This window comes from Grampus griseus, assembly GCF_964374135.1.
Source record: "Grampus griseus genome assembly, chromosome: 4".
Taxonomy (NCBI): domain Eukaryota; kingdom Metazoa; phylum Chordata; class Mammalia; order Artiodactyla; family Delphinidae; genus Grampus; species Grampus griseus.
Window position 1 is genome coordinate 85729712 of NC_138997.1, and position 144179 is coordinate 85873890.

The window sequence follows — 144179 nt, forward strand, 5'->3', positions numbered from 1 at the left end:
TGTCCTTGATATACAAAGTGCTATGCTGGTGCTTGGATTGGGTAATTGAAAAAAATCAGATGTGAGTTCCATCACTGATACAGGCTTAATTTTGATTCTATTAAATTAGAAAAAAATGACAATGAAAGACTTAGTAGTATCAAGGTATTATTCTACTGCCCCCTTTTAAGCTACCTCAAATAATATTTAAATTACATTCAGGTTTACCCCTTACTTATGTGGCTCCAACCTCCCCTTGGGAAACATATTCAGTTCTTTCCACAGCAGACCTATCTGGCAGGAATAGTTGCGCAAATAATAGGCAGGAACGAACCTGAAGGTTTTGTCTACGTATTGGGCATTGAGTTGGGGGAAAGTGTATTGCCCACTTTTCATGGCAGAAATGACTGGCCATGGTGAGGCCCAACTGTAATCCCACTGCCTCACTGAGTAAAACAGGGTCAATGAGCAGGTTCCTCTCTTTTCAATAAGTGAAAGAAACAGCAGAGGAATACAATATTTGTTAAAACATTTCCCTTTATAAGCATTATATGTTTCAGTTGTTGCAATAAGGTGAAATTTACCTTTTCTTTCAGAAGGCTGCACCCAGCTTGTGATTTCATTTAATTGAGAGCAATAGTTAAAAATCACAGTTTGTTTTTCCACTTTTTATCCACAATGTGAGGAAGAATAATGAAATCACAGTTAGTGTTGTGTCTTGAGCTTATAAAGGGGATTTTGATCAAAAGTCTCTAAGTACAAATATGTATTTAAGAAGAAGTAGGGAATGACACCTACTCACAAGAGGCATATTATTTTGTAGGACAGAAGGGATATGTAACAAAATATGCCAAAGAGTGATGTGATAAGCACATTAGGAATGATGCATATAAACCATTATACAAGTTAAGAGAAGGAATAGATGATTTCTTATTATTATAAGCAGGGAAAACTTCAGGAATTGGTTGGTTTTAGTAGTTCCTTGAAAGATAAAGCTACTGATAGTTAATAAAATAGAGTGAGAAAATGCATGGATAAGGAAAAGTATGAGGATTAGAGAAAGGCAAATATTTTAATAAATCACATGTATGATTTTTACTGGGGAAATAGTGTGAAATGAGGCTTGGAAAAAAGATCCAGACCATAGATGTCTTGAATATTCAGTACATAGTTTTATTTGATTTTCTTGGCAAAGTGAATCTCTAAAGTTTTAATGGCAGATCTACTTGATCTAAGAATTATATTGCAAAAAGTCTACTCTGATGGTAACCTGAGAGATTAAATGAGATTATATGATATTCTCATAGGGACAAAGACAATCCTTACTTCTTTTATAATCACATACTGCTTTATTGCAAATTGATTTATTGTTTATTCAATACTCAATTTATTGTATTATAATTATTTGCATATTGATCTACAAAAAATAGAGAATTTCTAGTGAGCATATCTAGTTTCCATATCTTTTACACCAGTGGAATGCTAAGCCCACAGTAAATACACACCAGATAAAGAAATAACTCTGCTAGGAAAGAAGGAAAATAAAAAGTCAAAAAAGTAACCATAGAGGTTTTGAATACTCAGAAAATAGTGATGTTCTTGACAGAAGGTGCAACAACAGGAGAAGACCCTAGCTTGGGGTAGAAAGAGAGTAAGTCTAGTTTTCAACACATTAAGGCAGAAAATATTGATGGACTATTTAGATCAGAAATGTCCAGAAAGCATTTATTAGCAGCTGGATTATATTCTGGGGGAAAAAGAGATGAACAGATACTCCAAGGATTAGGCCAAAATGAGAAGAAAAACCTCAGAGTTGATAAGAAAGTTAAGAAGTAACAATGGTAACCAGTACATATAATGCTTCTCTGAAAAAAATTTGGAAATTTGGGACTTTAATTCTGTAATAATATTGTAATTTTATGACTTATTTTCAATGGATAATGTAAGAACTATCAAACCAGAAATAATTTTCTACATAATGAACAAAGCAGTCATATAGGAAAAATGAAAAAGAAAAAACAGAATCATAGAAAAGATAGAATCATCAAAACTCAATGAAACTAAAATCCATAGAATGTAAATGTTTTGCCAAAAATTACAGTTAATTAATAGTCAAAGTAGTATGCTTTAAATGTAGATTTTCATTTTCTTTCCCAAGTTTTCCCCTATATATATATATATATTTTTTTTTCGGTGGTACGTGGGCCTCTCACTGTTGTTGCCTCTCCCGTTGCGGAGCACAGGCTCCGGACGATGCACAGGCCCAACGGCCATGGCTCACGGGCCCAGCCGCTCCGCGGCATGTGGGATCCTCCCGGCCGGGGCACGAACCCGTGTCCCCTGCATCGGCAGGCGGACTCTCAACCACTGCGCCACCAGGGAAGCCCTCCCCTCTTTTTAAACATTTCCAATTTTTTATTTTTTTACTGCTTATATTCATATTTTATAATATCAGTTGTTAATAGGAAATAGATGCAAACCTGATTTATCATCATTGCTTTGTTTGTTAGTTGTTTTCCATTGCTGAGAGGTGTTCAGATTTTCTCTTTGACCTTGAGGTTTGAATATTTCCTACCTGAAGTGTGTCCCAGGACACTGCAAGGTATACTGCCTTTTACTTTGAGAGAAAGAAGTCACTGGAGGGTTTGAACAGAGAAATGCCATGATGTGCCAAACATTTAACAGGATTATACAGATTGCTGTGTTGTGAATAGGACGACTCCAGGGAGCAAGGGTGGTAGAATCTGGGAGATCAGCTTGGAGGTGATTGCAATCACCTCACCAAGAGAAGATAGCCGCTTGTTTGATGGTGGCTTCCTAGTGAGGGAAGTGAGAAGAAACACTGGAATTTGGGATATATTTAAAGTTAGGATTTGATGAGATATTGGACGTATGGTGTGAGATAAAGAGAAGACCAGAAGATAACAAGGATTTTGGCCTCACAACTGGAAAGGTAGCTGAGTTGATTTTAATAGAGATGAAATTTCCTAAGTCCATTACCAAAAGCTTTTCACTTACTTTCCCACTAAAAGAAATCTGATAATATCGCCTGTCTTCTGATGGTGTCAGTTTTCTCCTTATTTATTGTTTTCAGCTTATATATTTCTGCACTCATTGTAGTCTCAGAGGAAGAGGAGAAAATAGCATAAATTTACATTTTTACTGGAATGTCTACAAAGCGTTTTTCAGAATTTGAGAAATTGATACGAGGCAATAATTTGCCATTTTTTCAACAAATAAAAGATATTCTCAATTTACTTACTATTTTTTAATTAAGTTTAATATTAAAAAGCCATACTATATGTATTACACACAGAGATAGTAACACAAAGCAGAAAACAGTGTGCTTTTTCATGTTACGGACACCTAGATTCAAATCTCATTTCCTCTCTTATAATCATAAAACCCTGGCCAAGTATGGTATATTTTCAAAACAGTTTTCTTATATGTGAATTGAGATCATTAAATTTATCTATGTCATAGATTGTTTGAAAATTAAATTTAAAATTACATGTGCAGTACATAATACAATACTTAACAGGGCTTGATGTGTAATAAGGGCTCAACAGGTTTTAAATAATTTATTATTTATCCATGATTAAGAACTAATCAATTTCAGAGTCACTAGTTTTAAACTAAATACTGTTTTTCTACCATCTTTCCAACTAATGGAAGGCAAAACAATTATACTTTTCCTTCATTTTGTTTTAAGTTAGTACATAATGGGACTCAGACAAATACAGAGATTAGTAGTTTGAGTGGCTTCACCTCACAATGACTGTTTGTAATTTTCACAATGAAAATTTTGTGAATGTTTCACAGGTAATCATCACAACCAATGCCCAGGCATGTGTCTGAAATGATGCCTGACAGAATAAATATATTCAGTGAATAACACTATGTGACAAATCACTAGTAATATATAAATTAATGCAAGAATTATTTATTAATACCCTGTGTCTTGATGCATGTCATTCTTTCTTTCTTTCTTTTTTTTTTTTTTTGTGGTACCCGGTCCTTTCACTGTTGTGGCCTCTCCCGTTGCAGAGCACAGGCTCCAGATGCGCAGGCTCAGCGGCCATGGCTCACGGGCCCAGCCGCTCCATGGCATGTGGGATCTTTCCAGACCAGGGCACAAACCCGTGTCCCCTGCATCGGCAGGCGGACTCTCAACCACTGCGCCACCAGGGAAGCCCTCTGTCATTCTTTCTTGATGAGGGATTTACCTCAAAGATTCTTTCTACATGTATAGAACAAAATAATTAGTGCTGTGTTTAGGCACCATGTTTAGACTGTGTTGAGTATCTGATGTATCCAAGGTTGTGGCTATAGGCATTTATATATTTTCAAAGTATTTCACAACTGGTACAAGATGGACTTCAACAAGTCAGAAAAGAAGGTATCTGCATACAATCTGTGTGCATAAGAGTGTGGAGAAGCTGAACAGCAGTACTCAGATAATCTCCTATTTGATCTTTACACAGGGCAGATGTAATCAGCCTTCCCCCACTTGACTGATGAAAAAATATAGAGACCAGTAACTTATTCAATAGCAGAGAATTAGGAAGTTTAAGAACTGGAATTTGAACCCAAGATTATCCAAAAAACAAGTCATGGGTTGTTTTTACTGTTTACCTTTCAATCACTATATCTTTACAGGTGGCTTACCTTTAAAATTTATTAAAATTTGTTTAACCAATGCAGACTTAAAAATTTTACATTGAAAAAATACTGCTTAGGTGTTATAAAGTAGAGATAAGAGTGTGGTATCATGGAAATTCCTTTTACTGGATCTGAAATTCTGGATATTTTCTCAGCATGATTTGGTAATGTTAAAAAAATTTTGTGGCCTCAGTGCATTTTACTGGCCTGATAGATTTTGTCTTGTTTCCAAAAGGATGTGATAACTTAACCAAGGATTATGAGTAAATACATAAGGACTAATGGTGCTCTAAATCTTTTTATAAAGAAACAAAGTATTCCCCCAAATCAAGATCATGCATGCAAATATTGCACAAAAGTAATGAAAGTTTTGACTTTCAGGAAAATTTATAAATGGAGAAGGTGACATGATGTAGAATGTACTCACTGAAGCTACAAAATATAAAAGCATGATATAAAACTTTGAAGACACATCGTTTCTGTCAAAAAGATCAGTATTATGCTTCAAAATTCCATCACAAAGCACCCAGCTTTTATTGCAAAGCCTGAGAACATATATTAGAGAAGTGTGTAATCTGAAATTTTATATAAGCAGATGAAATTCAGGTTCACAGAGGCTGTGTTTTTCATATAGACCTCAGGAGCATAATTCCTTTAATGTAGCTTTCCTTAGACAGCAGTAACATTCTGGCAGTAGGTATTGTTTCACATGAAACATTTGACACTGCTCTTAGAGGTTTCTTGTGTACCCAGTGGCCCCAGTTGGTATGCAGGCTATACACATAGTTTAAATAGTTCTCTCGAATTCTGGCAATTTCTGACAAACTGGAAATCCCAGCAGGAACTAAAAATGGCATTGACAGCTATGGGATGGTCTGCATTGTATTTCACCTTCCAGCATTTTTACTCTTTCAATAAAGTATATCATCAAGAGGGATGGGAGGCCTGTCAGGTCACAAATACACCACAAATGAAAAATGACAGAAATTTTGCTTTTTGTATAAATAGGGTCTGATGTGAAGCTTAGTTAAAGTCATCCAGATTCTTGTATAAAATTGAGAAATAGAGCAAATTTATTGTGATGTTTCAAAATATATTTGGATTTGAGCAATGAGTGATTCTACCACAAAATATCATAATAAATTTAATAAGATCTTATGCCATGGAGCCTTGCCCCATCCAGAGTGGAACCTATGGCTTGCCTGTCAGCCTCTCATTTCTAGGAACTGTTCTCTTCACACATATAGTTACTGGGCAGCTCCATGAAGTCCTTTCCTTAATATATTAATATTCCTGAATAGCTGCTCTTAAAGCATAGGGGTAGGGTAATTATGACCTAGAATATGTCAACCAATCCCTTTCTTGAGGATTTAGAATCGAGAAAAAAAATAGTATGTCATTCTCTCTTGGGTGACAGGACCAGTGATATCAAAACTCAGGAAGTATGTATTGAACAAATTCCATCTGTAACTTTGGAAAAGAAGCAATAGAAAGACTCATATAGAAATACTCAAAAAGCAGACATGCAGAAAGGAACGGAGTAAAAGAGAAAATTCATCGGTTCCCTATGCCCAGCTTCAATCCATTTTTGAAACCCATTTCTTTTCTGAGATATGCATCCTTTGTCTCTGTAAGAAGTTCCTTTGGTTTTCCTAACCTAATGCAAGGTGCTGATTAAATCAAAAGAGTTATCACTGATATTCTATACTAATGGAAATAAACAGTTTCTATCATGCCCCTTCTGGAAGAAAGCATACATTAAACAAAAATCTTATGATAATGGAGAATACTGGTATAATAAGTACCACATTAAGTTTTATGTCAGATAATCAGAGTAACAGAGTAGAAAGATATGTGTTTTAAAGTCAAAAATATAGACTCTGACTCTTATCAAATATATGGTCTTCGATTAATTATTTAAACTTTCTTCATCTTAGTATTGTCTTAGGCAGATTTATTATGTGTAGTAACATAGGTCCCCACATTCAGAATGGCCTTGGGATTTAATGTTCTGTTTTCATCATGTTGAAAGTCTTAATAATTTTATCTTCCAATTTATGTTTTGTAAGTGAAGGTTGATGGGACAATGGAGCTGGCACCGGGTGCTTAGAGTCTTGGCTCATGTAACTCTGCTTCCTACTGTCCTTAACCTCCCCAGGGTGGGTACTTCTCCATAAACTTCTGATATTCTTACACCCTATGCCCCACTCAGACTCCTTCTCCCCACACCTGCTTTGCATCTGTAGCTGTCCTGCCCAGGGCTGCAACTGGGTTGCATCACTGCACTGGAGCAGGGAGAGTCCTGTATTCTATCATCACCCTTTGCCCCTGCTGGGAGCCTGGGTGCAGGGACTGTCATGTCTGATTGAGATTCTTGGGGATCATCCATCCACAGCACACTGTGGCAGTAGGCCATGAAAAAAAAAATATTGACTTTCTTAGCATTTTTCTTTTACTCTGGGCCCTGCAAATTATGTAGCTAGCCTGGCTTTGGGGCAGAATAAGGCTCTCGTCCTGATTCCAAACAAGGAGTTAGCCTTTTCTAGGCTTTTCTAATAAAAGATGTTGGCTGGATTTCTAAGAATCAATTTGTATATGAGTATTTTGGTGAAATAAAAGCAAGTCATGAGGTGGGCAGAATAAGGGAAATACTGAAGAGAAGAAAGCATGATGTCTCTCTCTGGATCACTTCCTATAGCTTCCTAGCTGGTGTGTCACCATTTGCTTGCAGGACAGTAGATAGTTATTCTCAGCAGGGAGCAGCCTCCTCTGATTTAACCCATTGCATTGCACAGTCATTTTTATTAAACAAAAGATTAAGAAAGAACATGGAGTTAGAGGAAATGCAGGATGTCGAAACATATTATGGAAAAGTTAAGATGAATTAAATTGGTCAATGTAAAGCACATAGGAAACTATACTACGGAGTAAGTGTTTGATATATAGACATTATTATTCATATAATATTTGATGAAGTGGCAGCTGAAAACCACCTGCATGGTGTTATACTTCTGTCCAAGTAAACATATTGAAGTCCTATCATAAATGAGTTAGCTCTTGATTCTCTACGGTAAAGAGAGATATGGATAAGTTGATATAGTGGTAATTCATAAATGTTTAAAGACTTCATTTTGGACAGTATTTTCAAGCCCTTTCTTAGCAGTTCTGCTAACATAAGAAGCAATATTGATTTAATTTTCACCTCTTCTATATGTCACTGCTAACTTGCTAGTAAAAGTGCTAAGAAGCAGTGAAATAGCCAAAAGGCAGACAGGGACTAAAAGAAAAAAGAGAATATAAGGGGTTGACTTATAGACTGGCAACCCATGGATTATATAAAATCTGACTGTATCTATACACATAGATACATTCTTAGACATTGAGTACATGTAAAATTCTGGTCAACTTTTAAATAGGACCCTTTTGACTTGGTAGTGTTTTGATTGGCTGAATACAACCAAATAAACCAATATTTGAATAATTATAGTGGTTTATATAAAGAAGGATTTAGATGAGTTAAAGAGTTTATATTAGTCACTTTTTAAATCCTCAAATTTGTCTAACATTGCAACCACATCTCTATTATAATTATACAGTCATCTCTCATAACTCTTTATATAAATCCTGTTATTATGCACAACAAATAACATTAATTAGATAAGTTTGGAGTTGAGGAGGTGAGATTCTAATGTAGACATAGCCATAGCCAAACTCTGTCGGGTTACTTATGTCCATACCAATGCACAGATGATGGAATTGTGTAGCACGAAGCTATTGTTGAGACTGTTGACTGCCTATCATTTCATCCATGAGAAAACCAAGGAGTAAAGATAGTGAATTTCTAGTTCATGATTACACAATAAATAATAAAGCCAAGTCTAGATAATAGAGACTCACTGCTATCTAAAATCAAACCAATGTTTGCTATTATGTAGAATCTGAAAAGTTAATCTACACATATAACTACTTACTCTATAATTTACATCTTTTCCTAACAAATTATATCATCACTTCCCATAATTCATAGCTTATGTAAATTCAAAAGTAAAATAAAATTTAGAACCTCATGTAATGAGATCACATAAGATAAACTTGTTTGCTTGAGGGCAAGCAAGGTCTTGAAATCAATCCATTTCGCTACCAAGCTAATATTTTATTTCCTTCTGTGTATGATAAATATGTTAATGTCATTCTGAAAACTTTGAGATATGAGTACAATAAATCATTTCAGTGGCCTTTTAAGAACTGAACTATGAGGGAAATCTAATAGGTACAGGAAATCCCATTTGATGTCATCATTTTAGAGCCAAAGATCTGATTAATATTCATTGGCTTTGTCTGAAATTGAAAGAGTATGATGTTTATCAACATATAATGGTGTTTGTTCATTACATTGATTTTTATTATGAGTTTTCACAATTTGAAATAATAACTACAAAAACAACTCAAATGGATTTCTGATTGTTCATTGTTTATAGCATCTGTAGAAAATATGTTGGCATGACACAACTAGCATGTTTTATTTAAAATTAAAGGGAAAATAGTACTAATTATAAACATTGTCTATAATGGAGCTTTGTGGTTTACATAATTACATTTTGTAAAAGAAAGGAGGCAAGCTTGGTCTGACTTCATTTTTCCATCAGAAAGGATCTGACTGTCTTCCTCTCATGGTACCAGCTGCACTGTTCTTTGCATGAGATCAGTGTGCTTCATTTCAATAGCATGAAGAGACAGTTTACTTTCTAAGAGCTGCCTCTTGCAAACTGTGCCAGGGGAAGGATAATTTTGCTCTCTATAATAGCATGCAGAAGGCTAGTCCTGTGCAGAAATTTTGCTTCACAAGCTGTGACTAGACCAGAACTGCCACCAGAACCCCCAGTCTTAAATAAAAAGGCATTTTTTTGCCATTGTTCTCAAGGAGCATTTTCCAAAATATTGATAAATAAATAAATGTATAAATGAATAAAAAGTTGGATAAAAAATGAAATAATTTATTTTGTGGCTTCTAACCTTAGGTTTCCTCTTATTTTTTGTATGCAGGAAAAAAATATACATTAAGACACACAAATGAATTCAAATTGACGTAAAAATTAAAATGACCTGGTTAAATATACTTCATTTAAAATTTCAAAGTAGTCAATGAGAAGACCTCAAATAAATATTCCAAGTGTCAACTACAAATTGGTACTTGGCATTGGCACTTGCCATCTACCTCTAAAAGCATTAAATCATGAGCTGCTGCAATTCCTGGCTTTCAACATCCCCTGAAAGGAGTTCAGGGTGGAGAGCAGAAAAGAGGTACTCTATGCTCTGGAAAAAACTGGCAGAACAGGTCTTCAGAGAGTTAGATATTTTCAGGAGATGACTTTATGAGCCCAATTCTTGTATCTTCTCATACCTAGAAAAGCACTAACATCTTTCACGGTGACATGAGCTCCTCATGAGTAGCAGTAACCATCATGAAACTAGCAGAAACTTTCTGGAAAAAATATGTGCTTGATTGTATGTACTCCCCCCTTCACCAAAATCACATATATACTGACCTTCCCCCCTACCTCTTTGGAGCAGTTTCTCAGAGCTATCTGAAATGCTGTCTCCCGAGCTATAATCCTCATTTTGCCTCAAATAAAACTTAACTCACAACTCTCACATTGTGCATTTTTTAAGTTGGCACAAGTATTGTAAAGCTATATCTTTTCCTCAATATATATCAGCATATTGAAAATAGAACTTTTTTTTTTAATGTTTAAGAGAAAAATTGTATAGAGTGAAAGGAAATTCACAGAATATACATCAGTAACACAGGATGTGTATAAGGACTTTTTGGTGATCTTTCCATATCCTAGATTCTGTCTGTTTTTCAGGCAAATTGACCTATATGTCTGAGATAGCATTCATCTATACCTCCTTAGAGCCTAGAGCAGTGTCTTCTAATGAAATGGATCCTTATAATTATGACAGCTTTATATCATGCTATATTTACTGAAATTGACAAATTCTAGGTTCTGCTTTGATGTTTTGCTCACTGCATTACCTTGAATAAGGTAATTCATAGATTGGTTTCCTTTTTATCCACATCTGTAAAGTGAGGAGAAGGCTAATAAATATCTACAGGCAAGTTACCCACAGTCTAACATAATACCTAATGAAAATACCTGATGACATTTCTTTTTTTTTTTTTTTTTTTTTTTTGCGGTATGCGGGCCTCTCACTGTTGTGGCCTCTCCCGTTGCGGAGCACAGGCTTTGGACGCGCAGGCTCAGTGGCCATGGCTCATAGGCCTAGCCGCTCCGTGGCATGTGGGATCTTCCTGGACCGGGGCACGAACCCGTGTCCCCTGCATCGGCAGGCAGACTCTCAACCACTGCGCCACCAGGGAAGCCCTGACATTTCTTGATGAATAATTTTAGTAATGAATTATATATGAAAAGTCAATTAATAAAATACTTAGTAATAAACCTACCTAAGGAGGTAAAAGACCTGTATTCAGAAAACTATAAGACACTGATGAATCAAAGATGACACAAACAGATGGGGAGATATACCATGTTCTTGGATTGGAAGAATCAATATTGCCAAAATGACTATACTACCCAAAGCAATCTACAGATTCAATGCAATCCCTATCAAATTACCAATGGCATTTTTCACAGAATTAGAACAAAAAAATTTACAATTTGTATGGAAACACAAAAGACCACAAATAGCCAAAGCAGTCTTGAGAAAGAAAAACAGAGCTGGAGGAATCAGGCTCCTGGACTTCAGACTATACTACAAAGCTACAGTAATCAAGACAGTATTGTACTGGTACAAAAACAGAAATATAGATCAATGGAACAAAATAGAAAGCCCAGAGATTAACCCATACACCTATGGTCACATAATCTATGACAAAGGAGGCAAGAGTATAAAATGGATAAAAGACAGTCTCTTCAATAAGTGGTGCTGGGAAAACTGGACAGCTACATGTAAAAGAATGAAGTTAGAACACTCCCTAACACCATACACAAAAATAAACTCAAAATACATTAAAGACATAAATGTAAGAGTGGACACTATAAAACTCTTAGAGGAAAACACAGGAAGAACACTCTTTGACATAAATCACAGCAAGATCTTTCTTGACCCACCTCCTAGAGTAACGAAAATGAAAACAAAAGTAAATGGGACCTAATTAAACTTAAATGCTTTTGCAGAGCAAAGAAAACCATAAATGAGACGAATGGGAGAAAATATTGCCAAACAAAGCAACAGACAAAGGTTTAATCTCCAAAATATACAAACAACTCACGAAGCTCAATATCAAAAAAAAAAAAAAAAAAAAAACCCAATGAAAAAATGGGCAGAAGACCTAAATAGACATTTCTCCAAAGAAGGCATACAGATGACCAACAAACACATGAAAAGATGCTCAACATCACTAATCATTAGAGAAATGCAAAACAAAACTACAGTGGGGCACCACCTGACACCAGTCAGAATGGCCATCATCAGAAAATCTATAAACATTTAAGTGCTGGAGAGGGTGTGGAGAAAAGGGAACACTCGTGCACTGTTTGTGGGAATGTAAATTGATACAGCCACTATGGAAAACAGTATGGAGTTTCCTTAAAAAATTAAAAATAGAACTACCATACGACCCAGCAATCCCACTACTGGGCATATACCCTGAGAAAACCATAATTCAAAAAGAGTCATGTACCACAATGTTCATTGCAGCACTATTTACAATAGCCAGGACATGGAAGCAACCTAAGTGTCCATAGGCAGATGAATGGATAAAGAAGATGTGGCACATATATACAATGGAATATTACTCAGCCATAAAAGGAAAAAAATTGGGTCATTTGTAGAGATGTGGATGGACCTAGAGACTGTCATACAGAGTGAAGTAAGTCAGAAAGAGAAAAACAAATATCATATATTAATGCATATATGTGGAATCTAGAAAAATGGTACAGATGAACATATTTGCAGGGCAGGAATAGAGACACAGACGTAGAGAGCAGACATGTGAATATGGGGAGGGGGATGAATTGGAAGATTGGGATTGATGTATGTGCATGCCACGTGTAAAATGGATAGCTGATGGGAACCTGCTGCATAGCGCAGAGAGCTCAGCTTGGTGCTCAATGGTGACCTAGATGGGTGGGATGGTGGGGTGGGAGGAAGGTCCAAGAGGGAGGGGATATATGTATACATATAGCTGAATCATTTCGTTGTACAACAGAAACTAACACAACATGGCAAAGTAACTATACCCCAATTAAAAAAAAAAGTCAATGATATAAAATAAAGGCAAGAGCAAAGAGAAAACATAAAAGGTCTGCAAAACATAATTCAGACTTGTTCTATGTATCTCCTGATAAAAGCAATAAAAGGACAAGGATATAAATGCAAAATAATATCTGTAGCCTTTAAAGCCATTCAGGACTTAGAAGAGAAGAATGCTGTAATTACAAAGCTATTTAGAAACATAATGTGAATCTTTTCTTTAGGGATTAGAAAAAGAAACTAACAAGGCAAAAATCTAACTACTCCTTGGTGAAAGTTTTTAATCAGTTCATAATGTAACCTGCTCTAGCAAACATTTATTTATTAGTAAATGTTAACAACACATATGTGTTGGTAATGTTTCCCCACTGCTAAGAATCACTTTTTAATGTGCCTGAAAATATTTTTGGAGCCAAAAACCTCTTTTGGAAGGTATTCCTGCTTACAAAGTCTATTGAATAGTTACAGGCTGAGAAAAGGAGATAGTATGAAGGATGATTGTTGTTATTTTAATATTATTAAAAACCTTAGAAAAAAGAAATCCTTGAGACAAGAAAAGGATTGGACATTTACTAAATTAAACTGAGGTGTAAATATCCTGAAAAATAAGGAAGGCTAAGTTGCATTAGGATAATTGATAACAAAAGAAATACTGAAATGTAACATAAATCAAATAATTTGCATTATCCAGAGCTAAGAAATAAATAACACAGTATAACTACTGTGCCCAATATGCGATAGAATTCAAGCCATCACTACAGAAACAAACAGCTTATATAATCTTAATACTCTATTAAACATAGTTCTATTTACTGAGCACACAGATGTGCCAGGTCCTCTAGGAGATGTTGATGTTTCAAAGATATCATTATTAAGCCATGAACCAGAATTCACAGTCTAATGGAAAAGATGTTGCCTATAAGTATCTAATTTCAATGCTAGGCAATAAAGGGCACACCTATACTGTTCCTCCTCACCCGCCATCTGTTTCTTCTATAAAATGTGCATAGCTCTCATCTGCTACTATGATCTAATTGGAATTTGTCATCTTCCTTGCTCAGGCTGTCTGGATTCAGTGATTTAATGGCTAGGATTTACTGAAGGTGAGTTAAATACATACGCCAATCCATTGAATAGCCAGACCATTGATTACTTCCAGGATGGGCCTCTGATCCACACTAGGCCAATAGGCACCTTCCACTAGGATTCTTAACATGTTACTCTTTGATGGCAGATATATGCCTAGTTACTATAAGTGGCCTTATTTCCAACTGTGTAGAAAAAGCTGGAAGGGAACATGTTATTAAGATATCTAAATACTGCTGCTATTTTTGTGCTGAGGCCTAGTTTTTCCCCTGCCTTTCCCATAATTTTACCATTTGAAATGATAGCTATTTTTTCTTAAGTCAGGTTGAGTTGCATTTCTGACCTTTACTGTCAAGATGGTCATTGATCATTTATTGTTTTCCATGTATGATTTCCACAAATAATTCATACTTATACAATAAAAAGAGGCTTTCTAAAGGTATTACATATATCAGGTTCTTCATTTATTGGGGGGTTTAAGGAAAACACTCAGATTATAGAAATAGTGAGAAAATATATTCACAATAAATTCATAATAGCTTTGGGGATACTTGTTCTTTTAAAAGTATTTTGCTAAGTGGGGGGCAGGGGTGTGTGTGGTGGTGGTGGTAATTCAGATAAGAGAAATTCCTGGGTGTTTCAGATGAACATTTATGCCCATTAGTATGGTCCTCTATTAGATTAAGAATTAATTTAAACATTTCTATATAGGATGCTCCTTCCCTACAGCAAAGTGCTATTCCAATAAGTTTTCCGTGTTAAGGAATACTGACAGCAGTCCCCAATTATCTTTGAATGAGGATTTGAAGGCCCTCGGTGGTACAATATGTTCACACAGGCCACTATAAAAGATTATAAGAAGCAAAATGCTAGGGTGGGCTGACTGCAAGTTTTAGCGCAGAAGAAGATTCAGAGAAGGCCGGGGAGGTTTATACCCTCAAAAAGAGATTCAAAATCTTTATAAGCAAAATGATCACTTAACATGGATAGCTCATGGAAAAATACTAGGTTACTGGCAAAGTAAACAAATGATAGAGAATTTATTTTTTTACTTGAATGTAAATATTTTGTCTTAATTGTAGCACTCCAGGTTAAAAAATATATGTTTATCTTCTATATTTCCCCTTGGTAAAATAATATCTCATACTGTTAAATGAGTTTCATTTGTCTTCTGACTTATCTATTCTCAGAATACCATGTAACTTAATCAGCAAGATGATTTCAAAGTATTTCTGATTCAATTTTATCATTAAAGACATATCAGTGGCAGTATGGATGAATCTATTGTTCCTTCAATGCAGAAAATTATGACATCAACAAACCACTGATAATATAAAACTAAGCTGACATAAGTTGAACCTGTTTGTCTTCTTTTTACATAAATATTTTATTTTGCACTACATTATGGAAAAGTTGATATCAAAACAGAAAGTACTATTGGTATTACAATGAAATGCCTTCTCTAATTTAAATAATGTTAAGCAACGGTTGTCTAAGGGAGTTTTATGGAACTCCAGTTCTGTAGTGTGTCCTTTTTTAGCACTAATGTCCTCCACTATAAATGAGAAGCAGACAGATTATTTGTATCTTAAGGGTATGTGTGCATTAAATATGTTACATGCTTAAGATAAGGTCTGGCACACATTGTGTCCCAAACTATTATCAATTTAATTTTTATTAGAATTTTACTTGTATTATTATTGATGAATGAGAATATCTTATTATTTTCTTATTTCACATTTAGATATAATTTTCATAGTAAAATAATATGCAAAAAAATTGACAATGAATTTGCTTCAAAAATATATGAGAAAAATATATATAAGAGAAGTCTTATTATGCTAGTATGCTAGCATTAAATGTTTGACAAGTATAAATCGCATTATATTCAAACGTAAGTATAGAAGAAAAATTAAAGAATTTTTTTTTGCACACTGACAATAAGTAGGTAATAGAGATGATTTGGTTCCACTTGTCAAGGGGTTAAAATTTACACAATATTCAATATGATTTTAAGCAGTTTTGTTTTTCAAAATACTTTTGTAGTTTTTACTGTTACATCACTTTAAAACTGATGAAATCTAGGATAAAATAAGAATTTTCAGCTTTTAATCTAAATCAAAGAGGTTAAACTTCCCCAAAACTGTCAAATAAAATTTAAATGTGAAAACAAAATAGACTTTTGGCACCATTCAGTATTATCATATCACTCTCTAGTAGAAAACATATCCCATGCGAATGTCTACATATCCTCAATGAGTAGATCATTTAGGGAAGAATTTACTACTAGAAATTAAAATAGAAAAGGAAAATTGGTCATATTCTTACATTAACACTTGTGTCAGATATATTTTTGTTATAAAATTAATTGGGAATTTGGAACATCTTGATTGAATTCAGAACACATAAACAGAGTCCATAAAGACACCAACCATTCAGAACACGTCAACTGTAAACAACTGTTCAGACCACACCACAGCATTCTAGTTGAATGATCAATCCTCTTCATAAGTTAAATATAAACATGTTTCCTATGAAAACCATCATGCAAATATTGCTCTTAAATTTTAATTAGCTATGTTCATCATTTTATGACACAAACTGTCTGGTGTTAACATTTTCAAGGCTTTAATTAACAAGTACAAGAGGGTTTGCTTAATACTGTAATGTGGTAGAACATGATTTTATGTATCTATTTAAATACCCAAATATTATCTGAGAGCCATAGATTTATGTAAAAATTAAATATCTGTTCTAGTCAAATAATGTCACATTGACTTCATTTGCATTCATGAAGTTTCACAGCTGGGATATAAATGGCACTGTTCATTACAACATAAGTTTCTTTCCTTTTTTTTTTTTTTGCGGTACACAGGCCTGTCACTGTTGTGGCCTCTCCCGTTGCGGAGCTCAGGCTCCGGACGCGCAGGCTCAGCGGCCATGGCTCACGGGCCTAGCCGCTCCGTGGCATGTGGGATCTTCCCGGACCGGGGCCCGAACCCGTGTCCCCTGCATCGGCAGGCGGACTCTCAACCACTGCGCCACCAGGGGAGCCCCAACATAAGTTTCTTAGTTGTTATAATTGGATCTATCATTTTATACCTCTGATACTATGGAGAAGAGACACAAATATGCATTTCTAAGTAGATGCATTTCCAAGGCCAGGTCAAGAAGAAATGATTTTATGTGACACTACAAAAAATATTTAATTGGTCATTTATTTGGGGTCAGACACTTCAACCTGGATTATCCCATTTACTCTTCACAACCACCACATGCAGTGTATGTTAATATTATCCTTGTTTTACAGAAGAAAAAGTGTAGGTACAGAAAAGTGATATAACTAATCAAAGGAAGATGCAGTATATGAATCCTGTGCAGTCTGTTTCCTAAGCCTGTGCTTTCAACTTGTATATCCTGCTGCTTTGCAAATGTGTCCTCATTTCTAGTTTTAATCTGAACTTGGGTGTTACTTTATTAACTTCCATTTGATTTCTCACATTTTGATGTCATTTAATCATTGCTTAATAAACGTAATAATTGCATTTAAATACTAGCCTTAATACCTGCTGGTCACAGTTTTTCTCTCTCCTAATATTCTATCACTTCTACTTGTAACATTCTGCTTTATCACATGGTAAGCTAGGGTGGAAAGCCAGAAGGTAACTGATTCTGCTGGTTAAGTGAGGGGTTAATTCCTGTTACGATTAGTGTCCTACCCTGCTGAGAAGTCAGAGGCAGAAGGTATTGTACACTCTTGGTTGCCTATCCAACATTTGTCTTTTCTTTAGCCTCTCTTAACATTTGAGGCGAGCATCCACCCTTCTTCCACTCATCCAAGTGCCTTTGGGGAAGCTGGTTCAACTGTCTGGCTCCAACTCTAATCCTTACTGTTCTACATATATTACCTCAATTGTGAAGTCTTATGCTGTGTATTGGTCCTGTCATTCAGCTAATAATGACAAAGCTCAGGTATTCTAAATTTAGAGTCCACTCTCTTTACCACTAAGCTCTGCTGTCTCTTTATCATATGAGATTGCACATGCACCATATTAAAGGAGAAGAAACTCATAAGATAATGAAAATTATCACATATCCCTATGCATTCTACCGCAAGCAAAAAGAAAACTATCTTAAATATGTTCTTAGGCAAATGTGCTCACTGTTTAATGGATAATAAATATCATTATTTTTATTATTATTATAACTATAGATATACCAATCAGGGTGTTTATTCCATTTCTGAAATCCATTTTCAGAGTCAAGTCTAAGAAAAATAGTAAAATAAGTGAAGTAGTTTCATTGTTTTCCCTTTCCCCTACTCTTCTTTCCAATGATCACTTCCTCAATAGCCTCCCCAGGCAATGGGAGCCCTCATTCTGCCTTTCACCAGCACAAACCTCTATAGCTGAAATGCCCCCAAGCTTCCACTTGCCAAACCTTCTCTCCACTAAAACAAATCTATTGTGTTTTTCCTAAATCAGGTTCTAACACCAGCTTAATGAGAGTAGTATTGTAGCTCAGCTGCCCTTAGTTTGTTAATGTGCTGCTCCATTCTTTGTTCATTAATCATAAAATGTTTATTTAATAATTTCCCGGTACAAAGGACTGTGAGAGGGATGTAGAACTGATGCCAGTTCTCCAGGAACTCTCTGACTCATTGAATACATGGAACACATTTATAAATAAATAATTCATACTAACAAAACCAGTAAAGGGGTCACTAAAAAAGTACAGCTTAAGTTCTGTGAAAGTAAGAAGAGAGATTACTTTACCTGTTAATTCTTGGGCACTGTTATAGGGGTCTTAAGAAGCTACACGATTAGAACTTTTAAATTTGAATCCCTATGATTGATTGCTTGGATTTATTTATATTATTATTTTGGGGGTTTTTCATATTTAACGATGTTAACTACAAGGCCACCCTCTTCATGCTAGACTTCAGGATGGAGAGAACCCAGGTAATGCTTTTAAGGACACAAGGAATGGCACTTCTCTATCTTCTACTGACTGTCTGTGGGTGTTCCTGGCCAATGAAACATTCCCCAGAAATGATTATGGATATCAGACTGGGAATGGAAACTGAAACTCACGCCAGCTGATAATCTAAACTGTGCAAGAAACACATTTTATCTCACCAAATGATCTCAGCCTCCCCTTAACTGCTTTACTCTTTTTCTCTTAAAAATATGCAAGACATTAAAGACAACTCTTCAAGGTTTAAATGTCTTTGGGATTTTGAGCATTTCTGACCCTAATTAATATCTTTGGTAAAAGAAATTAAGTTTATCTTTTCAACATCTTTGAAAGAAGGGCTTCAGCAGCAGCAGTCTCAAATGAAAGACTATATTCTGCAATGTCTGTATATATGTAGTTATTAGTTCCTAAAAATTGAGACTTTTGCATCACATTTTCATTAATATTCTTCAGGATTTTATTCTGTAATCACAGATACATAGTTACATTATTGCTTACTTAATAAAGAAAATGCTTGGCCTTAAAAGTAAACAGGAAGATTGTCTGGAATAAGCTTAAAATTTTTCTATGAAATATATTTGTCCTCAAAAGCCTACTGATTTTGACAGGTAAAATGTAGTCCTCACATTTGTCTTCGAGGTGATTGTGTGAGTAAAGAAAGAAGCCAATCTGGCTTCCATTTAATGGTCTTAATTACCGGCTGGCTAAAATCTCTAAACTATACATTTTCTAAGCAAAGATTAGAGAGCAAAGAACCTTAATCCCATAACCACATCCATATTCTCATGAATTAATTCATTAGTTCATAAATAAATTACATCCTCAAACCTCTGCCTAAACTAATGTGCAGCCACATTCATTTTCATCACTGGGCTTCTGAGTGTTAGTTCAAATTTCTTTAACTACTAATCAGCAACAGCAAACAAGAAACACAATATATTATATTCACCGGGAGGTAGAGATAAAGAAAACCTGTAAGTGCTAGATAGGTATTTTCTTTGTAATATCTTGGTCTCTCTTTTTGTTGAATCTAAGTTTGGCAAAAATGTTCAACCAAGTTAAAGGTGAACAAAATGATCTAGAACAAGAACATGAAATGAATGCCAAAATACACAAAATACTTGAGTGTTTCTATATTTTTTTACTTTTGCTGATTAGTACTGACTTATTTTTGGGACAGGGAGTAGACTCTGTTATCAGTACTGGGAACACTTAAAGACAACACAGTTATAGCTTAAAATATCCATACAACTGGCTCCCAAAGACATTCAGAATTGCTGGCATAAAAACAATTAATTAGACCTAAAAAGGGGTAACTTGCCAAGGAACTGGGCCACATATTGCCACACATTGCCTCAAGGGTGCTTGATTTTCTGTTTGGTTCTTCAAACCTGAATTTTCTTTCTTCCTTTATTTTCCTTTTTACAGTCATGTTTATTGTTTTCCACAACAGTAAATACTTTAGATGGTACTGACATGTTTTAAGGACAATAATAAACTTGTTTTGCCAGTTATGAGAAGTTTTACTTTAGTAAATGAAATTGTTCTACTCCCTGTAACAGTACTAAAATTAGCAGTCATGTACTTCCCTGGTGGCACAGTGGTTAAGAATCCACCTGCCAATCCAAGGGACACGGGTTCAAGCCTTGGTCTGGGAAGATCCCACATGCCACGGAACAACTAAGCCTGTACGCCACAACTACTGAGCCCTCATGCCACAAATACTGAAGCCTGCGTGCCTAGAGCCCATGCTCCGCAACAAGAGAAGCCACTGCAATGAGAAGCCTGCGCACCGCAATGAAGAATAGCTCCCGCTCACCTCAACTAGAGAGAAAGCCTGCGTGTGGCAATAAAGACCCAACGCAGCCAAAAAATAAATAAAACTACTTAAAAAAATAAAATTAGCAGTTGCATTATTTTACAGGATTTCAGTTATAAACTGTATCCCTCTCAGACTTTTTGAGGACTGATACTATGTCCTTTTCGCCATACTTTCAGTGACTAGTATCATTCCTGGAAGAATGCATTATTGTCTGTGTGTAGATATAAAAATTGATGAGACTATGTGTGTGTGTGTGTGTGTGTGTGTGTGTGTGTATATATATATATATATAAACAACTTATAAAGCACCTACTATGTGCCAAACTCTGAGCTAGTAATTTTGTTATATGCCTTGATCCACCCAAGGACACTATCAGTTAGTGCCTTTACTCTTATTTTTAAAGAATTTTAGAGAATGTGCAATCTGAGATATTACTTGCTTAAGATCAAATAGCAAGTAAATAGCAGAATTAGAATTTAAACCTAAATTTTGTAGTGATTAACAGGTTCTTAAATAGCATGCTATATGCTAACAATTTCAAGAAATCAATAGTTAATAAAAGTCAACTTGTAAACTATTCTGAAGATGTCATCAAATTTAGTTTTTTCATCAATGTTGATTAATGTCTCAAGTTAAATCATGAGGTTAGTGCTTTGAGTTTTTTTTTTTTCACCATAGCAACCAGGTAAATACCATTCTCCCTGTTCAATTATTAAAAGAACCCAAAACATTTATGAATGTATGAACAGAAAGTAATAAGCATCACTGGAAATAAAACAAGCTAAACCTCATGTTTTCTCAATTATAAGTCAACGATTAAGTGATGTTATATTTAATAAAAACTCATTATTTCCTTTTAAATTCCTTTTATGCATTTATATGGGCTATATTAACAATGAAGGATTATAGACTCAAATTAACTATCTGCAGAAAATAATTTTATTTTTAGCTTAACCCATTTAATAGAAAATAAATATTTCCTGGAAATTTCCAGAAATCTTCCATTGAAAGTGAAATAAAAATTTTCCACAGTTGAATGTTTCAATTCAGTGTAAATAAACACAAATGTGTCAAAGACAAAGAATTTCAATGAGCACTGCCCATATGTGTTAGTCCCCATCAGAGTTACTCAAAGAGGCTTGTCTTTGACTGGCTAGTTATTATTGGTCTCTAAAGAGATGGGAGGCTTGAGCCAGTCTGTAAATCAACTCTGGCAGTAAACATACTAAACTGGTTAGTTTCACCAACTTTTTTTGGGGGGGAGGTGTGGAGGTGGGGGTAACATGACCTTCTTGATGAAGAAAGTATTGGATGATTTATATTTCTAGCACAAGTCTCCTGGTGGACCAGAAACTGTTCATAGACAAGCACCAGTGTGTACCACACATTGAGTAGCACGGGCCTAAATTAATTAAATATTGGCATAAAATTCTCACAAAGACTCATGTACTGTGTACCTATATCTTATGTGGGATACTTTTTCTCTCTCCAACTTGCAAATGTAGGAAAGAGGGAACTGATATATGGAGCAATGTCTTGAAGCTCTCTTCAGTGTGAAAGGAGGGCAGAATTTTACTAGAAGACTAACAATACTTTAAAGGTTACTTTTTGTATATACTGTCCTATTTTTTAATGTTGAATGTCTTTGGAAGTGTATCTTTCTTAGTCTACTCAGATTGCTGTAACAAAATGCCACAGGTTGAGTAGCTTATAAACAAAATAAATTCATTTCTCACAGTTCTGGAGGCTGGCCAGTCCAAGATCAAATCACCAGCATGGTTGGGTTCTGGTGAGAACCCCTCTTTCTGGTTCATAGTCAGCACTTTTTGTTGTGTTCTCACATGGTGGAAAGGGCAGAGGATCTCTGTGTGGTCTTTTTTATAAGGCACTAATTCCATTCTTAAGGGCTCCACCCTCATGATTTAAGCACCTCCTAATACAGTCATCTTTGGGTGTTAACATTTCAACATATGACTTTCAGAGGGACACAAACATTCAGACCATAGCAGTATCAGTATTCAATTGGCATTATGATTTTAATAAAGTTTATAAATAAATAAAAACTAAAGGTAAAATCATAATGAGGACATAAGTGCTTTAGATTTTACTTTCAGTTAATCATGTTTAGTGGAAAGGGTAATCAAATGACCCATTTATCATTAATTAAAATCACCATTCACCTGTGGCAGTAAATAGAATGGCAGACACATGGCGTTTAGGACAAAGGTTCTCAAATTTAGCGTAAATAAATACCACTAGGGGAGCCTCTTAACAAGCCAGTTCTTCATGTTCCATACTCAGAAAGTCTGATAAATTAGTTCTGGAATTACAACACATGACTCGCATCTTTCAAAAAGGTCTACAATGTATTTCCATGCAGGTAGGCAGGAGTCCATATTTTAGGAAAAACCTGTTCTTACATGAATTAAATGGGGTGGACCAAATCAACCCTACTGACTGACTTTAAGGCCATAGGAATAAAACTGACATGTTCATCAGTATTTTACATATGTGTGAGTTTTAAACGAATAGGCACCTAACTGATTAAAAAAGAAAAGGTGGATTCCACAAAAAAAGAAACTTAGACATCTTAACAGAGTTAGTTTGAATGGAATCAGAGTACAAACAACTAGCAGTTTGTATTCCCCTGACCGAGTGAAACACACACACACACACACACACACGCACGCACATGCACACACACACACATAGTTTACCTTGTTTCTACTAGTAGCCAAATTCTGCGTAATGCTTAAATAATGGACTCGATGTTGGCATTGCAAAAACATGATACTTGCACATGTCAGTGGATGCAAACTTCCAACCTCACAAATATGCACGCTGAGCTCTCAGACCAAAATATTTCTCATTCTTGCCTCCTCAGAGAGGTCTTTCTCAAACAACGTATTCAGCAGAACACCTCTCCCCATCCACCTTCACTTTCCACCTAGCAATCATCTTTGTACTTCTTTCATAATCTGAGATTATCTCATTTATATACCATTTCCTTATTTAATACCTGTTTCTCCCCACTAGAATGTTTGCTTCCTAAAGTCAAAGAGCACATGTTTCTCATGCACTGCTATAATCCTGGGGAATAAATCTGCCCTGGACTCCAATATGATACATGATCTACAGATATGTATTGTATGTGGAATTAATGAGGGAGTAAATGAACATTCCAGGGTGATGTGGCTAGATATTCCACTTGAACATGTTTTGAAGAATTTTAAGGATGGATCAAATAATGATAAAAATAGAAAATTATTTGGGTAAATATAAGAAATATTTTATTTGTTTGCCTGTTTTTACATTTTTATCATCTGCTTAAATCAAAATATCAAAAGATTAGAAAATACTGTCCACTATACTTCTGGAATTTTATAATAACCTTGCATATCAACAAATCCAAGAGGTCCTAAAAAACTTTTCTTAGCTTAGTTAAACCAGCTTTCCCAAGTTATTTTTGACAGTTTAACTTTTTGTTTTCCTCTTAATATCCTAAACATGTTTGTGGTCAAGCATATATTTGAGGAGTTGCTATCTCAACCATATTTTCCCTCTATCCTGTGATATGTCTGTTATGATCATCATGGGTAAATAAAAAAGATTTGTATTTCAAATTGTGTTTTACACTCAGCTTTCCTGAATCATCTTTGTGACAGAAAACTTGCACATGGAGAGCAGAGACTGGTCTAAGGAGGAGGAAGTTTTCATGCACCTATAGGTTTAATCGCTTGACTGCTATAGAATGTGGGTAAAAGAGATTGCTTTTATTTCCTATAAGCAAAAATAGCATGTATCTACCTTTGAAGATTTCCTTTCATAAAATTAAACTACATTAATTTCCTTCACCTTTGATTATTTTAACAATCATCTCCTATAATTTGAACCTTCAAAACATGACCTCTTGGGATTGATGCTTGTGAAATTACTTCTTTGTCTTTAAGAATCACACTTGTAAGAGTGAGTTAATAAGAGGTGGCCTGGTATTTCAGCAAGGATTTCTGTTGCTATTTTGTGGAAAGTCTACATTGGTTTATGTTAAACAATTTCTCTTTACACTAGGACATGACAGCAATTAACTTGCTAAAACGGAGTGTTTTATATTATTGTATTTGAAAGAGAACTTGTGACAATAGCTCCTTTTTCCTTTCAGTGCTGGTATATAATTGGGAAAAAAACTGTTCTTTAGTGTTTCTTTATATAATATAATACATTTGTCATTTCTTATTAGCTCTTCAGATTTCTATTATTTACAAACCCTTTGAGATGCAATAAAAATGTTTCTACATAAAGCTCATTATTTCTAATTAATCCCGTAACAAGACTTCAAGATGGCTGTACCATGAAGCTCTTTTCCAAGACAGTAGTGTCTTATTCTCCCTTTCATTCTATAAATTGTACCTTTGAGGTATCAGGACAATTTATAGAATATACATTTCTGTTGTTTTAATATGCAATGAGGTTACTAAACACAATCTTTGATAAATTATTCACATTTGTGAGATTATAACTTTTTCCTTTGAATTAAAAAAAAGATATTCAAACTAACAGTTTGGAAATAATCCCTCTCAGTTAAACAAATAAAACATATACACAAACATTTTTTTTCTATCATAAATCAATACCATCTGAAATTGGTACCATATGATACTAAATTTATACTGTGGGACTATAGATTCTTCTGGAAATACACTATATTATTAGAATAAAAGAAATGATCTCCTTTTTCATAAGTTGGAATTTAGTTTTAAGAGAAGCATAGATCATTTGCAACCATACCTCCTATCTGCAATAATGTCATTGATAATGATTTTATTTTATCTTTCCCTCTGGACTCTTTTTGAGATCTGCTAAAAAATTAGAAATTTAAAGTCAAGTAATCAGTAGAAGAGAATACTCAGAGAAAACCTGCTGCATGTACAATGAGATAAGACTATTATTTAATATCAAGGACCTTGTTTAAGTTGTACTTACAGGAGCAAAAATCACATTTAAATATTTTAAAGGCTTAGTTAAGACAATGTATATAATATAGAACAAAAAAATCTGCAGGAGTTTGACCCAATTTTTTTCTTAAAGAAACCAAAGCAGCTAATATTTACATATATAGGCCATGGTAACCAGATTAATAACAACATTTAAGGTATAAGAAAAGAAAGTTGTCAGAAAACTCTTACTGCTTTGACTGAAATCTATTTCTCTTGTATAAATGGGGACACCATCACCTATTTTATAGGATGGTTGTGGTGATTAAATAAAGGCACTGTATATTCCTGACTCTATTTCTTCATTTCCTATAAGGAAGTCACTTTTGGGTTCACATAGAATATTAGTAATTCATTTTTCCTCACACACTAAATCTGGAAATAGTTAATAAGATTCTACTATGAACTAGTGAAAATGTCTTGTTTTGTAGAATTAACATTTTAATTCTTTCAAACATTCCCTAGTTTCTGAAAACTTTACCAATCTGTGTTCTTTCTATAACACCTCTCCCATTGACAATGTCTTTCTTAAGAAATGGTAAGGAGATCTACAGACAGTATTGCATCTCTTTAGCCCCTATTCTGAAAACTTAATACTAAGTTAAAATAAAAGGATAATGTGACCATATGCAACTTTTCTTTGTGTAATTTGTGATGTTTCCCATCCCTATTCTAGGAAGCACATCAGTAAGCATTGCCATCAAACCCAGGAATGATATATAGTGACAAAGATACCCTCCTTGACTAAACTTTAGTCAGGCTCCTCTTAAGAACCCTTCAACCTTTGGCTTCAGTGTCTGTCCTTGCTGGGCCCCCAAGAGATAATAATATATATACATTGGTCTCTGCCCCTGGTGTCTGGCACAGAGCTCCTGAATCCCTTGTAATTTTCTGGGTGATAGGAGTGTCTTTTGTTCTAATGAGGCAACTTTTGATGTGCTCCTCGGTGGGTCCTGTATGAGGGCTAGTCACTGGAAAACACAAGCCATTATTAGAATCTTGGAATTTTCTGTCTCACTTCCCACTCTCTTAAGAAGGGAGAAGGTCTGAAAATGGAGTTTATGATCGATCATGCCTATATGATGAAGTCACCATAAAAATCCCAATAGTATAGGATTCAGAGAGCTTCCAGGTTGTTGAACATATCAACACAGGGAGGGTGATTCACCCCAACTCCACAGGGACAGAAGCTCCTGTGCTCAGGACCCTCTCACATATTAGCTTATGTATCTCTTCATCTGGCCGTTTATCTGTATCCTTTAATAAACTGGTAAACATAAGTAAGTGTTTCCCTGAGTTCTTTGAGCTGCTCTAGAAAATTAATCAAACCCAAGGAGGGGTTTGTGGGAGACCCCGATTTGTAGAAGTTGTAGGTAACCTGGGGACCTATTACTTGCAATTGGCATTTGAAATGGGGTGGGAGTCATCTTGTGGAACTGTGCCCTTAATCTGTGAGATCTGACACTGTCTCCAGATAGTGTCAGAATTGAGTTGAATTGTAGGACATGCAGCTAGTGTTGCAGAGAATTGCTTGTGGGGAAAACACTCCACATGTTTCATGACCAGAAGTGTCAGAAATGAAGTGTTCTGAGTGAGCATGGTAGGGGAGTGAGAGTAATAAAGAGACACAGGAAAGAAAGACACAGGAGGAAAGAACTGGGTTTGTCCCTACTCAGGAAAATTCAGTTTTCCTAACTCAGCCTGCATGGTACAGTTTTATCAAGAATCCTGCTAAATCAGTTTAGAGAGAATTCTCCACCCTTGATATCTGATCACCCAGGATATCTGTCAAATTTCTCATCCTCCAGGTGATCTCTGACCACCCTTACATGTCTTCAGCTAGAATCCTGTTAGGTCAGTTTAGCAAGAATTTCCCCTACCCTTAATGCCTCCACTTTATAATTTTCCATCCACAGACCCCTCTCTTCAAACATTTTCCTTGGGATAAATCCCCACTTGTTCTTATTGTATAGTATTCGGAACTGAGCTCAGTTCTATACTGAAGTCTCTTTTTTCCTGTTGTCATAGTTCTCGAATAAAATTTGTTTTTACTGCTTAACTACTGCCTGGTTCTGGTTTTCTTTAACAATAGACAGATAAAAACAAGACTTAATTAATTGAAATAGAAAAAAGTACTTAACTGCAGTTATTTTTAGTGACCTAGGTAAGAGAATGTCATCTAGTGATCTAGAACATGGTACGATTTTAATTCTCAAGATGATTTTTGATTGTTTGCTTCTGTCACTTTCCAAAAACGTATGTGTATATTTTTTAGCCTCACAAAACTCCATGATGATAAAAAATGTAATACTATATCTGTCTCATAATAAATCTGACCCTGTTGGTAAATTTAAATGATATTATAGATACAACATGAAAGGCATGATGGATCTTGTTGATATGTAATATCCTTACCATCTTCAGGTCATTTGTTAACTGCTCTAATGTGCCCATAGTTACGCTATGCTAGACAGTTTTAGGATGAAAATTAAATGGACCCTTTCTTTGCACTGAAGGAGCATATAAAATATAATTTTTATATCATTGCTAAGAAATGAAAGTAGTAATACATACATACTAAGGCAATCTAAATTACCTTGAAACTAAATTATGACTTGGTATTTAATATCTCACAGCTCCCTGTATTTTCCCTTCTTAATGTTCATCATGGTTTGGAAATATACATGGGTGTGTTTCATTGTTTACTCAATGTGCTCTATTCCTTGCCACGCAGAGGTATAAACCTGGAAAGGGCAGAGGTGCTGCCATTCATTCTATTTTACAGCAAGCAGACTAATAACACTTGGCATTATGTCTAGCACAAAGTAGGCATTCAATTCAATACTTGTTGAATGGATAACTGAATAAATCTGTTTGAGCTTAAAGTCCATAAGGGTGGGGACTTTGTTTAATGTGTTCAATAAGATACGTCTGGTAACTGCATTGTACTTGGAACGCAGCTGAATGAAAAAGAAGAGAAAGAAAGAAAAGAACAAAGGAAGAAAAGGAGGAAGAGAAAGAAAAGCAAGTAGGAAGAAAAAAATCAGAGAATAATAAAACTGGATATAATCTTAAAATTTATACATTTTCCTCACCTTTCATGGGGAATTATATACAAATCATCTCTAAAATATACACACTATCCACATTTTGCCATGTAATTAAAATATGAGGTACTAAAACTTACCTAAACTTTAATAATGAAAATAAGGTAAATTATTAAATTATGTTTATAGTTGTCAAACATTTACTTTTAAAAGATGAACCTACGTGCAAGAAAAATGAGACTGAAAGTACTTAGACAATAATCCTAGAGGCACTTATCTAGTAAGTGGTGAGCCAGGGCTAAAAGTCACATCTGTTAGACAATACATTTCTCTTCCTAACCAGTAATACTCATAATCAGCCTGTATAATGCTTTCAATTCTATCCAGCCAGGAAATACCAGACATAAATATTATCTGTTAGAGGTAAAATCTCTACAAATGAGTATATCATATCACACATGAACTGGAGTCTTAACATTTTATATTAATTAATGAATCATTCTATTTAAGAAAGATTAATTAAGCATACACTATGTACCAGGCACCATTCTATGAGCTAGAGATCACAGTGAAGAGAACAGACAAAAATCCCAGTCATCACTGAGATGACAGTTCTGCTGGGGGATTAAATGTATCATCAAATATTACAAATGTTTAATAAGCATTCAATGAAAAGACTGAATAAACACATGTCTCCCCACTCCTTTCTCTCTCTTTCTCTCACACATATGCACACAAGTTTATCAGTTCCCTCTAAACCATCTTCATTCTTCACCCCCTGTTGCCCAAAGGTAATCAATATTAAGAGCTATACATAGATCTATACATACTTTTTATGTTTATAGAAACTTCAAATCATATGCAAACAAATTTTTGAAGGGGAACAAAATATACTACTGAAAATATGCCTCTTTGGCATATTGATTATTTTAGGCTGATTATTTTTAAGAAATATCAGATACAGGAGAAGCTCTGAAAACTGAGAAGTTACCCTTTTGTGAGAGACATTTATAATGATAAAAGAAATCTCCATCTGTAAGGTTGTTTCCTCTCTGTACCAGAAAGAAAAAGCCAAGACAAATCTGTATAACAACCTTAGCCTTGTTTACTGTGCTTTCCTTGATAATCTCCCATAACTGGCCTCGCCTGCCCCCAACATCCTTTGTCTTTAGATGGAGATGTTATTTAAAGTGGTGGCTTGAGCCCTTTCCAAAAGTTACTCAGTTTTCTTGGGTATCTCCCATGTATACAGGAGGTATACATGTTATTTATTAAACTTTTGTTTGTTTCTCTCCTGTTAATCTATCTTTTTATTACAGAGATGTCTCAGTAAAGAACATAGAACAGTAGAAAAGTTATTTTTCCTCCCCCACATCATAAACTTCTTTTTAAATAAATATTACAGTCATTCTCGAAAGGGCAGATATGTCATTTGACCTTCTACCTAACACTTAAGATTTTTGCATTTTTAAATTAATGTATATTTACAGACAATAAATGTCACCCCTTTTACTGTAGTGTTTTACAAGTCTTGAAAAATGCATAAGGGTGGTAAGCATCACCACAATCAAGATATAAAACAGTTTTGTCACCCTCCAAATATCCCTCATGTACGTTAGTAGCCAACACTTTCCCACCCAAAATCTCTAGCAATCACTAATCTGTTTTTGTCTCTATTGTGAACAAAGAAGAACAAAGAATGTTGCTCATCACCCAGTTATGCAAAGGCTAAACCACAACCCACCACAGCCGCCCATGTCCACCAATAGTGCCCTGAGAGGAATTCAGGATGAAAACAAAAGAAAACAAAACAAAGCAGGATGAGGCGCTCTATGCTTTGGATAAATGGACCCCTAGATAGTTGTTAGATGCCTATCTCAGAAAGAATTTTAATGACCCTATATTCTTGTATCTTCCCATACATAGAAAAGCACTAAAATTATTAACTTGAAATATCTGTTCTTTGTGATTAACAGTAATCTTTTTACCAAAATGTGTGCTTGACTACATGTATTTTCCAGCCAAAAAAATCATATATAAACTGGTTCCTCTCTTACTGCTTTGGAATAGTTTCTTAGAGCTATCTTCTGGGCTGTTTTACCGGTACTCAGTAAAACCCTGAATAAAACTTAAACTCACGACTCTTATGTTGTGTGTTTTTCTTTAAGTTGACACTATATTTGACTTTGCAAGAATGTTGTACATGTGAAATTATATATGTGGAATCATGCATGTAAGTGTTCAATAAATGTTAGTTATTATTGTCATGTCACTGGATTTAAGAAGATATTGATTGTAAAAGTTTTTCTTAAGTTTAACACTAAAAAAAGAACGTTTAAAAATTAAATATAATTGTTTTCTTGTCACATTATAAAATGCATGCCTATGATGCTAAAAAAAAAATGACTTTGAATCACTGAAATACTATATTAGTGTTTATTCCCACAACAATGTAATCACTTGTACATATTCCCCACACTATCATCACTTAAAATTTCACATTCTCTTAAGGCCAAAAGATGTGGATCTGACTCACTCTTTTTAATTGATGAACATATACTGAAGTATGAATAGACATTAACCATTCCTATATTGATATTTAAGTTGCTCACAGTTTCATGCTACCACAATCCATGCTGCAATCAAAATAATTGTCCATATATTCTTGTTTCCTAATGCTTTTATTTCTATAGAAATTATTGCCTCAGGAGTGATTATTTGAAAGGTTTTGTTTATTTTTCAACTTCTGTAGAAATTTCTAGCTTATCTTCTAAAATTTAGTAATTCTCACACCAAGCTACAATGTAGGAAACATGCCTGTTTCCCTAAATTCTCATTGGAAGTATGTTTTTTTTAATTGTTCTCAAAAACAGCAATTCACTTATTCTTAAATATTTTTTCCTATCCACTAACAAATAGCAGTTTGATATTGCTTCTAAGAAGAGGACTGTAAATAACTTTTTGACAACAAAATTAAAACGTGCCCAGAAGTGTCATGTGAATACTGCCTATGAATATCAAAAAGAGCTGACTATCGTGGTTGATAGGAAGTGCAAATTAAAGGAAACCTAAGACAGTGAAGGCAGAGGAATTAACAAAATCTCATAGGTAACAACCATAACGATGGGAGTCGAAATTCTGAGCACTTGACAATCTTAAAATTCATTTGAAAGTTAAAAGAGAACCGGAACCAGACTCAATGCTTTTAACACCTATAAAGTTAATATTTATAAAATTATAAACTATAATCTGGTTCCCTTTTCATTGCTCTATTCCTTGATTCTAGAATTCTTACAAAAAGAGAAGCTCAGACCTTCAAGATGGCAGAGGAGTAAGATGTGGAGATCACCTTCCTCCCAACAAATACATTAGAAATACATCTACATGTGGAACAACTCCTATAGAACACCTACGGAACACTGGCAGAAGACCTCAGACTTCCCAAAAGGCAACAAACTCCCCATGTACATGGGTAGGGCAAAAGAAAAAAGAAAAAACAGAGACAAAAGAATAGGGATGGGGCTTCCCTGGTGGCGCAGTGGTTGAGAGTCCGCCTGCCGATGCAGGGGACACGGGTTCGTGCCACAGTCCGGGAAGGTCCCACATGCCACGGAGCGGCTGGGCCTGTGAGCCATGGCCACTGAGCCTGCGCGTCCGGAGCCCGTGCTCTGCAATGGGAGAGGCCACAACAGTGAGAGGCCCGCGTACCGAAAAAAAAAAAAAAAAGAATAGGGATGGGTCCTGCACCTCCGGGAGAGAGCTGTGAAGGAAGAAAAGCTTCCACACACTTAGGAGCCCCTTCACTGGCAGAGACAGGGGCGGGGTGGGGGGATGGGGGAAGCTTTGGAGCCATGAACGAGAGCACAGCAACAGGTGTGCGGAGGGCAAAGCGAAGAGATCCCTGCACAGACGATCGGTGCCGACCAGCACTCACCAGCCCGAGAGGCTTGTAAGCTCACCCGCTGGGATGGGTAGGGGCTGGGAGCTGAGGCTTCAGCTTCGGAGGTCAGATCCCAGGAAGAGGACTGGGGTTGGCTGTGTGAACACAGCCTGAAGGGGGCTAGTGCACCACAGCAAGCCAGGAGGGAGTCCGGGTAAAAGTCTGGAACTGCCTAAGAGGCAAGAGACCATTGTTTCGAGCTGCGTAAGGAGAGGGGATTCAGAGCACCACCTAAACGAGCTCCACGGACGAGCATGAGCCGCGACTATCAGCATGGACACCAGAGACGGGCATGAAACGCTAAGACTGCTGCTGCAGCCACCAAGAAGCCTATGTGCAAGCACAGGTCACTATCCACACCCCACGCTGGGAGCCTGTGCTGCCCGCCACAGCCAGGGTCCCATGATCCAGGGACAACTTCCCTGGGAGAATGCACGGCGTGCCTCAGGGTGTTGCAACGTTGTGCCGGCCTCTGCCGCCACAGGCTCAGCCCACATTCCGTACCCCTCCCTCCCGCCAGCCTGAGTGAGCCAGAGCCCCCTAATCAGCTGCTCCTTTAACCCCATCCTGTCTGGATGGGAACAGACGCCCTCAGGCAACCTACATGCAGAGGCGGGGCAAATCCAAAGTTGAACCCCAGGAGCTATGCGAGAAAACAAGAGAAAGGGAAATTTATCCCACCAGCCTCAAGAGCAGCGGATTAAACCTCCAAAATCAACCTAATGTATGTACCCTGCACATCTCTGGAATATGTGAATAGTCAATGAATCATCCCAAAATTGAGGCGGTGGACTTTGGGAGCAACTGTAGACTTGGGGTTTGCAGTATGCGACTGACTGATTTCTGGTTTAAAGTTTTCTTAGTAGTTAGAGTTTATTATCATTGATAGATTTGTTTATTGATTTGGTTGCTCTCTTCCTTTTTTTATTTTTTATATATATATATATATTTTCCCTTTTTCTCTTTTTCTGAGTGTATATGTGTATGCTTCTTTGTGTGATTTTGTCTGCATAGCTTTGCTTTTACCATTTGTCCTAGGGTTCTGTCTGTCCATTTTTTTTCTTTTTTTTTTTCTTTTTTTTTTTTTTTGTGGTACGTGAGCCCCTCACTGCTGTGGTCTCTCCCGTTGCACAGCACAGGCTCCGGACGCACAGGCTCAGAGGCCATGGCCCACGGGTCCAGCCACTCCGCGGCATATGGGATCCTCCCGGACCAGGGCATGAACCCGCATCCCCTGCATCAGCAGGCGGACTCGCAACCACTGTGCAATCGGGGAAGCCCTTTTCTTTTGTTTTTAATATAGTTTTTAGCGCTTGTATTCATTGGTGGATTTGTTTTTCGGTTGGGTTGCTCTCTTCTTTCTTTTTTTTTATTACTTTTTTATTTTAATAACTTTATATCTTTTTTTCCTTTCCTCCTTCCTTCCTTTCTTTCTTTCTTCCTTCCTTCCTCCCTCCCTCTCTCTCTCTCTCTCTCTCTCTCTCTTTCTTTCTTTCTTTCTTTCTTTCTTTCTTTCTTTCTTTCTTTCTTTCTTTCTTTCTTTCTTTCTTTCTTTCTTTCTTTCTTTCTTTCTTTCTTAAATTTTCTTCTGAGCCGTGTGGCTGAGAGGGTCTTGGTGTACTGGTTGGGTGACAGGCCTGTGCCTCTGAGGTGAGAGAGCTGAATTCAGGACATTGGTCCACCAGGGACCTCCCAGATTGACGTAATATCAAACGGTGAGAGTCTTCCCAGAGATCTCCATCTCAATGCTAAGACCCAGCTCCACTCAACAACCAGCAAGCTCCAGTGCTGGACACACTATGCCAAATAATTAGCAAGACAGGAACACAAACCCACCCACTAACAGAGAGGCTGCCTAAAATCATACAAAGGTCACAGACAGCCCAAAACACACCACTGGATGTGGTCCTGTCCACCAGAAAGACAAGAACCAGCCTCATTCATCAAAAAACAGGCACTAGGCCCTCCACCGGGAAGCCTACACAACCCACTGAATCAACTTTAGCCACTGGGGACAGACACCAAAAACACAGGAACTACAAACCTGCAGCCTGCGAAAAGGAGACCCCAAACACAGTAAGTTAAGCAAGATAAGAAGACACAGAAACACAGCAGATAAAGCAGCAAGGTAAAAATCCACCATACCAAACAAATGAAGAGGAAATAGACAATCTACCTGAAAAAAAATTCAGAATATTGATAGTAAAGTTGATACAAAATCTTGGAAATAGATTGGAGAAAATACAAGAAACGTTGAAAAAAGATTTAGAGGAACTAAACAGCAAACAAACAATGATGAACAACACAATAAATGAAATTAAAAATTTTCTACAAGCAATCAATAGCAGAATAACTGAGGCAGAAGAACGGACAAGTGACCTGGAAAATAAAATAGTGGAAATAACTACTGCAGAGCACAATAAAGAAAAAAAGAGTGAAAAGAATTGAGGACAGTCTCAGAGACCTCTGGGACAACATTAAACACACCAAGCTTCGAATTATAGGGGTCCCAGAAGCAGAAGTTGAACAAAAGGGACTGAGAAAATATTTGAAGAGATTATAGTTGAAAACTTCCCTAATATGGGAAAGGAAATAGTCAATCAAGTCCAGGAAGCACAGGGAGTTCCATACAGGATAAATACAAGGAGAAATATGCCAATAAATATATTAATCAAACTATCAAAAATTAAATACAAAGAAAAAATATTGAAAGCAGCAAGGGAAAAACAACCTACAAGGGAGTCCCCATAAGGTTAACAGCTGATTGTTCAGCAGAAACTCTGCAAGCCAGAAGAGAGTAGTAAGACATATTTAAAGTGATGAAAGGGAAAAACCTACAACCAAGACTACTCTACCCAGCAAGGATCTCATTCACATTCAACAGAGAAATTAAAACTTCACAGATAAGCAAAAGCTAAGAGAATTCAACACCAACAAACCAGCTCTACAACAAATGCTAAAGGAACTTCTCTAGGCAGCAAACACAAGAGAAGGAAAAGACCTACAATAACAAACCCAAAACAATTAAGAAAATGGGAATAGGAACATACATATAGATAACTATCTTAAATGTAAATAGATTAAATGCTCCCACCAAAAGACACAGATTGGCTGAATGGATACAAAAACAAGACCTGTATATATGCTGTCTACGAGAGACCCACTTCAGACCTAGGGACACATACACACTGAAAGTGAGGGGATGGAAAAATATATTCCATGCAAAAGGAAATCAAAAGAAAGCTGGAGTGGCAATTCTAATATCACACAAAATAGACTTGAAAATAAAGACTATTACAAGAGACAAAGAAGGAAACTACATAATGATCAAGGGATCAATCCAAGAAGATATCACAACTGTAAATATTTATGCACTCAACATAGGAGCACCTCAATACATAAGGCAAATATGAACAGCCATAAAAGGAGAAATTGACAGTAAGAAATCATAGCAGGGGATTTTAACACCCCACTGTCACCGATGGACAGATCAACCGAAATGAAAATAAATAAGGAAACACAAGCTTTAAATGATAATTTAAACAAGATGGAGTTAATTGATATTTATAGGATATTCTATCCAAAAACAAGAATACACTTTCTTCTCAAGTGCTCATGGAACAATTTCCAGGATAGATCATATCTTGGGTCACTAATCAAGCCTTGGTAAATTTAAGAAAACTGAAATCATATCAAGTATCTTTTCCAACCAGAAAGCTATGAGACCAGATAACAATTACAGGAAAAAAAATGTTAAAAATACAAACACATGGAGGCTAAACAATACACCACTAAATAACCAAGAGATCACTGAAGAAATCAAAAAATACCTAGAAACAAATGACAATGAAAACATGACGACCCAAAACCTATGAGATGCAGCAAAAGCAGGTCTAAGAGGTTAGTGTATAGCAATACAATCCTACCTCAAGAAACAAGAAACACCTCAAATAAACACCTAACCTTACACCTAAAGCAATTAGAGAAAGAAATACAAAAATACCCCAAAGTTAGCAGAAGGAAAGAAATCATAAAGATCAGATAAGAAATAAATGAAAAAGAAAAGAAGGAAACAGTAGCAAAAATCAAAACTAAAAGCTGGTTCATTGAGAAGATAAACAAAATTGATAAACCATTAGCCAGACTCATCAAGAAAAAAAGGGAGAAGACTCAAATCAAAAGAATTAGAAATGAAAAAGGAGAAGTAACAACAGACACTGCAGAAATACAAAGGATCATGAGAGATTAATACAAGCAACTATATGCCAATAAAATGGACAACCTGGAAGAAATCGACAAATTCTTAGAAAAGCAAAACCTTCTGAGACTGAACCAGGAAGAAATAGAAAATATGAACAGACCAATCACAAGCACTAAAATTGAAACTGTGATTAAAAATCTTCCAACAAACAAAAGCCCAGGACCAGCTGGCTTCAGAGGCGAATTCTATCAAACATTTAGAGAACAGTTAACACCTATCTTTCCCAAATGCTTCCAAAATATAGTAGAGGGAGAACTCTCTGAAACACAATCTACGAGGCCACCATCAACCTGATACCAAAACCAGACAAAGATTTCACAAAAAAAGAAAACTACAGGCCAATATCACTGATGAACATAGATGCAAAAACCCTCAACAAAATACTAGCTAACAGAATTCAGCAGCATATTAAAAGGATCATACACCATGACCAAGTGGGGTTTAACCCAGGAGTGCAAGGATTCTTCAATATACACAAATCAATCAATGTGATCCAACGTATTAACAAAGTGAAGAATAAAAACCATATGATCATCTCAATAGATGCAGAAAAAGCTTCTGACAAAATTCAACACCTATTTATGATAAAAACCCTCAAGAAAGTGGGCATAGAGGGAACCTACCCCAACATAATAAAGGCCATATATGACAACCCACAGCCAACATCGTTCTCAGTGGTGAAAAACTGAAAACATTTCCTCTAAGATCAGTTACAAGACAAGGTTGCCCAGTCTCACCACTATTATTCAACATAGTTTTGGATGCAATCAGAGACAAAAAAGAAATAAACGGAATCGAAATCGGAAAAGAAGAAGTAAAACTGTCACTGTTTGCAGATGACATGATACTATACATAGAAAATCCTAAAGATGCTACTAGAAAACTACTAGAGCTAATGATGAATTTGGTAAAGTGGCAGGATACAAAATTAATTCACAGAACTCTATTGCATTCCTATACACTAATGACAAAAAATCTGAAAAAGAATTTAAGTAAACACTCCCATTTACCATTGCAACAAAAAGAATAAAATACCTAGGAATAAACCTACCTAAGGAGACAAAAGACCTTTAGGCAGAAAACTATAAAACACTGTAGAAAGAAATTAAAAATTATACAAACGGATGGAGAGATATACCATGTTCTTGGATTGGAAGAATCAACACTGTGAAAATGACTCTACTACCCAAAGCAATCTACAGATTCAATGCAATCCTTATCAAACTACCATTGGCAGTTTTCAGAGAACTAGAACAAAAAATTTCACAATTTGTATGGAAACACAAAAGACCCCGAATAGCCAAAGCAATCTTGAGAACGAAAAACGGAGCTGGAGGAATCAGGCTCTCTGACTTCAGATATACTACAAAGCTACAGTAATCAAGACAGTATGGTTCAGGCTCAAAAACAGAAAGATAGATCAATGCAACAGGATAGAAAGCCCAGAGATAAACCCACACACCTATGGTCAACTTATCTATGACAAAGGAGGCAAGGATATACAATGGAGAAAAGAGAGCCTCTTCAATAAGTGGTGCTGGGAAAACTGGACAGCTACATGTAAAAGAATGAAATTAGAACACTTCCTAACACCACACACAAAAATAAACTCAAAATGGATTAAAGACCTAAATGTCAGGCCAGACACTATCAAGCTCTTAGAGGGAAACATAGGCAGAACACTCTATGACATAAACCACAGCAAGATCCTTTTTGACCCACCTCCTAGAGAAATGGAAATAAAAACAAAAATAAACAAATGGGAGCTAATGAAACTTAAAAACTTTTACACAGCAAAGGAAACCATAAACAAGATGAAAAGACAACCCTCAGAATGGAAGAAGATATTTGCAAATGAAGCAAGTGACAAAGGTTTCATCTCCAAAATTTATAAGCAGCTTATGCAGCTCAATATCAAAAACCAAACAGCCTAATATAAAAATTGGCAGAAAACCTAAATAGACATTTCTTCAAAGAAGATATACAAATTGCCAACAAACACATGAAAGGATGCTCAACATCAATAATCATTAGAGAAATGCAAATCAAAACTACAATTAGGTATCACCTCACACCAGTCAAAATGGCCATCATCAAAAATTCTATAAACAATAAATGCTGGAGAGGGTGTGGAGAAAAGGGAACCCTCTTGCACTGTTGGTGGGAATGTAAATTGATACAGCCACTATGGAGAACAGTATGGAGGTTCCTTAGAAGACCAAAAATAGAACTAACCATATGACCCAGCAATCCCACTACTGGGCATATACCCTGAGAAAACCATAATTCAAAAAGAGTCATGTACAACAATGTTCATTGCAGCTCTATTTACAATAGCCAGGACATGGAAGCAACCTAAGTGTCCATCAACAGACGAATGGATAAAGAAGATGTGGCACATATATACAATGGATTATTACTCAGCCATATAAAGAAACGAAATTGAGTATTTGTAGTGTGGTGGATAGACATAGAGAGTGTCATACAGAGTAAAGTAAGTCAGGAAGAGAAAAATAAACACCGTATGCTAACACATACATATGAAATCTAAAAAAAAAAAAAAATGGTTATGAAGAACCTAAGGGCAGGACTGGAATAAAGACGCAGACGTAGAGAATGGACTTGAGGCCATGGGGAGGGGGAAAGGTAAGCTGGGATGAAGTGAGAGAGTGGCATGTATTTATATATACTACCAAATGTAAAATAGATAGCTAGTGGGAAGCAGCTGCATAGCGCAGGGACATCAGCTTGGTGCTTTGTGACCACCTAGAGGGGTGGGTGGGATAGAGAGGGTGGGAGGGAGATGCAAGAGGGAGGAGATATGGACATATATGTATATGTATAGCTGATTCACTTTGTTATAAAGCAGAAACTAACACATCATTGTAAAGCAATTATACTCCAATAAAGATGTTAAAAAAATAATAAAAAAATTTAAAAATAGAGAAATTCAGTCAGTAATTGTTTAATTAAGAAACAAATTCAAGTTGCGCTTTATGTGTGAAGGCAATATTAATGGCAGCAAACTACATAAACTTTCTACCCTTTGCTTTTTTTAGGTAATAAATTTTGTATTTCTTATGTATCAGTATATATCAGTTTCCTTTTCCTTTGTAATGATTGAATAATATATCATTTTATAAATGTCCCATAATCTGTAGGAGTTTGAACACAGAGTTTGTTTCTCTTCTTATGCTCTTCAAAATCTCAGTGATTATCCTTGTACATGCATCATTGCATAAATTAGTAAGCAATGTCTTTATATAAGTGTAAATAATATTTGCATTTGTATAAGTATATACAAATATATACAAGACATATTATATAATATGGTATTTAAAATAGTCTATATTTAAAATAAAAATATATGAATTTTACAAATTTATAAGTATGAAACTTATATGTAAAATTATTGAGTAGAATTACTGGGTCAAAGTCTACCTGTATTTTAATGTTAAATGTATTGTTAAATTTCCTTTCCCGGGGACAGACCAATAAATGTTATCCTTATATTGAGAAATGTTTGTTTTTCTTCCTCTCTTTTAGAACACTACTTTCTTCTTCAACATCTGCATTTACTCCAAGGGTAAGTACTACTAATTAAGCTTAAAATAGCTTTCTATATCTTCTAGGCTCTTTAATTGCCCTAGTTTCTACCCTTGGATGTCCTACTATTCTAACCTGTCCTGGTCTATTGCAGCAAAGCAGGCAGAATTATATTTTCTTATCTATTTCCTGTGCTTATAATTCTGTAATGATTTCCCATTTAACTTAATTCAAAATCCAAAACAGTTACTATGGCCTCTGGCTAATTCTGTAAAATCATCTGTCACTCTCCCCCTCAATCACTACAATAAAGCCACAGTTGTCTTCCATCCATCCCTGGGACACTATTTTTTACAGCTCTCTAATTTTCCATATACTATTTACTTTAGAATATCTTACTCCCCATTCCTCAAGTTGCAGACTCCTTGCTGTCCTTCACATAACTGGATAATTATCACTTTTTTTTTTCCAAACAGTCTTTTATTGACTCCTATCATAGTTTAGGTTTTCCTCCATAGCAGTACCTGAAACAAGAACTTGGATGCAGGCAATGTATTTGGATGAAAACACCAGAAAATAAAAGGGGAAATATGGGCAAAGTAAAACAGAAAAGAAGAAAGAGAAGAAAATGTATATCAACAATCAATCAATCAAGACTCAATCTATTTAGAACTATTAGAAACTCTGTGAGACATATCTCAGATTCATTCCATTAAATACTGAGGAGGCTAGAGTATAACCTAATGCCTTCCATCCTTTATTGGTGGAGGAAAGCCCTCCATATTTAAGGATTTTATTTGAAGGCAGCTGTGAAGTCAATATTGTGTTGTAAAATGCTCTCTGACAGAAAAGAAGAGACAAACAGGTCCTTGAAAGGGACAGGTGACATATGCTAAAAACTTACTTATTTTACAAGTACAGATGAACACAGATAAGCTTATGGGATATAGTGTGGAACATGAATAGGATCTGTTACAGTTTACTCCTTGAACCAAACAGACCTATTCACTTGTGCTCCATTTGGAGTCTAAGCTGTTACTGATGAGCCAGGAAGATTGGCAGCCACAATCCCAAAAAATGAGTGAAATTGGGTAGGCAGTGAAAGGAGATAACATAGGATCCCTTCTGCTACAACTCCTTCCATGGCCACATTGATATTAATATTTTTGTCGTTGTCAACTATTGTCAACTATTGTAGATTTGTTTTTATACTTGGCTAGCCCATTTGCTGGTTACATGGCTATGCAATTTTTTGAGATAATGTCACCAATTCACTTACAACATACCAAGTTTGAGATAACTATTATATAATCAAGATATTACAAATAATGGGATGAGTTAATCTATAATTGTGGAGAAAGATATGGCCTAGAGATAAAAATTATATGTAATTAGGGGTATATAAATAATTTAAAGCCATGAGAGGTGAACCATATGAACGAAAATAGGAAAAAGTTCTCAGTACTAAGACATAGGGCATTCCAGCACTTAAGAGTTCAGTCATGGGAAAATGAACAGTCATTGAGATTAGAAGAAAAGAGGTTATCTGATGCCCTGAATGCCCAGTAAAGAAAATTTACTGTGAAGCAATATCCCCTGGATAATCATAACCTTGAAAAGAGAAGATATAACAGAGCTGTCATGGAGAAAACCTAACTAGGTTTTGTTCAAAATAGAATGGAGGTTTGCAGAATTGGAGACATCTAGTGTAGAAGAGTATGTCAAAGAGTCCTACAGTAGAGAAATTAAGAGACAGATGGAACAAGGAGTGGGGTCCAAAAATGTTTTGTTTGTTTGCTTTTGTTTTTAAGGTTGGGTACATGAGAGAGTGCTTTAATGCTGAAGGAACTGAGCTATTAATAGAGAGGGAAGACCTCTCTATAAAGCAGGATATGAAATGGGGAAGTGCCAGAGTAATAACTTTAGGGGCAAGCAGGATGACATCTAATGAGCTAGTCGAGTGGTTGACCTTCAGTAGGAATCCAGGCAGTCCATCCATAGTAATAGGCAACTCAGAGTAAATGGGCACAGATCTAGGTAGGGTCCAGATGCAGTCATGGTAACTTTTGGAATTTGTCTTCTTATTTACTCTATTCTATCAGTGAATTAGGAAGCAAAGACATCAACTGAGAGTAAGGATGAGAGAAATAGTGTTGTAGATTTGAGGGGAGATTAGAAGATACAAATGAATATTCTAGAAAAGAGAGAATGTGATAAACCATGGAATATTGTAGGATGAACAGAAACATTAAGAGCCTACTTAATGTTATTGGTCAATTATTTAACTGGAAACTTATCCATGTCTGTTTCTTTTTTTCTCCAGCTAACTTAGCTACTGCCAAAGAGAGTAGGAGAACTATTTTACCTGTTTTATTCACTCCCCCACCCCTGCAAATGAGTACAATATAATTAAAGAGGGGAATGGAATGCAAGATGAAAATGATAGATAACAGAATTTAAGCTGTGTAAAGGCAGAATTGAAGCAATGAAGCTAATGATGGATTGAAAAATGGGTAGCACTGATGGATGTAAATCCTGAGGTCCTGGCGGGATGTGAAACTTGTAAAAGTCAGGAGACTAAATGGAATAATACAGACTAATAGTTTCTGGGGGCTTGAAACTATTCTTAATATTGAGACTGGGGAGGTCTTGCACTTACTTGTATCCAACACTATCTATGCTATGGCCAGAGAAGTAAGTGACCAAGTTTCCTGTATCTCCACTGCTAGAATTAACCATGATAGGATGGGAATACATCTGTTTGTTCACCATTATATATACAACAGTTCCTTAAAATCCTAGAACATGGTAAGGGCTCAATTTTAAAAAGATGTTCAGTGAATGAAAAAAAAATGAATTCATGCACAATTGCAAGCATCAATGCTGATTAATATTAACTTAAAGTTTACTGTTTTTCATCTAATACTTAAGAAAACTTTTAATTACAGAATATGTAACTTCAACTTAAGTGTCAATGTTTTATAGCCAAATACCACCAAACACACACAAATATGTACCATAAGGAACCATGATGTGTCTTTATAACAGGATGTTAGCATAAAAACCTAATACAAGATTTGACTTCTCATTGGGTGATTTGGGGGAGGGTATAAAGAAGTAGAAGTTTGCTGTAGGTCAGATGATGTTAGAGAATAAGAAAAAACTGTGATTGAGTATCTTAAATCTTATCTCTAGGGTGGGAAACTGGCAGGAGGATAAAGCTATAATTGGTAAAGAAGTAATAATCATTTTGACAAGAGAAGGCATGTTTGGTATTTTGTTGGTGGCATAGTCAATTTATTTTTGTTATGCTTAAAAAAATTAAGAAACGGCCTTGCTTTGTTATCATTTTATCATTGTCTCAGAGTAAGCTCATCTGAAGTTGGTATCGTGTGTGATTGCTTATGTCTAATGGGGCAGTAACATGGCTTAGCTATGAGTGTCAGGCCAGCTTCTCAAAGCCAGGGGTTGCTCTTTTTTGTTTTTTGATTTTTCTTTCTCAGATGTAACTAATAATATTCCATCAATAGAACCTTCATTAATATTTTAATCATAATAAATAGGTTACATAAAGCAGGAAAATTTAATTGATGTAAGTCCACTAAAGACTATTTTAACTGATGTAAAAGACCATTCATAAAATATTTTACTTAAAAAATAGTAAGATTTCAATAGATGGAAAATAGAGACAGCACATTGGTAAATGAACAAAGCCTGGAAACAGCAAGGTGTTTTGTGCCTATCAGTAATTGCTGCTCCTTAAGTTAATTTTTCAGATGTTTCTTAATGAAGCTGTATTTACTGACAAGATGGCTTTTTCAAACTTGTTCAACATTTTCTCGATTCATCTATTTTTTTTTCCTAATCCAGGAAAATTTACCACATGTTTATAATGGAAAAAATTCCCCTAGCCCTCCTTTCTTAATTTTCTCTTTCCAAATTGCAACTTTGCACCTTGAGTCAGTCAATTTGCTGTTATCTTTTTAACACACTATTTTTCTTGGAAGAGTAGACATGCATTATAAGAATAATTTTGCTTTTATCTGTTGAACATTTTAAAAAATTAGTTCAAATAAAATTTTAGAAGTGTATGATTCATAATTTTATGTCTTGTTAAAGTAAGGTAAACAGATTCTTATCTGTACACATGGATATTTATATGTGTTTATGTATGTGGGGTATGTATAGAAGGACATTTTTATTTTTGATTGTGGCTCACTTCACTAGTCCAGTTAAAATTTATGCCTGTAAAACTGATCAATTTTGTGTCCATCACTCAATCTTGACTTAAAGTAAAATTAATCCATCAGCAATTCAATCAGTCTAAACAATTTATATATGAAGCCTTCATCTGAATATTGATTTATTCTACCATTTCACTTTGTTCTATCAGATTATACCTGGTCTTATTTAGAAGGCTAAATATATAAGTTATTACATTAATGACCATCCTGAATATCTCACATTTGGTTAATCCTTAGCTGACAAAACTTCTTTTATAAAATATTCATTTAAACTAACTTTCAGACTATTATTGTCTTCCAGAGGGGATGGGTGCAAAGGTCAAATTTCCACCCCTTTTCCTTTCATCACATCTTCTCCTTCTGATTTTCAACAATTACTTTACTTTAACCCCTGTTAATCAATTTTAGTGGTTTCCATAACCATATATATATAAGATGATACATAAAATTATCCAAGACCTTAGAGAAATAAATGCCTATCGATAACGTAGTAATCCACAGTAACAGATTTTAAGAAAAATTACCAGGAGTTTACAGTCTACTCTATGATACTACACAAGATATCTCTCTTTTTATGTATTTATGTACTTATGTATTTATATATGTATGTATGTATTTTTAAATGAGAATAGGAGGCTTATGGTGGGGAGTGAAGAACACAAACCAAAGTATAAATAAATAAGAATACTCATACTTTTTGTGGAATACTAGGATCAGAATTATTTTGCTTTCTTTATGCCCTCTTTGGCTTTCATGCTATCTATTGGCAAGAAAGAAGGAAGGAAGGAAAAAATGGAGGGAGGGAGAAGAGGAAGAAGGGAGGAAGGAAAGAAGAAAAAAATATTCTTGCATAATAACTTGAGAAAATTCACATACTTATTCCTCCAAGTCAAAAGTATCATTGTTAATACTTTAATGACAGATACTGTATGAAAAGTAGCAGAGAAAGCAGCATTTGTCACATGTCTCATTAACAGAATATCAGTGAATATAAAATCAAAACATGCCATAATCCAAGGAAAATTATTATAGACTCTCATGTTTTGTAGCTGTTGTATAACTGTCAACACTACAAAGAGTGTGTTGATATTTAATTTTTATTTGAGACTGTATTATGCTGATGTGACTGAATAATCCACAGGGAAGTAATAAATTTATGAGGTACATATTTATGAAGAGTCAATTAAAAATTTGTTTTAATAAAGTAACTAAAAAAGGGAAAAATTAGTTTTATATAATTTTATTATCAGACATGCTTGCTTTTTTACTATTTAAAAAAAGTAAAAATTAGTTTTATATAATTTTATTATCAGACATGCTTGCATGTATTTTATTATCAGACATGCTTGCTGTAGGACAAATGTATAAAAATTATGATAAAGAAAAAAATCATTATTAACATTTTGAATTTTAAAATATTTTTGTATAGAATTAAGATCTGATTTGGATTTTTTAAAAAGGTAACTAACCAGTACTCTAGCCATTATTTAATGAATGTCTTTATGCACAAACTTATGTTTTGTATATTAAGTTTAATCATTACATCCTATTTTATTTATGTGCCATTAATCTAACTTTTCACTTGTGAAATAGAAATATTTTTAATAAATGAGAATGCATATACTCATTAATATCTGGATAGGAAAAATTTCTTTTTTAAGGTTTTTTTTTTTTCCAAATTTTCAGTCATTCTCACATATTCAAAAAATATTTGGGATTGGTTTATATAGTCTAAAAATTTTAACTGAAGGATATTTGTTTTGCATTAATATTGGCAAAATTTCTCCATTTTTTGGCAAAAATATAAGTTGAGTCTGTTATTTTCTTCATATAGGTATTATATTTTTATTATAACTATCTCAGCATCTTATATTTTTGTTGTTTTACACTGTGATCTAAGATGGATTTTTACTTCTATTATAAATATTTTCTAAATTATAATTGCATAAAAGTCAGTTTCTAATTTTTAATATTTAACATATAACAATTCACTAAATGCTATCATTGTTATAAAAAATTTTCATGTCACCTGCAAAACAGAATATTTTTTTCAACAACTGCCTTTTCAAAATATCCAAAACTTTCAGAACAAGGAAAATGATCTATTTCTTGAAAACTCCTATAAACCTGAATATTTCTTCATGCTTTGTGATTCAAAATTGGTGAAAATATTTAATTTTTACAAGAGAATGATATCTGCTTTTTCACATTTTCAAATTAGCATAGTTCTCAAAGTATATATATAACGTTTTAAAATGTTTCCCATGTCTGTTCTTTTTCTCCTTTCCCTTTTTAATTTCCAAAATATATGACTGTTTTCTTTACATCATTTTAAACATGATTAATTTTATTCTTATAATTAAACAACTTGCTTTTAACTTTTATTTTTATTACTTGCTCCCTGTTTTACTAATCTTTAAAGCATATTTTTAATTCAGAGATAAATAGTAGTTAATTAAATTTCTTGTTTTTGAATAAGAATATTTCAAGTTGTAGATTTCTTTCATTGAGGAACATCTCCATAGTCAGATTTCATATATGTTTCAACTTCTGATTTATTTTATTTAATTTCTTTCTTGAACCAATACATTTTAAGATTTTAAAAAAAACCTGTCACATGATTGAGGATTGCTAATTTAATTTGCACTGTTAATTTCTATATATAATGTATTGAATTATAGTATGAGTACAGTTTATGATTTCAGAAATTCAGTGAAAATTTCTCTGTGTTCTGTTATATGATCACTATTTTTAAATTATTATTATCATTTGACAACTCTTCCTTGGGGATCTAAAAGAAGATACATTCTCTATTTGTAGAATACAACATGAGACATATCAGTATTTCTAGTTTCTTGGTAACAAACAATTTATGAGAGTGTATGTGTGTGTGCATGTGTGTGTGTGTGTGTGTGTAATCTCTAGATTATAAGTGCTTTTCCCATTTACACACACAGGGCTAATACTAATAAATTTTTAATAGAATGGCTAGAAGTTTGAACTCCTTTAACTGGTATGAGGTAAGGTTGAGTTTTAATTATTGAGACTTCGTTGTGAAAGTGTCACTTAGCTATGTTCATGATTATTTTCACCTAAATTTCATCTCTACTAAAATGACTTTTTAAAGCCTTAGAATGTTCTTATACCAGCGTGGAAGAACAGTACACTAGGAATACAGATGGTACTTTCTAAATAAGGTTCTAAATACCTTAAAGTCGACTTAGTGGTTCTTCAACTGCAAATCCTGCAGGGAGATGCATGCTCAGGTGCTTTGAAAGAAATAAAGAGCCCTACAGTTAAGTGTGTATTGTCTTATTGAAAAATGAAATTTATGAATACCGAGATGAATTTATCACTGCCAAAGCACGATATATTCAGACAGTCAAATAAGTTTTCAAATTTAAGATACAATTTCTCCTTTCAAGTTTTCGCAGTTTAATTTCATAATGAGTAAATTTTATTTTCACTAACTCAAAAAAACAAGTGATCTAAAAAAAATTTTACTTGATCCTCTAATTATTAAATATACACACCATGTCTTAAAATTTTAAATATAAAATGTAAGATAAAATCTCACATATGCCTGTTTTCTTTTCCCAAATAATACTGTGAACTGTAGTCCAAAGTGAAATAAGTTGTGAGTAGGGAGACTGGCAAGTGACATTTTTCTCCATTAATTCTGCATTCCTCATTTCACTCTGTGTTGCCCCCTCAGGCTGGAGTCCCAATATGAAGCTTGTCACAATCTGTATCTGTCACTTCAAGTGAATGAACAACTTTCCAATATGTTCCTGACAGCAGGATTTCAACCATGTGGGAGGATTTGGGAACAGTTTCTTGACTGGCACTTCAAACATCCCCTCATCAGCACCATGGTGCTTTCAATCTTACTGAAGAACTCAGGTGTTCCAAGGTGAGTATTGTTAACTATTTCTGGGCTGATTTCTTTTTTAAACTTGAAAAAAACATTGAGAAAAATACTTTTTTCTAAAGTATATAATGTAAATTTGGAATGGATGAAATATTAAATTTTGTTCTGATCATATTTTATAATTTACTAATTCCCTTTATAGATAAGCTACTTCCAATGTCCACAAACAAAATATATTGTCTTAAAGATGAATGACACAAACTTGTAGGCTCACACATTTTTATTAAATAGGCTATGTTTTACATAATTTAAAAATTAAATTTACAGCAGAAGATCATCTGTTTTATGAAATTTGCCTATATTTTCTTCTCTTATTACTCTATTACTATGCCTGTGGGCAATTTTTAATCATCTAAGCACTTAATAAATATTAAATATATATAATATACAAATTAAGGTATATCACTTCAGAATCACTTCATTGATTTATGTTGATTCTTTAATATGTGTATTAATACTTCCCTTATAAAGAATGAGGAAATAGGACAGTACGTGTATACTTAGGTACTATAAGGATTGTAAATGATACTGCAACAAAGAGTGTTGGTGGGAATTGAACTGCCTTGAAACATCATTCACATCATCTTGATTTATTTACAATGTGAGATTTATTTAAGGTTGACTTATAAATGTACTATGTAGGTTTTATGCTTTCTATAAATTCAACCTCAAGTATTTGATCACTCTGAAAGGTCACCAGTATAAATCAATCAATCAACTCAATAAAGTTATATAAATGTCATAAATAAAAATTTCTAATTTATATATTATTAATTTACATATTAAAAGCAGGTATATGTCAAGCCTGTAATGTAATGTATTCAGAATAAATATATTTATTACACAACTAATAGTTTCAAAAATGATATGGGTGGGAGAGGTAATGTCTCCTTAGTTACTAGCAATGCAATAAAATATTGGAGAACCTCTATTTATATATTCCTTACTATCAAGCACATAGATAAAAACTGAAATATTTAATTGTAAAATTAAATGTACTGTGAACAGGACACTTAACATGTAGACAAACAACAATAAAACTTTTTATTTTTTAAAATGTCATTCAAGTCTTACATATCATTATTTTAAAAAAAACAGTGTTGGGATATTGCTAACATGGAAGGAAGTGAAAGAGAGACAAAAAGAAATTATAGCCTTCTTTGTAACATTAAAGATGACTTAGGAAAGATAGGCCTTACGGTTTTATTGTGAATATAATCTGACATAAGCATCATTTTGTCCTTCTTTATAATACTCTTAAACCTGACCCTCAGGAAAATGTCAGCAGGGACCAACAGACCTCTGAAGCTGCCTTCCAGTCAATTGATTCTATAACCTATTAAACCCCAGACCTTAATTACTATAATAAAATTATGATTGAACCTTGATAGAAAAGTCTTCCCTATCCACATGCCCACACTTTACTCATCTCCTTCCCATGTATTGATAACAATTGGCCTTGACAAGCTACGTCCCTCATATCATAGGCAAACTTGCTTTGAAATACATTTTTCAAGATCTTAACATGAAGCTTTCTTATTTTGTACTTTTTTTTGTCTGCTTAGATTTATATATAAAGATGTATCTATTTTTAAAAATCCATTTAGAAAACCATTGTTCCTAACAATGAATATGTACACATAATTCTGACTTACTATTCTTTTCTTTTTCTTTTTTTTTGGCTGTGCCATGTGGCTTGCAGGATCTCAGTTCCCCAACCAGGGGTCGAACACAGGCCAAGCTGAATCCTAGCCACTAGGCCACCAGGGAACTCCCTGTTTTAATATTTATAAAATAAGTTTATTTAACACCACAACATTTATGGGAAAAGAAATATTTTTCAATAGGCTAGTCTGTATTAGGTGGCTACGTTTTCATAACAAAATAGGGTTTCTGGGTGTTATTAGGTCAGGGTGGAGGCATATCTAAACAACTTGGAAACAAAATTCATGCTGAGAGTATTCACATATTTAAGGATCATGGAGCAGGAAAAAAAAAGACTTATTAGCAAATACTTACAAATTTGGTGTTATTTCAAACTTGGTAAATTGAAAAAATGTTCAGAAAAGAGCCTATGGTAAAAATGTAACAAAGGTATTTGTTTTCATTTCTAATTCCCCGAGGGCATTTTTTTCTCATTTTTTGACATTACTTCTTAAGCCAAATAGTCAGGATTCAAATGCTTAAAGGATAATAGGTTGTACTTTTTGAAGTAAAGAATTAATGCTGTTAATATCACAAATGAACATTCTAATGGACTGTGTCAGTTTCAGGAAATTCTTTAAAAAACTGGGGCTTCACCTTCTATTGTGACTGATCACAATAGTGCCACCCTTATTTAATGAACAGGGATGTCCATGAAGTCCTGACAATAGCTTATAGGATGATTCAAGGTTGCATGAGATCAAGATTGTTCCTGCATACAAGTAATAGATAATTGGGCAAGTGGTGGACCGTAAGAGCTGAAGAGAAGTATAAGAGCTGGCAGCTTCAAACAGGAGCTGATTTTAGTGACAAACAACAAAAGAAAAAGGATTTCCTACTGGGACTTGAAAGATGCCAAAATAGCCTATATACATCAACGGAAAGAACAGTACAGTATATTTTCCCTTTAAGCTAGTGAAATAAAATAAAAGTGAACTGGATGTTTCAATCTCCCAGACTTCTACTGTATTTTCATTTGGAAAGTCTTCAAGTTATAGCATAAAAGCAGGAATAAAGTAAAAATGTAAGGCACTAAAACACTTTCTTTATTGCCCATATTCACTCCATTCTAATCTGGGTCTCTAGGCTCTTTTCTTTGTATACACTGGGAATAGAATCTTATTTAACAGCTCATAATTCTGATAGCTAACCTGCTTTATATTTTTGTTATGCCTTTCTTTTCATGGAGTAGCTGGTAAATAACTTTAAAAAGTAATGAGAAAATGGTTGGCCCACACTTTCAAAATAAGAGAGAAAGAAAGAGAAGAAAAAATGGAGCAAGGGAGGAATGGAGGGAGGCAAGCTAGGAGGGAAGGACGTAAGAAAATAAATAATTTAACTTTTGAAGGCAAAAGGAAGAAGACTCACATGTTATTTTTGGTGCGCTATATTTCAAATGAGAAGTGTGAATATAAACAAAGAAGGAAAAATATACAACTGAAATCTTAGCTATACCATGAGAACAATGAAAGAATTAGTTTTCTTTCTAACCAATTTTCTATTGGTTTTACAAAATATTTGAATATATATATCTTTCCTAATTGCATATATATGTATATGTACTTGCTAATTGTATAGTTACAAAGATGACGCAACATGGCAAATATATATATTAGATAATCAAACATGTAGATTTTTATAAATCATATATAGATTTGAAATATAAAGGCAATATTTATATATATTTATATATCTACATATTTATAATATTTACATATACATGTACATATTACATATACATGTAAATATATGTATTTGATAGAAGAAGCAAGTAGGAAAAAATTCATCTGCTTTTGAGTTCAAACCTATTTCTTTAGAGAGTCACAGCAAATAGTCATAACAAATGTGTCTCCTGTCCTTTCTAACAAAAATGATGTTATGATGAGGTAGACATTTGGGTCATTTCTTCTGTGAGGAGGTAGATGAAGTTCAAAGTTGCTTCAAATGAAATATGATAGGTTAGTTTCCAGTCCCATTAAAACCTTTTATGACAGTGGAATATACAAAAGGTGGGATTTGAAACTGAACTCTCTCAGTTGTTAATAGTGTAACTTTAGGAACATAACCTAGCATGTTTGTTTGTTTGTTTTTTGCGGTATGTGGGCCTCTCACTGTCGTGGCCTCTCCCATTGCAGAGCGCAGGCTCCGGACGCACAAGCTCAGTGGCCATGGCTCACGGGCCCAGCTGCTCCACAGCATGTGGGATCTTCCCGGACCGGGGCACGAACCCGTGTCCCATGCATCAGTAGCGGACTCTCAACCACTGCGCCACCATGGAAGCCCTGTTGGAAGATTTTTAATCACAGTTTCAATTTCATTACTTGTGACTGGTCTTTTCATATTTTCTGTTTCTTCCTGGTTCAGTCTTGGAAGGTTATAGCTTTCTAAGAATTTGTCCATTTCTTCCAGGTTGTCCATCTTATTGGCATAGAGTTGCTTGTAGTAGTCTCTTAGGATGCTTTGTATTTCTGTGGTGTCTGTTGTAACTTCTCTTTCTCGTTTCTAATTTTATTGATTTGAGTCCTCTGCCTCTTTTTCTTGATGAGTCTGGTTAATGGTTTATCAATTTTATCGTACCAAAGAACCAGGTTTTAGTTTTATTGATCTTTGGTATTCTTTTCTTTGTTTCTATTTCATTTATTTCTGCTCTGGTCTTTATGATTTCTTTCCTTCTGCTAACTTTGGGTTTTGTTTGTTCTTCTTTCTCTAGTTACTTTACATGTAAGGTTAGACTGTTTACTTGAGATTTTTCTTGTTTCTTCAGGTAGCCTTGTATAGCTATAAACTTCCCTCTTAGAACTGCTTTTGCTGCATCCCATAGGTTTTGGATCATAGTGTTTTCATTGTCATTTGTCTCTAGGTATTTTCTGATTTCCTATTTGATTTCTTCAGTGATCTGTTGGTTATTTAGTAACGTATTGTTTACCCTCCATGTGTTTGTTTTTTCCCTGTAATTCATTTCTAATCTCATAGCATTGTGGTCAGGAAAGAGGCTTGATATGATTTCAATTTTATTAAATTTACTGAGACTTGATTTGTGACCCAAGATGTGATCTATCCTGGAGAATGTTCCGTGTGCACTTGAGAAGAAAGTGTAATCTACTGTTTTTGGATGGAATGTCCTATAAATAGCAATTAAATCTATCTGGTCTATTGTGTCATTTAAAGCTTGTGTTTCCTTATTTATTTTCATTTTGGATGGTCTGTCCATTGGTGTAAGTGCGGTGTTAAAGTCCCCCACTGTTACTGTGTTACTGTCAATATCCTCTTTTATAGCTGTTAGCAGTTGCCTTATGTATTGAGGTGCTCCTATGTTGGGTGCATATATATTTATAATTGTTATATCTTCTTCTTGGATTGATCCCTTGATCATTATTTTGTGTCCTTCCTTGTCTCTTGTAACATTCTTTATTTTAAAGTCTATTTTATCTGATATAAGTATAGCTTTCTTTTGATTTCCATTTGCATGGAATATCTTTTTCCATCCCCTCACTTTTAGTCTGTATGTGTCCCTAGGTCTGAAGTGGGTCTTTTGTAGACAGGATATATATGGATCCTGTTTTTGTATCCATTCAGCAAGCCTGTGTCTTTTGGTTGGATCATTTAATCCATTCATGTTTACGGTAAGTGTTGCTATATATGTTCCTATGACTGTTTTCTTAATTGTTTTGGGGTTTTTTTTTTTGTAGGTCCTTTTCTTCTCTTGTGTTTCCCACTTAGAGAAGTTCCTTTAGCATTTGTTGTAGAGCTGGTTTGGTGGTGCTGAATTCTCTTAGCTTTTGCTTGTCTGTAAAACTGTTGATTTTTCCATCGAATCTGAATAAGATCCTTGCTGGGAGAGTAATCTTTGTTGTAGGTTCTTCCCTTTCATCACTTTAAATATATCATGCCAGTCCCTTCTGGCTTGTAGAGTTTCTGCTGAGAAATCAGCTGTTAACCTTATGGGAGTAACTTTGTATGTTGTTTGTCCTTTTTCCCTTGCTGTTTTCAATAATTTTTCTTTGTCTTTAATTTTTGCCAATTTGATTACTATGTTTTTTGCATGTTTCTCCTTGGGTTTATCCTGTATGGGACTCGCTGTTCTTCCTGAACTTGGGTGGCTATTTCCTTTCCCATGTTAGGGAATTTTTCAACTATAATCTCTTCAAATATTTTCTCAGGTTCTTGCTCTCTCTCTTCTCCTTCTGGGACCCCTATAGTGCAAATGTTGTTGCGTTTAATGTTGTCCCAGAGGTCTCAGGCTGTCTTCATCTCTTTTCATTCTTTTTTCTTTATTCTGTTCTGCAGCTGTGAATTCCACCATTCTGTCTTCCAGGTCACTTATCCGTTCTTCTGCCTCAGTTATTCTGCTATTGATTACTTCTAGTGTAGTTTGCATTTCAGTTATTGTATCGTTCATCTCTGTTTGGTTGTTCTTTAATTCCTCTAGGTCTTTGTTAAACATTTCTTGCATCTTCTCGATCTTTGCCTCCATTCTTTTTCTGAGGTCCTGGATCATCTTCCCTATCATTATTCTGAATTCTTTTTCTGGAAGGTTGTCTATCTCCACTTCATTTAGTTGCTTTTCTGGGGTTTTACCTTGTTCCTTCATCTGGTACATAGCCCTCTGCCTTTTCATCTTGTCTATCTTTCTGTGAATGTGGTTTTTGTTCCACAGGCTGCAGGATTGTAGTTCTTCTTGCTTCAGTTGTCTGCCCTCTGGTGGATGAGGCTATCTAAGAGGCTTGATGGGAGGGACTGGTGGTGGGTAGAGCTGACTGTTGCTTGGTGGGCAGAGCTCAGTAAAACTTTAATCCACTTGACTGCTGATGGGTGTGGCTGGGTTCCCTCCCTGTTGGTTGTTTGGCCTGAGCAAGCCAACACTGGAGCCTACCTGAGCTATTCGCTGGGACTAATGGCAGACTCTGGGAGGACTCATGGCAAGGAGTACTTCCCAGAACTTCTGCTACCAGTGTCCTTGTCCCCACGGTGAGCCACAGCCACCCTCTGCCTCTGCAGGAGACCCTCCCACACTAGCAGTAGGCCTGGTTCAGTCTCCGCTGTGGTCACTGCTCCTTCCTCTGGGTCCTGATGTGCACACTACTTTGTGTGCGCCCTCCAAGAGTGGGGTCTCTGTTTCCCCCAGTCCTGTCAAAGTCCTGCAATCAAATCCCACTACCCTTCAAAGTCTGATTCTCTAGGAATTCCTCCTCCCATTGCCAGACCCCCAGCTTGGGAAGCCTGACGTGGGGCTCAGAACCTTCATTCCAGTGGGTGGACTTCTGTGGGATAAGTGTTCTCCAGTCTGTGAGTCACCCACCCACCAGTTATGGAATTTGATTTTACTGTGATTGTGCCCCTCCTATCGTCTCATTGTGGCTTCTCCTTTGTCTTTGGATGTGGGGTATCCTTTTTGGTGAGTTCCAGCGTCTTCCTGTCAATGATTGTCCAGCAGCTAGTTGTGATTCTGGTGTTCTCGCAAGAGGGAGTGAGAACATATACTTCTACTCCGTCATCTTGGTTCCTCTGCTTATCTTGGACTATTTTTGAGAGACATAAATACTTGCACTTCTTTTCTGTCCCAAATAAGTAGATTAGTGCTACAGAGTAACTGTTTGTGTCCTTCCAGAATTCACTTGTCAAAAAATCAAAATATTGACTCAACAATGTTTGGGGTTCATAATTATTATACTGAATGTAGCAGGTCCTATGTTTTTTTGTAACAAATTGCTATAAAAATTTGTAGTGACTTAAGGCAATTAATTATCTTGTAATTCTACAGGTCAGATGTACAAAATGGGTTACACTGGCTAAAATCAAGGTATTGGCCAGGCTGTATTCCTTTAGGAGGCTCTAAAGGAGAATCTATTTCCTTGCTTTTTCCATTCCAGAGGCTCCCTGTATTCCTAGACTTATCACCCTCTTCTATCTTCAATGCCAAGTAGTCTGTCAACTCCTTCTCACTTTGCAGCACTTTGACCTCTTCTGCTAGTCTCTTCCCCTTTTAAAAACCTTTTGATTACATTGGATTCATCTGAATAATCTGCTTATTTTAATAATCTAATTTTGTCTAAAACCTTAATTCTCCCTGCCATGTAAGGTAAACACCGTCACAGTTACCAGGGATGAGGAAGGATTGGGGGGGGCGGGGGGCATTGTTTTGCCTACTACACAGAATAAGAATATTGAAAAATAATTTAGCATATGGTTTACAAATTGTAAATTGTAAGGACCAGGGAAGAAAAATAAGTATCTTTATATAAAAGTGCTAATATATGGGGTATGCCAATATTTTGATGACTACATTAGGCTACTTCAACCTTCTTACCCTTGGGATGAACAGTTACATTTAATTTAATTTTCCAATTAAGAAAAATTAAATTAATTACTTGCTGTTTGCCCTTGAGAATACATTCTTCAGTTTTAATGCCACATAGATATATGCCTCAGGAAAGGAAAGTTTATAAAATGTTTATTAATAGTCACAATTTCCAATACTCTTCCAAATTCATCTCTAAAGTATACAATTTAAAAATCCATGGAATATCTTCTAATAAGACATGCACGTGGGGAGGGAGAGAGGAGAAAAAGGAAGGAAAGGGGAAAAAATGCTTTTGTTTAAAGTAAGTTAGGAACTGTGTAGTTTCCCCTTTGAGTCACTGGTTAAAAAAGAAGGAAAGAAAAAAAGATTTAAAGAAGAAGGAAAAAAGAAAGAAAGGAAGCGAAGAAGGAAGGAAGGAAGGAAGGGAGGGAGGGAGAGAGGAAGGGAGAGAGAGTATTAATATTACGCTGTCTCAGGAATCCACTATTTTCAGCCTGATTTTAAAATACAGGGAATGTGATCTTTCGAGTGATAAAAATTCTTGCATTCAGAAGCCGTGAATTCCTGTATGGCTCAATTTATTCTTTAGTGGCTATCCTCGTTTAAAAAAATGTTTTGCTGTCCTTTCATCTGTATGATAGGGGCCTTGAGGCCCTGGTTACTGGGATGTGCTGAACGTATTTCTATTTACATTAATTTTCCTTGGATGAGAGTGTCACCCAAGATGGTACTCTTTCTTACCACTATATGTGGTATTTTCCTCCCTGCTGCTGTCTGCCACTCTTGCTTCTCCTGTTGCTTTTCACTGTGCCTGTTACCACTTTTGACCATTGCTGCTACTGCTGCTGCTGCAGCCTCAACCTGCTTCAGCCCAACTGCCTGATTGCTATAATCATCTCCCTCCATTCTTGTTCTGTATTGCTTCCATTTTTTTTGTCCTATATTTATTCATTATTGTTTCACTCTTTATACCTAGTCAGGACTGATTAAGATGATTGTATTTTCGTTTGTTGACTAAACATTCCATATATAACATTTAAATCTTCTGCTTATAAGTGTTATTCATTCATTCATTCACAAAATATTAGTGTAATGCTTGTATTTAATATAAACCACAGTATTATTATTAATTTAGGACCAATAAAAAAAAGCGATAAATAATTGCTATCCCCAAAGAGTTTATAATTTAGTTGTAGAGATGACAAACACACAAAATTGCTACAATTAAAAAACCATAGATAATGAATATGAGAATAATAAAAAGTGTTGTCAAACACAAAGACAAATGATCATTTTATGTTAAATTAAGGACTAGTATCATGGAGATAATTCTAATTTGGCCCTAAGTGGCAAATATTTTCATTGTTAAAAATTAAAAGTTCTAGGTCTTAGATAGAGAACATACAGTACGTTGTAGGAGTTTTTAAGTTTTAAATGACAGTTTGGTACAAGAAATGGAATCTAGACTCAAAATACTACAGTCTGACTTTTTGGTCCATGTCCCCCTTACTTACTGTTAGCCTTATCTGTGTTCTAGTCCAAGTATACTAGAAAGCATCCATACCTGCATAACAAAGGACACTTCAGTGTGCCAACTTGGTTTATCAGAGTTTCCTTCAGAAGGTGTTGGGTTTCACTTACACAGACAAAGTACAGTGGATTTCCTTCTAATTATCATTTTAGGAAAGTATAATGGAATGTCAGACAGATATTTGCTTAAATATATGGAACCTTTATTCCTAAGATTTACTCTTGTAACTTCATAAGAACATGAGCTTTTTGATCTAAAATTTAGATACTTATGATGGAAGGCCTCGATTAAAAAATACCCATATAAATGCAAATATGTAGTTGACACCTGCTTACAGGTTGGGTACATATTCTTTCTGAGACAAAACACTAATAAAATTGGGTCTGACTCAATGAACAAAAAGAGCATTGATACTTCCTCCACTTAAAATAATTGGATTTTATCTTTCTATTGCAAGGCACATTTTAAGGAAATATTGTTGACCTTCTCCTGCCCCCAAATATTTCCTTTTCTCATAATATAATACATTTCTGAGGTACTGAAAGTTTACAACAAAATTACACATGAAAGAAGGAAGAGTTTAAATGAAAACTTCAGGCAACAAACATGTTTGGACAAGTAATGGCAGGGGAACACTGTCTTATCAGAGTTAACATTGTTAAATAAAGTATTCCATTAAGGTCTATAACTATGGCAATAAAAAAGGTAGAATTTTAAACTATGATAAAATGAACGAGAGCAAAATTTAAAAACAATAATTGTACTTCCACAAACAGCCTGTTTATACTAGAGTTACTGCCATTTTAGCTATACCATATATGTATTTTGTTTCTTAGAAGTCTCAGGATGGAAAACCATCCTTCTTAAAATTAAGCAAGTTGTAAAGGTTAAAAAAACCCTAAACATATAAAGTTGGCCCTCTGTATTCTCAGGTTCTGCATCCATGGATTCAACTAGTCCCAGATCTAAGATAGGGTTGACTCCAAAGACGTGGAACCTGCGATTGAGGGCTGATTATCTTATTTTAAGTCCTTCCAAATTATCTGTACTTTTAATGATATGTAATTCACAGTTTTCATTTGTACTTAGATGGTAATTTTCAGTAGAACTTTCCAGTATTAGAGAAACTATCTGTAAATTGAGAAGGAATTATAAAACATAAGAAATAAAAATTTTGAATATTTCATAAGGTTACAAAATTTCAAGTTAAAAAGACAACATTATCTATTAAAATTACCATTTTAGAGTCACAATGAAAGCTAATATTTTTTAAATTAAATTGAATAAGTGACAATTCATTCCATTTACCGCATGTGAATATTAATATTCTCCATTGAAACAGATGAGTATTAGGTGAGAAAATTTGTTTCAGTAGCTGTCCTGCTTCCACACTAAAACTGAATTTCTTTTAGTTACTTTTAGAAGGAGTAGCAGCTTAATTTATTCATTGATATACCGGACCAGTTGGGTGTCTATGTGCTACTGTAGACTAAATTTTGAAGCTCGTGGAAAAAGTCCTTGATATGTGATCTCCTATATAGAAGGACTGGTTTAGACTGAAACACTTGAATGGGCCTTTTGGGAATAGTTGAACCAAATCCTAACAAACGAACCTGGGCAGACTCAGCTCCTTTCCTGGTGGCGTGTACTCCATTAAGGGCAGCAATTATGTTCCAAAGGCCAACTCACAAAAACAAAAAAACTTGTTTATACAAAGTTCTCTAATTGTGATTGTGATCTCACAGATAAATACCACACACGACCTGAGTAATCCAAAACATCACATTATGAATATGAAAAATGTGTTTAGCATGCATATCTATGATTCTGTATGTTCTTGTTTGTACAGATGCAATGGAAAGCATTTTCAGACAGAACTGATTCTGTCAAGGCAGCACCCTGCCTTGGCACCTCCAGGGGAAGGTGAGTGGGAGGCAGAAGGCACCCTTGCCCTCCATATATTATGAAAAGTGCCACATTAACAAATGATCGACTCTTACAGAGAGGAGTGAGGAAAAAGGAGTTCTGGTTCACTATCTTGCTTCAACTTGACCCTCATTACACTCAAATACATATTCATGAATCCCCTGCAACAACTGGGTCATTGGTGGGATAAGAAATGTATCTGTGACAATAAGTGAGAGTGCTTGAAATTAGAAAAGAAAAATAGTCCTGCCAATCTCTCATCTATATTTATAATTCAATATTAACTTGTATTTCTTACAAGAAAAACTAGAAAATAAAGGTATTTATTGAAAACCTGAATCCATTATTTTTAATACAGTTATTTTAATAAGATACAAAGGTCAGAAATTGCCATTAGGTTTCATTTTAATATACTGAATATTTAGCAGAAAAAAAACCAACATACTGGAATAGCATTTATTTGTTAACAAAGAAAAACAACTGAAAATAGGTACCTTTAATCTCTTTAATAAATTCAGTCTCACAACCCCTAAGTACATAAAACTATCACATTACTTTTCTGTATTGTCAAGAGCTTCTTTAAGTCTGGCCATACATCAGATTAGAAATAATTTTTTATTCCAGGTATATCTGATGCATGGAAAGTTTTTTACAAAAAGTGGGACAGTTAGACATTTTAATTATAAATATAATTATGATGTGACAAAATAAAACTTCTTATGCCAATGTGAGTGTGAATATACATTCATATTCACATACACATATTTAGCACTTTGTGGAAAAAATTTCTCTAACATGTTGAGTTTATCTCATCCAAAATATTTGAGAAAAAAAAATGTGATATAAACAATTTGTATTTATTTGTTCAATTTTTATTTACAGATGAAATAATTCTATCCTATTACTTTTACAATGTATTTACTCATTCAATGAAATGTATAATTTATCTATTTAAAAAACCAACACAAAGTGATGCAATCCAAGTTTTTCTAGAATATTATTTTCACATATGGCTCTTTCTGGATCTAGTGAAGAAAAAGCCATGTGAGAAAAAGCTAAATGATCAGGAAAGGAAAAAAAATACTGCTTCTCATCTTTCTAAGTAACAGTGTTTGTATTCCTGCTCTTTTCTTTTTCTTTCTATTCCCTTTGATTATAATGTGGAACTTTCTGATTTGGAGGGCAAAATAATCTAAAATAGAATTTAACTATTTTTCTCACTATAAGCTTCAATCCCACAGTATTTTTTTGTTGTGAAAGATTGACAGAATAAACTATTGAATAAATCAATAAAACACTGAAGGAATTAAGTAGTCTAGGTAATTCTGCTCTATTCAACTATGAATTATAAATATAATATTCCAAGAAAAAATTCTTAACTTGATAGTTTCTGTGATAATTTTGCAGTTAGGATATAAAATCTTCATCAGGACAGTTTAAGAAGGACAATTAAATAAAGTAAATATCTTATTTGCCAGATGTTCATTCTTACAGATGAAATGTGAGTTCACATACTTTGAAGAATAAGTTAAGATTAGGTCACAGGAATATTATTTTCTTACGTTTATAAATAAAAGAAATTTAAACACAATTTAGTAATTTTGAATATAATTTGATGAATTTGTCCAAATAGAAAACATTCAAACACTTATTCACTTGCTCATAATAGTTGGTACAAAATATTTATTGAGAGAGTAACTTATGTGTTAAAAGCATGGGCTTCAAAATCCTGGAACCCAGGCTCTGTGTTTTGATAGTTTGTGTGCCTTGGGCAAGCAACTTAACCTCTTTATCCCTTAGTTTCTATGTGTTTTAGAAAAATCTTAGGATACTTGAAATTTCATCATAAGCATTGGGTGTGTTTAATGCAATACTTTTGTAAAAAGCTTAGATGGATGCTTTTACATAAATGCTTAATAAATATTATCAATGATTTCAGTGAATAATGTCTATCCTTACTGTGCCTTTATTTTCTCATTATTAATTCTTACTATCTGATGTGTTATATATGTATTAATTGGTGTTGACACAGACTTATTTATTTATGTGTTTCTTGTCCATCTCAGTCAGGATAATATAAATTCTGAAAGGGAAGGTATTTGTGATTTAAATTATTTCATACACTTATTCAACATCTGCATTTCCAAATACATGAAACTTCAGTTTCTTTTTCACACTTTAAAAGTTGAGTTTGTAGATCATCCAGACAGAAAATCAACTGGTCTTAAACACCAGTTTAAGTAAACACTGGCCTTAAACACCACATTTGACCAAATAAACTTAGAGATATATAGAACATTCCATCCTAAAGCAACAGAAAACACATTCTTTTCAAGTACATGTGGAACATTTTCCAGGATAGATCACATGGTAGGCCACAAAACAAGTCAGAATAAATTTAAGAAAACAGAAATCATATCAAGCAGCTTTTCTGACCACAACACTATGGACTAGAAATCAACTGCAAGAAAAAAACTGCAAAAAGCACAAACATATGGAGGCTATACAATATGCTGCTAAACAACAAATGTAGTCCCTGAAGAAATCAAAGAAGAATTTAAAAAATGCCTTGAGACAAAGAAAACAAATACACAACCATACAAAAATCTATGGGATGCAGCAAAAGCAGTTTTAAGAGGGAAGTTTACAGTGATATAAGCCTACCTCAGGAAACAAGAAAAAAACCTCAAATAAGCAACCTAAACTTATACCTAATGGAACTAGAAAAAAAGAACAAACAAAACCCAAAGTTAGTGGAAGGAAAGAAATCATAAATATCAGAGCAGAAATAAATGAAATAGAGATAAAAAATTAGAAAAGATCAGTGAAACTCAGAGCTGGTTCTTTGAAAACATCAAACTGATAAACCTTTAGCCAGACTCCTCAAGAAAAAAAGAGAGAGGGTCCAATTCAGTAAAATCAGCAGATGTTCACATCCCATAGTCAGTGCTCCATATCAGAGTTTCCACATCCCTGGATTCAACCAACTGCAGACTGTGTAGTACTGTATGTATTTATTGAAAAAAGTCTGCCTGTAAGTGAATCCTCACAATTCAAACTCATATTATTCAAGGATCAGCTGTATACTCTATATCTCTATTCTATTTATCTACCTACTTATCTATAGTCTATCAGAAATATCATGTAGGTAACATGAAGGATATCCTACATATTACTTTACCTATAAGATATTTTACATTTTTATTGTCTGTAGAAATAATATTTAATTTATTCAATTTTTTAAAAAGTATAGTGTATATCTACTTTACATTCCCCTTTTTAAAAAAAAATCATATCATTTTCAAATAAGAATATTTCCAACATTTTTATACAGGTGTTCCTCCTTTGTTACTATTATTATTCATGCGTTGACCAATCTGTCCTGAATAGTTTAAAATATTACTAGTAATATTGGGCTTAAGCACGTCTATTAAATCACCATGTAACCTTATACTGGCGGAGGGAGGACCTTCAAGATGGCGGAGGAGCAAGATGTGGAGATCAGCTTCCTCCACACAAATGCATCTACATGTGGAACAACTCCTACAGAACACCTACTGAAAGCTGACAGAAGACCTCAGATTTCCCAAAAGGCAAGGAAGTCCCAACATACCTGGGTAGGATAAAAGAAAAAAGAAAAAACAGAGACAAAAGAATAGTGATGGGACCTGCATTTCGGGGAGGGAACTGTGAAGGAGGAAAAGTTTCCACACACTAGGAATCCCCTTTCCTGGTGGAGACAGGGGGTGCGGGGGGAAGCTTCGGAGCCACGTAGGAGAGTGCAGCAACAGGGGTGCAGAGGGCAAAGAGGAGAGATTCCCACACAGAGGATCTGTGCCAACAAGCACTCACCAGCCTGAGAGACCTGTATGCTCAACTGCCAGGGAAGGTGGGGCTGGGACCTGAGGCTCAGGATTTGGAGGTCAAATCACAGGGAGAGGACTGGGGTTGGCAGCGTGAACACACCCTGAAGGGGGCTAGTACACCATAGCTAAACGAGAGGGAGTCTGGGGAAAAGTCTGGAACTGCCTAAGAATCAAGAGAACATTGTTTCAGGGTGTGAGAGGAGAGGAGATTCAGAGCACTGCCTAAATGAGCTCCAGAGCTCGGCGCAAGCCGTGGCTATCAGCGTGGACACCAGAGATGGGCATGAAATGCTAAGGCTGCTGCTGCCGCCACCAAGAATCCTGTGTGCAATGACAGGTCACTATCCCACCTCCCCTCCCGAGAGGCTGTGCAGCCCACCACTGCCAGGGTCCCATAATCCAGGGAAAACTTCCCCGGGAGAACACACAGCACACCTCACGCTGTTGTAACATCACACCGGCCTCTGCCACCGCAGGTTCGTCACGCATTCTGTACCCCTCCCTCCCCCTGGCCTGAGTGAGCCAGAGCCACCTAATCAGCTGCTCCTTTAACTCCCTCCTGTCTGGGCAAAGAACAGAAGCTAGAGGGCGACCTACATGCAGAGATGGGTCCAAATCCATAGCTGAACCCCAGGAGCTGTGCAAACAAAGAAGAGAAAGGGAAATCACTCCATGCAGCCTCAGAAGCAGTGGATTAAATCTCCACAATCAACCTGATGTACCCTGCATCTATGGAATACCTGAATAGACAAGGAATAATCCCAAAATTGAGGCGGTGGACTTAGGGAGCAACTGTAGACTCTGGGTTTGCTGTATGTGACTGACCAGTTTCTGAATTTTATGTTTATCTTAGTTTATTTTTTATTGCTTCTGTTAATTGATGGATTTGTTTATTGGTTTGGCTGCTCTCTTTTTTTCTTTCTTTTTTTTAATACTTTTTACATTTCTTTAATATATTTTTTAAATTTTTTATTTTAATAACTTTATTCTTTCTTTCTTTCTTTCTTTCTTTTTTTTCTCCCTTTTCTTCTGAGCCACGTGGCTGACTGTGTCTTGGTGCTCCAACCACTCATCAGGCCTGAGGCTCTGAGGTAGGAGAGATGAGTTCAGGACATTGGTGGGAGAGCTGAGTTTAGGACATTGGACCACCAGACACCTCCTGGCCCACCATACTATCAATCTGTGAGAGTCTCCCCAGAGATCTCTGTCTCAAAGCTAAGACCCAACTGCACTCAACGACCAGCAAGCTACAGTGCTGGGCATCTCTGGCCAAACAACTAGCAAGACAGGAAAACAACCTCACCTATTAGAGAGGCGGCCTAAAATCATAATACGTTCACAGACACCCCAAAACACACCACCAGAAGCAGTCCTGCCCACAAGAAAGACAAGATACAGCCTCATCCACCAGAACACAGGCATCAGACACCTCCACCAAGAAGCCTACACAACACACTGAACCAATCATACCAACTGGGGGCAGAAACCAAAAACAATGGGAACTATGAAGCTGCAGCCTGTGAAAGAGAGACCCTACACACATTAAGTTAAGCAAAGTGAGAAGACAGAAATACACAGCACATGAAAGAGCAAGGTAAAAACCCACCAGATCAAAGAAATAAAGAGGAAATAGGCAGTCTACCTAGAAAAGAATTCAGAGTAATGATAGTAAAGATGTTCCAAAATCTAGGAAATAGAATGGAGAAAATACAAGAAACATTTAATAGGTCCTAGAAGAACAACACAGCAACAAACAATGATGAACAATACAATAAATGAAATTAAATATCCTCTAGAAGGAATCAATAGCAGAATAACTGAGGCAGAAGAGCAGATAAGTGACGTGGAAAAAAAAATAGTGGAAATAAAGAGCAGAATAAAGAAAAAAGAATGAAAAGAATTGACGACAGTCTCAGGGACCCCTGGGACAATGTTAAACACACCAACATTCGAATTATAGGGGTCTCAGAAGAAGAAGACAAAAAGAAAGGGGCTGAGAAAATATTTGAAGAGACAGTTGAAAACTTCCCTAATATGGGAAAAGAAATAGTCAATCAAGTCCAGAAAGCGCAGAGAGTCCCACACAGGATAAATCCAAGGAGAAACACACCAAGACACATATTAATCAAACAATCAAAAATTAAATACAAAGAAAATATATTGAGAGCAACAAGACAAAAGCAACAAATAACATACAAGGGAATCCCCATAAGGTTAACAGCTGATTTTTCAGCAAACTCTGCAAGCCAGAAGGGCGTGGTAGGACATATTTAAAGTGACAAAAAGGAAAAATCTACAACCAAGTTTACTCTACCCAGCAAGGATCTCATTCAGATTTGAAAGAGAAACTAAAACCATTACATACAAGCAAAAGCTAAAACAACTCAGCACCACCAAACCAGCTTTACAACAAATGCTAAAGGAACTTCTCATGGCAGGAAACACAAGACAAGGAAAAGACCTACAATAACAAACCCAAAACAATTAAGAAAATGGTAATAGGAACATACATAATGATAATTACCTTAAATGTAAATGGATTAATTGCTCCAACCAAAAGACATAGACTAGCTGAATGGATAAAAAACAACACCCATATATATGCTGTGTACAAGAAACCCACTTCAGACCTAGGGACCCATACAACCTGAAAGTGAGGGGATGGAAAAAGATATTCTATGCAAATGGAAATCAAAAGAAACTGGAGGGCTTCCCTGGTGGCACAGTGGTTGAGAGTCCGCCTGCTGATGCAGGGGACACGGGTTCGTGCCCCAGTCTGGGAAGATCCCACATGCCGCAGAGCAGCTGGGCCCATGAGCCATGGCCGCTGAGCCTGCGCGTCCGGAGCCTGTGCTCCACAACGGGAGAGGCCGCAACAGTGAGAGGCCCGCGTACCACAAAACAAAACAAAAAAAAGAAACTGGAGTAGGAATTCTCATATCAGACAAAATAGACTTTAAAATAAAGACTATTAGAAGAGACAAAGAAGGACACTATATAATGATCAAGGGATCAATCCAAGAAGAAGATATAACAATTGTAAATATTTATGCACCCAATATACGAGCCCCTCATTAGATATGGCAAATGCTAACAGCCATAAAAGGGGAAATCGACAGTAACACAATAATAGTAGGGGATTTTAACACTCAACTTTCACCAAGGGACAGATCAACTGCAATGAACATAAATAAGGAAACACAAGCTTTAATTGACACATTAAACAAAATGGATTTAATTGATATTTATAGGACATTCCATCCAAAAACAACAGAATACACTTTCTTCTCAAGTGCTCATGGAACATTCTCCAGGATATATCAAATCTTGGGTGACAAATCAAGCCTTGGTAAATTTAAGAAAATTGAAATCATATCAAGTATCTCCAACCACAATGCTATGAGACTAGATATCAATTACAGGGGAAAGAAATGTAAAAAACACAAACACATAGAGGCTAAACAATACACCACTAAATAACCAAGAGATCACTGAAGAAATCAAAGAGGAAATCAAAAGGTACCTAGAAACAAATGACAATGAAAACACAACGATCCAAAACCTATGAGATGCAGCAAAAGCAGGTCTATGAGGGAAGGGCATAGCAATACAATCCTACCTCAAGAAACAAGAAACATCTCAAATAAACAACCTAATCTTACACCTAAAGCAATTAGAGAAAGACAACAAAAATCCCCCAAAGTTAGCAGAAGGAAAGAAATCATAAAGATCAGATCAGAAATAAATGAAAAAGAAATGAAGGAAATGATAGTAAAGATCAATAAAATGAAAAGCTGGTTCTTAGAGAAGATAAACAAAATTGATAAACCATTAGCCAGACTCAACAAGAAAAAAAGGGAGAAGACTCAAATCAGTAGAATTAGAAATGAAAAAGGAGAAGTAACAACTGACACAGCAGAAATACAAAGGCTCATGAGAGATTACTATAAGCAACTATATGCCAATAAAATGGACAACCTGTAGGAAATGGACAAATTCTTAGAAAAGCACAACCTTCTGAGACTGAACCAGGAGGAAATAGAAAATATAAACAGACAAATCACAAGCACTGAAATTGAAACTGTGATTAAAAATCTTCCAACAAACAAAAGACCAGGACCAGATGGCTTCACAGGCGAATTCTATCAAACATTTAGAGAACAGCTAACATCTATCTTTCCCAAACACTTACAAAATATAGCAAGAGAGGAAAACTCCAAAACTCATTCTATGAGGCCACCATCATCCTGATATGAAAACCAGACAATGATGTCACAAAAAAAGAAAACTACAGGCCAATATCACTGATGAACATAGATGCAAAAATCCTCAACAAAATACTAGCAAACAGAATCCAGCAGCACATTAAAAGTATCATACACCATGATCTAGTGGGATTTATCCCAGGAATGCAAGGAATCTTCAGTATATGCAAATCAATCAATGTGATAAACCATATTAAAAACTGAATGAGAAAAACCATATGATCATTTCAATAGATGCAGAAAAAGCTTTCGACAAAATTCAACACCCATTTATGATAATAACCCTCCAGAAAGTGGGCATAGAGGGAACTTACCCCAAGATAATAAAGGCCATACATGACAAACCCAGAGGCAACATTATTCTCAGTGGTGAAAAACTGAAACCATTTCCTCTAAGATCAGGAAAAAGACAAGGTTGCCACGCTCAACACTATTATTCAACATAGTTTTGGAAGCAATCAGAGATGAAAAAGAAATAAAAGGGTCCAAATCAGAAAAGAAGTAAAACTGTCACTGTTTGCACATGACATTATACTGTACATAAAGAATCCTAAAGATGCTACCAGAAAACTACTAGAGCTAATCAATGAACTTGGTAAAGTAGCAGGATACAAAATTAATGCACATAACTCTCTTGCATTCCTATACAATAAGAATGACAAATCTGAAAGAGAAATTAAGGAAACACTCCCATTTACCATTGCAACAAAAAGAATAAAATACCTAGGAATAAACCGACCTAAGGAGACAAAAGACCTGTATGCAGAAAACTATAAGACACTGATGAAAAAATTAAAGATGATACAAACAGATGGAGAGATATACCATGTTCTTGGACTAGAAGAATCAACATGGTGAAAATGACTATACTACCCAAAGCAATCGATAGATTCACTGCAATTCATATCAAACTATTAATGGCATTCTTCACAGAACTAGAACAAAAAAATTCACAATATGTATGGAAACACAAAAGACCCTGAATAGCCGAAGCAATCATGAGCAAGAAAAACGGAGCTGGAGGACTCAGGCTCCCAGAATTCAGAGTATACTACAAAGCTACAGTAATCAAGACAGTATGGTACTAGCCCAAAAACAGTAATATAGATCAGTGGAACAGGACAGAAAGCTAAGAGATAAACCCACACACATATGGTCACCTTATCTTTGATAAAGGAGGCAAGAATATACAATGGAGAAAAGACAGCCTCTTCAATAAGCGTGCTGGGAAAACTGGACAGCTACATGTAAAAGAATGAAATTAGAACATTCTCTAACACCATACACAAAAATAAACTCAAAATGGATTAAAGAACTAAATGTCAGGCCAGACAGTATAAAGCTCTTAGAGGAAAACATAGGCAGAACAGTCTATGACATAAATCACAGCAATATCCTTTTTGATCCACCTCTTGCAGAAATGGAAATAAAAACAAAAATAAACAAATGGGACCTAATGAAACTTAAAAACTTTTGCACAGGAAAGGAAACCAGAAGTAAGAGGAAAAGACAACCCTCAGAATGGGAGAAAATATTTGCAAACAAAGCAACTGACAAAGGGTTAATCTCCAAAATTTACAAGCAGTTTATGCAGCTCAATGTCAAAAAAAAAAAAAAACCCAATACAAAAATGGGCAAAAGACCTAAATAGACATTTCTCCAAAGAAGATATACACATTGCCAAAAAACACATGAAAGTATGCTCAACATCACTAATTATTAGAGAAATGCAAAACAAAACTACAATGAGGTATCACTTCACACCGGTCAGAATAGCCATCATCAAAAAATCTACAAACAATAAATGCTGGAGAGGGTGTGGAGAAAAGGGAACCCTCTTGCACTATTGGTGGGAAAATAAATTGATACAGCCACTATGGAAAATAGTATGGAGGTTCCTTATAAAACTAAAAATAGAACTACCATATGACCCAGCAATCCCACTACTGGGCATATACCCTGCAAAAACCATAACTCAAAAAGAGTCATGTACCACAATGTTCATTGCCACACTATTTACAATAGCCAGGGCATGGAAGTAACCTAAGTGTCCATCGACAGATGAATGGATAAAGAAGATGGGGCACATATATACAATGGAATATTACTCAGCCATAAAAAGAAATGAAATTGAGTTATTTGTAGTGATGTTGATGGATCTAGAGTCTGTGATACAGATTGAAGTCAGTCATAAAAATAAAACAAATACCATATGCTTACACCTATATATGGAATCTAAAAAAAAATGGTTGTGAAGAACCTAGGGGCAGGAAAGGAATAAAGATGCAGACATAGAGAATGGACTTGAGGATACATGGAGGGGGAATGGTAAACTGGGACAAAGTGAGAGACTGGCAATGACATATATACACTACCAAATGTAAAACAGATAGCTAGTTGGAAGCAGCTGCATAGCACAGGGAGATCAGCTCAGTGCTTTGTGACCACCTAGAGGGGTGGGATAGGGATGGTGGGAAGGAGAGACAAGAGAGAGGGGTTATGGGGATATAAGTATACGTATAGCTGAATCACTTTGTCATACAGCAGAAACTAACACAACATTGTAAAGCAATTATACTCAATAAAGATGTTTAAAAAAAAAAGAAAAAGATTATACTGGCAACTAGTTTCTGATAGATTATCTTCAACATACCAAGGATGTATGTTTCTCTCTCTGCTTTATAACATGTCAGTTATTTAAATGAAACCTGTCTGCTACTAATATTTCATTTTTTCCAGACACTAAAATAGTTGTAATCCTTCTCCAAAGTCATGTACACATTGCTAACAAAATGGGGATTGCAGGGAACAGTTTACAGATGCGGTGAGGAACTGACCAAGTGTAGATCAACTGAAAGACAAGTGGAGATATGTTCTGATAAGATTTTGAATTTTGGTCTTGTTATTTTGGCTTTCATTTGATGTTGAAAATTTGTTTCAGTATAATATTATGCTGTTATGAATTACTGTGGACATAGTTGGAATTATGTAAAATTTTTCTGAACATTACAAATGAAAAAACAAAACTGTTATAGTTATGTTAAAGTTTTATTTAATTTTACTTGTTGTCAAGTTGGATTGATTAAATGAACTTCTGTTCAGTGCTTATATTTATGTGATTTTTACAATGATGTTTCTGCTTCATGTAATTCTGAAGAAGCTACGGTTGTTATGAATTGAATTGTCCTTCCCTCAAAATTCATATGTTGAAGTCCTAACTTCCAGTACCCCAAAATATGACTGTACTTGGAGATGGGACCTTTAAAGAGGTAATTAAGTTAAAATGAGGCCGTTTCCTCATTTTAGATTGGGCCCTTTCCAATCTGACTGGTGTTATAAGAAGAGGAGAGGACACAAAGAGAGACAACAGGGGTGTGCATACACAGAGGAAAGACCATGTGAGGACACAAAGAAAAGGTGGTCATCTACAAGCCAAGGAGAGAGATATCAAAAGAAGTCAAACCCTGCCAGAATCTTTACCTTGGACATCCAACCTCCAGAATTGTGAGAAAATAAATTTCTGATGTTTAAGCCACCTGGTCTGTGATATTTAGTAGTTACAGCAGCCCAGCAGACTAATACAAGGGTCTAGAAAAGTGAAATCGTTTGTCTAAGATCACACAGTTAGTGAGGGGGAGGTCTTAGATGCAGATGGAGATGTGTCATACTCTAAACGCTTCAACACATAACACCCAAGACACTAAAATTAATTTTGTATCATAAGATTTTGTTTTTCTTTCCTGTGTTTTAAGAAAAGTGTAGTTTTTTCATTCAAAATATTAATTCAAAATGAATATCTACAAACACAATTTAATTGCAACTTTTAGAATGTAGGGTAAAATGCTGAAAAATTTTGGAAATTCTTATTTTTTAAGTAAAAACATAACATTTATCTCAGAAATGTTGACCTTTTTAAACCTAAACAAGTTTTTCTCAGTAATGAAACAGATTTTTCCCTGGAAAAAAAAGGCTTCCTTTGATCTCATGATATATTCAAAGAGATAATGAAGCATGTTTTGCTTTCTTGTAAACCTGTTAAAATATTATTTTTCTCTGAGGTTGACAGTGGTGAAAATTTTATCACACAGAATGAAATGTGTTATTTTGACACATTGATACCATATCAAAACTTATCCTTACACATTCAACTCTGTGACAAAGAATATATTCCTATGAATTTCACAGGCAATTTCCATGGGATTAAAAAAAAGTATTAGTTTCAGATGCTGAATGGCTTTTACACTGCTAACTGGTAAAGATAGGTTGATGAATATATTGATGTTGAATTACACAGCATTATAACCTATGGTAAATCTGTAATATAATTTCTGATGTGGATATTCACATAAAGTGGAGAAAAGATATTTGGAATTAAAGTAATTAATAATGTTACTTTCCACCTTCATTTATAGGACTCTCACTAATGTCAATGTGGGTTCATGATTTCAACAGAATAGGAACAGAGTTTTAAAAATCTATTTCCATGATCAAAGTACCAAGAATCCAATCTTACTGTTTTCCTTTTGTTCTTCTTTAATTCTGAGCTTATTAGATTTTTTTTATATAATGAGATTTAAACTTTAGAAATATAAGATTAGTGATGTGGTGAAGTTTGAAAGGGGAGAAATAGTGACAAATAATAGAGCATGATAATGTAGAATGATAACCTTCCTAGATTTGTGATCACATATGTAATCAATTTCCAGGTCCTATCTTTCTAATCTCCTTATTCTCAACAGTCCATATTTGTCATTTGCCACTACTTTAGATCAAGTTACCTTTATTTTTCAACTGAACACAGTAACAGCACCCAAGTGGATCTTTCTTCCAGTCTTCACTTTCAACTCCCTCCCATACTCTCTATAAAATGCAGACTCAGTGATTATTTGGGAACTAAAATGGGATCATGTCATTCCCCAGCATAAAATACTTCAATATCTCCTAATAACTCTTATGATGAAAAACTTACACTTGAATTACTGAATGAATCACTGTTCTTGTTATTGAAATGTCAGCTCCATTATGCCTTACTCTTGGTTGTACTTTCCATTGCATATATATTGAGAATCACCACTGCCCTGTTGATCTGCAAAGGATGTCCACATATATCTAACTACATATGCCTGCTATGAAACATCTTCTTATACCCATGCTGTTCTTTTAATGAAAATGATGTGTTGCTGCAAATGCATCAGTAAGATTTTCTTTACTCATTTTTTAAAGATTTGACTCAAATATTACCTCCTTAAAAGAAGAATTGCCTAAAAGTTTTTGACCCCAGCCAAAATTCACTACACATTTCTCTGCAGCTCCATAAAATGTAATATCACCAAAATAATGCGTGATACTCTCCCTACTGTTATACTACATGTATATTTGTGTTCAAAAAGTAATCAACTTGAGAACTATGTTTTAATATATTTTTATAACCTCGTAGGTCTTAGTTTAGTGGTTTTTATAGTATAACAATGAAGAGTTTTTTTTTAACTTGAATTGAATATTAATTTATACATACATATATATATACACTAATGTCAGATATAAGGTACTTGAAACTTTAGTGCTTTCTTCCTTTCGTTTCATAATATTCTGAGTGGCTTGAACATAATTGTGATAACTCAACATGGATATGGTTGGTGTGTCTAGTTACATATTAATAATGCAAAGTGTGTTTTATAATATAGATAAATATCATATAGCAGAGTATAATATGTACTCTGTTATATCTTACAAATATAGTTTTGAGGGATTAATGCCAGAAAGTGCAGTCAACACAAATTTGAATGGCATTAGACATTTCAAATATCAGGTAGAAAGTTTAAAACTATTTGTGAAATGGAACATCCTTCCTGAAATCCTCTTGGAACAGGTTGTGCTTTCATTTATTTTCAATAATTGAAACCATCAAACTCTAATGTTTAAAAATAAAATCTAATAGTAAGTCTGAACTTTCTCTTTTCCAAAGATCTGTCAGTGCTACCTTGGTTTTAGAGGCAGAAAGATAGATAACAACAGGGCACATTCTCCCTCAGGCATATTTCTAGCTTCCCTGCTCTTTCATCTTGATAACGTACCTCAGTAATTTTAGCAAAGCCAGATTAAGTAGGGCTTTCCATCAGTTTAATATGGTGTTTCTTAATGAAAGTTGAGAACAATTATGAAACTATGATTAACATCCTTTGACCTTTAGCTGAGAAATATAGGTGCTTCAATCCAGGCAGTATATAGGCTTTTTATAAATGAAAATGGCCTCAAGAAATGCATTTTGGTGACAAGACAGAAAAATCTGAGCAGAATAGAATTTCTCTGCATTCATTTCTTGTGTAATAGCTAAATTGAAGAATACTGTAAAGCTGTTCTTGAAATGACTGTCAAGGGAAATCCTTGAGTTAAGAACATTTAAGTACCTAAATGATTAACTTGAGACTTATTCAAGCATAACCCCCAAACCCAAACAAAATCCTTTTGCTAATGTGACCAAGTCATAGGAAATTAAGCAGGCTCAAGTGGAATTTTAGTGGACTGAATTTATCTAGATTATTTCTAAAATGTAAAGTGTTGGAGAAATTACTTTATAACAAACAGGTACTTGATATGAATCTTAGAAATTACTTTTGGGAGTCTGAGTAGTAAATTCTTATTATTCTTGGGTCTTAGGCAGATGGTTATAAGTAACTATCAATACCAGACCCATCCTGTGCTTACCTGTAAAATTAATCACATTGCTGTTGTAGGATACTGTGTAATAATTTGAATAAGAAAAGAGCCCTCAATTCTAAATAATTCTCCTTTTGATGGTAACATTAAAAATTCTGGATATTAAAATAAATTAACTTTCATATGAAAATTCTCAAGAGAAACATGGTCTATTATACTTGTTTTATATAACATAATGCATGCATACAAGTTTTTGAGAAATGGGATATATTGGTGAATTCATTATTTCGAGTTAAGAACTTTATAATAAAGCAATAATTTCTTAAGTTTTTGATAAATCCCAGGAAAGACCACAGAATTTTGCTATCTCTTGACATCACAGTTTTGAATATCTTTTAGGTTAGGCTATACTCCAGTCCATTTTAATGTTTAGTCAATGGTGGCTTGCAGTTCCTTAGGGTTTGGTTAAAAGATAATTTCCTGTTAGTATGCAAATGGAACATATTTATACATTCCAGTCCTAATGATGGTCATCAGTAAGACCCCAGGAAGATATAAACATCCTAGAATTTTGTTGGCATAAAAAGCAAAAAGCACAATTTTGGGACTAAGATCTGAGGCATCTTAGATACTAAGGAAGATATCTACTGGTTAGCTACAAGAAGTCATTGAAAATTGTTATATATAAACAGTAAAATATTTACATTTTTCTCCATGTTCATTTATTCCTAAGAGCTCTTTCAGATTAACATATTGTGTGTATTCTTATGTATCTGCAGTGCATAGTAGTCATTAAATATAAAGAATGTGGTAATTATCTGAATATTGATTTAACGTATTCAAGGTTTTAAAACTAAGATCTTGTACTACTCTAAATAAATTTATTATATTTATTTTAATTTCTTACGAGACTCCTGTCTGGTTTAATAGGCAATCATCTTTAACTGTACTGTGTGTTAATTAGACCCAAGAAGTTTTTTGTTCTGCTTTATTTTTTGTTTTAATGTTATCTTATTTTAGTCCTACCTTCCTTTCCTAGGAGCTATTTTATGATTAAAAACACTCATTTTTTGGGGGGGACATTTTAAGCATCAAATTGCTGACATATGATTGACTAAAAAATCATAAAAGTATAACTCATATGGCTTCTCCACTTATTGATGTAATGACCCATTTTCAATTTTTAAATTAAATTGTCAATTGGCATGAGAAAATTTAAGGTAACATACAGATATAAATCCTATTCTGCAGGAGGCTGTAAAATTTTATTAGAACTAGAAATGTACTTGATCAAAAGACACGGATTGCAGCTACAGGTCCTCTACTTGATAAGTACCTTGATAATTCTGGATATCAGTTTTGTCATCTGTACAATTAGGAATAAAAATTCCTAATGGGATTATTGGCCACTGATCCACTTTGCACATGAGATAAGTCATAGTGTGCAAATTTCAGAATTTAAACTTTGTGTTTTGTGGGTCACTATAATATATATAATTGTATGAAGTAGTGCCAACAACTAGACTTTTCAATTTAAAAAATGTAAAAGATAATTAAACAAAGATCAAATTTTAAAGGGAAAATTAAATCAGAAAGCCTATAGGAGGGTATCATTTATATCTTCATGTGCAAAAGAGCTATTCTATTAATGTCCATTTAATAAGTCATCTAAGGCTGCAGAATGGTAGAACTGAAATTGGAAGTTGAACTCAAGACAAGATTAAAACTCCAACCAGATGAATTTATATTATACATTGAAATTTTATAAGGTTTTATTTAAAGACTTAATGTGGTAAAATGGTACTATTCTAAATGAATAAAATAATTAATATTTTAGCTATAAATAATTTTTCATGATTTGCAAATATACTGGTTATTTGTTGTCATCTTGCTCTTTGAGATTCTGGTCATGAATACTTTTTCACTATTCCATTTCTTGGACAAATCTAACTTAGTTTTTCTCTCTCATGTTAGATTCATTTTCTATTATGGTGTTATTATATAGAGAAGTTGAAACAAATGCCAGCTAGTGAAATAGTTCAAATCATATTTTTGTAATATTTATATCTGGTAATAATTTAAAATTACAACTTTTCTTGATTTCATTGGTTTGATATACAGACTTTTTGTGGAATTGCACAAATATACATCAGTCAACACATACTATCCTTAAAAATTTTTATTGACTTGAATTGATGTTCTATAAAACTTTTTGTTATGCATATATTGAGTAGTTATGTGTTAATAGCCTTTAAACAATAAACAAATATCCCTATTTAAAATTCAATTATGCAAGTTGACTTGATCAAAAGATTATGAACACAATCAAATATGAGGATATGAGATGAATAACATGATAGAAGCAAAGTCACAAAAATCTTTCTATTTATCTAAAATTAGTTTCTGTAATTGCAACACAGCAAATTTAGAAAACATTTTTATATTTTTTTCACTTTAAGGAAATGATTTTTTCATATACATGAAATAATTGGAAATTTGACATAATGAACAGCAGTCTTCAGTCAATATGTATAATTTGGAGGAAAATTCTTTGGGAAAATGCTTCAGCCTTCCATGACAATAGAACTGAACAAGTCATTCACGTATCACATATAAATTCAGTTTAGAAACTGATTCACTGGGATATTCAGTGAAAACTATCAAAAATATCATGTTCATTAGAGTTTAAAATATTTTTTACTGACAGAAGATAAGTTGACCAGTATTCCTTGGTGAAACTCTATGACAACTGCCCACAGAGCTATATCCACTGTAATCTCTATAGTCACTGAGTGCTATGAAAGCTCTGAATCATCTATCTGTCAAACATTTGGAGTCCATGTCATTGTTCCATTTCTCTAGTTAGGAATAATCAACTTTTTTTCTGATCTAAAATTGTCACTTATTTTCTTTTTGGCATAATGGACTTTGACTTTTGAAAGCAATTGATAGGTGAGTAGTAGACCAAAATAGAAGTTTTTCATGTCATTATCTATGTTGAAAAGTGTTAAGTATGCCAAGATGCCATGCTGTTAAAAAATTTCAGAGAAAAAAGTAAACAGATAAATTTAAGTGATATCTCATACTGAAGAAATAAATACATGGTATTCCCTGAAGCTACATTATAAACCATATCCATGTACATTTACAAATAATAATTAATTTTTAGCTACTTACTTTAAGTGTGCCAGGTGAGTGTCAATTTAAAGATGGAAAAAAAACTCTGTGATACAGGTAATGGAGTAAACACTAAATGTAATAGCATTTGATGACAACAAACCACACTAAAATTTAGTAGATTAAAACAACAAATACTTTACCTATTCCTCATTTCTATGGTTGGGTAATTTGGATGTCTTCAGCTGCTTCCTATGACCTTATCAAGTCTCAGTAATGCATTTGCCATCATTTGGAAGACAATGGGAAGACTGGGGTGTGTGTCACTTATTACAAAGCTGGCTCTCTGAGCTTGTTCACATTATGCTGGCTACAGGGTTCCCAAGAGTATCAAAGAGAAAACCCTAATACACAGGCATTGTTCAAACCTCTGCTTACGACATTTCTAAGTTCCTGTTGTCCAAAGCAAGTAATAAGTCTGTTACTTGCTTTGGAGAAATCACCTTTTAATGGGAGAACTAGAATGCTGCATTTCAAAGGGGCATACACATGATAGGAGAAAATTGTGCACATTTTTTCTACCTATCATACTAAAAATTCTAAGATAACACAACAATATTAGAGAATACTGTAAAAGAATATATTTTTCTGAAAAAAAATGTATTCTGAAATACAGTATACCAAATAAAGCTGTTATTCTTTCAGGCCACTCACACCTAACTCCTTTCAAAGTCTGGAGAGTATTCTGCCTTATCGGCATTTATATCATGTTAATGAAGTTTAAAATGCCAATAACTGACTCACTTACTGAGCTTCCCTCAGCCAGAATGTGGTCAAATGACCTAGGCTACACCAATCAGAAATACCTGCCTCCCCAGTTTAAAGTTTAGAAGGGAAAGCAAAAGATGTGCAGGAAAAAAAAAAAAAAAAGGAAAAAGAAAAGGAGCAAGTGCCGCTACAACAGCCAACTTCCAGGGGCAGCATTGACAAGGATTCTACTTCTGGCTTTCAATGCACAGTGTCACCAGAGTGGTGGCAGTATTACCTTCACTGAGCCAGTGAGGTGGTAGGATTTGGAGGGAATATTCCAGACTACATAATAGATTTTTTGGCCCTGCTGAAATGTCTATGATCTATCTAATGTTCATCACTTAATATTTACATATCTTATTTGCTTACATTGGCCTGGGTCAATTTTGGTGGCTTGCAACTAAAATGCTAAATAATACACATTATGTGATTATTGTGCAAACTAAGCATTAATTGGCAAAAGGTCTTTATATATATGTATTTTAAATAGCATTTAGTTTTCTATTAAAATTTAATCAGAAAAATACTCATTTGAAAATAATAAGACACAATGTTTAAATAAGTTTTATATATTCCACTAACAATACATCTACAATAATGCCAGGCATCTAAAATCCAGATGCTGGCATAGAAAAAGATGTATGAATAGCCAACATATTAGGTGCTCCATTGAAAGATAATTACTTGAGTCTCTCCATCTAATTAATATAAGAAAACAAAGAGTATACCTTAACCAAGATATCTTTATTTCACAATTTAGAAAACTGTAACCCAGAGTGGTTAATGAAAACCTCCTTGATTACCCAAAATTTTCTTGTCACTGTTTTCTCATTATTCAGACCTCAACTCAAATGTTTCCTTCTCAGAAAGGCCTTCCCTGACATCCTTATGCAAAATATAAAGCTGACTCTTCATCTTCCAAATTCCTTCTACTCCCTTACCCCGTGCCATTGTCTGCACAGCACTCTACAGGGCAATATAACATAATGGTTAAAATTCTGGCCACAGAAACAAGCTGGAAAACAAACAACCCAATTAAAAAGTGGGCAAAAGATCTGGACACCACACCAAGAGGATCTACAAATGGCAAATACATATGTGAAAAAATGTCCATCATTATATGTCATTATGGAATCACAAATTAAGATGATGAGATACCACTATGTAATTTTCAGGAAGACAAAAAATTAAAACAAACAAAACTGAAAGCACCGAATACCCACAAGGATGTAGAGTAACAGGAATTCTCATTTTACTGCTAGTGGGAGTACAAAATGGTACAGCCACTTTGGAAGATAATTTGGCAGTTTCTTAATTAACTAAACAAGTCTTCTTATATACAATCAAGCAATTGCACTCTTTGGTAGTTTCCCAAATGAACTGAAAAAACTTGCACACAAATGCTTATAGCAGCCTATTCAAAACTGACAAAAAACTGGAAGCAGCCAATATATGCTTCAAAAGATGAATAGATAAGTTGTGTTACATCCATACAATTGATTATTATTCAACAATAAAAAGAAATAAGCTATCAAGCCATGAAAACACACAGAGGAGCCTTAAATGCATGTTGTGTTTAAGAAACCAGTCTGTCAAGCCTAAAAACTATATGCTATAGACTGCATGTGTCCTCCCAAAATTCATATGTTGAAACCTAATTTTCAGTGGGAGGTGATTATGTCATGGATATGGAGCCCTCTTGAATGGGATTAGATCCCCTATAAAAGAAAGCTCCCTTGCTCCTCTCTGCAATGTGAGGACACAGAGAAAAGATGTCCATGGAAACAGGAAGTGAGCTCTCAACAGACACGGAATATGTCAGCACCTTGATCTTGGATTTCTCAGCCTCCAAAACTGTAACAAATAAATGTTTGTTGTTTAAGCCACCCAGTTTATGATATTTTTGTTATGGCAGCCTGAACAAGATACTGTAAAATTCCAGTTATGTGACATTCTGCAAAAGGCAAAACTATAGAGACAGTAAAAAAGATCAGTGGTTGCCAGAGAGAAGGGGAGAGGGATAAAGAGGTGGAGTGTAGGTGATATTTAGGGCAGTGAAATTATTCTGCAATATTGTCATGCTATATACACAATATTATACAACTGTCAAAACTCATAAAACCGTACAATACAAAGAGTGAGCCCTAATGTAACCTATGGCCTTTAGTTAATAATATACTAATTAGTTAATAATGATACATCAATACTGGTTCATCAATTGTAACAAATATACCACACTAATACAAGATATTAATAACAGGATCTAGGGGAAGATGGCGGAAGAGTAAGAAGCGGAGATCACCTTCCTCCCCACAGATACACCAGAAATACATCTACACGTGGAACAACTCCTACAGAACACCTACTGAACGCTGGCAGAAGACAGACCTCCCAAAGGGCAAGAAACTCCCCACGTACCTGGGTAGGGCAAAAGAATAAACAGAGACAAAAGAATAGGGATGGGACGTGCAACAGTGGGAGGGAGCCCTGAAGGAGGAAAGGTTTCCACACACTAGAAGCCCATTCGCAGGCAGAGACTACGGGTGGCGGAGTGGGGAAGCTTCTGAGCCACAGAGGAGAGCGCAGCAACAGGGGTGCAGAGGGCAAAGCAGTGAGATTTCCGCACAGAGGATCGGTGCCGACCAGCACTCAACAGCCTGAGAGGCTTGTCCGCTCACCTGCTGGAGAGGGCAGGGCTGGGAGCTGAGGCTCGGGCTTCGGTGGGAGCGCAGGGAGAGAACTGGCTGTGTGAACACAGCCTGAAGGGGTTAGTGCACCATGGCTAGCCGGGAGGGAATCCGGGGAAAAGTCTGGACCTGCCAAAGAGGCAAGAGAGTTTTTCTTCCCTCTTTGTTTCCTGGTGCGCGAGGAGAGGGGATTAAGAGCGCTGCTTAAAGGAGCTCCAGAGACGGGCGCAAGCCGGAGCTAACACCGCGGACCCCAGGGAGGGGCAAGAGACGCTAAGGCTGCTGCTGCTGCCACCAAGAAGCCTGTGTGCGAGCACAGGTCACTCTCCACAACTCCATTCCAGGGAGCCTGTGCAGCCCGCCACTGACAGTGTCCCGGGATCCAGGGACAACTTCCCCGGGAGAACGCATGGCGCAGCCAAGGCTAGTGCAACGTTATGCCAACCTCTGCTGCTGCAGGCTCGCTCCACACTCTGTACCCCTCCTTCCCCACAGCCTGAGTGAGCCAGAGCCCCCAAATCAGCGGCTCCTTTAACCCTGTCCTGTCTAAGCGAAGAAAAGACGCCCTCCAGCGACCTACACACAGAGACGGGGCCAAATCCAAAGCTAAACCACGGGAGCTGTGCGAACAAAGAAGAGAAAGGGAAATCTCTCCCAGCAGCCTCAGGAGCAGCGGATTAAATCTCCACAATCAACTTGATGTACCCTGCATCTGTGGAATATCTGAATAGACAAGGAATCATCCCAAATTGAGGAGGTGGACTTTGAGAGCAAGATTTATGATTTTTTTCCTTTTTCCTCTTTTTGTGAGTGCATATGTGTATGCTTCTGTGTGAGATTTTGTCTGTATAGCTTTGCTTTCACCATTTGCCCTAGGGTTCTATCTGTCCGTTTTTTTTTTTTTTTTGGTTTCTTGTTTTTTTTTTACTTTAAAAAAATTTTTTTCTTAATAATTATTTTCTTATTTTAATAACTTTATTTTATTTTACTTTATTTTATTTTATTTTATCCTCTTTATTTATTTCTCTCTCTCTCTCTCTTTTTCTTTCTACTTTTTCTCCATTTTATTCTGAGCAATGTGGATGAAAGGCACTTGGTGTTCCAGCAAGGAGTCAGTGCTGTGCCTCTGAGGTGGGAGAGCCAACTTCAGGACACTGGGCCACAAGAGACCTCCCAGCTCCACGTAATATGAAACAGCGAAAATCTCCCAGAGATCTCAATCTCAACACCAACAACCAGCTTCACACAACGGCCAGCAAGTTACAGTGCTGGACACCCTATGCCAAACAACTAGCAAGACAGGAACACAACCCCACCCATTAGCAGAGAGGCAGCCTAAAATCATAATAAGGCCACAGACACCCCAAAACACACCACCAGACATGGACCTGCCCACCAGAAAGACAACATCCAGCCTCATTGACCAGAACACAGGCACTAGTTCCCTCCACCAGGAAGCCTACACAATCCACTGAACCAACTTTAGCCACTGGGGACAGACACCAAAAACAACGGGAACTATGAACCTGCAGCCTGCAAAAAGGAGACCCCAAACACAGAAAGATAAGCAAAATGAGAAGACAGAAAAACACACAGCAGATGAAGGAGCAAGATAAAAACCCACCAGACCTAACAAATGAAGAGGAAATAAGGAGTCTACCTGAAAAAGAATTCAGAATAATGATAGTAAACATGATGCAAAATCTTGGAAATAGAATAGAGAAAATGCAAGAAACATTTAACAAGGACCTAGAAGAACCAAAGATGCAACAAGCAATGATGAACACCACAATAAATGAAATTAAAAATACTCTAGAAGGGATCAATAGCAGAATAACTGAGGCAGAAGAACGGATAAGTGACCTGGAAGATAAAATAGTGGAAATAACTACTGCAGGGCAGAATAAAGAAAAAAGAATGAAAATAACTGAGGACAGTCTAAGAGACCTCTGGGACAACATTAAACACACCAGCATTCGAATTATAGGGATTCTACAAAAAGAAAAGAAAAAGAAAACGACTGAGAAAATATTTGAAGAGATTAGAGTTGAAAACTTCCCTAATATGGGAAAGGAAATAGCCAAGTCCACGAAGCACAGAGAGTCCCATACAGGATAAATCCACGGAGAAACACACCAAGACACATATTAATCAAACTGTCAAAAATTAAATATAAAGAAAACATATTAAAAGCAGCAAGGGAAAAACAACAAATAACACACAAGGGAATCCCAAAGAGGTTAACAGCTGATCTTTCAGCAGAAACTCTGCAAGCCAGAAGGGACTGGCAGGACATACTTAAAGTGATGAAGGAGAAAAACCTACAACCAAGATTACTCTATCCAGCAAGGATCTCGTTCAGATTTGATAGAGAAATTAAAACCTTTACTGACAGGCAAAAGCTGAGAGAGTTCAGCACCACCTAACCAGCTTTACAACAAATGCTAAAGGATCTTCTCTAGGAAAGAAACACAAGAAAAGGAAAAGACCTACAATAACAAACCCAAAACAATTAAGAAAATGGTAATAGGAAAATACATATCGATAATTAACTTAAATTTAAATGGATTAAATGCTCCCACCAAAAGACACAGACTGGCTGAATGTATACAAAAACAAGACCCATAAATATGCTGTCTACAAGAGAACCACTTCAGACCTAGAGACACATACAGAAAGAAAGTGAGGGGATGGAAAAATATATTCCATGCAAATGGAAACCAAAAGAAAGCTGGAGTAGCAATTCTCATGTCAGACAAAATAGAATTGAAAATAAAGACTATTAGAAGAGACAAAGAAGGACACTACATAATGATCAAGGGATCGATCCAAGAAGAAGATATAACAATTGTAAATATTTATGCACCCAACAAAGGAGCACCTCAGTACATAAGGCAAATGCTAACAGTCATAAAAGGAGAAATCGACAGTAACACATTCATAGTAGGGGACTTTAACACCCCATTTTCACCAATGGACAGAGCATCCAATATGAAAATAAATAAGGAAACACAAGCTTTAAATGATACATTAAGCAAGATGGACTTAATTGATATTTATAGGACATTCCATCCAAAAACAACAGAACACACATTTTTCTCAAGTGCTCATGGAACATTCTCCAGGATAGATCATATAGGTGACAAATCAAGCCTTGGTAAATTTAAGAAAATTGAAATTGTATCAAGTAAATTTTCCGACCACAACGCTATGACACTAGATATCAATTACAGGAAAAGATCTGTAAAAAATACAAACACATGGAGGCTAAACAATACACTACTTAATAACGAACTGATCACTGAAGAAATCTAAGAGGAACTCAAAAAAAAATCTAAAAATAGGGCTTCCCTGGTAGTGCAGTGGTTGAGTGTCCGCCTGCCGATGCAGGGGACATGGGTTCGTGCCCCGGTCCGGGAAGATCCCACATGCCATGGAGCAGCTGGGCCTGTGAGCCATGGCCTCTGAGCCTGCACGTCCAGAGCCTGTGTTCCACAACGGGAGAGGCCACAATAGTGAGAGGCCCGCGTACTGCCAAAAAATAAAAATAAAAACAAAACCAAAACCTAGAAACAAATGACAATGGAGACAAGATGACCGAAAACCTATGGGATGCAGCAAAAGCAGTTCTAAGAGGGAAGTATATAGCAATAGAATCCTACCTTAAGAAACAGGAAACATCTCAAATAAACAACTTAACCTTGCACATAAAGCAATTAGAGAAAGAAGAACAATAAAACCCCAAAGTTAGCAGAAGGAAAGAAATCATAAAGATCAGATTAGAAATAAATGAAAAAGAAATGAAGGAAATGATAGCAAAGATCAATAAAACTAAAAGCTGGTTTTTGAGAAGATAATGACAAACCATTAGCCAGAGTCATCAAGAAAAAAAGGGAGAAGACTCAAATCAATAGAATTAGAAATGAAAAAGGAGAAGTAACAACTGACACTGCAGAAATACAAAAGATCATGAGAGATTACTACAAGCAACTCTATGCCAATAAAATGGACAACCTGGAAGAAATGGACAAATTCTTAGAAGTGCACAACCTGCCAAGACTGAATCAGGAAGAAATAAAAAATATGAACAGACTAATAACAAGCACTGAAATTGAAATTGTGATTAAAAATCTTCCAACAAACAGAAGCCCAGGACCAGATGGCTTCACAGGCGAATTCTGTCAAACATTTAGAGAACAGCTAACACCTATCCTTCTCAAATTCTTCCAAAATATAGCAGAGGGAGGAACACTCCCCAAATCATTCTACGAGGCCACCATCACCCTGTACCAAAACCAGACAAGGATGTCACAAAGAAAGAAAGCTGCAAGCCAATATCACTGATGAACGTAGATGCAAAAATCCTCAACAAAACACCAGCAAACAGAATCCAACAGCACATTAAAAGTATCATACACCATGATCAAGTGGGGTTTATCCCAGGAATGCAAGGATTCTTCATTATACGCAAATCAATCAATGTGATACACCATATTAAAAAACTGAAGGAGAAAATCCATATGGTCATCTCAATAGTTGTGGAGAAAACTTTCGACAAATTCAACACCCATTTATGATAAAAACCCTCCAGAAAGTAGGTAGAGATGGAACTTTCCTGAACATAATAGAGGCCATATATGACAAACCCACAGCCAACATCGTCCTCAGTGGTGAAAAACTGAAACCATTTCCACTAAGATCAGGAACAAGACAAGGTTGTCCACTCTCACCACTCTTATTCAACATAGTTTTGGAAGTTTTAGCCACAGCAATCAGAGAAGAAAAGGAAATAAAAGGAATCCAAATTGGAAAAGAAGAAGTAAAGCTGTCACTGTTTGCAGATGACATGATACTATACATAGAGAATCCTAAAAATGCTACTAGAAAACTACTCGATCTAATCAATGAATTGGGTAAAGCAGCAGGACACAAAATTAATGCACAGAAATCTCTGGCATTCCTATACACTAATGATGAAAAATCTGAAAGTGAAATCAAGAAAACACTACCATTTACCATTGCAACAAAAAGAATAAAATATCTAGGAATAAACCTACTTAAGGGGACAAAAGACCTCTATGCAGAAAATTATAAGACACTGATGAAAGAAATTAAAGATGATACAACTAGATGGAGAGATATACCATGTTCCTGGATTGGAAGAATCAACATTGTGAAAATGACTCTACTACCCAAAGTCATCTACAGATTCAATGCAATCCCTATCAAACTACCACTGTCATTTTTCACAGAAGTAGAACAAAAAATTTCACAATTTGTATAGAAACACAAAAGACCCCGAATAGCGAAAGCAATCTTGAGAACGAAAAACACAGCTGGACGAATCAGGCTCCCTGACTTCAGAGTATACTACATAGCTACAGTAATCAAGACAGTATGGTACTGGCACAAAAACAGAATTATAGATCAATGGAACAGATAGAAAGCCCAGAGATAAACCCATGCACATATGGTCACCTTATCTTTGATAAAGGAGGCAGGAATGTACAGTGGAGAGAGGACAACCTCTTCAATAAGTGGTGCTGGGAAAACTGGACAGGTACATGTTAAAGTATGAGATTAGATCACTCCCTAACACCATACACAAAAATGAGCTCAAAATGGATTAAAGACCTAAATGTAAGGCCAGAAACTATCAAACTCTTAGAGGAAAACATAGGCAGAACACTCTAGGACATAAATCACAGCAAGATCCTTTATGACCCACCTCCTAGAGAAATGGAAAGAAAACAAAAATAAACAAATGGGACCTAATGAAACTGCAAAGCTTTTGCACAGCAAAGGAAACCATAAACAAGACCAAAAGACAACACTCAGAATGGGAGAAAATATTTGCAAATGAAGCAACTGACAAAGGATTAATCTCCAAAATTTACAAGCAGCTCACGCAGCTCAGTTATAAAAAAACAAACAACCCAATCCAAAAATGGGCAGAAGACCTAAATAGACATTTCTCCAAAGAAGATATACAGACTGCCAACAAACACATGAAAGAATGCTCAACATCATTCATCGTTAGAGAAATGCAAATCAAAACTACAATGAGATATCATCTCACACCAGTCAGAATGGCCATCATCAAAAAATCTAGAAACAATAAATGCTGGAGAGGGTGTGGAGAAAAGGGAACACTCTTGCACTGCTGGTGGGAATGTGAATTGGTACAGCCACTATGGAGAACAGTATGGAGGTTCCTTAAAAAACTAAAAATAGAACTACCATATGACCCAGCAATCCCACTACTGGGCATATACCCTGAGAAAACCATAATTCAAAAGGAGTCATGTACCAAAATGTTCATTGCAGCTCTTTGTACAATAGCCAGGAGATGGAAACAACCTAAGTGTCCATCATCGGATGAATGGATAAAGAAGATGTGGCACATATATACAATGGAATATTACTCAGCCATAAAAAGAAATGAAATTGAGTTATTTGTAATGAGATGGATGGACCTAGAGTCTGTCATACAGAGTGAAGTAAGTCAGAAAGAGGAAGACAAATGCCGTATGCTAACACATATATATGGAATTTAAGGGGAAAAAAAATGTCATGAACAACCTAGGCGTAAGACAGGAATGAAGACACAGACCTAGTAGAGAATGGACTTGAGGATATGGGGAGGGGGAAGGGTAAGCTGTGACAAAGTGAGAGAGTGGCATGGACATATATACACTACCAAACGTAAAATAGATAGCTAGTGGGAAGCAGCCACGTAGTACAGGGAGATCAGCTCGGTGCTTTGTGACCACCTAGAGGGGTGGGATTGGGAGGGTGGGAGGGAGGGAGATGCAAGAGGGAAGAGATATGGGAATATATTTATGTATATAACTGATTCACTTTGTTATACAGCAGAAACTAACACACCATTGTGAAGCAATTATACTCCATAAAGATGTAAAAAAAAAAAGAAACACACATGGGAGGGTGTCATTTTGTTGTTGTTGTTGAAGTTGAGTTTATTTGCAGTATTGTGTTAGTTTTTGATGGATGGCAAGGTGATTCAGTTATACATATATATATTTGTATATATACATATATTCCTTTTCATGTTCTTTTCCATTATGGTTATTACATGATATTGGATATGGTTCCCTGTGCTATACAGTAGGACATTGTTGTTTATCTATTTTATATATAGTATTGTGTATCTGCTAACCCCAAACTCGTAATTTATCCCTTCCCCCCACTCCCTTTCCCCTTTCATAACTATGAGTTTGATTTCTATGTCTGTGAGTCTGTTTCTATTTTGTAAATAAGTTCATTTGTATCATATTTTAGATTCCATATATGTGATATCATGTTAGAGGGGAAATTTTTTAACTCCCAATAATTCTTCTTAAGTTTAGTTTAAATTTCAAGTGATTAACAATAAGTATATCTTGTGAACCATATTAAACCTTCTGTACTTTCTAGGCTTTTCAAATTGTTAAACATGTTTTTCAATTTTATAAAATAGAAAAGGTTTTCATTTTAGATGAACAGTAAAATGTTATGTCAAAAAGCAAAAAAAAAGATGTTAATAACAGGGAAAATTGTGAGTGAATGAGGGGGGAGGAATATGGAAACTCTCTGTACTATTTGCTCAATCTTCTATAAATCTTAAGCTAAAAAAATGAAGTCTATTAATTAAAAAAAGAAAAGGAAGAAACTACTTGCCTATCTTGAACGTTACCAACTATTTAACATATATGTGCCTAAGTTTCCTAACCTGAATTATTTAAATGATAACATTTCCTACCTGACAATGTGGTTGTGAAAATCAAATGGAGTTATGTATGTAAATAATATAGAAAAATGTTTGTCACATAATAAGAACCCAATAAAAGTTGGCTATTACTCTAGCATCCCCATTGAAAATACCCTCAATTATTTTTTTTGATTATCAGTTTTCTGCGTGCTCCTCAGATAAAATAATAATCCATAGGTACAGGAGTATTTTCTGTCCTGTTCACAGCTGAAACAACAGAATTTTGAATGGTGACTGACATATAGTAGGAACTCAGTAAACATTTGTTGAGAGAATAAAAAAAGTGAAGTGTAGCATTACTACTAGTTCAATAATGAAATAAAGAGCTACTGCTTTGCTAGTGTAATTAATCTTGATAGTCATTTCTCCTTCTGAATTAAATATAAATTTGAAGTCTTAAAATATTTAACATTTAAATATTACTCTTCTTGTAACACCATAAATACCGATTCCCTAAATTACATTTTAAATGTGCAAATCCCGCCCCCGCTTGTCTCACCCAATTATAAAGTGTTCATCTAATCTATTATTCTTTTGCTATGGTTTTATAAACAGTTTTGTGATTAGTTAACCAGGAAGTTGTGCTCTCATCTTTCTTAGGATTTGTTGTCAAGAAAAGCCATCAGTTTTTATTAGTCATGTTGTACATGAGGAATTATTAAAATGCTTTATAGGTAGAAGTCCTTAAATATATAAGGACTTTCTATGCTGAATTCTGGTCTGCAGTATCACATATGGATACTGACACATGGTTCTGAAATTTATCTTCACCTCTTTCTGGCTGAAAGGGAGATCTTGCGGTGCTGCTCAGAATCGTTATCCATAAAGTAGAGATAATAATAGTACCAAATTCATAGGATGAACTGAAGGCAACATAAGGTAACACACATACGTATATGTATCACACAGAACAGAACCTGGTATATAGTAAACATTCAATGAATGAGAAATACTATTTAAAAAACACTTAGTTGAAATGGAAAAATAATACATGTCATATGGTGACAACATTCTTATTCTAATGTTTTAGAAGAAAACACATTTGAAGTTTCCAAGTAACAACTAAGTCAATTGATTAATAATGAAGCCTTTATTTTCATTCACAAGGTTTTCTTTTTATGTCAATTTATTGCTCAGCTTTCTGGCCTTAGACTGTTAATTTATCTCTAGCTTGCAATCTCAGATACCCTTCCTATTAATATTAATTTTTATTGAGCAAGGAGATACATAGGTGAATGACAATTTATCACAATTGCCAAAAGAACCACCACAATCCTGGTAGACAGAAAAGGTCAGGTAAGCCAGTATTGCTTATAACAGAGTACAGATAAGCCTGATGTATCCCCTTCTGGAGAGAAAATAATTAAAGGAGAGTCTTCTGGCAGCATTCAACCTAAAAGACACCATGTTCTAAAAAACTTTTCCTAATACGAATGTAAGAATTTATATCCAAGAGATTTCCACAAAAGGGTCGCACCTCAGAAAATATTACCACTGCACATATTTGTGCAGTTAGTAAGATAAACTAGACTTTATATAAATATACTTGTCAAACTCTGCCAAGAAAGAAAATGTATATGGCTTAGTCTTTGGGTAACTGAAAACAAAGACTGAGAAGGCTGCAAGTTTATCCTAATGGTTTCGAACTGAGAAACTGCCTATTTAGCCTGAAAGTACCCAATATTAATACAAAATAAAAACCAGAAACATAAAACTAGAAGACAAGAGTAACTGAATCACAATGAACAGAACATAATTTGTATTAAGAACAAGGCAAGTATGTATACTAACCATGAAGTAATTAACTAATAACTAAGTGATTAATAACTGTTAATCACAGAGTCACATTATGTGATACAATTTTTTTAATATTCACTTTGAGATCACTTCAGGTCTCTTGTTTCTACACAGAAGAATCTTCAGGTATTGCTAGGGAAACATCTTGAAAAACGGTAGACTCAAGTAGAAACTGTAAATTACAATTCCAGTTTGTAAACAACACGTCTCTTATTTCTGTTTGAATAGCCACACTTCTAAGAAGAGCTTCCCAATTTATAAATATTTGAATTTTGAAAAATCATTAACATATAAATCTCTACATGCAAAAAGGCAGAAGACCAAATTAAAAGTTTCTACTCTAGCTTGGTTTTCTCATTGGAACAATTGAAATTGACATCCGTTTTTATTTATTCATCAGAAATAATAAAAATTAATTCCCTTTGTATCTTTATCTTGTTTCTTTGCTCCTTTCTCCTTTCCCTTGTCTTGGCACTATGGGTGCCAAGAAATCAATTACTACCTAAAAATATTCAAGCAAATGAAGCTATCTTAAGTTCTAACTTCATGAGCAACTTGGTTATGTGTCAGAGTGTCATCATCTCATCCACCTCCTCCCTCCTCCTCTGGCAATAAGCACATGGTTCCTGACCCATTTCCGTTGTAAGTGAAAACCTTGAGCCTTAGCACCAAACAGAGTGAGATGAGGAGTTGCACAAGGGATTGCTGCTGGAAGACACTGAAGGTGTGAGATTGCAGAGGAACTTCAAGGAATCATGAGAAAAATGTGCTTGTTTTTGTCCATACTTGAAAATAACACACTTTCTCATGATTACACACCATCTTTCCTACCTCTATTATAATAGTGTAGTAGTGGGGACTTAGGCCTATATTTGAACTTGTTTGAAATCAGTGTTATATTCTTAAATATTCCAGTTAGCAATTTTCTTTAATTTTTTTTTGATATTAACAAAGACATGTCATTCTTGATCATTTCCTTAGGCTTATACTTACTATAGAAATAGAAAAAAGGGAATTATTACAAATAGCTAACTGACACATACATAAACATGCACACACACATACAAACATTTGAAATATAAGCTTAGAATTTGGGGAACAGATTTCCATGGAGATAGTATATTGTCTGTTAATATTCATTATCATGCTTCTACATCACATATAAAATCTTGTTACTGTATATTTATTTATTTATTTTTATATTTTCCTCCCTACACTATAGTTTTAAACTCCATGATGGTAGGGCTTTATCTACACGAGTGCTCAAAATTATTTGTTGGAAGAATAAGAACACAAGGCATCTGTGGATCTCAAAAAAAGGCAACCACTGAGCTAACAGCTTAATTGGTCAAAAGCATAGGTTGCATTGATCACATGGCAATCTATCTGCTGTACAGTGGTTTATTAATTACTCAACAGACTCCCAACTATTGTACTTTCTAGACCCAGATTATGGTAACAAATATAAAATAGCCTGCATTAATATTACCCAGAATTTATTTGGCACTCATGTATTTCAGGCTTAATATAGGTCAGGCAGAATTACAAATAATTCATTTAATCTTTGCCAGAGTTTATAGATATAGGTATATTATTATCATTTCCATTTTACCAATAAAATAAGATGGAGACACAGAAGGTCTAGAAAACTTTCCCAGTATCACCAAAGTAAAGTGTTGAGACTAACATTCAAACCCTGATAATCTAATTTAAAACTACCTTTTAAACTACTCTATATTGTCTCTGCTTCCTACCACTGACATTATCTTTTCGGTAACGGCAAATAAACTAAAAGCTCCAACAGTACAGTTAGTGCTTTGCTATTCTTGCTAATCTCTAAAGCAATCTTTATTTGCATTTGTACTTATCGTAGTTTATAAAAATTAAAATTTATATAAATTTTTAGTTTATAAAAATTAAAGTTTATAAAATTAAAATTTATATAAATTTTATTTTAAATTTTCAGATATAAATCAAAATTCTGAGTCTAGTTAAGGAAATAGAATGCATATACAAAAAATGAAACAATATGAAATTAACAGCAATTCATTCATTCATTTATTAGTACTTTCAACTATCCCCCTATACCCAACAAACATTTTTTAGCACTTATTATGTGCCAAAACTGTGCAAGACAGCTGTATTTATTCTCTAGCTACATTTCAGAACTATCTTAAGTCCATATATTTAAGTATTAGTTTAGAGAAAAAAAGTTTAAACTGTGTGTTGACGTACAATGCAAATAAAAAATGAGGGAAATCAGTAATGCCTATGCTATTCTTGTGACATAGTCACTATACATACAAGAGAAAAATCTAATAATTTTCTCTTATTTAATATATCTTTTCATCATCACCTCTCAGTTAACTTAGGAAATAGATTTCTATAAGAAATATAATCCTCAAGCGTTGTTATAATAGCTATGAAGAAGGAATTTCTTAGAATGTATTTGTATTCATTTTTATGCCCTTAAAATATAAAGTCAACAAAAGATGATTACTTAATAACATCTAATCTACCTATTTTATGTTCCTGTTATGGCCATGTATGTACTTCCTAATTTAGAAACTCATGATAAAAAATGGAAGAAATCAATACCACTATTGTTTGCCACACACTTCATGAGTCAAAAATTATAAAATGAATGAAGTAGGATCTATCAGAGGCAGTAGAGGAATGCAATGAACCCATACTAAAGTCTTAAATCCAGATACCATCTGTTAGCTATGTCCCTTTGATGGAAAATAAATGAAAACGACCATGATCCCCACATCCCTTACATTCTATCAGTTTCCTACTATTGCTAAGGATTTCAAGTACATGTCTGCTAGATTTCAGGGCAAACATACTCGTTATGATAAGCAAGGGATCTGACTTCAAATCCCTACCCAGTGTCTTACTAGATAAAATGGGATTTGCAAGGCATGAGTATTCCCTTGCCCTAGTCTGGAGATAGTCCCAAGCAATCAGCTGTTTGATGATTTACCTTAGTGCAACCTAATTCTTTTTTACTACTCTCTGATGACTGAGATGATTCCCCTGAAAATAATTTTGCACAGGTTCCTACAAAGAGCAACAGTCTAAAAAGTTATCCAAATGTGGCCTAAGAAAAATCCAGCACAAAATAGTTCCACTTAATGCCTTTTCACTTCCCCTTAGAAGCTCCTCAGTCTAGTATGTGGTGTTAGTTTATTCTTGAATAGCATTTTGCTCTAGATCCCTTTATAAACTCTTCCACCTCCTTCTTGAAGGTGGAGGGAAATCAGAATAAATCTTTAGTTCTTCCTAAAATTAGAAGTATAAAGAAAAATATCCAGTAGGCATTATCCCACATTTCAAGGCTCATGGCAAATGAAAATTTATATACACTGAAGAGGAACAATAAGATTTAATCAATGTGAACAGACACAAGTGTCAGACATTTATCACAAAAGTTTATATAAGAACTTGGATATCGGGAATTGGAGGTAATGACTCAGGAATAATTATTAAAACAAGATTTTCATGCAACAGGGTCATACAGAAGCAACTATAAAAAAAGAAAAGAGTTAATGTACATAAAATCTAAATAAAGGTGAAAATTTGTTGGACTGAAAGAGCCCACAGAAATTTAAATGTCTATGTAGATATTCAGTAGAACCATCGCCACCTCATTTTGTTCCTTTTTTTTTTTTTTTTTGTGGTATGCAGGCCTCTCACTGTTGTAGCCTCTCCCGTTGCGGAGCACAGGCTCCGGACGCGCAGGCTCTAGCGGCCATGGCTCACGGGCCCAGCCGCTCCGCAGCATGTGGGATCTTCCCGGACCGGGTCACAAACCCGTGTTCCCTGCATCGGCAGGCGGACTCCCAACCACTTGCGCCACCAGGGAAGCCCTCATTTTGTTCCTTTTAAGATATTTCTTTGAAACAACATCTTCAACATGTCTTACAAAGTCAAGCCACAATGATTAGTTATTATTTTTTTTCATGTGGTATCATTCACTTTCTTGTTCCTTTACTTATTTGTTTATTCCATTGACTGTGTCTGATTTGGGGAATTAGTTGGAGTTAGAGGAAGGATTTATAAAAAGTTCAGTGACACAAAAGAGGAATTTCTAATTTGTAAGGAAGAAGAAAACTGTTACTTTGCTTGGACTGGTGGAACAATGTACTACAAACTAGATGGCTTAAACAATATAAATATATCGTCTCACAGTCTAGAGGTTAGAAGTCTACAATCAAGGTGTTGGCAGAGCTGGTTCCTTCTATGAGGAATTATGAGGGAGATACCTGTCACATACCTCTCTCCTAGCTTCTACTGCTCTGCTGGAAATCTTTGGCATTCTTTAGCATCTCCTTCATCACTCCAATTTATGCCTTCATATTCACATGGCATTATCCCTGTGAGCATGTGTCTGTTCAAATTTCACCTTTTTATTAGGACACCAGTCATTGGACTATGTGCTCACCTTACTGAAGTATGATTTCATCTTAACTCATTACACATAACAATGACTGTGTTTCCAAATAAGGACATATTTTAAGGTACTGGGGGTTAGGATTTGGAATGATATTTGGAAGGATATTTTATCTTTCCTTTATTAGGAAAACTAATAAATTGTGATGAGCATGATTAATGAATACATCAGAAGTTCCTTTCAGAGTTCATGGTTTGGTACCCAATAAAGATGTGATTGCCAGAGAACACTTAGCTTTTATTCATTCATTCATTATTCATTCACTCATTCAATAAATATTTATTTAGCATCTACAAGATTCCAAGCCATAGTCTAGTTTCTAGTTTCACATCAGTGAAAAAGAAGATAAATGTCTCAGTTTAATAGAGCTAAAAAAAAAAAAAAAAAGTAAGCAAGAGAATACAAGAATAGACATAAGGTGATAAATTCTATTGAGATGTGTGAAGCAAGATAAGAGGGATAGAAAGGGAAATTAGGCACAGTGGACATTGATACTTCGTACTGGGTGATCAGAAAGAGCCTTAAATGTTAAGGTGGAATGTGCAAAGCAATACAAAGAAAGAAATGAGTTAGTCATATAACTGCACCTCAGGCAAAGGAAAAGTCAATGTGAAAACCCCAAGGGGAAAGCCAGCTTGATATTTCAGAAAAAGAGCAACAAATCCCTATAGCTGAAGCAGACGGATTAACACCAGTTAATTCAGAAGGCTGGAGGGGGGGCGTGTATTGTCACAAGGGGCAGAATATGTAGGGCCTTAGGGATGGAAAGGACTACATATTTTTTTCCTCTGAGTGAGAAGGGAAGCCAATGAGGGAACAGGGGAATGCATTAAGCAAAGAAATCATCTTAATATATAACTATCTCCCTATCTATTTATCTATATATATCTGCCTATAATATTTCACCAGAATGTTTTACCAGAATATTATGAAGAATATTTTATCATTGTTGTAGTTTTGTGAGAATAGACTTTATGTTGGACTGTGGGGGGGGGCTGAGTATCTAAACTGGAGGCTGCTGCAATAATCCAGGTAATGGAGGTGTAATCGAGGGCATTAGCAGGGATAATAGTAATAAGTGGCCAGATTCTGCATTTTGCTGGATATATTTTGAGGTAGAGCCAAAACGGTTTATGATTGGATTAAATATTTGATGGAGGAAAATAATCAAAGAAAACAAATGTGATTTGGGGATATGGGAAAGACTTTGTTCAGGTTTTACTTTTGGTTTTTTCATTTTTATTTTATATTGGAGTACAGTTGATTTGCAATGTTGTGTTAGTTTCAGGTGTACAGAAAAGTGCTTTAGTTATGCATATATCTATTCTTTTTTTTTGAATTTTATTTATATTTTTATACAGCAGGTTCTTATTAGTTATCCATTTTATACATATTAGTGTATATATGTCAATCCCAATCTCCCAATTCAACACACCACAACCCCTCCTCCACCACCTACCCTCCTTGGTGTCCATACGTTTGTTCTCTACATCTGTGTCTCTATTTCTGCCCTGCAAACTGGTTCATTGGTACCATTTTTCTAGGTTCCACATATATGCGTTAATATACGATATTTGTTTTTCTCTTTCTTACGCACTTCATTCTGTATGACAGTCTCTAGATCCATCCACGTCTCTACAAATGACCCAATTTCGTTCCTTTCCATGGCTGAGTAATATTCCATTGTATATATGTACCACATCTTCTTTATCAGTTCGTCTGTTGATGGGCATTTGTTACTTCAATGACCTGGCAATTGTAAATAGTGCTGCAATGAATATTGGGGTGCATGTATCTTTTTGAATTATGATTTTCTCTGGGTATATGCCCAGTAGTGGGATTTCTGAGTCATATGGTAATTCTGTTTTTAGTTTTTTAAGGAACCTCCATACTGTTCTCCATCCATAGTGGCTGTATCACTTTACATTCCTACTAACAGTGCAAGACGGTTCCATTTTCTCCACACCCTCTCTAGCATTTGTTGTTTGTAGATTTTCTGATGATGCCCCTTCTAACTGGTATGAGATGATACCTCATTGTAGTTTTGATTTGCATGTCTCTAATAATTAGTGATGTTGAGCAGTTTTCATGTGCTTCTTGGCCATCTGTAAGTCTTCTTTGGAGAAATGTTTATTTAGGTCTTCTGCCCATTTTTGGATTGGGTTTTGTTTTGTTTCTTTTAGTATTGAGCTGCATGAGCTGTTTATATATATTGGACATTAATCCTTTGTCCACTGATTCATTTGAAAATATTTTCTCCCATTCTGAGGGCTGCCTTTCCGTATTCTTTGTAGTTTCCTTTGCTTTGCAAAAGCTTTTAAGTTTCATTAGGTCCCATTTGTTTATTTTTGTTTTTATTTCCATTACTCTAGGAAGTGGATCAAAAAAGATCTTGCTGTGATTTATGTCAAAGAGTATTCTTCCTATGTTTTCCTCTGAGAGTTTTATACTGTCCAGTCTTACATTTAGGTCTCTAATCCATTTTGAGTTTATTTTTGTGCATGGTGTTGGGGAGTGTTGTAATTTCATTCTTTTACATGTACCTGTCCAGTTTTCCCAGCACCACTTATTGAAGAGACTACCTTTTCTCCATTGTATATCCTTGCCACCTTTGTCATAGATTAGCTGACCATAGGTGTGTGGGTTTATCTCTGTGCTTTCTATCCTGTTCCATTTATCTATATTTCTGTTTTTGTACCAGTATCAAATTGTCTTGATTACTGTAGCTTTGTAGTACAGTCTGAAGTCAAGGAGTCTGATTTCTCCAGCTCCATGTTTCTCCCTCAAGACTGCTTTGGCTATTTGGGGTCTTTTGTGTCTCCACACAAATTTTAAGATTTTTTTGTTCTAGTTCTGTAAAAAATGCCATTGGTAATTTGATAGGGATTGCATTGAATCAGTAGATTGCTTTGGGTAGTACAGTCATTTTCACAATATTGATTCTTCCAACCCAAGAACATGATATATCTCTCCATCTGTTTGTATCATTTTTAAGTTCTCTCATCAGTGTCTTATAGTTTTCTGCATACAGGTCTTTTGTCTCCTAAGTAGGTTTATTCTTAGGTACATTATTCTTTTGGTTGCAATGGTAAATGGGAGTGTTTCCTTAATTTCTCTTTCAGGTTTTTCATCATTAGTGTAGAGGAATGCAAGAGATTTCTATGCATTAATTTTGTATCCTGCAACTTTACCAAATTTATTGATTACCTCTAGTAGTTTTCCAGTGGCATCTTTAGGATTCTCTATGTATAGTATGATGCCATTTGCAAACACTGACAGTTTTACTTCTTCTTTTCCAATTTGTATTCCTTTTATTTCTTTTTTTCCCCTGATTGCCATGACTAGGACTTCCAAAACTACGTTGAATAATAGCGGCAACACTGGACATCCTTGTCTTGTTCCTGATCTTAAAGGAAATGCTTTCAGTTTTTCACCATTGAGAATGATGTTTGCTGTGGGTTTGTCATATATGGCCTTTATTATGTTGAGGTAGGTTCCCTCTATGCCTACTTTCCGGAGAGTTTTTATCATAAATGGGTGTTGAATTTTGTCAAAAGATTTTTCTGCCTCTACTGAGATGATCACATGTTTTTTATTCTTCAGTTTGTTAATACGGTGTATCACATTGATTGATTTGTGTAAATTGAAGAACCCTTGCATCCCTGGGATAAATCCCACTTGATCATGGTGTATGATCCTTTTAATGTGTTGTTCGATTCTGTTTGCTAGTATTTTGTTGAGGATTTTGGCATCTATATTCATCAGTGATATTGGTTTGTAATTTTCTTTTTTTGTAGTACCTTTGTCTGGTTTTGATATCAGGGTGATGGTGGCCTCATAGAATGAGTTTGGGAGTGTTGCTCCCTCTGCTATTTTTTGGAAGAGTTTGACAAGGATGGGTGTTAGCTCTTCTCTAAATGTTTGATAGAATTCACTTTTGAAGCCATCTTGTCCTGGACGTTTGTTTGTTGGAAGATATTTAATCACAGTTTCAATTTCATTACTTGTGATTGGTCTGTTCATATTTTCTATTTATTCCTGGTTCAGTCGTGGAAGGTTATACCTTTGTAAGAATTTGTCCATTTCTTCCAGGTTGTCGATTTTATTGGCATAGAGTTGCCTGTAGTAGTCTCTTAGGATGCTTTTTATTTCTGTAGTGCCTGTTATAACTTTTCCATTTTCATTTCTAATTTTATTGAGTCCTCTCCCTCTTTTTCTTGATGTGTCTGGCTAATGGTTTATCAATTTCGTTTATATTCACAAAGAATCAGTTTTTAGTTTTATTGATCTTTGGTATTGTTTTGTTTGTTTCTATTTCATTTATTTCTGCTCTGATCTTTATGATTTTTTTCCCTCTACTAACTTTGGGTTTTGTTTGTTCCTCTTTCTCTAGTTGCTTTAGGTGTTAGATTGTTTATTTGAGATTTTTCCTGTTTCTTCAGATAGGCTTGCATTTCTATAAACTTCCCTCTTACAATTGCTTTTGCTGCATCCCATAGGTTTTGGATCATCGTGTTTTCATTATAATTTGTCTTAGGTATTTTTTGATTCCCTTTTGATTTCTCCAGTGATCTCTTTCTTATTTTGTAACATATTGTTTATCCTCCATGTGTTTGGGCTTTTTACTTTTTTTCCCTGTAATTGATTTCTAATCTCATAGAGTTGTGGTCTGAAAAGATGCTTGATATGGTTTCAATTTTCTTAAATTTACTGAGGCTTGATTTGTGACCCTGGAGAATGTTCCGTGTGCACTTGAGAAGAAAAAGTAATCTGCTGTTTTTGGATGGATTGTCCTATAAATATCAATTAAATCTACCTGGTCTACTGTGTTATTTAAAGCTTGTGTTTCCTTATTAATTTTCATTTTGGATGGTCTGTCCATTGGTGTAAGTGAGGTGTTAAAAGTCCCCCACTGTTACTGTGTTACTGTCAATATCCTCTTTTATAGCTGTTAGCAGTTGCCTAGTATATTGAGGTGCTCCTATGTTGGGTTCATATATATTTATAATTGTTACATCTTCTTGTTGGATTGATCCCTTTATCATTATGTCATGTCCTTCCTTGTCTCTTGTAACATTCTTTATTTTACAGTCTATTTTATCTGATATGAGTATTGCTACTCCAGCTTTCTTCTGATTTCCATTTGCATGGAATATCTTTTTGCATCCCCTCATTTTCAGTCTATATGTGTCCCTGGGTCTGAGGTTAGTCTTTTGTAGACAGCATATATATGGGTCTTGTTTTTGTATCCATTCAGCGAGCCTGTGTCTTTTGGTTGGAGTATTAATCCATTCACGTTTAAGGTAATTATCGATATGTATGTTCCTATTGCCATTTTCTTAATCGTTATGGCGTGTTTTTTGTAGGTTCTTTTCTTCTCTTGTGTTTCCCACTTAGAGAAGTTCCTTTAGCATTTGTTGTAGAGCTGGTTTGGTGGTGCTGAATTCTCTCAGCTTTTGCTTGCCTGTAAAGCTTTTGATTTCTCTGTTGAATCTGAATGAGATCCTTGCCAGGTAGAGTAATCTTGTTTTTAGATTCTTTCCTTTCTTCACTTTAAGTATATCATGTGACTGCCTTCTGGCTTGTAGAGTCTATTCTTTTTCAGATTCTTTTCCCATATAGGTTTTTACAGAGTATTTAGTAGAGTTCCCTGTGCTATACAGTAGATTCTTGTTGATTATCTATTTTACATATAGTAGTGTGTATATGTTTTTGTTTTGTTTTATTTTTGTTTATTTTTTTAGAGTAGGGGAGACAGGTGGGGAAAATGAAGAGTTTGATAGAATTCAAGTGTAGCAACAGGAGGAAGGCAACATATATGGAGGAGGACAAGTAGGTAGATAGACATGGAAGTTCTCTTTTGCTTGTTTCTATCAACTCAGTGAAATGAAAGACAAAGTCATGAACTGAAAGTAAGGGTGAGGGAATACGTACTAGAAATTAGAGGGAGGAAAAGAAGTGATGAGATAGTCATCCAGGAAAAGAGTAGAGAGAAAATATTAGAGAGAGTGGCTACATTGCACAAGGGAACTCTTGAGACCAATTTTCATGGATTAAAAGTGAGATCAGTCAGCATGTTCATGTGTATTTTGACAATTTACTCAGCTATGTTGGAATATCTAGAGAATAATGGAAAGTTGAATTTAACCAATATTATCAGGCAAGTATGATGAAGCAAGATTGGGGTAAAGGATCCTAGGATGCATGCAATGGAGCAGTCTCAATAAGAGACCACAGAGTCTAAACTGAGACAGGAGAGTAGAGAGAACATGAAGTAGATGAAAGAAGGCAAAAATCTTTGGATCAACAAATTGGTGTTTTGAGATGTTGACAGAAAAGAGAATAAACTGGAAAGAATGAGGGTATTGTCAGAGAATGGGTTACATGAAACTGATATTATAGAAGAAAGACAATTATTGAAAATTATACAAATTGCAAATGGTATGTTCTAGGTAAATCTGTGCTGCTTAATATGGTAGGCACTAGCTTCATGTGGGTATTTAAATGAAGAATTAAGTGTGTACCTCAGAGATATTAAAAGTTTGGTTCCAGACTGCTGCAAAGAAGTGAATATCACAATAAACTGAGTAAAAAGAAATTTTTGGTTTCCCAGTGCATATAAAAGTTATGTTCATAATACACTATAGTCTATTTAGTGAACAATAACTTTATGTGCACAAAATGTACATAACTTAATTAAAAATACTTCATTGCTAAAAATACTAACCATCATCTGACAGTGCAGAATTGCCACAAACCTGCAATTATATAAAATGTATATCTGGTTGCGATTTATAAAAATGCAATATCTGCAAAGCACAATAAAATGAGGTATGCCTATAAATAAAACTAAAAGCTAATATCTCAATAACACTATCCACATTTCAAGTGCTCAACAACCATATGTAGCTAATAGCCACAACACAATACAGTGAAGAGATAGAACAAATCACTCATTACAGAAATTTTTATCAAACAGACTCTGGGAACAGTTGGCTGAGGTAAAGTGAAAAGGAGTGGTCATGTTCTGAAAATGCTATGGTGTTTTAAAAGGAAGTAGTAAAAATTTTGAAATGTCAATGAAGAGAAAGAAGGACTTTTATCATTCCACTTGACCCAGAGGAAGGAAAAACAAGAAGCAATGCAGAGGGCTGCTGGAGAAGCAGTTTTCTCATCAGGTTTTGATTAGAGATAAAGGTGAAATGATCATTCATAGGCGAGGCTGAAGCTACAGTAATTTTGCTGATGATGACTGTTATTTTTCTGAAAGCTAAATGAAAATGTTTAAGGAGCTGGCAAGTTTGGAAGAAGGGGTCACATTAAGAGATATGAAAGCCCTAGAGGGACAAGAGACTTAAAGACTAATTTAGTGGAAATCAATTAGGTGGGAGCATAGTGTAAATAATATTGAAATTAGCAAAAGCTACAAATGAGAGCTTTCTTGCCCCTCTTTGAGACCTGGTTTACCAGCACACCACTGGTAGTTCTGCTGTTTGTCAAACTGGTGAGACTTTGGCACTGTGTATTTTTCAATAAGAACACACCTACATTTCTTCTGATGGAGATGTGGGGGCCAGGGAATGTGTATTCATATAGGAACTTACAACTACTTTAGTTCATTTTTGTGAGAGAACATAGAAACTGTAAATATTTATGACCAACGGCATAGCAAGACATAATAAGTCAGGCAGGTATGGAGGTTTTCTAGATCATAAAAGACTTCGTATATTGTACTACTGATTTTTTTTTTGAAGGGGACAAGAAACCAATGAAATATTTTAAAGGGAGGAGTAGAATAACCAGATTTGTAACTTTAGGAGCTCTTATGCAATACTAGAGTTAAAAAGGAAAGAAGAAAGTGTGATTCTTTTTAGATTACAAATAGATAAAAATTATAATGTCATCAAAATTCATAGTTGTGTCAGGCTCATGGAGATACCTTTTGTTTGCATTATACACATCTTGCATTATGAGCAATGCTTGGGGAAGGCAACTTGTGTTCATTCCCCAAGTATGCATGTTTCCTTTTTATCCTGGAGTATCTTTGTTTAAAAAAAGCTGATGAGACTTGCTCTAGTCATTGGGAGAATTTACTGATGATATAATATAGTCTTCTCTTTGGAAATTAGTAGAATTCCAATCCAAATTTTATTCAAAGAGAGATATTTTCCTAAAGATTATACGAATTCCATTGTTATCTCTTGCTCTTCCCAATCTTGATTCCCAGCCCATCACCATCAAAGAATAAAATGAAATGTAATAAAAGTGGTAGGAATACAGCCTTTGATGCTCATCATATCCAAGACCTATACTTAACATTCCTGGGTAGACTCCCTGGCATCAAGCCTACATTGCTCTACACAGCGGAAGTTCGGGTTCTTAACTGAGAAAGATGAGGAACAATGTACATTCTCTAAAACAAATACTTGCATCAACAGAGAAAGGAAAAAGAAAACCCTTAAAGAGTTTACTGGCCATAAAGAATGGCAGAAGTTGCACAATCAAAAATTTTCTACCTGTGAGAGTTTCCTCTAATTCTGTTTGATTATTAGATTTGCTTTTGACTTGCATTATAACCCAATAGCATCATGCTTCTCCACATGTAACAAATTTAATATTCTTCAATCCATATCCATCTGGAATTAACTTCCAGGTAATGAATATCTTTATTTTTAATTATTTCTTTTCTATTCTTTGTATTTTGAATTACTATATAGCGTTTTCTCTAATACCTGGTTACACTCTAGTAAATACTTGCTGTTACAGAATCTTTATTTTTTGTTTTCTTTTATTTTCTTTGTATTTACAATTTCAGGTATCCTATATTTTCAAAATTTGTCCTGTATAAAAGTTTCTTAATTATCAAAAACAAGGCAACACAAATCAACAAAAATGAAAGAAATACAACAAATTTCAGTGGATGTAATAACAAATATTTATATAATGAAGTAAGGGATAATATATGTGTAAAGAGTACATAATGATTGATAAGAACAGTAAGAATACCCAATAACAGTTGGAGAAATGCATCTAAAAAGATAATCCCCAAAATAAAGAATATAAATTATTTCATGTATTATTTCAATATACGTATATTGAGAACTCACTTTAGGTCAGATTCTGGGCTGAGCTCAAGGGACATAGACAAAGAGAATCCATTCTGCTATCACGAAACTGTTGGTGAAGCAATAATAATAACATTAAACAAATAATTACTAAATTATTTAAATGCCATCATGATATGAACTATGAAATAAGACAACAGGATCATATAGGAATATTGCCCATTAGTAAAGGTGGTACTAAGAAAGTGATAGTAAGTAAAAACTTGAAAAATGACCAGGTGGTAGAAAACATGGAGTTGGTATAGAGCAGCAAATATGTATAATGTTTTGGGGGCAAGAATTAGCTTTGCAAGCTTTAGAGATAAAGGAAAATATAGGAGGTGATTAAAAGAAAACTGAAAAGGTAAGTGGAACACAAAGGATAAAGAAGTTATGTGTGGCAGAACATATTTGCTCAGGTTCTTCTTTCCCTCTCTGCCTTTGCCATTATTTACTGTGAGTGGGATAAAATTCTCCCATCATTGAGCTCGGCTGTATAACTTGATTTAGTTGATGGAATGTACATAGAAGTGAGAGAAAGCAAGTTCTGACTCAAAGTCTTACGAGACACTTCTTGACTTTCTAATGTCTACTTTGTGAAGCTATACCTTAGGTAGCCTTGGCTCCTTCAGCCTAGGACTTGGATAAAGACACCTGGATCTATTCAAAGTCTTAATTCAGCCTTGACAGCTAAGACCAGCTGAGAGCACCCAAACCACAACAAGTCTACAGATCCAAGAGTATAAAATAAATTATTGTTGGAAGCTACTGAGATATGGTGGTTGTTTACTATGCAACAGGGCAGTTTCTGGCTCTTTGAAATTTATTTTTTTTATTTTTTTATTTTTTTTGCGGTACGCGGGCCTCTCACTGTTGTGGCCTCTCCCGTTGCGGAGCACAGGCTCCGGACACGCACTCAGCGGCCATGGCTCATGGGCCCAGCCGCTCCACGGCATGTGGGATCTTCCCGGACCGGGGCACAAACCCGTGTCCCCTGCATCGGCAGGCAGACTCTCAACCACTGCGCCACCAGGGAAGCCCTGTAATTTATTTTTAATAAACATTTATATATTAAATTAGAAAATAGTTGCCATCTTTATTATGTTGAGTCCTTCAATCCAAGAATATGGTTGGACTTTGCAGTTGTTCATTTTTCTTTTTGAGTGCCTTGATAGTACTGAATTTTTTCATATTGTCATTGTATATTTTTCAAAGTACAGCCCTAAGTATGTAATATTTAATCATGCTTGTTATTGTATTTGATATTTATATAAAACTCTTTAGTGAAACTTAGTTCAAAGAGAGAAGAAAGTTGATTTAAACAAATTTGTGTGCCTTTGAATTTTTTCCTTTGGTTTTAATTTTATATTTTTTAGACTGATGAGAAAAGCATACTTAAATTATTTGGGGAAATATTTATATACATATGGAGCAGTTAAAAGTCCAGATGAATAAACATGAATAATTTTAAACCTCTCTAGTAGTAAAAATGCAAATTTAATTAAACAATGCTATTTAGGAAAGTTTCTGGTTGATTTGGAAAGAAATGGATTGATTTAATAAAAATACTGACTGAATACATTTATTTATTACTTATACATGTATAGAAGAGGATACATTTTTTAAAAGTAACATGTCAGTTTGTATTAAGAGTTAAATCAATTTTCATACCTTTTATCAGATGTATTGGTGTTTCAGGACCAATGTACGTTTCTCATCAGATTTATTTGCTAAGTGTCATTTCCCTCACAGGCTGTTTGCCATCCCTGGTTATCACCTTATCTCATAGCACATTTGGTTACCTTAATTGCATTTCATATGAGTGCTAGATCCCATGCATGGCTACTATGATGCCTACCATGGTGAAAGTTACAGCATAGCGAATGCCCAGTTCCTATAAAACAAGTCCCAGAATGAGCTGGCTTGAACCACTTCTGGATTCAAATAAAATAGTACACCAGAGAGCATGAGACCTGGATTCCTGGGCTTCTCTCAGGAGTATCTGATATATCCTGGAAATGCAGGGAAGTTAATAGTTCATAAAACAAACATTAGTTATTAAGAGACAGGAGAAAGAAAGAACAATTCTTCTCTTTCTTTTCTCATGAATTATTTCAAGGCCTAGTGAGTGGTTCCATATGTTCTATTCAGAATGTACCATATAACCAAGATTTAGATGTATTTTCATATGAAGTAACATATCACCCTGTATTTAGCATCACTTTTTCTCAGCATCACTTCCAATTTCTCTCATTTGCTGCCTGGGGGAGTTACACCTTAAGTTAAAACATTAGCACCTAAGTTATGCAGCAGATTTCTTTTATTCCTAGAGAACCAAGACATATATAAATTCTAAAACTATTGGATTGGCCAAAAAATTCATTTGGATTTTTCCATAAGATTTGATGGAAAAACCCGAACGAACTTTTTGGCCAACCCAATATTTCCAATTAGTATAAAAGGTATTCATGCATAAAAGACATTCTTTTAAAATAATTTGTAAAACAATTAAAAAAAATCAGAGGCATATTAAATGATCAAGGACAGGAAATACTTTCATTATTTTTCTCCATGTATTGAGATTTTTCTCATCAATAAAATGATTATACATAGATTTTGAAATAATACAATGAGGAAATTCAGTAATGTTAAGTGAAACAAGCAGAACAGAATGATTTCACAGAATGATTATTTACACAGAATGATTATTATTTATACAGAATGATTTCAAAATTAAATAAATTTAAATTTTCAGTAAAGTTTGGTGAACACACACACACATTAGGTTATTTTCATATATGAAAAAACTTTTGTCCCTCTTTTTATATTTTTCTTGCTCTAGTAATCAACACAATGTACATATTATTTGTAGTATACTGAGTAGTAGTTCTGTGACTTTAGAAACCCAAATCCAAACTTGCATTTGGCTAGTTATGTTATATGAGGAATAACCATGTGGTGAAACACTTTGAAATCAACCTCTGAAAGTTTTGGGTAAAATTCTAAACATTGTATAAAAATGCAAAATAATACAGTGTTCAACAGGCATGAAAACAGCTTTGTTCTATAAACTGGAACAAGCCTTCAAGGCTCAGAAACCAGGCATCTTTACCATGATTTAGAATATGAACCAATTTATAAAATGCAACAAACTATAAAGCCATAAACATTAATCTTCAGAATGAAAGCCCAGAGTACACCAAAGTAAGAATAAATATATAGCAGTATAAAGTATAAAGGTTTAGAAATATAAGGCTTAAAGATAGCAGTTTATGTATTACTTTAATTTCCTCCATAAAAAGACTAGTATTCCTTTAATTTTAATATTAAATAAAAAATATAACATTCCTTATAACTAAATTTAAAAACTCATTAAGTACAAAAACATATTTGTACTTAGACACTCAATATTCTTTTTTATTTCACCATGCCCATATTTATATTGCTATATTTCTCAGTAGATTATAAATATTGTCAAGATTGGTGTATTTGGCTGTTATGGAAAAGATTATGTGTGATTGAAAATCCTCACATTGAGATTTACTGAAAATAATCTTTTGTTTTGTAATGGTAGTTGTTACTTTCAAGATTTGTTAGGTTTTGTATTGTTGAGGATTTTTTATTGCTTGCCTTTTCAATAAGCAGATCCATTTTTCTTTCCTTAACTTGTACAGTGGCCACTTAGTATAAGGGCTGCTATTTAAAACAGAGTCACATCTAAAAACCCAGCAATCAGGCAACAATGAAATAAAATTTGTAGGATACCAAATATGTGCCTCCTCTCTTCTTCCTCTCTCCCTCTGTTTCTCTCTCTCTCTCATAAGCATAATGATTGAAATGTCCAAGTTACTTACTTTTTGTATTGAGCAAAATTGAGAAAAAATAATGCTTCTATTATCCTTCTAAGAATGCTACTTAACTCCTATGGCTGGGCCTAAAGCAGATATCAAGAAATGTGTATTTGGGCTTCCCTGGTGGCGCAGTGGTTGAGAGTCCGCCTGCCGATGCAGGGGACATGGGTTCGTGCCCCGGTCCGGGAAGATCCCACATGCCGCGGAGCGGCTTGGCCCATGCGCCATGGACGCTGAGCCTGCGCATCTGGAGCCTGTGCTCCGCAACGGGAGAGGCCACAACAGTGGGAGGCCCGCACACCGTAAAAAAAAAAAAAAAAAAAAAAAAAAAGAAATGTGTATTTTCCACTCTGTGAAGAGTGATGCCATTGATGGGATGCCTTTTTTTTTTTAGGAGAAAGGAAGAGGGAAATAATAGAAACGAGCCCTCTTAATTGTACTTATTTGTCTTATATTGCAGTTTTTGACAACTTGCCGTAATAGGTCTGTACACTAAAACTTTACATATAATTATTTTGTTACCACTTTACCCTGTAAAGGCCTTGATACTTCAAAAATGCATCTACATTCATATCCCACTGAATCATATTATGGTCATCAATAAACAATAAATTTATCTGGTTTGCTTTGTGATCTGCGTTTAAAGTAACAAAATACCTCAAACATAACTTTTATTAAAGTTTCTTACTGACTTTTTTGTTTGCTTCCCTAAACTACACTTTCCTTGAGAGAAGAAACTGCATTTTATTTATGTTTTTATTAAGAGTCAGTGTCCCATTCTCTGTAAATAGCCAGTAGATCATTACTGGAAAAATGAATGAATTTACCACTTGAAAGACTGTGAGGAACTGGATCAAAAATCGGGTAAGCCTGATAGAGTAGGAAGAATTACATGAGCAGATCATGGGAGATTACCTATGAAAGTAAAAAAAAAACAATAATGGTGAGGAGAAAGATTAAGAAACATAAAGAAACCACTGAATATTTTAGAATTAAAAAAAAAGAGATAAGGAATACAAAGCAGAGAATGGGTGACCAACAAGCAAATGTTATCTTCTTTGCAAATTAGTCTAATTCTGTTTAAGATGAATTCAGGATAGAAGGATACAATAATGATAAATAGTTTGCATATATATCAACGTTTTAATTCAGAAACTGCTTCCTTTCTCTCATCTCCAACTGAGTACATCCATATTTGTACTCAAAAACGTATCTGGGGCTACAGGTAGAGACCAAAAGGGAGGTCAAGTCATGGGGGTTCTTGCTCATGTTCCCAAAGCAAATGAAGCAAATCTTATTTTATCTACATTAAATGTTAATTTAAGGCAGAAATTTTATTTTAGAAAGGACAAAGGACACTGTATGGTAAAAAATGTTAGAAAACCACTGAACCTGAAGTTTCTTTTATTTCTAACATTCAAACTAAAACTGATTTTTTTTCAATGCTTTCATAGGAAACTTGTGCCTTTTATATTAATTGCAGTAGGATTGAGCTATACATGTTCTGAGAAGAAAATGAAAGCTTTGATTTCCACAGGGTAGATTAATATTCCAAACTCACAGAAATTTGCTTTCTCTACTTGTAATGAAACAGCCTCTTCCTACTTCTATTCAAAAACTTCAGTTATTATTTCACACCCTGCCTCTGAGAGAGAGAAAATCAATACCTTTCCCTATTGATTTCACCACTTAAGACAGTGACTCCTAGTGAGGTTAGGTAACTTACTAAGGATCATATCAAGAGTCAAAATTACAGCAGGAATTCCTGGTCAGCCATCTTTTGTTTTCTCTGTCAGCCTGAATCCTCACTCATGAGCAAAGCCCAAGTGTATTACAAACTCCATCTGTTCCTCAAATTTACTTTTTAGCAGCAGGAGTTATATGCTAAATTCATGGTGGCATCCTTAAGGAAACTGAAACCCTGGAGTAGAAAGCAAAATTCAGCAACTGAAAAGCAAATCAACTAAATTAAACATTTTAAACAAAACACCAATATATCTCCTTATGCTGCATTTGTAGAGAGGTCTCTAGGATCCCTTACAAGTTGTAATTAACTGTAAGAATATTTGGTCAGCATCTACCAAGAAAGTTGAATCCCTTTAGTTATAATTTAATGTAGGATTAGATAGGCACCATGTATTTTCAGGTTAGAAACAGCTATATTTGTTCAATAGGGTTTATTCTACATCAGATGTTGTATTGATTGATGTTCAGAATGAGTTAAGTCTACTCTGCTACATTTATGCTATCTTACCCTAGAAAGAAAGTAAGTTCATTCTTTTGCACTTTACAGTTAACATCAGATATAATAAATAACAGAACATGAATATAAGGGGAAAACAATCAAATGCCTAACAACCACAGAGTCTCCCTTCTTTAGATTGTAAGTTGAATTCAGAGGACCCAGTTGCTATCTTAAGTCTCAACTTTCCAATGCTTAGTCACATGTATCAAATCGAATATGATGTCTGGTGCTGATTAAGGAGCTATTCAACTAGTTGTACTTATGGGATTTCTGGCTTGTCACAACAATAGGAGGTCTTATTAGAGAGGAAATATGCTGGTATCTGTGATTGTGGATGTCAGCACATGAAAACATCCATCTTTTTTGACCATCTTTTTCTCAGAATATTTATGTCACTTCAGGGAGAATTTTTAACATAATTCTACTGATTACATTACTATTACTATATCACTGATAATAATAAAAAAGGTTAAAGTGAATATAGTCCAAAATAGTGTAATTCAGCTATTGATTAAGGTCAAAGTCACCAATGACTATATCTTGCCAAAACAATGAGCAATTTTTGTCCTCTTCTTATGTAAATTACCAACTGCCTATCAATAACTGACCACTCCCTCTTTCTGTGAATGCTGTGTTCCCTAGTTTTCTACAATGTCGCAATAGCCCAATTTCTTCTGATTCAATCTCTATTTCATGTGTTTCTTTACTGTCCCTCACCTCACTACCAAATATGTAAATATTAGTGTGTCCTTTGCTTGCTTGGACTGTGCCCTGAGTTCCAGACTAGTATAGCCAAGAGTCAATTTATACTACAGAGATGTGGAACAAGCATCTTAACCTTTCATTTCTTGATTCTTTCCATCCCTCACCCATACTTTACCCTCAGATGGGCAACACCTGATTATCTAGGTCAAGAATCTAGGAATTTCTCTGCTTTATTCTTTACACTCCTTATTCAACATGTAAGTCCTGTTGGCTCAGTGTCTAAAATATATTGTGAATCAGATCCTTTACTCTCTTTTTCTAAAATCTTTATTGGAGTATAATTGCTTTACAATGGTGTGTTAGTTTCTGCTCTATAACAAAGTGAATCAGTTATACATATACATATATCCCCATATCTCCTCCCTCTTGCATCTCCCTCCCACCCTCCCTATCCCACCCCTCTAGGTGGGCACAAAGCACCTAACTGATCTCCCTCTGCTATGTGGCTTGCTCCCCACTAGCTATTTGGGAGTGTATATACGCCCATGCCACTCTCTCACTTTGTGCCAGCTTACCCTTCCCCCTACCGATGTCCTGAAGTCCATTCTCTATGTCTATGTCTTTATTCCTGTCCTGCCCCTAGGTTCTTCAGAACAACTTTTTTTTTTCCTTTTAGATTCCATATATATGTGTTAGCATACAGTATTTGTTTTTCTCTTTCTGACTTACTTCACTCTGTATGACAGACTCTAGGTCCATCCACCTCACTACAAATAACTCAATTTCGTTTCTTTTTATGGCTGAGTAATATTCCATTGTATATATGGGCTACATCGTCTTTATCCACTCATCTGCTGGTGGACACTTAAGTTGCTTCCATGTCCTGGCTATTGTAAATAGAGCTGCAATGAACATTGCAACTCTTTTAGAAATCTGCTTTTCTCAGGGTATATGCCCAGTAGTGGGACTGCTAGGTCGTATGGTATTTCTATTTTTAGTTTTTTAAGGAACCTCCAAACTGTTCTCCATAGTGGCTGTATCAATTTACATTCCCACCAACAGTGCAAGAGTGTTCCCTTTTCTCCACACCCTCCCCAGCATTTATTGTTTGTAGATTTTTTTGGTGATGGCCATTCTGACTGGTGTGAGGTGATACCTCATTGTAGTTTTGATTTGCATTTCTCTAGTGATTAGTGATGTTGAGCATTCTTTCATGTGTGTTTTGGCAATCTGTATATCTTCTTTGGAGAAATGTCTATTTAGGACTTCTGACCATTTTTGGATTGGGTGGTTTGTTATTTTGATATTGAGCTGCATGAGCTGCTTGTAAATTTTGGAGATTAATCCTTTGTCAGTTGCTTCATTTGCAAATATTTTCTCCCATTCTGAGGGTTGTCTTTTTGTCTTGTTTATAGTTTCTTTTGCTGTGCAAAAGCTTTTAACTTTCATCAGGTCCCATTTGTTTATTTTTGTTTTTATTTCCATTTCTGTAAGAGGTGGATCAAAAAGGATATTGCTGTGATTTATGTCATAGACTGTTCTGCCTATGTTTTCCTCTAAGAGTTTGATAGTGTCTGGTCTGACATTTAGGTCTTTAATCCATTTTGAGTTTATTTTTGTGTATGGTGTTGGGGAGTGTTCTCATTTCATTCTTTTACATGTAGCTGTCCAATTTTCCCAGCACCACTTATTGAAGAGGCTCTCTTTTCTCCATTGTATATTCTTGCCTTCTTTATCAAAAATAAGGTGACCACATGTGTGTGGGTTTATCTCTGGGCTTTCCATCCTGTTCCAGTGATCTATATTTCTGTTTTTGTGCCAGTACCATACTGCCTTGATTACTGTAGCTTTGTAGTATAGTCTGAAGTCCAGGAGCCTGATTCCTCCAGCTCCATTTTTCTTTCTCAAGATTGCTTTGGCTATTCGTCAGATCCCTTACTCAAATGCTACAACCGTGTTCTAGCTACCGTCAGCTCTCCCCTGAACTACTTACTGCAGAAGCCTCTGTACTGAACTCCTTGACTCCACTCTAGCCCTCACACAATTCAACTTCCACTAAACCATATAAATCATATTTCACTGCTCAAATGAAAAAAAAATCCAGTGGTTCTGCTACAATTTGAATAAAATTGAAATTATCTATCATGTTTTAGAAGGTCCTCCATTAAGTACTCTTTGATCCTCTAAGGTAGAGCTCACCTGGCCTTCTTTTTATCTCTGAAAATGACCAAGCACATTTTTTTTGTTATAGACTTTGCCCTTTATATATCTATTTCTTGGAAACCTCCAACACTTCTCACCCAGGTCTTTGTATGGCTGCTTTCTTCTCATTATTCTGGTCTCAACTCAAATATCAAGAAATCCTTCACTGATGATCCCGCTAAAGCAGACCACAGGCATTCTCTTTCACATCACGCTATTTTACACGCTTCAGATCACCTATCATTAATTTTTGTTTCTATGTTTTTGGATGTTTACCCCTAGTAACATGACATGCTTCACCACTGTATTCCTAGGTTCTGGAACATAAATATATGTTGGCTGAATGAATATAAAAAAGGTGAAAATAAATTTTGAAAATTATATTTCAAGACCACTCCTACTATTATCAAATGACCTAGCATGTTTCAATCCTGCACTGCTCATTGTACTAGAGTAAGTAAAAGATTCTAAGCATCTGCTCCACAGTTTATTCTGCTCTCAAACTAGCAGTTGACCAATAAAACAAAACAAAACAAAACAAAACAGCTGGAGGTGACACTTTTAGCAATCCCAAGGCAGATCCATTCCCAATACATTAAGCTCAGGAGGTATAAGTCAGCCCAAGGACATCTCTGAACAGGTCAGTTTCAAAAATTTCTGCTTCAAGGTATGAAGTTCTGAAAGAATAACTAGTCACTCAGTATCCTGGTATAAGAGTATAATCTAGATTTGAACTGACTACTTTGATTAAAGCACTTTGATTCCTAGACCCAAAACAGGTTTTAGCAAAAAGACAAATGGGATGCTAAGTTAAAGGTTATGCCTTATTTCAAACTGCATATAACCGCTGGATAAGAAAGCTAATTATTTTGTTTATTTGGGGGCTGTTATTCACTTTAGCTTGCTAAGCATTGCTCAATGAAAAATTGCATGAGATAACTGTGGTGAATATAAAAGATTTAAGAGATAAAAGAGAATTCAGGTAGTTAAAAGACCTGGGTTCAAGTCACTTGAGTAATGTTGAGCAAATAATTTCACCTAGAGATCTACACTGTTAAATGTCACCATGTGTTTTAAATCAATTTTGTTCCCCCCTACAGAGTAACTCATCATCTCCTAAAGAATTCCAATTCTGCCTTTGAACAGCTCTAACCCATAGAATGTGCTCTGGGCAATTTTATGATCATAATATGAGGAATTTAAACTATAAACTACCTAGGTTTCTTCCAGTATAAACACCTATAAGGGATCTCCTTTAGTATTCTACTCCTTATGTTATGAAAGCATAATTTCATTCAATGTGAAAAGGATTACTGCTAAGGAAAAAAACGAATTTTAAAATATAAGTTTAAGCCAAAAATACCTAGGAAAAATCTCATCTTGGCTACTTTGTATTATGGGATACTCTGAAGTACAGATTTTTCATTTTTTTCCTTTATTTTAGTGCTTTTTGCATTATAAGTGTAATCCATGATCGTTGCAAAAAGTGAAGCAATACTAAGATACATCAAAATTTTCTTTGTGGTCAAATATGAAATCAACTATTTTAATTTTTATTGAAATATAGTTGACATATAATATTATGTTAGTTTCAGGTGCCCTACACTGTAATTTGACATTTGAATATGTTAGTATATGAACACCATGATAAGTCTAGTAAACATATCTCCATACAACGTTATTACAATATTATTGACCATATACTTTATGCTGTATATTACCATTCCGTGGCTTACTTATTTTATAAATGGAGGTTGGTACCTCTCAATCCCCTTATACCTAGCTTGCCCACCCCTCATCCTCCTCTCCTCTTGCAACTGCCCACTTGTTCTCTGTATATCTGGGTCTGTTTTTGGTTTTTTTGTTTCTTTTCTTAGATTCCACATATAAGTGAGAACACACAGTATTTTTCTTTCTCTTTCTGATGTATTTCACTAAGCATGATACACATTAGATTCATCCATATTGTTGCAAATGGCAAGATATCATTTTTTATGTCTGAGTAACATTCCATTTTGTGTATATGTGTGTGTATATAAAGATGTGTATATATACACATCTGTATGTCTTTGGAAAAATGTCTATCCAGGTCCTCTGCCTGGATATTGTATATTTGGATATTAACCCCTTATTGGATATATAATTTACAAATGATATATCTTCTCCCATTCAGTAGGCTGCCTTCTCATTTTATTGGCTTCCTTCACTGTACAAAAGCCTTTTAGTTTGATGTAGTCCCATTTGTTTATTTCTGCTTTTGTTCTGCCTGAGGAGACAAATCTAAAAAAAATACTGCTAAGATCAATGTCAAAGAGTGTACAGCCTATGTTTTCTTCTTGGAGTTTTATGATTTCAGGCATTACATTTAAGTCTTTAATTCATTTTGAGTTTATTTTTGTATATGGTATAAGAAAGTAGTACAGTTTGATTGTCTTGCATCTAGCTGTCCAGTTTTCCCACACCATTTACTGAAGAAGCTATCTTTTTGCCATTGTATATGCTTGACTCCTTTGTCATAGAGGAATTGTCCATATAAGGGTGGGTTTATTTCTGGGTTCTCTATTCTGTTCCTTTAAAAAAAACATGTTTGTTTTTCTGCCAGTACCATACTATTTTGATGACTGTAGCTTTGAAGTATAGTTTGAAGTCAGGGAGCATGGTAACTCCAGCTTTGTTCTTCTTTTTTTCAAGATTGCTTTGGCTATTCAAGGTCTTTTGTGGTTCCATACAAATTTTAGGATTATTTGTTCTAGTTCTGTGAAAAATGCTATTGGTATTTTGATAGGGATTGCACTGAATTTGAGGACTGCCTTGGCAGTATGGTTATTTAATAATATTATCCCAATCCATGAGGACAGTATATCTTTCCATTTGTTTATGCCATCTTCAATTTCTTTCATTAATGTCTGCAGTTTTCAGATTACAAGTCTTTTATTTCCTTGGTTAGATTTATTCCTAGGTACTTTATTCTTTTTGGCACAATTGTAAGTGGGATTTTTTTTTTAATTCTTTTTCTGAGAGTTTGTAATTAGTGTATAGAAACATAACAGATTTCTGTATATTAATTTTATATCCTGAAATTTTACTGAATTTGATAGTTCTAATAGTTTTACTTAGGTGTCTTTAGGATTTTCTATATATTATATCATGTCAGCTGCAGACTCTGACAAGTTTTACTTCTTCCTTTCCAATTTGGATTGCTTTCATTTCTTTATCTTCTCTGATTACTGGCTAGGACATTCAATACTATGCTGAATAAAAGTAGCAAGAGTGGGCATACTTGTCTGGTTCCTGATTTTAGAAAAATACTTTCAGCTTTTCATCATCAGGTATAATATTAGCTATGAATCTGTCATATATGATCTTTATTATGTTGATATATGTCCTCTTTAGACCCATTTTGTTGATAGTTTTTATCATAAATTAATGTTGAATTTGCTCAAAAGCTTTTTCTGCATCTATTGAGATGATCATATGATTTTTATTCTTCAATTTATTAATGTGGTGGACACATTGATTGATCTGCAGATACAGAAACACCCTTGCATCTCTGGGATACATTCCACTAGATCATGGTGTACACTCCTTTTAATAAATTGTTGAATTTGGTTTGCTAATACTTTGTTGAGATCTTTTGCATCTATTGCTCATCAGTGAGATTAGCCTGTAATTTTCCCTTCTGTGAGTCTTTCATTTTGGTAGGAGTGTGATACTGGCCTCGTAGAATGAGTTCAGATGGGTTACTTCTGCAATTTTTTGGAATAGTTTGAGAAGGATAGGTGTTAACTCTTCTCTAAATGTTTGGTACAATTCACATGTGAAGCCATTTGGTCTGGACTTTTCTTTGTGAGAAATTATTTCATTACTGGTTCAATTTCATTACTATAATTGGGCTATTCATATTTTCTATTTTTTCTTGGTTCAGTCATGGGAGATTGTACATTTCTAGGAATTGGTCCATTTCCTCTAGGTTGTCCATTTTATTTGTGTATAAATATATATAGTTATCTCTTATACACCTCTGTATTTCTGTGTGTCAGTTGGAACTTCTCTTTCTATTCTGATTTTAGTTTTTGGACTCTCACTCCTTTTTTCTTGATGTGTCTGGCTAAAGGTTTATCAATTTTTTTTATCTTTTCAAAGAATAAGCTCTTTGAAAAGAACACATTTTAAAAGAACAAGTTTCACTGACCTTTTTTTTTTGTCTCTAATTTATTTCCTCATTTTTTCTTTTCCTTTTATTTCTATTTCTTCTCTCATTGCCGTGGCTAGGACTTCCAAAACTATGTTGAATAATAGTGGTGAGAGTGGACATCCTTGTCTCATTCCTGATCTTAGAGGAAATGCTTTGTTTTTCACCACTGAGAATGATGTTTACTGTGGGTTTGTTGCATATGGCCTTTATTATGTTGAGGTAGGTTACCTCTATGCCCACATTCTGGAGAGTTTTTATCATAAATTTTTGTTGAATTTTGTCAAAAGCTTTCTCTATATCTATTGAGATAATCATATGGTTTTTATTCTTCAATTTGTTAATATGGTGTATCACATTGATTGATTTGCTTATATTGAAGAATCAATCCTTGCATCCCTGGGATAAATCCCACTTGGTCATGGTGTATGATCCTTTTAATGTGTTGTTGGATTCTGTTTGCTAGTATTTTGTTGAGGATTTTGGCATCTATATTCATCAATGATATTGGTCTGTACTTTTCTTTTTTGAAGTATCTTTGTCTGGTTTTGGTATCAGGGTGATGGTGGCCTCACAGAATGAGTTTGGGGGTGTTCCGTCCTCTGAAATTTTTTGGAAGAGTTTGACAAGGATGGGTGTTAGCTCTTCTCTAAATGTTTGATAGAATTCACCTGTGAAGCCATCTGCTCCTGGACTTTTTGTTTCTTGGAAGATTTTTAATCACAGTTTCAATTTCATTACATGTGATTGGTCTGTTCATATTTTCTGTTTCTTCTTGGTTCAGTCGTGGAAGGTTATATCTTTGTAAGAATTTGTCCATTTCTTCCAGGTTGTCCATTTTGTTGGCATAGAGTTGCCTGTAGTAGTCTCTTAGGATGCCTTTTATTTCTGCAGTGTCTGTTGTAACTTTTCCTTTTTCATTTCTAATTTTTTTTCATTTGAGTCCTCTCCCTCTTTTTCTTGATGAGTCTGGCTAATGGTTTATCAATATTGTTTATCTTCTCCAAGAACCAGCTTTTAGTTTTCTTTATCTTTGGTATTGTTTTGTTTGTTTCTATTTCATTTATTTCTGCTCTGAACTTTATGATTTTTTTCCCTCTGCTAACTTTGGATTTTGTTTGTTCTTCTTTCTCTAGTTACTTTACATGTAAGGTTAGACTGTTTACTTGAGATTTTTCTTGTTTCTTCAGGTAGCCTTGTATAGCTATATACTTCCCTCTTAGAACTGCTTTTGCTGCATCCCATAGGTTTTGGATCATCGTGTTTTCATTGTCATTTGTCTCTAGGTATTTTTTGATTTCCTCTTTGATTTCTTCAGTGATCTCTTGCTTATTTAGTAACGTACTGTTTAGCCTCCATTTGTTTGTTTTTTTTACGTTTTTTCCCCTGTAATTCATTTCAAATCTCATAGCATTGTGGTCAGGAAAGAGGCTTGATATGATTTCAATTTTATTAAATTTACTGAGGCTTGATTTGTGACCCAAGATATGATCTATCCTGGAGAATGTTCCGTGCGCACTTGAGAAGAAAGTGCAATCTGCTGTTTTGGGATGGAATGTCCTATAAATATCAATTAAATCTATCTGGTGTATTGTGTCATTTAAAGCTCCTGTTTCCTTAATTATTTTCATTTTGGATGATCTGTCCATTGGTGTAAGTGAGGTGTTAAAGTACCCCACTATTAATGTGTTACTGTCGATTTCCTCTTTTACAGCTGTTAGCAGTTGCCTTATATATTGAGGTACTCCTATGTTGGGTGCATATATATTTATACTTGTTATATCCTCTTCTTGGATTTATCCCTTGATCATTATGTCATGTCCCCCCTTGTCTCTTGTAACATTCTTTATTTTAAAGTCTATTTTATCTGATATGAGTATAGCTACTCCAGCTTTCTTTTGATTTCCATTTGCATGGAATATCTTTTTCCATCCCCTCACTTTCAGTCTGTATGTGTCCCTAGGTCTGAAGTGGGTCTCTTGTAGACAGCATATAGATGGGTCTTGTTTTTGTATCCATTGAGCAAGCCTGTGTCTTTTGCTTGGAGCATTTAATCCATTCACGTTTAAGGTAATTATCGATATGTATATTCCTATGACCATTTGTTAATTGTTTTGGGTTTGTTTTGTAAATCCTTTTCTTCTCTTGTGTTTCCCACTTAGAGTAGTTCCTTTAGCATTTGTTGTAGAGCTGGTTTGGTGGTGCTGAATTCTCTTAGCTTTTGCTTCTCTGTAAAGCTTTTGATTTCTGCATCGAATCTGAATGAGATCCTTGCTGGGTAGAGTAATCTTCATTGTAAGTTCTTCCCTTTCATTACTTTAAGTATATCATGCTACTCCCTTCTGGCTTGTAGACTTCCTGCTGAGAAATCAGCTGTTAACCTTACGGGAGTTTCTTTGTATGTTATTTCTCATTTTTCCCTTGCTGCTTTCAATAATTTTTCTTTGTCTTTAATTTTTGCCAATTTTATTACTATGTGTCTTGGCATGTTTCTCCTTGGGTTTATCCTGTATGGGACTCGCTGTGCTTCCTGGACTTGGGTGGCTATTTCCTTTCCCATGTTAGGGAAGTTTTCGACTATAATCTATTCAAATATTTTCTCTGGTCCTTTCTCTCTCTCTCTCTTCTCCTTCTGGGACCCCTATAATGCGAATGTTGTTGCATTTAATGTTGTCCCAGAGGTCTCTTAGGCTGTCTTCATTTCTTTTCATTCTTTTTTCTTTAGTCTGTTCCACAGCAGTGAATTCCACCATTTTGTCTTCCAGGTCACTTATCCATTCTTCTGCCTCAGTTATTCTGCTATTGATTCCTTCTAGTGTAGTTTTCATTTCAGTTATTGTATTGTTCATCTATGTTTGGTTGTTCTTTAATTCTTCTAGGTCTTTGTTAAACATTTCTTGCATCTTCTCGATCTTTGCCTCCATTCTTTTTCCGAGGTCCTGGATCATCTTCACTATCATTATTTTGAATTATTTTTCTGGAAGGTTGTCTATCTCCACTTCATTTAGTTGTTTTTCTGGGGTTTTATCTTGTTCCTTCATCTGGTACATAGCTGTCTGCCTTTTCATCTTGTCTATCTTTCTGTGAATGTGGTTTTTATTCCACAGGCTGCAGGATTGTAGTTCTTCTTGCTTCTGCTGTCTGCCCTCTGGTGGATGAGGCTATCTCTATTTCCTCTTTGATCATTATTATTTCTTTTCTTCTACTGACTTGTGGTGGTTTTCCTTATTCTTCTTTTCTAGTTCCTTTAGGTGTAAGATTAGATTGTTTATTTGAGATGTTTCTTGTTTCCTGAGGTAGACCTGTATCACTGTAAACTTCCCTCTTAGAACTGAATTTGCTGTTTCCCATAAATTTAGTACCAGTGTGTTTCCATTTTCATTTGTCTCCAGGATTTCTTTTTATTTCCTCTTTGACTTCTTCAGTGACTCATTGGTTGTTTAGTAGCATATTGTTTAGCCTCTACATGTTTGTGGATTTTTGCAGTTTTTTTTCTTGTAGTTGATTTCTAATCTCATACCATTGTGGGCAGAAAAGATGCTTGATATGATTTCAATTTTCTTAAATTTACTGAGATTTGTTTTGTGGCCTAGCATGCAATCTGTCTTGGAGAATGTTCCTTGCGCCCTTGAAAAGAATATGTATTCTGTTGCTTTTGGATGGAACGTTTTGTGTAAATCTAATAAGTCCATGTTATCTGATGTGTCATTTAAGGCCAGTGTTTCCTTATTGATTTTCTCTCCAGGTGAACTGTCCATTGACGTAAGTGGGGTGTTAAAGCCTCTACTATTATTGTGTTACTGTCATTTTCCCCGTTTATGTTTGTTACTATTTGCTTTTTATATTTCGGTGCTTCTATGCTGGGCACATATATATTTAGAAGTGTTATATCTTCTTATTGTATTGATTCCTTTTTCATTATGTAATGCCTTTTTTTTTTTTTTTTTGGTCTCTTGTTAGTCTTTGTTTTAAAGTCTCTTTTGTCTATGATATACATATTGCTACCCCAGCTTTCATTTTCATTTGTATGGAATACCTTTTTCCACCCTCTTACTTTCAGCCTGTGTATGTCTTAATTCTGAAGTGAGTCTCTTGAAGGCAGCATATTTATAGGTCTTGTCTTTTTCTCCATTCAGCCTCTATATGTCTTTTGATTGGGGCATTTATTTCATTTATATTTAAAGGAATTCTTTTTTTTTTTTTTTTTTTGCGGTACTTGGGCCTCTCACTGTTGTGGCATCCCCCGTTGCGGAGCACAGGCTCCAGACACGCAGGCTCAGTGGTCATGGCTCATGGGCCCAGCCGTTCCACGGCATGTGGGATCTTCCCGGACCAGGGCACGAACCCATGTCCCCTGCATCGTCAGGCGGACTCTCAACCACTGCACCACCAGGGAAGCCCCTAAAGGAATTCTTGATAGGTATGTACTGATTGCCATTTTGCTAATTATTTAGCGGGTTATTTTTACAGTTCTTTTTTATTATTTTCTTCTTCTTTTGCTCTCTTCCATTGTGATTTGACGACTATTTTCAGTGTTAAGAATTATTTTCAGTGTTTTGGATTCCTTTGGTTTTTTTTCTGTCCTTTATAGGTTTTTACTTTGTGATTACCATGAGGTTCATATATATACACATATACACATACATACAAATATATTGTTCTCTTAATCATACATATATATTATATATATATATATATAATATATATGGTTATTTTAAGTTAATGATCTGTCAATTCTGAACATATTCTAACAATGCTAAATTTTTATTCTCCCCACATCTTAGCTTTATAAGTGGTTGATTGACTACCTTAACTGTATGTTTGCCTTTAACAATGAGATTTTTCCTTTTATAATTCTCTCATTTCTAGTCATAGCCTTTTCTTTTTTGTTTCCAAAAGGCCCTTTAAATTTTCTTGTAGGGCCGGTTTTGTGGTGCAGAACTCTTTTAGAGTTTACTAGTCTGTAAAACTCTTTCATCTCTCCTTTAGATGTGAAATGATAACCTTGCCGGGTAGAATATTCCTAGTTATAGATCTTTTCCTTTCACCACTTTGAATATATCATGCCACTCCCATCTGACCTGCAAAATTTCCGCTGAAAAGTCAGCTAATGGTCTTATGGGAGTCCCCTTATACAGAACTGGTTGCTTTTCTCTTGGTGCTTTAAAAATTCTCTTCAACTTTTGCAATTTTAATTATAATATGTCTTGGTATAAACCTCTTTGTGTTCATCTTCCTTGGGACTCTTTGTGTTCCTGGACCTGGATGTCTGTTTTCTTCCCCAGGTTAAGGAACTTTTCAATTATTATTCAAGTAAGTTATCTACTCCTTTATGTCTCTCATCTCCTTCTGGGACCATTATAAAGCAAATGGTAATAGGTTTGATGTTGTCTCAGAAGTCTCTTAAATTATCCTCACTTTTTATTTATTTTTTTTCTGTTTAGCTTGGGTGGTTTCTACTACTCCATCTTCCAGATCACTGATCTGTTCCTCTATATCATCTAATCTATTATCAATTCCTTTTAGTGTATATTTAATATCAGTTATTGTATTCTTCAGCTCTTTTTGATTCTTCTTTATATTTTCTAACTCTTTCTTAAAATTCTGACTGTGTGCATCTATTCTCCCATGTTTGGTGAGCATCTTTATGATAATTATCTTGAACTCTTCATTAGGTAGATTGCTTATCTCCACCTCGTTTAGTTCTTTTTCTGAGGTTTTATCTTGTTCCTTCATTTGGAATACATCCCTCTGTCTCCTCATTTTGCCTAACTCTTTTTGGTTATTTCTATATATTAGATTAGTTGATTATGTTTCCTGATTTTACAGAAATGGCTCATGTAAGGGACATTCTATAGGGCCCAGCAGCATGTTGCCCTGTGTGCTCCAGAGGTGCCCCTATTTAGGCTGTGTGCACCCTTCTGTTGTGGTGGGGCTGAGTAGTGTGGGCACACTTAGGGCTAGCCCCTACCCAGCTGGCTGCAAGACAGTGTTTTGTGTGGTTGCTCTGGGCCCACTGATGGATGAAGCCAGCACTAAGAGATTAGAGGGAGAATTCCAAAATGGCACTTGCCAGTGACAGGGTCATTGCAGTAAAACAAGCTCCCCAAAATGGTTGCCACCAGCATTTCTGTCCCCAGTGGGAGTCCTAGTTGCCTCCTGCCTTTATAGAAGGCTTTCCAAGATCAATAATTTGGTCTGACCCAGAATCCTTTCAAACTAATGTCTCTGCAGTGGGATTCATATGATGTGAAATTTTGTGCATGCCCTTAAGAGCAGTCTCTGTTTCCTATAGGCCTCCAGCTGTCCTGAACATAAGCCTCAATGGTTTTCAATGCCAGACATTCTGGAGGCTTGCCTTCTTGATGAAGGACACCCCCACCCCCACCAAGCTAGGGAGCCCAATATGGGGCCTGGACCCCTTGATCCTTTGGGAGGATCTCTATGTTTGTAATATTCCTCCTGTCTGTGGGTCACTAACCCAGGGGTATGGGTCCTGATTATACTGCATCTCTGCCCATCCTACTTGTCCTGTTGTAGCACTTTGTTTATATCTTTGGTTGTGGAAGATCTTTCCTATAAGGCTTCAGGTCACTCTCATAGATAGTTGTTCTGTAAGTAGTTGTAATTTTGTTGTGCCCATGGGAGGAGTTGGGTTCAGAGTCTTCCTACTTTGCCATCTTATGGAAACTCTGGGCTGTAGTATTAATTTTAAAAGGGATAAATTTATAATCTAAAAGATAGTAATATAATTTAAACAGACCTAGAGGTGGAATTAGAAAATAAAATAGTAATAATATCCATATTTTTTTTTCTGAGTTAAAAAAGTAAAATATAACAATGTAAAATGAGTTACAGCTCATCTATCTCATTGCCAAGTCTAGTTAGGAGTTTCACATAATTTTATTCCAGTCCTTTTGACAGTGGGAGGAATGAAATAATTTAAAAATACTTAATTCTAAACAAAGAAAATGTTTCTTCCTTCTGTTTCTTCCTTACATGATTGACTCCCACATTTAAATCTCCACGCCTGATACCTCTTTAATCATCTAGTCTTTATACTTCAAGTGTAGGTTGAAGGCCTTCATTTAGATAGACGTACTGAAACTTTTACTTCATTGTGTTTGGATTTGTTAGGGAAGAGTTAGTCATCATGCATTATCAATACTTCCCTGTACAGGCTTTATTTTACATTCCCTCAACAACTGCCCTAGGCAAACTCAGTATCCTCTCTCACCTGAGGTACAAACTTTGCCCTCGTGATTTCCTTCACCTATAATGCCCTCTCCTAACCCCTTGTTTTTCTACCCACCTGATCTCTTTCCCCCAGGGGTTCTTTTTATCCCTGCTGTATTTTCTATTTTTTACTCTTTCTTAAGACTCAGTTTAATCATGAATTCCTAGGGTATAAGGTTCTTGCTTTTCTTTCCCTCCTAGAGGCACAGTGAATCATGTTTTTTCTCTGCCTCTTGCTTCTATACATACTTTTCCCTTTTCTTTATCCCACTAAAGGAACATTATGTGACTTCTGTGCCTCTGGTAAAGGACATCATGTCTTATTAATTATGGATACTTACCATGCACAATATCCCAGTACATTATGGGTACTCAAAAAGGATTGTGAGAGTATATTCATAAATGAATCAGTGAATGAAATGAAATAATAAGGGAACTACTAGGTGCCTTATCTACCATATTTTCACTCTTTTGCCCAAACTGCAGGCACTCCTACAAGAACTGGGGTTAGAGCAAGTTCCTCTTCTGCAGCAACTTTTGTAATGCTAAGCACCCAAAGATCTTTACCTGGTAATGCTAAGCACCCAAAGATCTTTACCTAAGCCTTGCATTGCTATGCAATTATAACTGAGTCACAGGACTCCAGTAATTTGTACAGGCTTTTACTTTCTCCCTGTTGGCCTTGCTAGATTTTTCTTCCTAAAGAAAAACTTTAAATATGTCATTCCCATGTTTGGAACTTTTCAGTAGTTCCACACTACCTATCTCACAAAATCCAAACTACAGAGCACAATAATCTACACAGTAACACACTGCAAAGTCTGGCCATTACCAATATTTGCAGTTTAATCTCTCACAGTTTTCCCTTTCAAAAACTCTCTTTTGTCCTGGTATTCATCATTAGTCTCCAAAACTTCCAGACTTATTTATGACTAAGTATTTTGCTTGTGACATTTTTCTATAATGATTCTCCCCAAACACACTAATATTACCTAGTTTGTATTTGACTTATTTATTATAGTTATTCTCTCTTAAACTTATACTGTAAGCTTCATGAGGACTGGACTTTTATTTACTTCTATACTCTCACTGCATAATAGATTTTCTAGTATACAGTATCTGGTTGTGTAAATGAAGAAATATATCAAGGTTTATCTTAAGGGTATTCTCCCTAAAGTGCTTTATATAGTAACTTAAAATGCTAATAGAATATTCCTATATCAAAATATTAATACCCATTTTTGTGTTTCATGTTAAACAATTACATTTTACCATTTGTTAAGTTTTTTTTTTTTTGCTTACTGTGTTTATGGATATTTAACTTTGCATTTTATTTTTGCCTTTAGCTTTTTCCTAAGTAATTGTAAACTGGTAAGGACAAGAATTATATCTAACAATTCTTTTCATCTCTAACAAATTTGAATAAAATATTTTATAGAAATTTAAAGTAAGTCATTTACAGATAATCTAGTCTGAACAGAATCAGACCTGAAGCATAGTGGAAAGGATATTATAACCTAGGTTCAGATAAACAGTGCCCTAATTCTTGCTAAATGTTGTGTGGATTTAAAAAGGGCAGCTTGGTTCTTCTTTCCTTTTCTTCTTAATTGGAAGAAAACAGCAGAGGAGACTTATATCATGATCTGTGACTTAAATGATCTTGATTCCGTTCATGCACTTGCAATCTAACCTGCCATAGGCATGGCTGAGCTCTGCAGTAGACATGACTCATGACTCAGAGAGAGCTCAATGATTTCCTCTGTCTCGTTTTGTTCCATTTTGGTTTCCACTGACTCAGGCTGGGGAGTATCTTCTCACTGCTCCATCTATTCCTGTTGAGCAGTTTTCTCCCAGCTTTGCAAGATGATATTCTCTGACAAAAGGACCCCATGCAAGGTAACTGCCTGGCAGTTGAGCATCCATGGCTCATAAAAACTGGAGGTAACTTGGAGAAATTAACCCCAGGTCCAAAGAATTTTACCAAGTCATTTTTGCTGCATTTCAGCTTCATTCAAGGATGAATCAAGAGTTTATTGTCCTACCACCTGAATAGAAGAGATGTCATGTTCCCTTCTGCCCTTCCTCTTATTTCTAATATGTACTATATATCCTGCTTACCAAACAGAAGCTTTAAAAGAGAAAATAGATAATTATTTCTGATTGTTTATATCTTTCTTTGCAACATTTCTCAAGGGAAGGAAAAGGTAAGTGCTTAAAAAAGTTTTTTTTTCATGTTAAAACCTTCTATTCTATATAGTAACATAACCTCAATGTCATGGGTATAAAGGCTATCATCTCTGTGGGCAAGAGTCTTCCAGTTTAGAAGAGATATGAAAGCCAAGTTAATTTGGGAAAAAAAAATTCTTCCAACATTGCATAATTCTCACATCTACAGTCTTGTTGCATTTTTTATATATGTCAAAAACAAAGTTATTTTTTAAATTCATTCTGTAATAAATCCTAGTTTGCTACACCTCCAGAAATATGAATGCAAATGGTCAACTGGGTCAAAGGACTTGTTCTCAAAGAGATAATAGTATATTAAAATATTAATGAAATTAGAACATTCTCTTACACCATACACAAAAATAAACTCAAAATAAAGACCTAAATGTAAAACCGGATATTACAAAACTCCTAGATGAAAACATAGCCAAAACACTCACTGACATAAATTGCAGCAATAGCTTTTTGGATCTGTCTCCTAGAGTAATGAAAATAAAAACAAAAATAAACAAATGGGACCTAATGAAACGTAAAAGCTTTTGCACAGCAAAGGAAACCATGAACAAAATGAAAAGACAACCCACAGTACAGGAGAAAATATTTGCAAACCATACAACCAATAAGGGATTAATCTCCAAAATACACAAACCCTTCATGCAGCTCAATATCAAAAAAAACAAATAACCCAATCAAAAATGGGCAGAAGATCTAAAGAGACACTTCTTCAAAGAAGACATAGAGATGGCCAAAAAGCACATGAAAAGATACTCAACATTGCTAATTATTAGAGAAATGCAAATCAAAACTACAATGAGGTATCACCTCACACCAGCCAGAATGGCCATTGTCAAAAAGTCTGTAAACAATTATGGAGAGGGTGTGGAGAAAAGGGAACCCTCTTACACTATTGGTGGGAATGTAAATTGGTACAGCCACTATGGACAACAGTATGGAGGTTCCTTAAAAAACTAAAAATAGGTTTACCATAGGATCCAGCAATCCCACTCCTGGGTATATATCAGGAAAGATCCATACTTCGAAAACATACATGCGCCTCAATGTTCATTGCAGCACTATTTACAATAGCCAAGACATGGAAGCAACCTAAATGTCCAAAGACAGAAGAATGGATAAAGAAGACATGGTACATGTATACAATGGAATATTACTCAGCCATAAAAAGAATAAAATAATGCCACTTGCAACAACATTGATGGACCTAGAGATTATCATGATAAGTGAAGTAAGTCAGACAGAGAAAGACAAATATCATATGATATCACTTATATGGGGAAACTAAAAAAAATGATACAAGTGAACTTATTTACAAAACAGAAACAGACTCACAGACTTAGAAAACAAACTTATGGTTACAAAAGAGGAAAGGTGAGGGGGAGGAATCAAGTAGGAAGTTGGTATTAACATATATACACTACTATATATAAAATAAATAATCAACAAAGACCTACTGTATAGCATGGGGAACTCTACTCAGTACTCTGTAATAACCTATATGGGAACAGAATCTGAAAAAGAATACATATATGTATATGCATAACTAAATCACTTTGCTGTATACCTGAAACTAACATAACATTGTAAATCAACTATACTCCAATATAAAATTAAAAATGAAAAAAAAAAACTATTAGCCTTTTTCCTATATAATAGCTTGAGTGTGACCGTAACTTACATCTAGATGAGACTCAAGTCTTTGGAAAATGACTCTTCCAAAGAGACTCATTTGATTTTGGGTTGCAGCAGGATTTATACACAGTATTCATTATTCTTACTCCCATTCGGCTCTTGCCTATTTGTTATCAAGCAGAGAAATGAGAAAAAGAAAGTTACCACAGGATGCTCAGACTAAAAACAGAAACTGATATAAGCAGAAAATGAAGAATAATTCTGAACATGACACTTCCATTCTTACAAGTCTTTCCTAGATACCTTATTTCCTAATAACAAATGTCCTACTTATTAGGCATCAGAGGAGAAAAGCTAAGACAGAAAACTCAGCTGAAAATATTTAGGACCAAGTAGCTTTCCTTAGAGCATTAAAATGTATTAGCATAAGATCAATTGAAACTTGGTAATTGATATAATTCTCTAGGCAATGAAATGCTATCTTTATGGCAGCAAAATTTAAATGTGTGATATGATTTAAAAAACATGAGAATATTGTTACATTCTCAAGCCAAATGGAGGTCCTTGAAAACACTCAAATGAAGAGAGTTTTTGAGACTATTGTTTAATTTTTGTTTTTTTGAAACAAATCCTTTAAAACACTAAATAGATTAATCTGTGTCTCCTCTGTAGAGATTTATATGGGTTTAGAATTTAATAATACACACTTATTTTTTCTATAAACTAATACATTGTCTGTGGTATAAAATACGGGTATTTGGACTCAAATCAGGAGAATTAGATTTAAGGACCAATTTATCTCTGGGTTGTATAGATCAGTATAATTAACTTCCTAGTATCTTTTTCTTCCTCTTCAAAATAAAAAAGGGAAGACTGACAGATATCCAAGTTTCTTTTCTAGTTTTAATTCAGCGTTGCTTTTGTTCTATTATTTTGCCTTTTCACAAGCATGTCGAAGGATATCTTTTAGACCTGTGAGGATTTTAACCACCATCTAAAAATTCATGTATATCGTAAAACTAATGATACAAGGTATACATACATATATTTAAATCTCTGAGGAATTCTGAGTTTGGCCATTTTTGTTATTTTTGTTGTTTTTGGTGTCACTGAGGGCATTTCAACTCTGTGAGTTTCATTTTTCAAATATAAAGCTAGAGTTAAAAGCTAGACTTCAAATGTGATAAAGAATTAACAATAAGATAAATTATAGAACACTTCACAAGTATGAAAAGGTTTAACAGAAATCTTCTGCGGTCATATTTTAAACAGAAATAGAAAACAAAAACAAAAGAATATATGTCACTCTTTCCAGGCAAATTATCAGGGAGTTTTGCAATTTTGTCAGACTTAGGTTCACCCATTTCCAGTACAATCAACTTCAAGTGAAATCTGTAGTAGAATGGAACATATTTCTTTCATACATGAGTGTGTGGGCACACACGCATGCGCGTGCATGCATACACATATGTGCAGGAGCAGGAGAGGACTGATAGGAAAAGAGGGTTGAGAAAGGGGTGGAAACACAGTTTTACTCAACCAGCTTTCTTCATTGAATTGACCCAGTTTTGCATGAAACTAGCTTAAGGTTCATCACTTAGGTAACATATTATTAAAAAAAAACATATAATTTGCCACATAAAATACTAATTATGGAGAAATAGGCATTGCCATGTGCTGCTAATGGAGCTGTAATTGTACAGTGTTAAAGGAGCTGAAACTTTAATTCTATGTGTACCCTTTAATCTAGTCGTCCTCTTTTGGTAACTTAACCAGTGGAAATTAAGAGAATTTACTTAAAGCTTTTTTTTTTTGGCCGCACCTTGCAGCTTGTGGGATCTTAGTTCCACGACCAGGGATCAAACCTGGGCCTTGGGCAGTGAAAGTGCAGAGTCCTATCCACTGGGCAACTAGGGAAGTCCCAAGACTGTACATAAAGCTTTATGTACAATGCTAATTCATAACAGCAACCAATAGTGAACAAAATCAAAATTATAAAATTTTATATAATATTCAAAATTGCAAAAAATTTATTTTTATAGCTGTCATTTAAATAATGTATCTGTAAGTTCATTTATTCCCTAAATAAGTTTGCCAAGGGAATTATTAGAACCTTCAGGTATGAATAACTACTTTAGGTTAAGGAGAGCTGTTCATCCAAATGCTGACTGAGACTTTGTATTTCAAGGCACCACATCTAATTTACTGAGAAATGTTTGCTCAAAGGTAATCTAAGTAGCTTTTTAGGGATATACATGTGCATTTTGTAAGAACATTACATACCCCAACTACTGTTCTAATGTGAAACCCTAATTAAATTGAATTTATTGATAATTATGTAATTTTTCTATATGCTGTTCAATTTGCCAATTTACCTCTTTATCAATATTTCTTTCTCAAATTGTTATACTTTCGATGATGATCAAATCACTGATTTTCCAACTATTTCCACTATCTGTGATGCATTAAAAAATAAGATTGTAGAAGTGATCAAGTTAATTATCTACTCAAGTCATCACCTTTGCCTTACTTTACTCTTGGTCATATATCACAGACACAATGCATGCTATGGGGAAAATATAGAGCAGATGGCAGCGACTGTAAGTTTAAAGAAGGATGCTTGTATAGGTAGCCCTCAGTGAGAATGCAGTATTTAAAGAAAAGCATTGGAGAAGTGTAGGAGGCTAAACACATATGTGGCAGTATCTGGGGAGGCGGGGTGGTGGGAGGGCAGTAGACAGAGATAAGTTTTGACAAGTAAATAGGGACATATCACAAGGGGCCCTGAGAGCTGTTTTAAGAATATTTTCTTTTATTCTGAGTGAAAAGGGGAAGCTTTGAAGGGTCATGAGCAAAAGAGGGATTTGATATAACCTTATTTAATATAATATAACATAATCCTTTAGATTTTACTGAATCATCCTAACCTATCCTTAATATATAACTAAGGCTTGTAAAAGTTAAATGACTTATGGGCCCAAGTCACAAGGATGACCAGTGGCAGAGTCACGATCAGAATAGTTGTTGTGTTTTGTTTTGATATTATTTCAAATCCACTCTTTATTACAAGTAAAGTTTTATTCCACGTTTGTGACAAAAATAAAAAGTTGTTTTTAGAAGTTGTTTTGTTATAAAATGTAAGCTGTATCATGATGTCATCATTATATTTCTTGTCCTTGATAAGCACTTGTAGCTCAGCTGCTGAGGGACCCCCCTGGAGCCTTATCAATGCGGACATGCGGAGAAGCAACCATGGCAAGGGGACATTTAGACAATAAATACTGAGAGTTTGTGAGGAGTATCTGAGAGTCAGGGCAAAGCTACCCTTTGCTGATCTGGCTCTCCAGAAATCTCCAGACACTTGCTCCTGCCATGGCCACGCTACTCTTGGTTGGTAATGGTGTTAAACTGTGCAGCAGCCTTGGGATGAGAAGGGACATCTATCCGTTCCTGCCTGCATGAGGCACTCCTCATAGGCAGTGGCACAAGCTGTGCACTGGTGTCCCTGGAGTCATGACCCTTGGAGCACCCTAGCTTGTCTGCCAACACCAGCACCACCATTCCCCAGCAATATGTTGTAGCAACAAGGAACTTTTATTTTTGCACTGACAGCTGAAAGTCATCTCCCAGCAGGAAAAGCCATCTCTCCGAGACACCAAAACTTGTAGAAAAGGTACACTTCTAACTAAATTTGAGCTTTATTTCTGTCATCTCCCCTTGCCTGAAACAATAGTATGATTAATCTACTATTTGTTGGGAGTATGTTATTTTCTTATTGGCGTATTAAGAGACATTACCCTTATACTAAGGGCTTGTGAAATTATTATAAATCATATACAGCAAACCTGTCTGTGTTAAATAAAATATAGGCAAAGGCAATCTGTCTCTGAGCATAATTTGCCTCCAAACAAAACAATAGTCTACAATCTGCTATCTTCCAACTACAGTATTAGTAATTTGGCATAAGTCACTAGATGACAAAACCACAATGGTCACGTCCTTCAGATATTATATTTTAGGGGACTTTGAAGTTTATTGAGAATCTATAGAGTCAGCTCTCGTTCCTCCTCTATGAGTTATTTAAGAGGTAAAGGGAAGTCATTTTAAAGAAATGGTCTATGTTCTTCAAAGAATCTCCAAAGTGCCTTACTATTACCTAAGGCATGTTCAAGGCAAACTGTTCTGTGTTTCACAAAACTACTTTTTTGTATGTGTTCATAAGGTGGGACTGCATCTGATTACATTTGAAAATGTTCAAATTTTAACTAATTCAATGAGATAACGTCCATAAACAAACACAGAAAAATCATTTAACAAAAAGAAAACCTTTTTGAACCTTCTGCTGTGGAGCTGACTTCTGATTTCTATATAACTTCCATTTCCACTGGTTCTTAATAAGATTAGCTGCAGGATTTACTAGTAAAGGGCAAAGCCTGTTCAATAATATCCAACTGTTCACAGTGAATGTGAAATGGTCCCAGATTGAAACATCTATTCACACTTCTTACAGACACTTCTTCAATGCAACAATGTTTATTCCCGTAGCTGTTTAAAAGATGGTGCTGAGTTAAAAAAAGAATAAGTTCCTTGGACAGTCCCTGTTAAATCTCTCCACTACATTGACTTCTCTCAGAGAGCTCCATGATATTGAAAATAAAACATAAAAAAACCCCTTTTTTTATATTCTATGTTTTTCTGACAGATTTTTCATTTTCCTTAAGGCCCTGTGAGTAAACTTAGAGTCATGAAGAAGGTAATTCAAGGAGAAAATTAAAGACTGAAAAATTTTCTAATCTGCCTTCAGAACTATGTAAATGTTCAGCACTGAGAGTCTTATTGGTTGAAATCATATTTTAATATTGATGTGCTATACCATTAGTAATGGCTTTTTAACAACCTACATTTAAAATACCCCTACTCATGTAGGATAAAGACATATGGAAATTTTGCCCTCAGGTCACTCATTCATTTGGTAATTTATGTAACCAGAGAACCTGAAATAGTTCAAAAGTGTTAAGCAAACCATGTTTTTGAAAGAAGCTGTTATTGTTTCAGAAACCAAGTAAGGAGAGAGGGGGAAGATGGCGGAAGAGTAAGAGGTGGAGATCACCTTCCTCCCCACAGATACATCAGAAATACATCTACATGTGGAACAACCTCTACAGAACACCTACTGAATGCTGGCAGAAGACCTCAGACCACCCAAAAGGCAAGAAATTCCCCACGTACCTGGGTAGGGCAAAAGAAAAAATAATAAACAGAGACAAAAGAATAGGGACGGGACCTGCACCAGTGGGAGAGAGCCCTGAAGGAGGAAAGGTTTCCACACACTAGAAGCCCCTTTGTGGGGGGAGACTGCGGGTGGCGGAAGGGGGTAGCTTCGGCCATGGAGTAGAGCACTGCCACAGGGGTGCAGAGGGCAAAGCGGAGAGATTCCCGCACAGAAGATCGGTGCCAACCAGCACTCAACAGCCTGAGAGGCTTATTTGCTCACCCGCTGGGGCAGGCGGGGCTGGGAGCTGAGGCTCCGGCTTCAGTTGGAGCGCAGGGAGAGGACTGGGGTTGGCGGCATGAACACAGCCTGAAGGGGCTAGTGCACCACAGCTAGCCGGGAGGGAGACCAGGAAAAAGTCTGGGCCTGCCAAAGAGGCAAGAGACTTTTTCTTCCCTGTTTGTTTCCTAGTGTGCAAGGAGAGGGGATTAAGAGCGCTGCTTAAAGGAGCTCCAAAGATGGGCGCAAGCCACGGCTAACAGCACACACCCCAGAAACGGGCATGAGATGCTAAGGCTGCTGCTGCTGCCACCAATAAGCCTGTGTGCCAGCACAGGGCACTAACTACACCTCCCCTCACGGGAGCCTGTGCAGCCCGCCACTGCCAGGGTCCCGGGATCCAGGGACAACTTCTCAGAGAGTACACACGGTGTGGCCCAGGCTGGTGCAACGTCATGCCGGCCTCTGCAGCCGCAGGCTCGCCACGAACTCCATACCCCTCCCACCCCTGGCCTGAGTGAGTCGGAGCCCCCAAATCAGCGGCTCCTTTAACCCCGTCCTGTCTGAGCGAAGAACAGATGCCCTCCAGCAACCTACACGCAGAGGCGGGCCCAAATCCAAAGTTGAGACCCGGGAGCTGTGCGAACAAAGAAGAGAAAGGGAAATCTCTCCCAGCAGACTCAAGAGCAGCGGATTAAATCTCCACAATCAACCTGATGTACCCTGCATCTGTGGAATACCTGAATAGACAACAAAAAATCCGAAATTGAGGAGGTGGACTTTGAGAGCAAGATTTATTACTTTCTCCTGTTTTCCCCTTTTTGTGAGTATCTGTATGCTTCTGTATGAGATTTTGTCTGTATAGCTTTGCTTTCACCATTTGCCCTAGGGTTCTATCCATCCGTTTTTTTAAAAAAAAAAAATTTTAATAATTATTTTTTTATTTTAATAACTTTATTTTATTTTACCTTACTTTATTTTCTTTTATCCTCTTTCTTTCCTTCTACTTTTTCTCTTTTTCATTCTGAGCCGTGTGGATGAAAGGCTCTTGATGCTCCCGCCAGGAGTCAGTGTTGTGCCTCTGAGGTGGGAGAGCCAACGTCAGGACACTGGTCCACAAGAGACCTCCCAGCACCACGTAATATCAAATGGTGAAAATCTCCCAGAGATCTCCATCTCAACACCAACACCCAGCTTCACTCAACGACCAGCAAGCTACAGTGCTGGACAACCTATGCCAAACAACTAGCAAGACAGGAACACAACCCCACCCATTAGCAGAGAGGCTGCCTAAAATCATAATAAGGCCACAGACACCCCAAAACACACCACCAGACATGGACCTGCCCACCAGAAAGACAAGATCCAGCCTCATCCACCACAACACAGGCACTAGTCCCCTCTACCAGGAAGCCTACACAACCCACTGAACCAACTTTAGTCATTGGGGACAGACACCAAAAACAACGGGAACTACGAACCTGCAGCCTGGAAAAAGGAGACCCCAAACACAGTAAGATAAGCAAAATGAGAAGACAGAAAAACACACAGCAGATGAAGGAGCAAGATAAAAACCCACCAGACCAAACACATGAAGAGGAAATAGGCAGTCTACCTGAAAAAGAATTTAGAATAATGATAGTAAAGATAATCCACAATCTTGGAAATAAAATAGAGAAAATGCACGAAACATTTAACAAGGACCTAGAAGAACTAAAGATGAAACAAACAATGATAAACAACACAATAAATGAAATTCAAAATACTCTAGATGGGATCAATAGCTGAATAACTGAGGCAGAAGAACGGAGAAGTGACCTGGAAGATAAAACAGTGGAAATAACTACTGCAGAGCAGAATAAAGAAAAAAGAATGCAAATAACTGAGGACAGTCTCAGAGACCTCTGGGACAACATTAAATGCACCAACATTCGAATTATAGGGTTTCCAGAAGAAGAAAAGAAAAAGAAAGGGACTGAGAAAATATTTGAAGAGATTATAGTTGAAAACTTCCCTAATATGGGAAAGGAAATAGTGAAACAACTCGAGGAAGCACACAGAGTCCCATACAGGATAAATCCAAGGAGAAACACGCCAAGACACATATTAATCAAACTGTCAAAAATTAAATACAAAGAAAACATATTAAAAGCAGCAAGGGAAAAACAACAAATAACACACAAGGCAATCCCCATAAGGTTAACAGCTGATCTTTCAGCAGAAACTCTGCAAGCCAGAAGGGACTGGCAGGACATATTTAAAGTGATGAAGGAGAAAAACCTTCAACCAAGATTACTCTACCCAGCAAGGATCTCATTCAGATTTGATGGAGAAATTAAAAATTTACAGACAGGCAAAAGCTGAGACAGTTCAGCACCACCAAACCAGCTTTACAACAAATGCTAAAGGATCCTCTCTAGGCAAGAAACAACAAGAGAAGGAAAAGACCTATATTAACAAACCCAAAACAATTAAGAAACTGGGAACAGGAACATACATATCGATAATTACCTTAAATGTAAATGGATTAAATGCTCCCACCAAAAGACACAGACTGGCTGAATGGATACAAAAACAAGACCCATATATATGCTGTCTACAAGAAACCCACTTCAGACCTAGAGACACATACAGACTGAAAGTGAGGGGATGGAAAAAGGTAGTCCGTGCAAATGGAAACCAAAAGAAAGCTGGAGTAGCAATTCTCATATCAGACAAAATGGACTTTAAAATAAAGATTATTAGAAGAGACAAAGAAGGACACTACATAATGATCAAGGGATCGATCCAAGAAGAAGATATAACAATTGTAAATATATATGCACCCAACATAGGAGCACCTCAATACATAAGGCAAATGCTAACAGTCATAAAAGGGGAAATCGACAGTAACACATTCATAGTAGGGGACTTTAACACCCCATTTTCACCAATGGACAGAGCATCCAATATGAAAATAAATAAGGAAACACAAGCTTTAAATGATACATTAAGCAAGATGGACTTAATTGATATTTATAGGACATTCCATCCAAAAACAACAGAATAGACATTTTTCTCAAGTGCTCATGGAACATTCTCCAGGATAGATCATATCGTGGGTCACATATAAAGCCTTGGTAAATTTAAGAAAATTGAAATTGTATCAAGTATCTTTTCCAACCACAATGCTATGATACTAGATATCAATTACAGGAAAAGATCTGTAAAAAATACAAACACAAGGAGGCTAAACAATACACTACTTAATAACGAAGTGATCACTGAAGAAATCAAAGAGGAAATCAAAGAATACCTAGAAACAAATGACAATGGAGATAACGATGACCCAAAACCTACGGAATGCAGCAAAAGCAGTTCTAAGAGGGAAGTTTATAGCAATACAATCCTATCTTAAGAAACAGGAAGCATCTCGAATAAACAACCTAACCTTGCACCTAAAGCAATTAGAGAAAGAAGAACAAAAAAACCCCAAGGTTAGCAGAAGGAAAGAAATCATAAAGATCAGATCAGAAATAAATGAAGAAGAAATGAAGGAAATGATAGCAAAGATCAACAAAACTAAAAGCTGGTTCTTTGAGAAGATAAACCAAATTGATAAACCATTAGCCAGACTCATCAAGAAAAAAGGGAGAAGACTCAAATCAATAGAATTAGAAATGAAAAAGAAGTAACAACTGACACTGCAGAAATACAAAAGATCATGAGAGATTATTACAAGCAACTCTATGCCAATAAAATGGACAACCTGGAAGAAATGGACAAATTCTTAGAAATGTACAACCTGCCAAGACTAAATCAGGAAGAAATAGAAAATATGAACAGACCAATCACAAGCACTGAAATTGACACTGTGATTAAAAATCTTCCAACAGGTCTTCCCTGGTGGCGCAGTGGTTGAGAGTATGCCTGGCGATGCAGGCAATGCGGGTTCATGCTCTGGTCCAGGAAGATCCCGCATGCTGCGGAGCATCTGGGCCCGTGAGCCATGGCCACTGAGCCTGCGTGTCCGGAGCCTGTGCTCCACAACGGGAGAGGCCACAGCGGTGAGAGGCCTGCATTCCGCCAAAAAAGAAATAAAAAAGTCTTCCAACAAACAAAAACCCAGGACCAGATGGCTTCACAGGCGAATTCTATCAAACCTTTAGAGAAGATCTAGCACCTATCCTTCTCAAACTCTTCTAAAATATAGCAGAGGGAAGAACACTCCCAAACTCATTCTACGAGGCCACCATCACCCTGATACCAAAACCAGACAAAGATGTCACAAAGAAAGAAAACTACAGGCCAATATCACTGATGAAGAGAGATGAAAAAATACTCAACAAAATACTAGCAAACAGAATCCAACAGCACATTATACGGATCATACACCATGATCAAGTGGGGTTTATTCCAGGAATGCAAGCATTCTTCAATATACGCAAATCAGTCAATGTGATACACCATATTAACAAATTGAAGGAGAAAATCCATATGGTCATCTCAATAGATGCAGAGAAAGCTTTTGACAAAATTCAACACCCATTTATGATAAAATCCCTCCAGATAGTAGGCAGAGAGGGAACTTTCCTCAACATAATAAACACCATATATGACAAACCCACAGCCTACATCATCCTCAATGGTGAAAACTGAAAGCATTTCCACTAAGATCAAGAACAAGACAAGGTTGCCCACTCTCACCACTCTTATTCAACACAGTTTTGGAAGTTTTAGCCACAGCAATCAGAGAAGAAAAGGAAATAAAAGGAATCCAAATCGGAAAAGAAGAAGTAAAGCTGTCACTGTTTGCAGATGACATGATACTATACATAGAAAATCCTAAAGATGCTACCAGAAAACTACTAGAGCTAATCAGTGAATTTGGTAAAGTAGCAGGATACAAAATTAATACACAGAAATCTCTGGCTTTCCTATACACTAATGATGAAAAATCTGAAAGTGAAGTCAAGAAAACACTTCCATTTACCACTGCAACAAAAAGAATAAAATATCTAGGAATAAACCTACCTAAGGAGACAAAAGACCTGTATGCAGAAAATTATAAGACACTGATGAAAGAAATTAAAGATGATACAACTAGATGGAGAGATATACCATGTTCTTGGATTGGAAGAATCAACATTGTGAAAATGGCTCTACTACCCAAAGCAATACAGATTCAATGCAATCCCTATCAAACTGCCACTGGCATTTTTCACAGAACTAGAACAAAAAATTTCACAATTTGTATGGAAACACAAAAGACCCCGAACAGCCAAAGCAATCTTGAGAATGCAAAACGGAGCTGGCGGAATCAGGCTCCCTGACTTCAGACTATACTACAAAGGTACATTAATCAAGACAGTATGGTACTGGCACAAAAACAGAAAGATAAATCAATGGAACAGGATAGAAAGCCCAGAGATAAACCCATGCACATATGGTCACCTTATCTTTGATAAAGGAGGCAGGAATGTACAGTGGAGAGAGGACAACCTCTTCAATAAGTGGTGCTGGGAAAACTGGACAGGTACATGTTAAAGTATGAGATTAGATCACTCCCTAACACCATACACAAAAATGAGCTCAAAATGGATTAAAGACCTAAATGTAAGGCCAGAAACTATCAAACTCTTAGAGGAAAACATAGGCAGAACACTCTGTGACATAAATCACAGCAAGATGTCTTTTGACCCACCTCCTAGAGAAATGGAAAGAAAAACAAAAATAAACAAATGGGACCTAATGAAACTGCAAAGCTTTTGCACAGCAAAGGAAACCATAAACAAGACCAAAAGACAACACTCAGAATGGGAGAAAATATTTGCAAATGAAGCAACTGACAAAGGATTAATCTCCAAAATTTACAAGCAGCTCACACAGCTCAGTAACAAAAAAACAAACAACCCAATCCAAAAATGGGCAGAAGACCTAAATAGACATTTCTCCAAAGAAGATATACAGACTGCCAACAAACACATGAAAGAATGCTCAACATCATTTATCGTTAGAGAAATGCAAATCAAAACTACAATGAGATATCATCTCACACCAGTCAGAATGGCCATCATCAAAAAATCTAGAAATAATAAATGCTGGAGAGGGTGTGGAGAAAAGGGAACACTCTTGCACTGCTGGTGGGAATGTGAATTGGTACAGCCACTATGGAGAACAGTATGGAGGTTCCTTAAAAAACTACAAATAGATCTACCATATGACTCAGCAATCCCACCACTGGGCATATACCCTGAGAAAACCATAATTCAAAAAGAGTCATGTACCAAAATGTTCATTGCAGCTCTTTTTACAATATCCAGGGGATGGAAACAACCTAAGTGATCATCATCGGATGAATGTATAAAGAAGATGTGGCACATATATACAATGGAATATTACTCAGCCATTAAAAGAAGCGAAATTGAGCTATTTGTAATGAGGTGGACGGACCTAGAGTCTGGCATACAGAGTGAAGTAAGTCAGAAAGAGGAAGACAAATGCCGTATGCTAACACATATATATGGAATTTAAGAAAAAAAATGTCATGAAGAACCTAGGCATAAGACAGGAATAAAGACACAGACCTACTAGAGAATGGACTTGAGGATATGGGGAGGGGGAATGGTAAGCTGTGACAAAGTGAGAGATTGGCATGGACCTATATACACTACCAAATGTGAAATAGATAGCTAGTGGGAAGCAGCCGCATAGCACAGGGAGATCAGCTCCGTACTTTGTGACCACCTAGAGGGGTGGGATAGGGAGGGTGGGAGGGAGGGATATGCAAGAGGGAAGAGATATGGGAACATATGTATATGTATAACTGATTCACTTTGTTATAAAGCAGAAACTAACACACCATTGTAAAGCAATTATACGCCACTAAAGATGTAAAAAAAATAGTAAAATTATATTAATAATAATTATAATAAATACAGCTTGAAAACTTAAAGCAACTATGATAGTTGATTGACTAAGGATTATTAGGACAACTGGGGTAAATCTGTATATGAATCTAAGAAAGATAATTCTATTTTATCAGTATTAAGTTACTCAGGGAAATCATCATATTGTGGCTTGGTAGAAGGGTTTCCTTGTTTATTGGAGATATATGTGTAATTACATAGGAAAAGGAGTGGGGAGGGAGGGAGAAAAGGAAATGTGGCAAATGTTAATAATAGGTTGAATCTAGAAAAGTATACAGTATAAGTTTTCTTTAACTTTCCATTTTTTTTAATATAAACAGTTCACAAAAACAGTTTTAGCTGTGTGGATTCTTCATTTGTTTAAGCAATTATCATTGAGTCAGACATTCACTAGACAGTGGGGATATGATGGTAAATGAAAATGGGTCCTGCCTTCTGGTAAAGTACACTCTAGTAGGCAAGACAAACATTAAACAAACAAACAATAAAACTAATTATGCAAACCACAATGAGCAGGAAGTGCTATGAAAATATACAAGAGACATTAATCTAGTTATCAGAGGATAGGAGGGCTTCCATGAGAGAATGACATTAAAGATGCATTGTATACAACGGGTAGGATTAGGGGTTAATAGGCTTGGGCAAAGAAAGAAAGGAGGAATCATTCAAAGAAGTCAGTGCGTGCTCTTATGTACAATGGCTGATTGTCAGTGGAGGAACCCGACAAGAAACCTTTGGCCAACATAATTTTCCTGGACATAGTAAAATCTTTGAGGACAGAAAGAACAAATTAATCTTGATGAGTTAAATATCCTAAATAATGCCTACTGCAGTCCCAAACAGTAAATATTCAATAAATACTGTTGAACAAAGTTGCCTACTTTTCACTTCATTCACAAAGAGCATTATAAAATAATCAAAGTTTTCAACAGCTGAAGTACGTACTGAATATACTACATTAAGTATGATTTTAACGTAATAACGTTGTATTGAGCACCAGCAACGTAAAATCTATGTTTTATCAGATATCAGGAGTCTGACTAATATGACTTAAAGTGAAGTCAGACAGGTATATTGGTAAATGAGAGATCAAATAGAGATAGAGAAATTCATTTTGTAATTATTTTAATTATACCTCATAATCCCTATGAAGCAGTAGGTGTGTCCTATTTGAAGCAGAGCACGTAAACAGATATATTATGAAAATCAAATTTTTGAATGTACATCTGGAGTAAAAAAATATAGTTAACAAAATAAGCAAAAGTTTTAGTAATTGACTAGTACATACTAATTAAACCCCTACTTCAAAACAAAAGAATACAAAATAAAGGCACTTTAAAAAGCATACACATTCTACTTGACCCTGTTAAAATATATTAAGTATGAGTCAATATCTTTGTCACCCCAGACTGTAAAATCCAGTATTAAACTGAAAGAATAAAAGTAACATAAATTATAAATCCACAGAAGTATCAATCTGCATAAAACAAAAATTCTAAAGCCAGAGGATATTAAAACTAGTTATTTTTGCTGCATACTATTTTTGAAAAATTTTATGTTATAATTTTCATGTACTTTTTGCCTGTGAATAGTTTTTCATCCTTTAGTTCTGTTGGTTTGGCAAATAAGAGTTTCCACTTTTACTCCTCTTTTAGAGCCACCCAAATTCCTGTCTCCAAAACTTCTGTTGTTTTTTCTAGTAAGAGGAGAAAGGAATTGTTAGCTAAATTAGAATTTTATCTATATCAAATTAAATATTTCCATCTTCCCTCCAATATCACCAGCAAAATGACTCATCTTTTATTTGACAAACAGCAGTCTTTGAACTGGAACTGAAAAATAGAATCTGAACTGGAAAAATAGAAAAAAAAAAAAAAAGGAATATTTAAGAAGGTGAATGATAGCTCGCAATAGGTAATTAGCTTGTTTAAATGGAATTCTCTACCTACTACACTGCAACAAATTTACAATGTAATCTTAGAACTGTTGTCAAAGTTCTTTGAAATATAATAAAGAAGCAACAATGAATGGAAAATTATTGAAATCCAATTTGTATATTCTAAGAATAAGTCAGCTCGAACTAACCTAATTTTAATTTGTGATAGTGCTATTAGCTAGAAGAATATGGTGATTATAGATATTTATCTCTGATGTAAGAAAGTATTTTTTCATAATGTAGTCAATATATGTTTACTTTTGGTAATTCATTTCACAGACTCTCAAATTATCTAGGATTTAAGCTGAAGAAATGTATCTCCACAACAGCAGAATTAGATATATTCTTACCTACTTGCACATCTTCATCACAGATGTTTGATACATTTCCCTTGCAGTTTCACAAAAGTCTATCATTTGGAATTGGACATAGATTTATTTTATGTGGCTTAATAAAGCAGAATAATATGCTAGTGTTTGAAGATAAAGGGAGAAAAAGTCTTCCTTTAGTTCAATATGAGAAAGAACATTCTAAGAATTAGAATCATGGAACAGTGGGATGGGATGTTTTGAAAAGTCAAGACCTTCTAGTCATTAAAGTAGTTATTTAGAGGCTTTTAGTTAGAGGTGTTTCAGGAGGTTATAGAAATTTCTGCTGTAGGTAAAAATTTTAAACTAGGTAACAAATTACTACTTAATTTCATTTCCTTGGTCTAAGAAAGCAAAACAAACAAAGCTGTACAATATAAACCACATCTTTGCATATAAGTTCACTACTGATAATA